Here is a 144,179-nt window from a genome sequence, read left to right on the forward strand (position 1 = left end):
GATTCAGTATGAGAAGAATGTTGATAACACATTGAAGTTTTCAGTTGTTGCCAAGTAGTGTTTAGTCTAAAGTCAAGGATTTTTCAGCTTCTCATGCCCAGCCAGCAAGAAGGCTGGAGGGGCACAAGAAGTTGGGAGGGGACACAGCCAGGGCAGCTGACCCAAAGTGGCCAACAGAGTATTCCATACCATGGGACATCATGCCCAGTATAGAAACTGGGGAGAGCTGGCCAGCGGGGGCAAATCACTGCTTGGGAACTAACTGGGCATTGGTCAGTGAGTGGTGAGCAATTGCATTATGCATCATTTGTTTTGTATATTCCAATTCTTTTATTATTATTAGTGTCACTTTATTATTATGTCGTGGTTTAACCCCAGCCGGCAACTAAGCACCACACAGCTGCTCACTACCCCCCCCCCCCCCCCAGTGGGATGGGGGAGAGAATCAGGAAAAAAAAGTAAAACTCGTGGGTTGAGATAAGAACAGTTTAATAGAACAGAAAAGAAGAAACTAATAATGATAATAATAACAATAATAAAATGACAATAATAAAAGGATTGGAATTAACTCAACAATTAACAATTAACAACTAATTCTATCCCAGCCAAACCCAGGACATATTATTATTATTATCATCATCATCATCATTATCATCATCATTATTATCATTATTATTTCCTTCATTTCTGTCCTATTAAACTGTCTTTATTTCAACCCACGAGTTTTACTTTTTTTCCTGATTCTCTCCTCCATCCCGCTAGGTGGCAGGGAAGTGAGCAAGCGGCTGTGTGGTGCCTAGTTGCTGGCTGGGGTTAAACTACGACATATGGTGATTATGTGTTCAGTGAATTTCACTTTGAGGCTAACCCAACCCCCCCTGTATTTTATCAGTTTTACATGACAGACAAAAGAGAGAGAAAGTAATAATAAATTAAAAAAATATTATTACACTTGGAACTCTAAGAAAAGGTGATTAATAATCTGTCACATCCTAGGCCTCTTTATCAGCTGTTTCTCTGGCAGCACAATGCAACGGCATTTCCCTAAAATAGGAGAATTTCACCGTGACACAGAGATGGTTTTGCCACCTAATTCCTGGTCATTATATCATGGCTGTATTACATGATAGAAGTGTTGAGAAAGAGTTTCTCGCTGTAGAATCAGCCTTTGATGGCCATCACAAAGGATAGTAATTGAGATAGGATAAAAGTATACACATGTAGGACAGGTCTTCTCTAGAACTACAGTTTTTAGTGGAGCTGGTTTGAGCTTTTCTTTATTTTATGATATGTCACATGGAATAAGCAACAGCTTGAGTTATTCACTCTTCTCTGTCAGCATTTTTGGTAGGCTGATCATGACTTCATAAATAAATAAATAAATATATCAGTCCAAATTAGCCTTAATTTCATTGAGCTGTTTTTACCAACAATGACTTTCCAACATATGCATTTTTAGAAATTGTGGCCAAACACATGGATTAGTAGTTCTCTCTTCTTCTCACCCAAACACACCTACAACCTTAATTCCCAGTTGCAAACTGGCTGAATAAAGCATTTTGCATGTGAAATAATCCCACAGTATATGACCTTGCAATTTTTTACTTAAATTAGGAGCAGGGAGAAAGACACAGCACCTGTGAATCAGAATGGATTTTTACCAGCAAGTTTCGTTTGCTATCATACCCAATTCCAGATTAGATAGGTGATTTTACTTCAGAAAAGTACAATATCCATTGTTTTCTTTTATCTTTCTCCTTTATTCAGCATACAATATCATTTCAAGGACCTTGATGCTTCTGCAGTTGTGTAACAGGTGAGGAGTTACACACATGCACAGTAATTTCACTAGTGAATCCTTCGTTGTGCATGATGCGGGGTCATGGCTGTTCTTTATTCATCTGGCAAATTGATTATAGCTCTTTAAAGCCTCTCAAGCAACACAAAGCAGACTGAAGAATTATGAGCTAGTTTAATGCATTTTACCTTGACAGAAAAAGCTTGTAGCTCAGAGCAGCAGTTAAGAAATTACAAACACACACAGCCTTCAGCTTGAGGCTTTTACTGCAAGCTGCATGACTAAATCAGAGGTTTATTAGTACCTTGTTGATGATTTTGCTTTGAAAATGAACAAGAGTACTGGTGTAGGAAAAAGGCTGTTAGCTACTGGCTAGTGTGATGCATAGCTGAAATATTTATCAAACTACTACAACTGGTTGACATACATTCTTCAAAGACTAAACTTTAAAAGTTTGATTGAGGTATAACAGGGCTAACTGATTTAGTTTATTACGTGTAAGTTTGCTACACATTTTACATTTACTAAAATTATACGCAAGACTTCGTACCAAATTTAGATTTCAATCCAAAACTAAATTTCACACTGTATCTGAAGTTTGGGATAGCCACTCCAGTTTCAACACTTGCCAGCTGAACTGCTTTTTTCCACTATCTAACAGACTGTGGCAATTTGGCAGCCTGGCACATGGAACAGGAAAATTCTGCACACCAGGTACAATGGATCTGATGTATCATAGACATGACATTCCACATAGAGCTGACTGTCAACACAAAATTGGTATACCTCAAATATATTGGTATTACCAAAAGTCATGATCCAAAACCATCTAGAAACAAATATGTTTAATTTGCTAAATGCCTCCTGCACTGTCACAGACTCCCACTTCTCAGGGCAAGTTCCCCAAAATATACGCCCTCTGCTTTTCAAACAGGAATACCAATCTGGAAAATGAAATCCAACCAAGATGCCTAACCTGTAAGGTTTAGTGAGGAAAAGACATGAGCTATGATTGTCCTGAGGCACTAGGCCAGATCTTCACATTCTCTTAGGGATTATGCAGAATGGGGAGAGGATTAGGAAGAATGTATTTTAATCAGCTCTAGGATGGAGTTCATACAATTTTTGAAAGTCAGTTTCACAGTTTTCATGCATTTATTAAATCATTTATTCAATCTACAGTGTCTTGTTTCAGAAAGTCACTAAATAGGTTCTTGTTAAGATTTCTAGCACGTTAGCTCAGTGCCAAAGACTGACCATATTCCCCCTCGCCCCCTTTTTTTCCTCTGAGAACTGCTTTATAACTAGGACTTCCAAAAATATCCATTTGCCCTCTGATCATCAAAAATCATGTACTCTTTTCAAGCACTGACACAGATCATTACTATTAGATCATTTGTCATTTGTTGGGGGGCATTTCTTGCCCATGTAAAGAAGTACAGTAATGCAATAATCTGGAAAGAAGTGTTATTCTATGTCTGTTTTGAAAACTAGATGCCTCGTTTGAAGGTATCACAGCAGAATCTGTGCATTCACTAATAAAAGAATGTAAGTGGCAGCATTTGCAGACAGCAGAATAGGTTGCTCAAGCCTAAATAAAGACTGAGAGAATGTCAAAAGAAGAGATAAAACACAGTGACTCCTGTCATTCTATGACAAAAGCATTGTGTATACTGAATAGATAATTAGTGATTGTAAATCTCCTGTAAGTGAGGAAAGAATGACTTTGAATTAATTTGGGACACCACTAAAAATACCTACTCTATTTTCATCAGTAGCTAAATACAAGGTAAACAGAAAGACTGGGATAGCAAATAATTGAAAATATGTCATTAAATCAATTATATGCTTTCTTCGACAATAATATTTTCTCTCCCCATCCCTTTAGAGAGGGAAACGTGGGCATACAAGAAATCCAAACACAGGTAATAGAAGTTTGTAGGAGAATGAACAACTTACAAGTGAAGATAAATGTACAGAACAGAACTAATCAGTCCAAGGAGCAGACTGGGAAGAAGCAACATGATAGAAGTATACGAATAATGAATAGCATGGCTAACAAAAATCATGATACACCTAGTTATCCTTGCTCATTCTGCAATTACAATACCCACTTGAGTGCAACATAGATTTTAAAAAGTTCAGCGGCAAAATTTTACAACCTCATATGAATATGAAAATCTTCAAGACTAACAAGAGTGTTCAGGCTCTGGGGACAATGAGGACACTTTACAGTGGGAAAACAAAGAGCATAATTGTTTGGGCTTCGTATAATCCAATCCAAATTTGTTTTTAGCAGATATGATCTTCTGCTGCATGCTGGTTATTCACAGTGTCTCCCACTGCTATATTTCATTTGCTAATTTATCTAGATCTGTGGCTTTGATCTGTTATGCTACTTCTATCATGCTAAAAATCACGTAAGTTATTAGCTTAATGAAAATCCTTCTTTTTTTCCTCCCCATGACACCATTACCCTTTTCCTAGAACAATCTGAAGTGTGTATTCCCTGGCAAATATTCACACTAATCTGTGAAAACAATAATGTTTAGACATAGTTGGATGATAGAATTTCTATGTTCCCCTAAATGCAGGCACCACATTTAAGGCAAAATTCTGGCAGGGAAAATTAGTCATCTTGTACAGGAACCTCAGTTTCAAGTTCCTTCTAAGGGTCCTTCTTCCATTCTTCCTCATGCAGGCAAAAGAGAGCTGAACCTTATTTGGAAGCATACACTGTGCCAGATGGAGCAGACTGGTTTAAAAATCAAAGGGACATAAGATCCTGTTTTCTGTAGGAGAGAAACACAAAATGTTCTGTGCTGCCAGCACCTCTGAGCCCTCCTGTACCTTGGTGCAGCAGGCATCAGTTGGCTTTCAACTGCTCTGACGCCCACTTTGGCTGAGTTGCATCAAGTCCAGGAGTACCATCATCATGTCAGCCTTAACACTGTTTCTGAGTGTTATCTATGAGTGTAATGTACTGGTGTTAATTTGTTGTATTGAAAATAATTAGGCTTAGGGTCTGAAATATTACAGTGAAAAGCTATCTGTAGGGTGATACTGACTCCACACATTACAAACATCAGTTTAGCTTTAGAAAGAACTCTTGAACTGGCATTGCATGATACTTTTTCTTAGGAAAGGGTAATGGTGAAGGGAGGACAAGGTGGGCAGGAGCCTTAAGGCATTTGGTGTGAGAATCCCTGCTATGTTAACATCCAAGAACTCTTTGGGTCTCATTTAGAAGGCACAAGTACTATGAAGAGCTGCAGAGAACTGGCAGGATTAACTACACATGAAGGTCTCCCCTTCTCTCATACTAATGTCAGAAATCTCACCAAAATCCTCATGAAGATCACAAGATTTTTTCCAACTTTTTACTGGACTAAAATAAATGGGTTTTTTTCTTACTTGTATAATAACCACCTCATAGCTGGCACTTAATGTGAAACATTAACACAAATAATGTGGGTAATTCCTAAAGTTACTGGGTTCTATAGAATTCCTTTTTTAACTGTTTTTATTTATTATTTGCATTAACAAAACCTTTTTGTTATGTCTTTGCCTAGTTAGGACTAGGTTTTCAGACAGTAAGATAAAGAGTCCATTATGAACATGTAGATACATACTTAATATCCATAGGCAATTATTTTCCCATCTGCACAATCATTTGTCTGCAGTATTATGGTGATAAATAAAGGTTTCCTCTGTGATTCTGGATAATTTTGTTACTGTACAGTGCAGGACTGTGACTTACAAGCATGTGGATCAGAAACATTTTCAGAGAGGTTTCACCATGGATGAGGCTGCACATACTATAGCCTTTTACTGACATTTTAATTCAAAACATTTTTCTGAGCGAATCCAATCAGAGTGACCTCTAATTTATCCTTTATATATCTTTGCAAGTAATCAGTAGACTATGAGCCTGAGAATCTGGTAATTTTTTTTGAGAATTTTTGGACCCTGTAAGGAGAAAAATTTATCTACATGCATTATACTAAGCCCTCTTCAATTTTTTCTTTGAGGGAGTTACGGTGGCTAGTGTTATGGAAAAATATGCTATACAAATGAAATCACATCAACTGAAACAATTAAGGACTTTGAAGGACTAGAAAGGCACCCCATCTTCTTGCCATGACAACAGCGATAATACATTCTATTGAACTTTAAGATATGATCAAGACAATTACATGATAATGCTGTTACTAAGAGCTGCTGCTCTGTGTCAGTTTGACTAGGTAAAGGAATTTATTGGGGAAGAATGAGAGGATTATCCAAAGCTGATATATACTCAGAAATGAAGTCCCATGAAATGAGTGGTGAACCTCAGGGGTCTGTACTGGGACCAGTACTGTTTAATATCTTCATCAATGACACAGACAGTGGGATCAAGTGCACCCTCAGCAAGATTGCAGATGACACCAAGATAAGTGGTGTGGTTGACATGCCTGAGGGAAGGGATGTCATCCAGAGGGACCTGGACAAGCTCAAGAAATGGGCCCACGTAAACCTTATGAGGTTCAACAAGCCCACGTGCAAGGTCCTGCACCTGGGCTGGGGCAAGCCCCGGTATCAATACAGGCTGGGGCATGAAGGGATTGAGAGCAGCCCTGCTGGGAAGGACTTGGGGGTATTGGTGGATGAAAAGCTGGACATGAGCTGCCAATGTGCACTTGCAGCCCAGAAAGCCAACCGTACCCTGGGCTGCATAAAAAGAAGTGTGGCCACCAAGTCGAGGGAGGTGATTCTGCCCCTCTACTCCACACTGGTGAGACCCCACCTGAAGTACTGCATTCAGCTGGGGTCTTCAGCACAGGAAAGACACAGACCTGTTGGAGCAGGTCCAGAGGAGAGCCACAAAAATGATCAGAGGGCTGGAACACCTCTTCTATAAAGAAAGGCTGAGACAGTTGGGGTTGCTCAGCCTGGAGAAGAGAAGGCTCCAGGGAGACCTTATAGCAGCCTTTCAGTACTTACAGGGGGCTTATAAGAAAGATGGGGACAGACTTTTTAGTAGGGCCTTGTGCTGGTTTTGGCTGGGATAGAGCTAATTTTTTCCACAGTAGTTTGTATGGGGCTACGTTTTGGATTTGTGCTGAAAACAGTGTTGATAACACAGTGATGTTTTTCCTATTGCTGAGCAGTGCTTACACAGAGCCAAGGCCTTTTCTGCTTCTCACCCCACCCCACCAGCGAGGAGGCTGGGGGGGCACAAGAAGTTGGGAGGGGACACAGCTGGGACAGCTGACCCCAACTGACCCAAGGGATATCCCAGACCATATGATATTGTGCTCAGCAGATAAAGCTGGGGGAAGAAGAAGGAAGGGGGGAATGTTTGGAGTGATGGCATTTGTTTTCCCAAGTAACCGTTCTGCGTGATGGAGCCCTGCTTTCCTGGAGATGGCTGAATACCTGCCTGCCGATGGGAAGTGGTGAATGAATTCCTTGTTTTGCTTTGCTTGTGTGCGCAGCTTTTGCTTTACCTATTAAACTGTCTTTATCTCAGCCCACGAGTTTTCTCACTTTTAGTCTTCTGACCATCCCACTGTGAGGGGGAGTGAGTGAGCAGCTGTGTGGTGCTTAGTTGCTGGCTCGGGTTAAACCATGACAGGTCTGTAGTGATAGGACAACTGGTAATGGTTTTAAACTAAAAGAGCATGGATTTAGACTAGATATAAGGAAGACATTTTTCACTATGGTGGTGATGAAACACTGGAACAGGTTGCTCAGGGAGGTGGTAGATGCCCCATCCCTGGAAACATTCAAGGTCAGGCTGGATGGGGCTCTGAGCAACCTGATCTAGTTGAAAATGTCCCTGGTCATTGCAGTGGGGTTAGACTAGATGACCTTTAAAGGTCCCTTCCAACCCAAACTATTCTATGATTCTATGAAATACTGTGTTTGAAGTTTGTCATAATTAATCTGGATAGGAAGTCAAAACAGGGCTCTGCTCTTAGTAAAGTTTCTGAGTTTACTTTTAGTCTCTCTAAACCCAAAGTTTGTTTCAAGAAGAGAGTAAGCGAGCAATCTGATTACCAGTCTAGACCCCAGACAAGTCAGTGGAAGGCTAAGCCATTCAGAAGTTCCCTCATTTACTAGAACTTGTAACATAAGAAGAAATTTTATGTCTTTAAAAATTTACTTCTATCATACCTGTTCAAATGTTTAAGTGGCACTAGGAGAGTCCCTGAATGACAGATACCCAGTATTTCTGGTGCTGACAGATTTTCACAAAATGCCATTCATCAGTCTTGGCATAATTATTCCTATTGAAATAGGAGCCATGCATGTCAACACAACACGTACGTGGCATATCAGGTTTAATCAAAGTACTACTATTTTTGAATTTTTGACTGACAAGTTATTTTTGCTGCTTCCTTAACTCATCTATGACATTCAGCACAGACACCTCTGATCAACGTATCAGTAAATTCCAGGGTTGTTCTAATCATGATTTACCCATAAAAATGGGTAAACATTTTGTTTGTAATGGAGGTCCGTTAAACCTCTGCATAACAGATCATGCTGCTGTGTCCCAGCAATGATGTGGACACTCCCTGCAAAGAAAAGATGATCACTGCATCTCTTTAACAGATGTCACAATACTCATTAATACATATTCTGGAATAGGAAGGCTCTGATCCAAGTAGGGCTACTGACAGAGATGGGTTTGTCTCACTGTACTTATACGCAGAATACAGAATGGTCTGGAGACTTAAGGCATTGGAAAGAGTGATAACAGTGAGAACACCTGCCTTGAAATCTTGAATGAGAAGCAGAATTCCAAAACACTCATTTTGGAAGAAAGCGTTTTTAACATTATTTCAGACCAAGAAAACGAGTAAATCAATCTTGATTACTTGGTTATTAAAAATAAATAATGATAAGCAGATAGATTTATGTTCACAAGCATTTCTCACAAGTGGATCATATTCATCTGGAGGCAAAATGTGCTTTGAAGAGTTTTGGTGTTGTTCTGAGCATGACTTGTGAACTGACTTAAATAAAAATAAATGGTGTCGGGACTTTGAGGATGGCTATCAAAATTGGAAATGACTAGGAAACCAAAAGCAAGCTTCATAATACTGGCATTTAAAAATGACTCTTTATAGCACAAGCTTTTTCTGCACATACACAAATCATTCATTCATATGTAAAACGCATGAAATGGTGAAGCTCAGCTTTTTGGTAATGGGCCTTGACTTCCATTTTAAGTAAGCCTACTCTCATCATCACAAAGGCCTACTGAGTACTGTATGCAGAGTCCCGTACTTCCAAAATCATTCAGATTACATTTCAATTTTCCTGGGAAAAAAACATTAATAACTAATTTAAGTAGTAGAGATAAGTTTAAAGCATACAGAGAAGGTGAAAAGTACTGGGGAAATGAAAGCATTTCTTTGTATATGACATTTTCAGTACAAATTCTATCATTGCCACATCATCTGCCCAGCACTTCTCAGTCATACTTTCACACTGGTGCTGATATTCTTGTACTACACAACACTGCTATTTGTGCAAAAAGCCTCAATTATTTCTCAGCACCTGGTAGGAGATAAGTTCTGCAAAAGCCATCCTTTTGTTTAGAGAGTGATGTACATGATTGCAGAAGTGAGTGTGACCACCGCCTGCCAACTGTGATGACAAAACATGAAGCAGACATGCAGCAAGGATTCAACTTTTGATCATTACTTTAGCCTTTCCAAAATAATGTTACACATCATTATATACATCACAAAGGCACAGACAATTATGCAAGATACTTCATAGAATTAATTTTTTCCTCAGGAAATGTATGCATGTGAGACAGCAAGAGGGACAGAAATGACAATCCCACTGCAGCAAGGGGACAACAGCAAGTTGTGCTCATTTAAATGCCTGAGAGCCCTTGTAGCAAAAAATCCAAAGCAACAGCTATGGGGAAAGATGAAAGCTAGCACAACCGACAGTGTCAATGCTAATGAGGAAAGACTATCAATACAAAGTCTCTGTTGGCCACATCAGTAGGACAATAAAGCTCGATTTGCTGAATGTTCCAAAAATAAAATGACAAATTAAGCATCATCATCACATTTCTAAGTGTACAACAGCAGCTTTTGTATTTCCTGCCGAGAACCATATATTATTGTGGAACACATGTAAATACACATTGTATATCACAGAGCCATTTTTCACCCATAAAAATGCACCCATCCAAAGTCTGGCAGGCATAAATGAAAAGTTTAAAAAAATACAAGCAAAAGTAGCAATGAAATAAAATACATAGTGGATATTGTTTCTATTGGCTACCTTCACAAACCAGTTGAGGGACCAGTATTAAAAAAAACATCTATACAGATGTCCTACAGATGACAAAACCAATTCATTTTTACTAGCAATCTGGGATGCTTGAGATATTAAAATGAATCAAGTGGTATGCTATATTACCACCAAAAGGAAGGTCAGAGAAAAGAATATAGGTCCCACTAACTGAGAGAAACTATGGTGTCTCATGAAAGACAGTGCTTCTGAGAAGACTTGGTTGTAAGTAGATAACCAATTGATACTGCTGCAGCTTAACCAAATGTCATAGATATTTTAATGGAGTGAAAAGGTGACATTTGTATTATGGAGAAGTGAGTTTTATAACCTGTCCTCCTTCTGACACTTTCCCAACTAGAGCGGCAGATGTAGGGTACTGGAAGAACTTCTAGAGACCTCAAGTATTGCAAGAAGCTGCATAAAATTTAACCCAGTGTAAATTCTGAATCACAGAATAATGTGTTTTGTCTTGGGAGAACCACAACTAATCACATCAGTAATTACATTTTGCAACTGTTTTCTTGATCAGCTTGACACATGGAACACTCAACAGGGCAACTACCACACTTACAAGAATTATACTGAATAAAAAGCTGATATGCAGACCTTGGCAAAGGTACGGTTACTTAATCTCCAAAACAGGTCAGTAATTTGTCACATCAGCCCTTTTATGAACCATCAACCTCATTATCGCAGTTCACTGCACAAACTGCCCTTGGGAGTCCAATACTAATAGTGTGCAGAGAGAGGTAAGACACACAGTCCAAACTACCTCATTATAGATCCACTTTAAAGAAACACTTACATATTAGGGTGAAACAAGCATTACATTTAGAAAACCAAAAATCAATAAGAGGAACCCAAAAGCTAAATGTGTGTTTTCAAGTAAAACCATCAAAATTAGCTTTAAGAAGCAGCCGAGGAAACCATACACGTGACAAGTATCATTGATCTAGCTGTTAGAGAGGCTGTATGAATGGCATCATTATACACTCACCTTTACTGGTAAAGGCACTGCATGTGAGAAGAATTGCGTATTTGAACAGGAACTTGCTTCAAAACAAAAGATACAAAGGACCTCCAATTTTACATCTGCATGTATATATCCGCATTATTCTCCAGGTGTAAATGACAGCAGTATCTAAGGCCTCAAGCCTTTAAGTGGCTAGGTGCTCTAGGGAGCCCTTACTGCTTTTCTTGAATTTATGGGGAGCTGTCATGGACTGATTCTGGGAACTCTGTCAGTACGTTTCAAATGAATTGTTTATGTCTTAAACGAGTTGTCTTGAAGGGGAGTTGACCGCAGACAGAGACTGGTTCTGTGGAGGCGGGACAGTGCCTCCTCCTGCATCAGTTTCCTTATAACCACAAAAGGTTATTGTGCCTACACCAATATGAGACTACACTCGGGTCCTAAACAAGACAACCACCCTAATACCCCAGACCCATTTCTGGAACTCTTGGGAACTTTCTAGATGAACAACTGTGCACACTAAACGATGCTTCTCCTTTGGGAGGGATGCCAATAACCAGAGACTATGTAAGACAAAAAGGGACTCGGGGCAGCGCGCGCGCCCACCACGGACTACACCTGAAACATGACCTGTGAGATGTTGCTGGATCCTAGGGTGGTGATCTCTCTCTCTCTCCTCCTCCTTTCTACCTATCTCGCTCTTCCTTCTCTTCACTGCATCTACCTCACTTCATATACATAGTTTGATGTTGTAGTTATTTGAATAGTTCATCTATAGAATTATGTGTTATAAAGTTTGAATATTGAATTAAGATTACGTCGGGAAAACTTCTCCCCTCTCCTTTCCCTTTGGTTCTCTGACTTACCTGGCAGACAGCAATAACTGGAGTTTTTGCACATACACATATGCTTTGTTGCTGTTTTCGCTCAATAAACAATTTGATTGGTCGTTTGGCATTGCTTCACCTTAAGTTACTCCGAGGGGATTTCAAGCTTTACACAACCTCCCACACTACCCAGGGTAGCTTGCTGATCAGGTCGTGACAGGAGCTGAGGATACTTAGTGCCTTCTTGGCATCATTGATGCAAATTTCCCTCTATGAAACTTTGAAAATGTGTGCCACAGGAAAGCAGAAATGAAGTTTCCTCATGAAATTTCCTTAACAGCATTAAATATTCTAAATAGGTACCACAACTCTAATTTTTGATGTAGCCACTGTAGAATAAGAGGACAAACAGTCTTTTTCTTAAGGATGAAGCTAATAAAGCGAGAGAAATTCCAACATAAAATCAATTTGTTGGCAGTTACAAAATTATCTGTTCTGTTTAATATAGCAGAAGTAGATCACCCCCAAATCTCTAGTGCTTTATCACTTTTAAAGCCACTTGATTTTCTACTCTTAAATTTGATCTTGGCCCTATTGTCCTATTTGTGACACTACTGTAGTCTTCAGGAGAAAAAGGGTAATGTTTTAAGTGTCTGAAAAAGCATTTTGAAAATTTAATGCAGACACAAATTCTACATCAATTTTACGTCTTCAGCTTATCTCTAGATTTGAAAACAACTTACCCAGGAAAAGAAGAAAAATATATTGCTAAGACATCAGAAGGACCAAAAACAGATTTGTTGTTCATTTCTACACACTTTATGGGCCATTATTTTTCTTACAATTTAAGTGGACTCAGACCCTCATACACTTTTTTATTTGTTGTCATAAAACACCACAGATCCAAATAGCCACTGTGGAGGACATTTTCTTGATAGTATACTGTGACCAGGTATACTGGTATTACTTCTCTTATTCAGAAAATAATGTTCAGCAAAAGGAGATGGATGAGCAACAGGTCATAGAAGGCTAGATAAAACAAATACATTTCAAAAACTTAAAGGGAAGATTTAGCAAAGCAGTCATATCAAATTCTGAAAATTTAGTAAGCCTGAAGTTTAAGTTACATGAAAACCGTGGAGGCTGGAAAAGAATGGGAGGAGCTACCAAACAGTAGCAGGTTTTACTTCCAAAATTTAATGCTGCTTTATAGTCTAGTTTAGCAAAAAATGCAAGACAACAGCATTATTTTTGGCTAGTTGCCAGCCTGCAGGGAGATCATACACACCCATAACTGATTTTGTTTACGTAGATATGCTGACCTAAACTGACTTCACATTCTTTAGTACATTATTTTTAGTGATTTTTTTTTTTTCCCTGTTTTCTTTTCCATGTACTGACTTGGAAGTAGACCAACTAGAATTGACATGCAGTGGGTTTCAAACCATGTGGATCAAGACCACAGATGGAAAAAACTGAGTTTCCATGGGTTTTTACAAATTTGTACCAGGTAAGTCTCTGGCTCTCTGGAACAATTGTTTCTACTGTGATATCAAGGTTTAATTTTAACACTAAGCCAGCCAAACAACCTGTTGTACAAATGGGAAGTTCTGCTCCCCTCCATCCTCCTTTCCTTCAGCACTTGTTTGAGTAGTAACCAGCTCAGGGAACCAGACTGGAAGCCTGCAGAAAATGAATTGTTTTCTACTCATCAGGTTACCAAAACCAACTTGTTGTGGGCTCAGACAAGCCCTAAAGCCCGCCCAGAGGATGAGATAGGACCATGTGTGTGAGAGAAGCAGGACGAAGTGCCTGTTTGGTCCCAACTTCTCATTACACTGGCTTACTAGCTGAAGGCACACTCTTAGAAAGCCTCTTTCTTTTCATAAATGTTCCTTTGTAAAACACATAATGATTTGGAAGTGTGTCCTCTAACACTATTTGCAGAAGATGTCAACGCCTTCTCTAGAACACCCTGGTAAGCTCAATGCATTAATATGAACAGCCTTGATGCTTCCTTCTACTGTTTTTTATAGGTGTTTTTCTTATTTCCCCTGTACCTTTGTTTCTCCAGCTCTACACATCATATTTTAGAAAGTCAGGGTCTAAAATGTGGTGCCAAAATTCATGTTACTACTTGGATCAGCAGCCTGATTATCAATGTATAATCCGACAAATGTTCAGCGCTACTGAAAATCAGACCACCTAAACACAGTTATTATCTACCTTTGAGCTTTGCTTGTGAAAGTCTGTTTTCTTCCCAAGAGGACCTGGCAAGAGGTGAGGATGTATTCTACTTTCCTAAGTGAACACATCCATTCACTTTTCTTTACTTGCCCCCAAATAATGGAAACATCTCTTGCTTCAGTTTACTGACTCTTATCCCTGAGGCTTAAGAATAGAGCTGCACGAGATTGTGACCAAATTTTGGAGAGTGTAATAAATTGATAGGACTGAAATGCGCTGTGAACTGCTTTCATATTCGTCAGTTAGTTCATGTAAAAAAACCCACCAGAATGAATCAAAAAATGCATCTACCCTCTCCCACACCTGAAATCTTACGTGAAGAATATTTGAGGTTGCACAAAGAATAAGCTGAAACAACAGACATAAGTGAAATATGTGATGTCAGCTACAAAGATACGATTGTATGAAGAGGTTTTGTTGAAAGTAGGAGTTATTCTTGAGAGCGTAAGGCCTTCTTCCTTCTCTTTGCCATCCTCTCCAGCACTCAAAGCCCAGGTAGAAGTCATTTTGAAATCTTCTCTTGAGAGAAGAGGAAGACAAATCACAGCGCCAATAGCCTTGACTTTAATTACAAGGCACAGAGATCCTTTTAAAGCGCCCTTCTACTTGAGGAACAAAAGAGACAAAAAGCAGAGCAACATCTGTGGGGCTTGCAATACTTCCAAGAAACCGTGAAAAATAAAGCGCTCGATGCTGCTGAGAGCACAAAAGGGAAGACAAGAGCGCTACCTCCTCACAAGTGCCTTATGGATTCAGCACCCGGCTCCTGGTGCTGGCTCCTGAACTCGGCCGGACAGACCCCTCCTCTCCAGCTCCAGCCACGACAGCGTGCCCGGGCCGCCACCGTCTCTGTAATCCGGCCCTGGTGTCTCGGGGAGGAGAACCAAGGCGAATCCTCGCTGTGGTGAGGCCTGTGCCTCCCAACAGCCCCCACAGCCTCGCTGCAGGGCCGCCCGCCGGAGGCGGCAAGCCAGCGCCTCACCGACGGCACACGGAGGGAAGCTCTCCCCCGCGGCGTGGGGCGGCGTGGGGCGGCCGGCGGCGGGATGGCGGCGCGGCGCCAGCAAGCGGCGCCGGTCGCCCCGCCCGCCCAAGCCCCTGGCGTTGCCAGGGCGACGGGCCCGCCGCCACGTTGGCCTCCCTGAGGCGGCGCGCCTGCAGGTGCCAGCCCTGGGTGGGAAACCGCCGGTTCTGCTCCGGGGAAAGGGGGCTTTGTCGGACGCTCCCGGACCGCGAGAGGTCGGCGGGGCTTGCCTGGCTGAATGCAAGCCGCGTTGCTCCAGGGGAGGCTGTCGGTGAGCCAGGCAAGCGCCCTGCGTGCCTGGAAGGGGAGGAGAGAGAGGGAAGAAATAGCGTTCTTCCGTCTCCTTGCCGGTTGTGCTCAAGGCGAGTGTTCGAGCACCATCGTCTCCTGTATTCGAGTAACTGTTTCCCAGCAAAACCCAAGCCGGGCTGCTGTTGAAGTCGAGCTGGGCGAGAGGCTGAGGGGTGGGAAAGGCTGCGAGGGGTAGGGGGGCAGAGAGGGGCCGGGGCTGTGGGGTGACCGTTCCCAAAGGAGCCTGTGCCTGTGCCTTGCCCTTTGCTGTGCGCAGGCAGGAGAGCGGGCCTGTGCTGAGGGGCCGTTCTCGGCAGGCAGGTGGGGGCTGTGCCGTGGGGTGTAGGCCCCTCTTTCCCCCTTCTGCAGGCTGTGCCTCGTTACCGGGGAGGTTTACAGATCCTTTTGCCAGGGGTTAGCATAGACAGGCCTTTAGAGGAGTTCTCCGGAGGCTTGTTCTTCTGCCTTTAACTCTGTGTGAGCTGGCCTCTGGGGAAATAGTATCGGGCTGAAAATCTTTCGCCTTGTTTCCTCGCAGAAGGTAGTGCTCGGTGGCCTTTCACTGGGAGAGCTAAGAGCGGGCAGGTGGCACTTGATGTGGCCGGGCTGTGAAGCATTAAGAGCTAAGACTTCTCCAGGCTCTTGTGCTCATCCTCTCATGTATGCTACTTGCCATGCCTGTACTAATGATACAAGCTGATTAGATTTGAAGCTATGATTATGTAGTGGCACTTCCTGCGTTTCCAGAATTTTATTTATTTTTTCTGAAGGTCAGGTAATTAGATTACAGTGCACTGCCTTGTATCATTAATTTTAAATAATATTCCAATATGTTTACTACATGTATTAGATCACTGCCTTTGAACTCTACAGAGCAAAAGTTTCATATTTCTGTATCAGTCTCAAATAACTAGGGCTTAGATACACAAGTTATTTTGCCCTAACAAGAATTTCTGAGCCAAGTCACATCAAAGGTCCATCTAGTCCCCTTTCCAATAGTTGCTGTAGAGAGTAAGGCTAGGGCAAGGATACTTCATATGCTCTTAGCTTTGCTGACATTTTCTGTTCAGGAGACTTGTTAGGCTGGAAGTAGCTGTGAGTATGTAGTAACTGAGTTGCTTGTCTGCCTTCCTTGAATTCATGTGGTCTTTGACATACTTGCATCTGTTGTTAGTGAGTTTCATAGATCTGTTTCATGAAATTTATATTGTGAAATAGAAATCTTTTGCCTTTTACCTATCCATTGTGAAGCTAAGCAAACTTATTTCCCTTCAGTCTGCTGACGAGCCTTAAAGCAAGAAGATCCTTCTTCTCATTCGGTATTTAACATACCAAATGAGGCTGAAATGAAGACTATGAAATGTCTCAGCGCAGATGTGCACCTCCCTTCATGCTTACATATATGCAAGACTTGCCTCTTATGGATGGACACATCATTCCTTTTGTAATGGCTGCAGCTTAGCCAAACTGCTGCACTTAGTTAGTTCTTCCCAAAGTTCAAGTGAAAAAAAAAAAAAGCTTGTACTGAGCTGCAGCACTACAATTAGACCTAACCTGAGATAGTGAAGTCTGTCTACAGCCAGTTGTGTTTCCAGTGTAGACATAGTGCACAGTGATATCAAACGGTAGCTTTTCATACATAGGACTCAACTAACTTTTACTCATGTTTTGCAGTAAGGAGGAGATAATGGACAATCAGAAACCCTTCCCTTTGAAGGCCTTGGTATGTAAACACTGTGCTTCATCACCTAATGCAAGTTCTAATTTCCCTCCAGCTTGCAGTGTGCCAAGCTAAAGTTTTTGGAGAATCGTATTTTAACATTTTGATCAAGTTTTCACTCCCACTAGGTGGCATACATTCTAAATGCAGATTTAGAGGCACACCAGTATCCTTTGGGGGAGAATAAATCATCATAAGCCTAAGCGATCATAGATTGTATCTTTTTTTTTTTCTCCTGCACTTTCCAAATCATTTGTTTCCGTGCTGTCACTTTTTGTTAAAAAAATAATTCAAGACTAGTACTAAGTATAGAAGGACTGCTTTTCAATGAATGTAAAAAGCCAGGCTTTTATACTATTAGTCAGCAAAACTCACAGGGTATGTATACCTTGAATTATTTGTAACAACCAAATATTTAGCCAAAATAATTTCCAGCTCTCAATCTGAAAAATGATATATGTTCATTTGGGTAGGATTCTGTCTGTTTTTCACTATGCCAATTTTGTTCTTTATTTAATTTCAGAATCCTTCACAGTCCCCAATTGTTTCTATTGTGGCATGCAGGTGTTAGAAGAAAGTTTGAAAAATGTCTGTTATTTTTATATCCTTGCTTAGGACATGATTCCTTCATAAACTGCAATGCCTGCTTGTTCATTGGGTTTGTATTAGATCAAGGAGTTCAGTGTAATAAAAATAAACGAACAGCACAGCGTACATTAGTTTCCAAAACCTTTATTGTCCTCACTGTTTTTCTTAAATTACTTTATCTACATGTAATGTGCTTATCCCACTGCTATATAGTATACTCTGCTGCTTCACCTCTCTGCAGCTGGAATGCCTTGCAACTGAACCATTTTAGTGAACTAAAATTTCAAGCAGCTTTCTGCATATGTGTAAAGAGTATAAATTAAAAATGGGCAGTTTTTTGTCCGGGCACCATGAAGTTCGCATTAGAAATGATTACCCAAACACCATAGTTCAGCCATAGTGTTTCTAAAAAGGCAAAGAGAGAAGGCACATAGGTAACAGCGAGAGGCATGTAAAAACCTGATGGAAGTGCTGCAGTAGGGAAGAAGGATACTACCTCCTTGGGGCAGGATACTAATGGTGAAGGAAGTATTTTGGATTGGTTAAGTAGATTATGACAATAAATCTACAACTGCTGAATTGTATTTGTTTTAGGTATGGGTCCTGATCTTGCACCTCAGCATAAACCAAGAGCAGCATTATGGATGATTGTAGACTCTCACTGGCGTAACACCAAGTAAGCGGAAGAAGAGCTACCTCTGCTGATGGTTGGTTTTCCAAAGAGAATCCCTAACTCTTCAGGCACCTTTATGCTCTGTGTTGTGTAGGAGGGAGCAAGGATGCATCCATGTAAGGTACAGAGAGGGCAGAAGGGGGATATGCCTGGATGTACTGAAACATTGATGATCTTAGTGGCAATTGGAGTAACGTTAGTACTTGTAGTCTGATACAGCTCAGGTTTTAAACTGTTAACAGTTACTTTGATCAAGTAATCCTCATGGACCTTCTTTCTGCTGTAGAGAATCTTAATGTCTTTTGCATTTTACTTTACTAATAGCTGGATTGCAAACCTCTTGCAAGTGTGAGCCAGTACCCCTGTGAATAGTAGCATCAACTTCAATAAGATTGCAAGGGGAAGTAATTGTTTATAAATGATAAGGAAAGACTCCCAGTCTACTTCTTTCACCTTCTTTCCCTCTCCAATCCAGGATGAAACTGAAGGAAAACTTGGTTGATAACCAAGGAGAAACTACTGTACGTGAATAACTGTAATTCAAACAGGATTTATAGCTTTCTTAGAGCATTGCCATCAGCTTGACAGCTTAGAAACTTAAATTAAGATAAATATGCTGTCATTAATTTCCACCATTATTAGATGGAGGTTAGGGAATTAAAATTCCTTCTTCATTCTTCTGCAAAAATAATTTTTTACAAGTGTAAGGAATATTTTTAGTAGTGGCTTTTTATTGGATTCCTTGTGAGATGAAAGAAGCTTATGCTGGTAGAGTACAGAGCATGTGGTCTTTGAAAATCTAGCTACTTTAGGTCTGCATTGATAACTATTTGATATCCCTTTTAAAAGTCTTGGCTATATGTTTTCTCCTCTGCTCCTTTTCCCCTTCCTTAATGGCTACTTTTTCCCCTCCTTAATGGCTGCTTTTTCTCTTTGACTGCACTACATAAAATATTCTAAAGGAAAATTCTGGTTCTTTACTTGGAGTGTCCAGTAACCTACTCTGTTCTGACTTCTGCTGAAATCTGTGGGACTAACCTGCAGGGTGCTTTAAGCACAACGTTCATGGAGAAATTCTGTTTCCTGAGTTTATTCTTTGGTTAGTGATTTAATTTGACTGCTCTCATGGCTTTCCCCTCCCTTTTCTTATCTTCTGAGATACTGCTTTGGTTGGATTTAGATGGAAAGATTAGAACAAGTAAAATTTGCTGTCATTCTTTCCTTCTGCTATGAAGAAAGAGCTCCATGCAAATTCCTCAACTGGAGCCACTGCCTACATTTAAGTTATGCTTATGAATTCCACAAAGAGAATATTACATTACAGTTTCAATCTCTAGTTTCCAAGTGCAGACGTTGATATTACTAGAGTTATGTCAAAGCTATCAATCATTAGAAAGCTTATTGACTGTTCAAAATAGTTCTATCAATATCTCATTTGCTGTCTGATCTAATGCACAGGCTGTGTAATGCCAATGCAATGACTCCATCTTTCAAATGATAAGACATAATTTCGTACAAGCATTTGTAAAAGGCCTACATTTTAATGTTTGGCTTATTGAGTTAGATGGATGTGTTTGGCGTACTTTGCTGCTAGGCTGATAACTGTGAAGAAAAATTGCTCTTACAACATACGTTTCAAGTACATATAATAAGAGTATTGAAAGAAATACTTCAATGAAATACTTCTCAAAGTTAGGCTTTTAGAATAGCTTCATGTAGTCTAGGTTACATGGCAAGCATTGCCTTTATTGGATGGAGTCCAAAACAGTAACAAACCGGGATCTAGCTAAATGATGTGAAATAAAGATAACGCAAGACAGTGGTGACAAAACCCAGCTCCAGGTCATGCTCTGTCTTTGTACCCTTCTTTGTATCTGCTGACTTGTCACACTATAATGATGTAAAGGAAGTGCAGCATGTGTGCAGGCAGCTTTGCCCTTTCTGGAGCTCTGGAAACCTTTTGCAGTCACCGAGGGCTAGACTGTGATTTGGGTATCAGGTCTGAGCAAATCCAAATGCTGCCCAGTCCTCTCAAGAAGATTTCCCAGACTGGATATCCAGAAGCTGAAGACAGCGCACGTATGCTGATTCTCTGGAGCTGACTAAGCAGAAGATGGACAGAGATGTATTTCTGTTCTTTGCAATTCAGTGGCCAGCACAGCTGAGCTAATGTTTAGGGGCAGGAGGGGTTAATGATTTGCTGCTGGTATAGGCCAGCAGCTAATTACTTTCTGTCTCCAACAACAGGGAAGCAGGATGGAATTGCCTCTGTCTAATTTGCAGTCATTCCTGTGGAATGCTCCAGTGCAGAAACATGCTGCTCCAGGCTGTGTCTTAGTGACATTGTCTAGCCCTCAGTAAAATATGCAAACACTAGTAATGTCTTAGGGGGATAACAAGGCTTAGCTTCTGTAGGAAATGTATGGTAACAGCAAACTTTTCAATACATCCTGGCATCTGAAAAAGGAGATGATGATCGAGGGGGTCACAATGTAGCAGATTTTCATAGAAGTGTACATTTAATATAGTTTTCTAGATATACCCAAACCCAAGGGCTGTGTGCCTTTGTATAACATTGCAGACTAATTAACTCCTCCTAAGTGCAAGTATGAAGTTGAAACCAAAGGATTTCTCACAAGATACTGGTGTTTCAAAATTTTTATTAGGCTGGAAGAACAGGCTGGCTAGCAGGAGCTGATGTGTAGTTTTAGCTGAATCTGGGATGAGCAGTCATACAATGAGATGGTTTTAAGATGACTTGATGATATATACTTTAAAAATGGCCAAAAACAGGTATTCTGAAAAGCCTTGTTTTTTCTTCTCTCCCCAAAGAGCAGATCAGCATACCTGATGGAAAGTATTTAATTCTGGAAAAAATGTAAGGTTCATAAAATTTTTTTTCTGGAATTGGGATTAAAATTTCACAATTCTAAAAACCAAAAATTGCCTTTAGGAAATGCCAGCTTAGTTGTATAATTTTTACATGTTCCCCTTATCTGTTTTTATTACTTTTTCATGTTTTCTCCTTTTAGAACTAAATATGCAAAACCTTAGGATTTTAAGTAGCTTTTAATAAGGAACATTTAAAAAAAGTTGAAAAATACTGACACATTTCTATGATTACAAAAAATTTTTTAAGAAAAACCAAATTTGAACCCATTTGTTTTGAATCAGAACCAGCCCTTTTTTGGGGGTGGAAAGGAAGAAAGTAAAACCATTCCACTGCTGGTGGATTCAGTCTCTCAAATGAATAAGCTTTTGCTGCTATAGTATTGGGGGGTGGTAATAAAAAAAAAAATCAGGTTGTAACCAGAATGTCAGGAATTTTTGTTGTTTTTTTCTGTGTCATGTGTGCCCTTCCCCCCACCCCCCCCACTTGTTAACCTCACTTGCAATTTGGAATACTATGGCTTTCTGCTGCCACTGAGACTTGGAAAAGCTAAAACTTAGTTCAGATCTGGAATATGCTGTTCTTCAGGTATTATCAATAAAATTGAGATTATGGATCTGAGGATTAAATCATTGAAGTGAGTGTAAAACAACCCATATGCAGTCATGGAGTGGAAATCTATGCTTTTGATCAGAAGCATACAGGAATTTCAACCAGCAAATGGATATTACTAAGAAACACAGACAACTAAGTGCAGGATCTCCTCAGGAGACCAAAATACACAGACCTGAAAAACTAACAAGTATCTCTGATGTTGCTTCATAGAGAGAATACTTAGGACTAACTCTTGAGAATTATTATGATAATAACTGCATTAGAGATGTAGGAGAATTTAGAAGTAGTTATGGTAAATGTGAATAAATAGAAGTAAGTGTTTGAGGTGGTAAGAAGGTGAATATTATCACTTATTTATACAAAATAATGACTATGTAATGTTTTTCTCAGTTTCCTCAGGCACAGAGTAAAACTGGCTCTGTTAAGCTACTGTTTATTGTAGATAACAAAGAGTAAAATATAAGTTTTTTACTTATGTATGTGTGTGTATATGTTTTGGTAAGCAGGTGTGCACTTGAGAGCTGCCATGGTTAGGTTATTTCCTAGAATCTACAAGCAGGCTCTTGGTCTGTTGCATTAGGTACTGTGTACAGAGCATCGTAAGAGACTGCTTTTTCCAAAAGTCTTAGTCTTGCAGAGCAGAGGAATTATGGTTGTAAAAACTGAATTAATATGACTTTTCTAGCACAGTTTGAGATTTGGTATTGTACTACTTTTGCTTCTTGACTACTTAATGGTGCTAAGAACATCAATGTGACACCATATGTATGCATCACTGAACACTTTATTGTGGCTATTCTATGCAGGAAAAAAATAGAGTGGATCATAGTTCTTGGAGACTTTCAGTGTATCATTATAAAATATTTTTTAGCTGGTGCATTGTACTGTAACAGAAAACATAATACCATTATTAAGAGTCCAAATTTGGGTACTGAGAATGTAGAAGATGCCACACTTTGGACTTCCAGTATGTAAATAGTAGAGAATAATGGCATAACCTTGTACATAAATACCTGAAATTTCAAGCAATATAATTAATTTATTTATAGATATACATGTTTGTTTCTGTTCATGAATATAGTTTGCTGGTGTGAATGAATTACTGGACAAAGCATGATAAAGCTAGTCAGAAGTCTGTGGTACATCAGTTATGCAGAGTCTGCAATTTATTAGAAATGACTATGTAATTGCGTTAAGATGTTTGGATTGTGAAGCGTTACAAAGAGCTATATCTCTCACAAGCTGAGGCAAGTTGTCTGTGGCAAATGTTAGGGTGCAACATTATACTATATATACTACATATGTTTTCTGTATATTCTGTTTCTATCCCTGTTTCTATAAACATTATTGATGACAGTGTGAATGTTCTTTCAAAAAACACCATATAACTTTTATATTAGATACAGTAGAGCATTATCAATTTGAGTGGGGAATAAGTATCAAGACCTTCTAAAGAAAAGATCTTTTGTCTTCATGCACATGTAATCAGTTATAAAACTGTGGAAGAGGTTACGGAAGTGTTACCACTCTTATGTTTTTATGGAAGAGAAGGTGCTTTCACTAAAACTGTGCTGGCGATATATAGGAGAGACCATTCTGTACTTGTCTATTGCATGGTGGGTGACAGGTAATATGTGTCATTTTCCTTTTCCTCCTGCATAGGAAAATCAGATATGGTCCTAAGCACTCCTTGAGCCATGTGAGGAGATGCTATTTTGAATGTAGGTCAGAAAAGACAAGAAAAGCTGGGCCGCTGAGTCTAATAAAGCCAGTAGTCAGTTCTGGACTGGAGGATATCTCATTAAGGTAGGCAAAGCAAGCACACTATAAGTGCTGACCAGCTCTACTTCACTTTATTGCATCTGATATAAACTACTGTTGCCTTTGAGCTGAGAAATGCTCCGTACTCTGTTTCATAGCATTGTACAGGAAACTCTAGAAAGACACATAACTGTATTCCTTGTTTGATGAATTGATGGCAATGCAGGTGAGCTGTTGGTACCCTATACAGAAGTATGTCAAAATAAACACAATAGATGACTTTGTGAAGAGAGCCAAGACACAACATCCAAACCTCCTTTTATAGAATGTACTGATTCTTCAAGGATTTGCTTTGCAAAGTCAGCTTCTGTAAGCCCTGTAAACTTGCAATGCCTGCTGAAGTCAAGACGTGCTGAAAGATTGTAGAAGTATTGCTAATCAATGTAGAAGCATTGCTAAATCACTTGGTAGTCTATGGGCTTGAACCAAGTAGCTACTGGAGATGGGACAAAGTTGTGGATGGAGGTATGTTGTGGAAACATGTATTCTCTTGTTAAATGCAGCAAGATACTTCAGTGGCAATAAATCTAAGTACCAAAATGTAATGTCAGGTCTAGTGGGAGATTTATCATTGCTGTGAAGAGCAAAGCCCCCAGAACCCGTTGTTCTTTTGTGCGTATGTGTATGTCTTGTCTGTATTCTTGACTTCTGTGGTTTTGGCCTTTTTTTTTTTTTTTTTTACCATACACATAAATGTTCCTTTTTATCTAATTTTCTTCAGGATTTTAATGTTAAGAACTTAGTTTTTTTATAGACTTTTGCTTCTGCCACAAAGGAGGAAGAACTTTTGAAAAAGATTTGGTGTAATGCTGTGGTGTGGAGTTGCAGCTTTGGAAATATCCTGGCCAGCTTTTCTGAATTACCAGTGAGTTAATGGAAGGAAGAGGAGGGTGGGAGTAGTGTCCTTTGCAGTCCTGCAGCATTTTGGAAAGGTTTAACCCTAACAGATGAAGTGAAGATGATAAATCGCACTGTCAGTTTTGACCAATCAAGCAGTGAAATGGCAATAAGAGGATACTGCTTTCTAGTGTGGGTTTTTTGTGCTGTTTTGTTTTTTTTTTTAAAGTTCTTTGTGGCAAAATTTTGCAAGCAACTGTTACTTTCATTAAGAGACTCTGCCAGTTATCTTTCCATCCTATAGAAAAAAGTTTCTTTGGAAGGTGTACAAGGTATACATTCTCTGAAGTAACAACTGCTGTGTGAAAGGACCATAGGTTTAGCAGCGAATGAGAATTGATACAGGTCCTTTGCCTTAACTCTTAACTACACCTTTGTTTATTTTGAACTAACTTTGTATCCTTATGTAGATTTGCTCTGAGAAATTAATTACTGAAGCATCCCTTGGGATTTTATTTACTGCTAAACAACCAATTCACAACAAACATCAATTTAAGAAGGCAGTTCTGTTTGGTTTTTTTTTTAAATGAATGACCATGTGCCATCTCTTAGTTGGGAGTGGCAGCTGGAAGGATCACCTTTCATAATTCTGATCATCAGACAATAATTATTAAAGAGGAAGAGTTAAAGAAGCCCTTTGTGAACCTTACTATAAATGGCCAAATCTGTGTGGGTTCCCCCTCTTTCCCTTTTATTTTTTTTTTTTTTTTTGATATTTGGGGCATCTTGAGGAGTGGTTTGCGAACACGTTTGGAATGAGCATAACCGAATTTTCTTGGAGTCCTTGGAACTGCTTTTATTGGCTTAAGGAGACAGGCATAAGCTGCTAATGAATCCTTACATCTTATCATAACATATCCAGTATAATGAAATGTGTTTTCTGAGACTCGGAAAGATTGGTCTCTGAGAAGAAGCAGTTTTCTGATGGAGCTGTAAACCACTTATGGGTGGCTCCTGGTAGGGATTGTTGCCTGAGAGAAAACTGCAGTTTTTCTGATTTCTCTGTTGTGAATCCTAAAGTAAACTATACCTGCTCATCTGTGTTCCCTTGCATGGAGGGGCAATGGTGTGGTCCTGTGTGTAGCCAAGAAGTATTGACATATTCAGGCCCTTGCATATCACAAAGCAGAACTCCACCAGCATTTCATGAACCCCAACATGGTGGGAGTTTTGAGAGGACATGACACGGCTGGAATTATTAGATCTATAAACTGAGGTGGGGATTAATTACCTGTGCAGTAAGGCAAGCAGGTGCTGTAGAGCTATTTTCTTATAACTCTACAGTTTAGTGGGAAGGCTGTATCCTTGGGGGAGCTTACACGTACACACATAGTTTCTAGAATTGCAGGAGCTTTCATTTAGATCTAAATGACTTATTCATACAGGTGTTAATTTGAAAGCTGAAAAAAGAAAAAAAAAGAAAAAAAAAGACTCCAGAATTCTAACAATGCATGAACAGAGTATTTTACAGTATGTCTAGTTAATATCTAATGAGACAACACATCCTTCCTGGAATTCCTGCTTCTAACTCCAATTATTGTTAATGAGAATTTTATGCCCTCTGCATTAAAAAGAATATGTTAAGGATACACTCATGCAACAACTTGGGGCTATATATTCATATTTAACACCTCAAAGGGAGATGAAGGCAGTGTGTGTGCCTGTATGTCTGTAATTAGTATTGTCATCAATTATAAATATAGCAGCTTGCTGTAAACTTTGAATCTGGATTCAGCTAGGGACTCAGAGCATCCAGCATCCCAAGCTGTTTGGACTGTAGTGGTTGGTAGATAAGATCTCTGAAAGGTGCGCTACACTTTTATTACAAATTTTAGCTATAACAGCAGCTATATTATTTCAGAGAAATGAAAAAGACATCTGCTACAGAAGCCCATCAGTGTAGCCCATCTGACTGTATACTGTATCCATATATGTTATGTATATTTTACAGCCTTGGGTTAATGGAACCTCCTAACTGCTGATATAGGGAAATGTCTTTTATGCTCACAGTGAAATATAGACAAATCCATAGCACGTTACTGAAAGTCACGTGTGGTTGTCCAAGTCTGACCAAATAGAAAAATAATTCTTGCCTCCTCAGCTGTTAATCTAATGGGAAGGTATTGGGATCTTTTTGGTTTTCATTTGAATTTTTGAAGTACATTATAGTGTAAGATAAAGGACGATACAAGAAATCCTACATTATTTAATTAAGATAGAAGATAGAGCTTATTTTGGACTTTAAAACCCTTGGTATCCTTTGAGTTGGTCATCTGCACCAGTGATTGGTTGCATCCATCTGGCACTTATAATTACCACATTTCCACCTAACTTTGTCCACAGACTTATTTAGCAAGAGCAGTCTCTAGGGATGATCCTGAGCTGTCAGTGAAGATGTTTCCTTTGTTCTTATATTGTTAACTTTCTATAGAGGAAAAAAAACCCCTCTGATGCCTGATGGTACAATAGCTTGATCCAAGTGTAAGTGAAATCCAGGCAATATGGTCATATACACGTTCAACCACTTAAGTTTTTAATAAATTAAAGCAATCTATTTTGTTTAAATTACAAACAACAGATCTTCAAAATATGTGCTGCTGGCTGTGTGGTAACCTCTGACATACTGTACGATTTCAAATGTGGAACAATCTGTATAGTCTGAAATATTTTACTGGAAGTTGATAAGTCTTTTTTGCCTTTATATCATTTGCTGATATCCTTAGTCAAGCAGTTCTCTTTATACTCTTGAAAAATGCCAGTCATTTTCAGCACAGTGAATAATCCGCATGTTGAATTATTTACATTAATTTACGTGATCTATAAAAATAAAGTATTTCAAATTTTGTATGCATGCCAGATTCTTATAAAAGAAATAAATAGGGTTGTTTTTTTTCTCTCCTCCTTCAAATTAGATGTCTTTGGCATATGGTGAAAATATAAATACACATGTTCAGAGAAGATCCAAGTGGATATTATGTGTGTTTATATCAGCATTCAAAATCAGTAACATTTAAACATTGACTTTTCTGCAAAGGTAACAGATGAAGGATGGTTTCTTTTCACTTGGGGTCTGGCATGACCTCTGGAAGTGCGGTTCCCACTCTGTTATTGATAGCTAAGTGTCAGTTTATTTATATCTGGAAAATGTAATTGGGAGCTAGCCATGTAAGTCAGCAAACGTGTTTCTCAGGCCTTCATCTAGCCCATTAGTTACATTAGTTCTTGTAAAGCTCTCTTGAGTGTCCAGAATTTCTCTCTGTGATTGTCTTAGACCTGCTTAATCTCTTCAGCACTGAGCAGCTCAGTGCCGTCCCATCTTGTGGTGAAGCAGTTCGTGTCTGCAGTCAAATCCTTCTACTGTCTGTATTCTCTGAGAAACCTGGTCTCCAGTCATGGGTATGCTGTGAGCAGGATGAACTGGCAGCTGCAGGATCTAGTATTCTGCCCTATACAAAACACAGCAGCAATGTCTGTTGCAAGAAACAGCCAGATAGGGATGCCTGCTCTTATGTAAGGTAGCCAACCTTAAAACCTTTTGCCTTGAATGTGGGGAAACCCAGTTCACTTTGCTGTATGTTTTTGAAACGTGCTTTTTATCATGGAAGAGGGCTCATCATTGGATCTCTGGGTTAGAGTAAGAGGGTAGGGTTAAGTTTAGGAGACAGTCTTCTGTCTTTCTATGAAGTCTTTTTCTGAACAACAGAGCAGCTTTAACAGTGCATTAGTTCACACTGAGGGGAGAGTATATTTTGTCAGACTAATATTTAGGATACTCATCTGTGGGGATTTCAGTCATTGCTCTGAGAACTGTGCCTGTGTCTTACACTAAATGGTCATAGGTCAGAATTCAGAAATGGCCCTTCAGACAGGGACTGCAACCCATCTTCAAATTACAACCCTTTCTCATCATCTGGGATTTTTTTTTAATGCAAATAAGCCTTGAGGTTTTAGGATGTTTTAGTGGACTGTCTTGTTCCACAGGTAGCTCTTTTCATGTGAGTGTGGCATGTTGAGTCCAAGCATTTTTCCAGTCTAAGCTTAGGTGACAGAATACAGTATCAGTGTCCCATTGTCAGGTTATTCTTTGAGAATCTTGCTTGTATCTGAAGCTTTCCCCACAAACTGGATTGGCTGTTGAAAAGAGATTTTTGCTTTTTGGGACAGGTTGAAGGAATTTGTATTTATTAAGAGTTGTGAAAGGTGGGAAAATAATGTGGTGGGAGAAAGCATTAGTGTATTGCAAGGAAGGAAGGAGGTCTGGCTACTAGGAAACTTGGTAAAGCATGGCCTTCCGGAAATGTATGGTAAATTTGAGTGGTGCCACCAAGAGGCTGTCCCCTTATGCATCATGAGGACTAGTGTCACATTTTAGTGAGTGGTAAGCCGCAGGAAGGCAGAATTTAAGTGCATACTGTTGCTTGCTTGACAGGAATGCCCACAACACATGAGGAGATTGTCTGTTTTACAGTGCAGCTGGCTACTGTCAGGGAGTTTGGCCCAGAGACTAAGAGGTAGTATGAAATGCCAAATATGGTTTTAAAGAAAGATGTACACAAACAGAATGTTTTATAAAAGCCAAAGCTGTCATCTTACAGTGCCTTAAACCTTACAGTTAATGACAGTTAAAGTATGAGATAAGAAGCTTTATTCTCCTTTTCAAATTCTGCAAGCTCATTATCACACATACTTAATTGTATTATATAAAAATACCTTTTTTTTTTTTTAACTTGATATGTAGAAATGGCCAAAGCAAGTCTGTTCTGGCATTCTGACTCTGAGTGCTCAGCACCAGCTGCTTCAAGGGTAAGTGAAGGAAGCACTGTAATGGGTAATTCTGGAGCAGTTTGCCTATTGGGAAAGATTCTTTCTAATGCCCACCAGCAAGAAGTTGACTTATTCACTGAAGCATCAAGGTTTATATCTCACATGTTTTTTTTAAATCTCATCTAATGTAGCTGTGGATGTTCTCATTATGCATATAAATGTCTAAATCCTTTTTGAATCTTGCTAAGCTCTTGGTCTTGATAATACCTTTAGGAAAACCACCACCAGTTAATTATGTGCTGTGTAGAAATCTTTTCCCCCTCTTCTTTTCAGATTGTTTTTGTTCAACATCACTGTCTATCCATTTGTTTTTGTATTATAAATTGTGGTAAATAGTACTATCCAATTTGTATTTTCTTTTTCTATTATTTTGTATATCTCCATGGGTTCTGCTTATACTCCTCTCATTTCTCAACCACACAATCCAAAACTTCAAACTTCTCTTCCAGATTCTAAGTCTTTCATTTCCAAATACAAATATCTTCCCTTAACACTTACACCTTAGTCATGAAGTGGACTGAGGATAAGCTGTAACTCGCTGACCGCTCTGTTTTCTCCCGATAATGTTCTGCAGTGAAATTCAATCATGTGCTCCACTGGCATTCAAAATAGAGCAAGATTTCCAGTTCTGATCTGAACACCTTCCATTACAGGTGTCTGATCTCTGATGTGGTTTTTGGTTGGGTTTTTTTCAGTGTTTTACCATTCCGGACCTGTCTTATTTGCATATGCTGGAAAAGCATTTTCCATTTTCATGTGGTTGACTTACTTACATTAGTTTCTTGTTGTCTTCCTTCCCTCTGGTTAGTATTATTGTTAAATCCTGTTATGCCTGTTGCAGCATTGTGTCTTTTCCCTTCAATCCACAGGGAAAGGCATGTTTTTGTAGGTGCAAGTCTTGTTACCTTTTCATGGGTATTAGTAGCACTTGTTATCACAGTGTGCTCTGAGTGCTCTATAAATATTATCAAGTCCCAACAGCAGGTAACATTTTGCTGAAGATCAGTAAAATGCTTTGACTAGAAAACTGAAACGAAAGGCTGGAGAGAACCTTACAACCACAGGATAACTAATATAGTTGAGCTTCAGGACTAAATTCAGGTGGACACTTAATCTGCTCCTTGTTTCTTTAGATGACTGACTCCCTGAACCATGGTGAACATTTGGAGGCCTCAGGTAATTACCCCTGATGTTTCTGAGGACTGAAGTAGAGATGATGCATTTCCCAGAAGAGCGAGACCATATGGTTACACTGACCTACTGTGAACATACTGTGCAATCCCATAGTTCTTTGAGCATCTGAAAGCAGAACTGGTACTTGTATTTGCATCTTCTTTGTCAGCAGTCCTCCTTTCCTAGTGATTATGCCTTTTAAATAATTTGAGCTGCTGTCAACTGCTGCTGAGGGAGTAAGGTATGGAGGTGATGCTGATCACTTGAATGTCACTTGAGAAACTGCCAGCTCCCAGTCTGTATACAGCGTGAGAGGTTGTTGCTGTTCCCACAGGTGGAGGCTCATTCTGTAGAGTCAGCAATCTTTTCATTTGGTGCGTGTGTGTTCACCTTAGCTTGTAGCTGGCTGAACTGAATGTTGGACTTTGAGGATTACCTTATGGCATTTTTGTAATTAATTGTTTCAAATATAGATAGAACTATATGTGGACAAGAAGATACAAGTGACAATTGGCAGGTTTAATCTCTCTCTGTGGTTGATTGAGGCCCAAATAACCCTGGTGGCTGGAAAGTCTTCCCCACTTGTAAGTTTATCCCCTCTCTGTAGAGTTTGCCATTCCTGTAGTCTGCCTATGAAGATTTTGTAGTTTTTCGTAATCTGCTTCAGGCTGGACCAGCTAGGTTTGTTTATATGGCCTGAAATAAATAATGAGCTATCACTTGAGCATTTTTGCCAGTAGGGACAAAACCCTCCAGCTAGTGAATGGAGAAGTTAAGGATACCCAATGTCTGTCCAAGGCCTCGTTGTCTGAGCCAGCAAAGCTGTTCTGTCAGTTAGCCTTCAGTTGTTTCAGAGAGACTACTGGAGCTAAAAGTTGCCTTTGCCTTAGTACTTGGATTGGGTAGTAGAAAAGATAATTCGTAAGTGGACTCTTCTCACTCCTTTTTCCAAGTGTACGTGTGAAACAATGCCTGCAGGCATTGGGTGAGAACATGAGGCACTGCGTACTGGGGCCTGAAAACAGATCAGTATTTTTACCAGTGTGCTTGTGTGTCCCCCTTCATACTCAGCCCTGGCACACATACATCACACTTAATTGCTGTAAAATAGGTGATTTGTATACTGTGCCAAACAGGAAGCTGAGCAGTGGTATTAAGTAGTAGTGGAGAAACCCTGTTAAAGTTTCCTCTCTCGAAAAATCTTGCTTGTTTGTTGACCTGAGGTTATTAAGTTTCTTGAGCAAAATGTTAAGTATTGTACCTATATACTCCATTAAGCATGCTGCGATCTTTCACCTCCTTCATGATGTTATGGATTATTCCAAGAATTACTTTCTGAGAGAGATTGGCTCGTTCTTTGGTGTGTAATCTATTGGACTAATTCAGGCTGAAAATTCTGTATTAGCATACTTTTTTTTTTTTTTCCTAGAGTAGTCCATGAACAAGCTCATGTCCTAGATTTCAGGATCAATGTGTAAATAACAAATTACACCATTGGGCCAGCATCTCTCTTCAGTTTGCGAAATACAAAAATTTTGCTCTAAGCCATTCCTGAATTCTCTGTAAAAATTGGGCAAGTCCAAGCTGAAAGGAATGCATATCATTTGGCCAAATCAGGTTATTTTAATGAAAGAATTCCTTTTGCTGAGCCAGTGTTAGAATTACAGATGACTTCATGCAAAACAAAGACTGCCTGTGGTTTGGTAATTGTTTCTTTTAGCAACAGTGTATGCCTTTGTCCTTTATCCTCATTTTGCTGCTATTCACTTTCTTCCTGCAAGCTTTCTGTTTATCCAATAGTCCAGCTCATTGCTGCATTCATTTATTCCCCCCGCACCCCCCGCCCGCACTGCAGTTTAATTAGAAACAACTCTTTGTGTTAACTGCTGATAGAAAAAAAGTACAAGGGAGAAGGTTTGTAGGATGTTGGGTGTGTTGTTTATGGAATTTTTCAAGATTTCTAAGTAACTGATAATACATCAGCCATCAATCCAATTCCATGTCCAAAGAGACACTTTAAAACTTTAGTGCTTAACAGAGCTCGAAATACCCACCTGTCCTCCATTCTACCCTGCAATTACAGATTGAGGGAAAGATAGACTGTTATAATTATTTGCATTTCAAAACACTGTCTGCCAATAACTATCTCATTGTTGATGTTTGCTGGTGCTTTGTACTAGGTGTTCTCATCAATTTGATAGTGCAAAGTTCAGCATGCACAGAAAAATGTAAGAACCAAAAGCTGTCATCTGTGGAGGAACAGTGTGATTTAAGAAAAATAAATATAAAAATTAGCTTTCTCTAGACCCAAAGGAAATAAATTATACATGCATTCCCTAAAAGGGCATGATATTTTTGTTGTTTCAGTACTCATGCATTAACATTTGCTTTTTGAAAAAATGTGGATTTTTTTTATTATTTTTGTTGAAACTCTGATTATACCATCAGTGGTGGTTATGAATGAAGCAGCAACACTTCTTCATTTATTACTGTCCAGTACTACAGTGATGGAAGACAGAAGACATAGACAGAAGAGAAAGTTCAATGATAGTGTAAATCAAGTTGTGGCTAACTATAATTTAGTTTATAAATTGAGAATATTAAGCTTTCTGACTCAGGCATGAGAGTTAAATTAGGTTTAATAATAACATATGATGTTAACTAAATGTGTCTTTCTTTCATCTTCAAAGCATGTAAACAATTTCAGGTAATACACTTCTGGTGATGCAGTCAAAGAGTTTTTTCCTTATGGTAAGTGGAAATGAAGGTGCCTATAAAAATGAGTAGGCCAAAGCCACGAAGTGAGGAAATTTCAGGCCCAGGCTCAGAATTGTGAAAGCCCAACTTCGCATACTTGTACTTAATGCTAGTTCAAGAGTCCAAATTCATGAAGGCACCGAAATATGTCTAAATGTATGAACAGTCTCTTTGACTTTGGCACTATTCATGGTGTTGGATTTAAAATTGTGCTTGTACTCAAGTATCTTCCTAGATTAAAGCTAGAAAGACATAATTCAGTGTATTTCATATTTCAGCATGGAGTGACAGTCTTTGTTAATACACTAGCATTTTAGTCAGCATCTCAGCTTTTCACCATATGAGGAAGCTTTGAGCACCAAATTAGCTGCTTTTTTTTTTTTCCTTTCATATGTAGAAACTTTTTAGATAAAGATATAAGAAGCAGAATTTGTATTTTTGGAGTGATACATTTATACTACTTGGTTTTTTTAATGGGAATTCTCAGGGGCAAAAACTATGTGTACTTTCTCAGTGAATCTGAGAGATAACATTGCTTTGATTTCCAGAAAAGCAGCGATGCTGATTTTCTAGCTGTAGCATTTTTCTACATCTGCTGCTCATCCCAGAGACGGCTCCCAGCTGAACCTCTCTGCATACTAGAGCACACCTCCTAGGAGCCTAACATGCCATAGGTCACACTTACTTTTCTCATCTCTGCTCATCCCTTCCCCCATGCTCACACCAGGACTTCTGTTTAAGTGAGAAAACATTGTTTTCTGCAATTGTTTGCAAGTGAAAAATTCCCTTGATTCTTTTTTTGTGATTTCAGTTTTGGTAATGTGGATGTCGCTGCTAAAGATGTGTGTTAAAGCATAAATGTTAAAAAGTTACCCTTATAGGTCTGGGATTTTCAAAAAAACTGTTGGAAGGCCAGCTATTAAATTCCCCTGAGAATAACTTAAAGATGTTTCGTGAAAATTCTGGCCTTGATTATCAATGTACTGAGAAAATGTATTTTTCATAATTTTCTACAGTTTTGAGAATAGCCAATATCTTACTCATCATACTGACTCACCAGACAGGTGTCAATCAAACATTCGCATAAGCATAGATCACTCAAGGTTGCTTGATGTTTTAAAGGGAAGGCATTTTTAGCTTTTGCCTTTGAAAGAGCAGGTCAAGCACTCTATCCAGCATTAATGATTTTTCTCAGTTGATCACTCAATTGACTCAGTAACTTGACTATTATTAACCCAGACCATTAAATGCTTTTAACCCTTTTCCATGGAAAGAAGGGACCTCTCAAGTATGAACAACTTCAATGAATGTATTAATTTCATGCAGTTGCCATTTGCCCTACAGCGTTGGGTTGCTTTAGTGATACATTTTATAAAGACAATTCAAAAAGCAAAAGAAGCTTTTTTTTAAAATCTGTTTTGCTGCACTGAAGATTTTTAAGACATGAATCATTAGTGTTGGAGGTGTCAGTAGAAACCGTAATAGCAGAAGCTGCTATGTTCCATACAGGTGTGAAAGGTGCCTGCATTTAAGACAGGTAATAAAACATCAAGGGGTGTGGGGAACTAGTATAATGCAGAAAAAACAAATGGTGGTGAAGAAAACTTTTTTCTTCTGAGTAATTACAGGAACACAAGGAATCCCGTATACAAACAGATAGCGTTTGTCTTAGTATATAGCACTAATACTTATCCACATATTCTTGCTATGACCAGAAGCGAGGGCTGTTTCAGAAGTTAGTACAAACAATAATTTAACTCCTGCTTCTTCAACCATGTTAAAATTAAGTATATGAGGGATAAAGCACTAGTGTAGTAAGTACTGTGAAGTGATTAAGTACCAATAGTTGAGACTAACCAGGGGGGCTTCTTCCTGTCCCCTTGGGAATGGCCACTGTTGTAGAAAAGGTACTGAATTCTCCTAACTTGAAGAAGACCTATGAGATATTTGTTCCTCAAACTGTGTGTGAATTATGTGGTTTTGGAAGGAAGGGAGTCATCCTATTTAGTTAGGGTTGTGTTACTGCTATGGAATGTATTTGGGGAAAGTTTTTTCCAAGGCAGGACAAGTTTGGCATTCGTTATGAAAGAGCAGCAAAGACAGCAGAATTCAACACAAACTTTCTGTGCTGTGTTTTTAGCGATCAATCAGTCAGACCTGCATCTGATGTGAAATGGGTCATACTCCACTCAAGTCAGTGGATGCTTGCTATATGATACCAAAACCGTTCCTATTCTGACATATTACTGCCTATCACTAACTTCTCAATAGTATTTCTTTTTGCCAGACCTGTCCCCAACCATTCCTCTCCCATGCTATGAGCTGTTTACTGTAATAGCATCTCAGAATTTGGATCTCCTTGACCAGAATTTTAGCAGGTAGCACCTTCTCCTACCTGCTTTCAGGGAGGGGACAGGACAGGGAAGTAGCAGATTTCTTTCTTTTTTTTTTTTTTTTTTTTTTACTGTTTCTTTTCATTCAGAGTAATCATACTGTGCATGATCATCTGACTACAGATCTTGATTAAATTCTTTGTGGTAACAACAGTATGATTATAACTAACTGCTTGTGGCCAACAAACAAATGAATGAAAAGCCACATTATGGATAATCTGTTTCTTTATAAAAACTTAATAATGGCCTAAAAAAGGATTAGATTATGACACAGAGGGTTTTTATCATACAAAATGCAACCAGTGTTGTCAGAAAAGTAGATGTTTAATAACTAGAAGAATCCCTGTTAAAAGCGACAACTTGTGTGTGTGATACTGTCTTTCCAACTTTCACTGTATTTTGTACTCTTGGCACAAAGGAACTTGATGCTTTTAATAGTTTTTATATAGCTAGCAAAATGGATTTTTTGGGGATGTCTTTTGCTCATAGTTTTTAATGATTTTGCTAGCCTATGGCAAACTAATTTGTAGGTTTGGCACATTGGGCTATTGAAGACAGTCTAATTGATAACTAAAATGGTATTTTTCACCTTGCTAGTGAAAATTTTAAACCCTATGTAAGATTGGTTGGTGCTTTATAGATGTATTTGAAAGAAATTTTTTTTGATATATTCAAAATCAGAGCACTACTACCATTGATTTATAAACATGTATTTTCTTTATAAACAAGGTGCAGACAAAAGCCCTGCAGATGAGGTCTGACTAAGGAATTTTGCAGTGGTTTTAAAGCACAGTCTTACTTCAGTGTGATCAGAGAGGAATATTGGCGTATCTGCTAAAACAGAACCCTTACCATGCTTTCAGAGAGTTCATCAGATACTCTTTTCTGTGCTTGACTACTTTTGGGGAATCTCTTCCCATTTTGCATGCTCATGTTAGAATACGTAAGATAACTTGTATGCTTGAACAACATGCCCTAAGTAAGACTGCCATGCCCATATGTTGCTGAAATGGAGTTTAAGTTACTTATCACTCAGAGGTGCAAGGAAAGCAAATAGAGTGGAAAAATATTATCAACAGGTTTTGTGGTTTGTGTTTTTTTTGGTTTTGTTTTTTTGTTGCTGGGTTTCTTTGTTGTTGTTGTTGCGGGTTTTTTTGTTTGCTTGTTTGGTGATTATTTTCATATTAATAGTTTCTGAGACAGGAGAACTCATTGTTACAGATTGCCATGGATAATTATTTTGAATTCAGAGGTTCTGTTGTAAAATTGTGGAAATAAGAGCCAACAAATTTAGTTGGAGACTCCTTATTCCTGGCTGACAGAATCCTGAACCCTAAGCATTCAGAATACCCCAATAACTTATTTTATCCAACTGTAAGATTTGTTCATTTTTTACCTAATCTGTTGATAGATACTTAAAATTCATTGAGAAACTACTGCAATTCCTGTTAACTACGTTGGAAGTACCACCTATTTGGTAGAAAGTCATACACAGACTCGGATCTCAGGATTTCAGCTTTACTCTTTTATTACTCTTTTATTATTATTACAGTTTTACAAGGATGCATTCATATGGCCCCAACAGGGTACATCTTTCATGTGTCTTAACAAGAAATGTAGCAGACAATTGTCTTTGCTTTGCACAGAAGGAAGATTGCTGGATAATGTAATTTAAAATAGTGTACAAAACAGATTAGAAAGTGGCATGATTGTGGGCATTTCCATGTAGAATTTCAGTTTTTCAGCAAAAAACTGCAGTACTGTGGCTTAAAGTATTTGGATTATGAAATGTATCTAAAAACTCCAGGGAAGTTGAGTTTATGTGATCACGTGAACAACAGAAGCTCAGGTCCATGTGAACTGCATGCAAAAGAATCACTCTATCATCAAAACCTCAGATACTGATGTCTGCATTTAAGCTAAAGGAGTAACAGATGACATAAGTGGCCTGTCATATTTTGTAGATAATAGCTAACTAGGGATAAGGAACTAATGAGATTTATTGAGAACTATGGGAGAGAATGAAATTCTGTTCTTGTAACACAGAACTACAGGAAGCAGAGTTTGGCTTTTTCTCTGCTCTGCAGGGGACTGCATTCTTCTGCCACTGATGTTTCAGATTCTTCACAAGGTCATTTCCTTTTCAATCCATTTCCCATGTCTCTTTTCTGTTTGTTTTTCTTTTTTTTTTTTTTTTAAATTTCCTTCCTGATTCATGGCTTTTCATTCCAGACCTGTTCTTGCTCATCCACCCCCATTTTTATCCCCAACTTTCTTATACAGCTAGCATTGTTTCCACTCCTCTCTTTTCCTTAATTATTCTTGTTCGTTCCTGGGTTTTGGGCTTTTTTGTACTCTATCCTTCCAGTTCCCAGGTGTGGCATCCTTGCTCAACACCTCTCTCCACACTTGAATGCTGGTCTTCCTCCCTAGACTTTGGTTTCTCTCAAGTAGCTTTCACTTTTGTGCTACCTGAATTCAGCCACTGGGCATTGAAAACAGAGGAGAGAAAAATTTTTCACTGCTTCCCAAATCTTACTCATAGGGAAAGTCTTTCTCAGTCTGGACTCTTCAGAGACTTCAGCAGTAAAGATCCACCACATGTATGCTAAGCATGTGCAAACTATGGTTTTTTTCCCCTGAAGTTTTACCACTTGGTGTAATATAGAAGAATATCTCAGGGATGTGTAGAAGCGCATCCCTGGGAAAAACCAAATTGTTTTTCTGTAATTTTTTGTTCTGGCTGAAGATTTTAAAATAAATGAAACAAACATTTACTTCAAAAGAAATCTTTGCATGCAAAATTGTAGTTTGCACAATTTAGTAAAGCTATGAGCAATTGAAAATGAGAAAGGACACAGCTTTTAATAAAAGGGAAAACTATCAGTTTGCTTATAGTATATACAACTGAAGATTATAAGAAAACTATCCATGTCTTTAGAGTTGCTGTCTTAACTCTGTGCTTTACAGAAAAAAAAAAAGATTGTGCAGCACTCTGAATTGCTTAGCAACTGGGATCTCTATTAATTTCAGCATATCTATATGTTTTTATTAGGGAAAGATTTTTGTACAGGACAACTTTAGACCAGTGTAACTGTAGAAAACCATCAAGCTCTAAGTTATGTTTTTTAAAAATAGTACAGTATGAACTCTTCTATAATTAGAGGTAATAATGTTTTGCCCTTACATGCTCCTTTCGCCTGAGGATCAAAAAGTCTTTTAAAAACATTACATAAGCCTCACAAGTTATCATTGTATAGAAAGTCTTATACATTGACTCCTATTATTTGGTTTGCAAGAGCTACAAATGAAATAGTTCCCTTGAGGTTCATCTAGAGATTTGAATTCATTGTGTATTGAGCTGTAAGAGGAAATCTTCAAAGTGAGTCTATCTCTGCTCATTAACTTCCCACTTCTTTCTCCATTTTCAAAAGTTTTATGCCCTAGTTGTGCAGATAAGGTGTGAGAGAAGATGTGTTTTGATGGGCGATTGCTCTCAGGCTGTGAAAATGAAGAAGGCATGTGAATTCAGCAGCTCTTCAGCTACTCAGAGACTCTTAGGAGGTTTTTATTCATGGGCAAAGGTTTATGAATATGTCTGTTGACCCCAACTATAGACAGGGCCCACTTATTTTTCTGTGGATTTGACTCTGTAGTCTAAAGGAAATTATTACATCCCCCTTCAAATGGGTATTGCGATTTCTGAAAGGCTTTGGATCTGCTAATGAAAAGTCATATAAAGACCTAGTATGACTGTAATGACATGCAAGATCTGAATTAGAGGCGTATTGCTATTGGCTGAATACAATTGTCTATTGCCTCTTTATTCCCTGGATTATCCTTAAGCCTGCATTTTTGTATTAACACCCTTGTTTCTCCTTTCTGTGAAGCAGCATCTCCATTGGCTTTTTTTTTTTTTTTCCCGTTACCACTGCAAGGATCATAATTAAGCAGCCACAAACAATTACTTTTAAATCCCCAGCAGAAAATGGTTTGCTTGATCATAAAAAATAATAGTTTCATTTTACCTGCCTTGCAGATTGGATTTAATTGTAGTTGATGCAGAATAAACCTTTTAAAAGAAAAAAAACCCCAAAACAACCAAAGCCTTAGTTAAAATGGAATTATTTGTGCTATAATTCATTAAAATGAAGCATCATTTGATGACAAAGTTGCTATCTGAACTGATAACAGATTTCTCAGCTATAAGTAAGTTTACATTATTTAAGTGTTAGATAGATTCTAAGATTAGGAAAACTTTTTACCATCTTTGTGTATAAACCCCTTCAATATAGCTAGACTAGAGAAATGATTTTTATTTTAAATACAAAATCCCATGAGAGAATTACAGCCACCAAGATCTGACTGTATCCAGAATCCATAGGGAATATGTGACCATCTGCATGAAAGTCAGGGTTTTTTCAAGCTGGCAACCTTGTCCTTGCAGCATTTCCTTTTTTCCCCTCATCATGACTCCACCAAAAAGAGCCACTGTCAAAGTGGTAGACTTTCTTCTAGAGGCTACAGACTCCACTAAGCTGGCATGGGAATGAAAGGAGACCAAGCTGGATAGTTTAGGAACATTTTATTGGAGTTCCTATTAGATACTGGGCCTATTTTATAGGGCCCAGAACAAGAGGGAAATGGTGTCCTAGGCAGCTGCATGTTTTCCGAGTATAGGTCCTGAGGCTTGATTATACCTTATTCAGAATTGTCCTGCCATTTCTCTTTGTTTACGGGTGGTTTGTGGGCTAGTGTGAATAATCAAGGCTTACTTTTCTCAGCAGGTGTAATTCCCACTTGGGAATTGTGATTGGAAAGCTATGGCAATGTTGCTTCAGATTAATTTAAAACTAATTACTTTTTAAATTTGGTGAACTGAGACTATTCATTTCAGACTTAATCCATTCAAAAGTAATTCAATTTTGGGGGCATTTTAAGGGCAAAAGGCAGCTACTACAGGGGGCTTCTTAGTGCTGTTTTTGGATAGCTCAGGGCTTAGGACATTACCCCGTTGCATTGAAGTGCAATTCATTGCGCACACAGATCCTTTCCTTGTCATTGGAGGTTGTCTAACTTCCAAGGAACTGTTAATCTGTCCAGCTTAAACCACTGCATTTTTATAAATTCTGAAAGGTAATTACATCTAGGTTGCTCACTCTTTAGGTGGTGTCTTTTAATGACCTTCATGTCCTTTCTTGTCTCTCTGGGCTACAAAATACTTAGTTTAGATAAACTAGACTATGCTAAACAGGAGAGTCCTATCCCCACATTCCCTGGAGCCCAGTGATGCACACACAGAAGGTGTGACATGTCAGTTCAAATCATTGTTGTGGATCAGGGTATGAATCTGAATCCAGGCCATCAGCATCCTACTTGTCTCTGAGGTACCCGGACTGTTATGAATTATTACAACTGTTTAATCTTCACTGTTAAACCAGTGTACTTTGATATTGCTGAAATTAACAGTTTGGATATTGTTTTCATGTAAGAAATATCCATTCAAAACTATTGGCTGAATTTCATCTGAATTATGTCATTCTGTGTTGATTAAGTTTTGTTTGTCTGGCAAATAATGTCTTCCCTCTTCTTTTCCTCCTACCCTATTATAGCTCAGCACTTGTGATTCTACTTACCAGCCAGCACAGCATGGGTCTCTTCTGAATCTGATGCAAAAGAGAATAGTTTTGTCCATCTGTAAATGGGCTCATCATTGTTTTCATTCTAATAACAAATGATTCTTATCATGAGGTAATACTGTCTGCAGTATAAAAATTGCTGGTTTTCATATGATTCCCACATAGGAGTGTGGATGGAGGCAGAAACCTCGCCTAATTTTCTTGTGTTACAAACCAGGAACCACTGTACTAGTGACTGGTACTTCCACAGCTGCTGTGACTTGCACTAAGTGCTGTCCTGGTGCAATGCCAGACTGATCTGATGGAAACATAAGGGTTGGTTTAAGGTCCCTTTGCCCATTGCCGCCGCCTTTGTCAGATACAGTCTGCACTACTGAGCTGTGATTGAGGTCTTTGATGAATATATAATATTTTATTTACAAATGCTATGATTAAAAAAAATGGACAAGGAAGGAGGCAATATATGCTAATAATATTTCGTTTCTGCTAGATTAGTAGCAGCTTGCTTAAGTGGCCTGCCATCAAACAGTATTTATAGCAATGTATAAAACATATTAGTGACATCCCTTCTAAATTCAAAAGCTTTAGCTAATATTACTGTCTGCATTCAAAGCAGAGCTCAGTGCCTAAAAGCTGGTCAATAAACATTTTAGTACTGCTCTATTCCAGTGATCTGAATTCAATAATGTTACCTTTCCAGAAGCTGCAAAATGGAAAGTGAAAGAATGATTTATGAAGCTTAGCTATGCATGGCCAGATAAGAAAGCTTTAACTGATGCTTGCAGGATTCTCTTTAATGAAGTACAAGTTGCCAAGATAAGTTTAGGTAAATGAAGCCTCTGTCACAATATGTTACAGCAAAAGAAATGACAGACACAGCAGAGCAGATGGAGGTTATTACAGAACAGTGGTGTCAAGAAATGTAGTCTAGGTAACTGCACAAAACCAGAACAGATGCATTAGGTTTGTTATTAACAATTTCACGATACCAACGAATATTTATAGAATCTGTTTAAATTAAGCCGAGAGCTTCTTTCCTTAAACTGTCATTTTGCCTTCATTGAGATAATATTACTAAGCCATCAGTTTCTTTTGAGTAGAATACTTCTCTTTCAGTACCACCTTCCATTTTTGATGTTGTAATTAACTGCAAAGCCTCGGTGCTTTTCTCTTCAAAATGTTGTTTGGTGGTTTTTGGTTTTGTTTTGTTTTTTTTTTAATGCCTGCCTTGTTGACAATTTAAGCAGCATTAATTCAAATAAGGAAAATTTCTGTTCTCTTTTTTTAACATCCTCTTTTAACATGTAACAGCCTATTGTGAATGAAATGAAATCGGTCAGCCTATGCTTGACTCTTGGGGCACAGGATCTGGAATTAGCATGTGTGAGAAACTTATCTTGAATTATGCCCTTTTCAGGAAAGAACTGGGACCAAGTAAATGCAGAATCTGCATTTGCATTGCATTCTGTCCACTGCTGTTTTATACTGAGTAGGTAAATGATTCTTAGGGAAAAAGATGAATCAGTAGAGAGCTAATCCTAATATGACTTTTGAGACTGTGCTTGAACATTAAGTAAGCTCGCTTGGTGATTGTTTCTTGAAGAACATGCTCTCTGCTTCTAATTTTCTTAGAAAAAGAATTCTATTTATAAAGGCTCTCAAATTCCAAACCACAGCATCAAGAAAATACAGTTTCGTTCTTTACATCTGTCAGAAAAGCTACACTAGCTACCAAAGGGAGGTCTGTCACACCTGTAGGATGACAGCCTCTCTGCTGGGCAGGCTGCCAGACAAGTACATTGGGTTTCTCTACAAATGTGCATAGGATTGGATCTCACATGATTGTGTCACACCATCCATCTACTTTGCTCTTTCTTTGCTTTGTTCTTGTGTTCACTCTGGCTATTGAAAACCTAGAGCTGAAAGCATGTACTATCTTTATGCACTGATAATAGGTTAATTTCGTAGACTATTTGAATGCTGTGTCTTTTGGGGGTGGGGAGCTAAAGAAGAATGTGTTATGCAATGTGCCCTTTTTACAGTTTGAAATACCTTCGGAAGAACTAAGATTAAACTGATCAGTGGAGACTTCCTTTTTGGTACAATATGATATAGAAATACCTTTTATTCCTCTGCTTTTTTATATGTCAAAAAGTTTTCCCCTTCCCCCACTTAAGAATTAATGGCTTGATCTTGTTTCTGTGATCACCCCTGTTCCAAGGCTTAGGTTTTTAAACCTTCTGTGATGTTAAAGTCTCTTCAGCATCTTTCTTACGTTAGTCAGTGTGGGAAGAATGAAGGAAAAGGAAGAGGGGAGAAGGAAGGTGTGGGAATAAAAGTAGGAAGGAGCAAAGGAACCTGCAGACATAAATTTTTTTTTTCCCCCTATGGCTAACAAAATAACTGGGAGGATCTGCATTTGCTCTGGTTGATTCAGATGTGCATCTCTAACATTATGGAGTTGTCATGCATTTATTGAGAAATGGCATTCACATTGAGGCAGCACCCTACCCCACTGTGAAATCTGTGTATTACCAAAGTTTATGTATTTTGTATTTCCATGCTGTCTTCAGCTCTAGTCTAATAATTTGCGAAGAGTGTTGTAAAATGAAACATGAACTGATGGCACAAAACTCACTTATTATAGATAAATTTTGTGTTTTATTTGTCCAGATCTGAAGGTTACTAGCTTTTTTAATTAAAAGTATTTTCAGCTGTTTTTTTCTTCTTTCATTTTAGACAAAAACCTTCCAGCCTACAAAGAACTAAGACATATCCGTCTTGGTTTTGCTGATTTGTTATGCTTTTTGTAACAATTTAGCCTGTATGTAAACAAAGGCAGTTTCCACTCAGATGTCACAATTGGCTCAGTGTTCCTTGTGGTGTTTTAATAATAGTTTCAACAGCGGTGCCTTTTTATCCCTGCAAGTCTTCTTTCCTACTGCTGTGTTTAAGGGGGTGGGGGGGAGAGGGGGGAGAGAGAGAGAGCACTAGAGACAGTGAGAGAGAATGAGAGCAGTAATTCTGTAAGGCTTAGAATTAGCTTCTTGTATTTTCTTCATACATTATTTGTCTTTAGGACTATTACAGCTAGGAGAGTAATAAAGTCTGGGATTTATTTTTTGTGTTCACAAAATCTGAATGTTATCTGGGTTCTGTAGATCCTGGTCAGCTCTAAAAGAAGGGAAATTATTTTCTGCATCACTTGGTCTACACAATGAACTAGTTAGAAATAAATTTGTCTTTTAGTCTTTTAATAAATCAGAGCAGGAATCTGTACTTGCGAAACAAAATGAGGACTGCTACTACCAAAATTCAGTGAGTGGTTGTGGGTTTCTTTTGTGCCTGAGGAATGAGAAGATAGGTAAGCAGTACAATCCTGTGTGTGCACCTCTCCTCCCCCAACAGATTTTACAGGGATTTCAGAAATTGTTGTCACAGTTAATTAGTGAGCATTTGAAGGAAGAGGAATGGGGTGGCTTGGCTGTCAGTTTCTAGCTTTTGTGTTCACTGTGCTGAAATCTGACCAGGCTGGCAGAAGGACCTGGAAGTATTTAACCATCTAAGATTCCATAAATGCAAAACATTTTCATTGTTTGTGTCTTTTTTTTAAAAGCAAAGGAAGTGTGTTTTGTCCCATTCTTCTCAAGTGCCAAGTGTCCTCCGAAAACTGAGACTTCTCTTAAAAAATGAGGGATACACTGAGCAACATGAAGCATCTTTGGGACCAAGACATGGCAGTGCATCTGGTAGACAGAGCAGGTTATTTTCTTCCCTTCTAATAAAGGTTCAGTGGTTCTCTGAATTCTGTGAAGAAGAGCTACCAGCTCTTCTTTACTTTGTTGTGGCAAGGACAAACAATGCTGCCAAGCACATTACTTGCTCTGTGTTTCCAATGTCTGTCTGTGGAAAGAAAAGTTGTGCTTTATTCCTTCCTGCCTGCCTGCCCGCCCCCCTCCCATCCATCCTTCCATCCACCCAATGTTATGCCTGTTGGTGCCAGGGGCAATCATGGCACCATAGACCCTGCTATCTTGCTATCTAGCAAGAATGGAGACTTCCACAGAGCTCAGACCCTGCACAGAAAGTTACTTACGCAGTTAGCTTGGCAAATCTTAACAAGTTGTTTCTGGCAGTCTATAACATGGTTTCTCAAACATACCTCAGGAAATATCAGCATTATTCAGGTCTGCCTCAGAGTTTTGACCTTCAAAGTTAAGAGCTGAATCATACATAATTTTTCATATAGTTTGGTTTCAATGGTTCATGCAAGATGCTTGACTCAATTAAATAGAGAATTAAATCATAATTAGTTCAGAGTTAAGGGAATCAATCTTATATTGTATGGGGCACCTAGAAGCTTCAAAATAAGCAGCATTCCTTTTCAACTACAAGGGAAAATGAAAGGAAGACAAGCATAGCTTTCTTTTTGTTTTTATTTTTAAGAGCAGGCAGGTAAGATTTAAATAAAGCTCCTAGTAAGTAATGAGAATAATAATAAACTAATTCATGATAAATTTACCTTGGGTGTTCAGGCAGCTGTAAGTTCAAGGCAAATACCTCTACTCAGGAACTTATAATTAAAAATAGTAATAATATACCAAATACCAAAAGGATAGTTATGTTGGAAATATGTAATAAAACAACTTTATTCTATATCATAGTACTGACATAAAAGAAGGATTCAGATTAAGAACTTTCTGCTTTGCTGAAGTGACTGTGAGGTCACTTCCCAGACAGTGAGATCTGTCTCACTACTTTAACAAAAGATTGCACCAGTATTTATCCCATTCTGTTTGAATCATGCATCTCTGCCCCTTTCCCTAGCCAATCTATAAAGATCCATTCAAATCCACCCAGGTGATGTCCTTCAACTGTGTGTGTTTGGTGTGGGGTTTTTTTTGTTTGGTTGGTTGTTTTTTTTTTTTTCTTTTCAAAAATAAACCCAGCTACCTGGAGTATACCATACAACTATTTTTATTAGGGTAGTTTAAACCTCTTCTGTTTCTTTAACTTTTCTTTAATTAATAGCCTGAGTTTCTGTGTTCATCTGACTTAATACAGTTTTATCTAGTTACATTTTGGAAAAAACCCAACAAACAAACTTCAGTGTGCACTTGCTTATCTGAGGCTGTAATTTTATATACCCATGCTAGGGAAACTGATACTTACAAATGGAATTTGGGCCCAATTTAGGCAATTAGAAATGTTTCTTTCTGGGTTAGTGGGTTAGGTAGACATTTCAGAATTCCTCAAATTTGAAAGGTCAATTGAAACCCAATTTAAAATTTTACCATGGCTGAACTGATCAGTTACATTCCTGGCTTCACAGGACATGGCTTGTGAAGGCAAGCTTTTAGAATAACTGTCTTTTTTACAAGCTAGTAGAAATATAATTAATTTTCAATAAAATGGTCTTTTTACTATCTCTTCCTCTTTACATGTGATAAAGTTACAGTTAATATTCTTCTCCAAGGGTGCTGCTCAGCCTCAGCAGTGGGGAGTAGTCACTTGAAATAAGCAGTGTGTTGCACGATCTGTCCAAAAAACTGCAGTGCCTAAAATTCTCCTTGTGGCACTTGGCCTTCAAGGTCTTGTGATTTATTCTTTGTGCAGCACAATGCCAAATGTCCAGGCACAGCATTTCTCTCAAGCTAGTTTGAAAGTTATGCAGGGAAATGCAGAAATTTTATAGTACAGTTTTCATTACTGCTCAATTATTTCTTTTTTTATTAATATGTAAGGCTTGGTTCTTCCAGATACTGTTTTGAGACTGTATACTATAATCTTTGTTATACTTCGATCTGCCAGTCCAGGTCTATAGTCAAAGTTCTGACCCCTCAACTGTGAATAGCAAAAGGTGTGACACTCCACAGTACCTATATGCTTCTCTTCATTCAGCTTGCACAAGCAACACTGTTTTGTGTTTAATTTTCTTTCACTAGCACTTGCACTAGTTGTGTGAGTGGAAAAATAAGCTCTTAGAGATTTGTTAAATAATGACTCCTTCTGGACTTTTCAAAATTAAAGAAGTGAATAGCAGAGTGTTTCTGAATGTTTTGTTTGTTTGTTTTTCAAATATACACATATGTTTAAAAATGTCTGAAAAGTATATTGGATGTCCAAATTTCAGAAGCAGATAAAAGAGTCTGACTGAACATGAATCCATTTTCTCTGGTGATAAATTTTTTGCTGTGCATAGATAAACTAGGTTATGGCACCTCCTGCAAACCAACATTTTCCAATAGCCTAAAAGCCCCAGAATTAATTTTTCCCTTAATTTTTGAAGTGGTATATATTAATTAGAGTACTGAAAATTACTAGTAAGACTAGCTAATGCAAGTTTTGCTCTTCAAAGGCATTTGTGTAATGTCTTTACTGGTTAATAACACAGAGAATTCCTGATACCGATACCAGAGGTTTTTTGATATAAGCAGATAGAAAGAAGCAGCTGTAATACATGCACTGCTGTGGTTCTGTTTCTTCTTAAAAGCTTAGGTATTTTGCCTGTTATTTGGAAGAATTTAATTTGATTTCTTAAGAGGCTTATGTCTGAACTACTCTCAGTTTTATTAGGTCCCACTAGTTTGTAGTATTGATCTTTTAAGTAAATACTAAGTGGTTCAAATGGAAGCTTTCTAAAACCTAACTCACAACTATTTTTTATTTCTTAAAGATAAGCATTTATCTTAGATTTTCAGTACATTGAAAGAGCAGTCTGTCATTTAGTGTGCCCCTCATCTGGTGACCAGTGAAAGTCTAAATCTGATGAGCTAATCCTCTGCACAGTGGTGTGGAGTCAATGTGGGGGAATCAGTTATGGAAAGACTCATTCCAGGTTCTCTGGAGGCATCTTTCCACACTGATGAAAATTCTCATCATCTTGGTGAAGAAAGAAACCGTTCAATGAAAATGAGATTTGGCTTTATTTTTTACTTAAGTGTGTATTGGTGGTGACTTTACTGTTGGACCTAAGTAGAAAAGTTCCAAAACAGTAGACCTTTTTTTTTTTTTTTTTTTTAAATTTATTTTACTTTTTCATTGTTAGGAAGGATTTAAGTTCTTATTTTTAAGATACTGCCTACAGCATATCTGGCTTTCACCATGGTTTTAAGCAGTTCAGTTCTGGACAGATTTACAATGGAAACATAGATTTGGTTGAATATTCAGACATTCTTAAGTCTGGTTCCTCATGTGTAATAGTGGGCATGTTGATCCTCCCGTCTTAAATGCAGGCATTAATTCATTGGCTAAGCAGAAGCTTTCATATTAGGTATGCTAATCTACAAGTGCTGGGTTGCTCGGTATAGAAAGCTGTGACTAGCTCCAAAGCACCTGAGGACTAGATGGAGAGTAGGAGGGGATACAACTGTAATGTTTTCAAACCTGAGTAAGTAGGTGTGTGTGGTGCTGAGCTCTGCAGGTTTCTCCAGCTCAGAGCTCTATGATGCTTTGTTGCACAACATGCAGAAGTTCTTGTTGCAATAAGCAAAGGTACATAAGTGTGTTTTAAGACTTTAAGTCATGTCAGTTTCTTTGGGGAAAGGAAGAAAACCCTAAATATACAAATAATAGTCACTGGATATCTTTAATTTTTGCCCACCGTGTTGCAGATGAAAGGTATTTATTTCTGTGTCCTGTTTGGAACAGCTCCATTAGCAACTAAATAATTTGCTTTTTATGCGTTCACTAGTCAGAATACTGCTGTGCTCTTTAAACTGTCACCAACTGGAACAGGCTAACAATATAATTGTAGTGGGCTGATGGAATATAAAGTGAGAAAAGTTTTGCTAGAATAAAGTGCTCTTATCCATCTCTCTGGTCTTTGAATGTAATAGCGTGATAAATGTATTGTGTGAAAGTGTTACATTAAGGAGGATAAATAATATTCCAAGAAAAATCTCTCACTTTTGATTATTGAAGTGATTTGTGATACCTGTATTGATCTCTATCCCCAAAGCATAACAGATATTTTCTGCTGGATTTCTTACAAAATCAATACTAACAATTTTCAGAGAAGGAGTTCAAATCAGATGGGAAATTTTTGTATGCTGTGACTTGCCTTTTGTTTTCTAGTTATTGTTATTTACACCAGCTTTGGAAAGATCAAAAAAATGAGTGGCTTGTGTCACAGATAGTCTTCTCTCTCTATTACAAGCCATACATTATTGTAATTTTTTCCCTTAGGCTCTTCTTTTCTCTCCATTTTTTAAGGATAGTGGATCTCTTCACACACATTTAGAAATGAGATTTGAAAGCTTTTGGTAAACATCATGAGGGGGAGTGAACTTAGCAACCGTGTTTATGATTAGGTGGGATGCTTTTCACATGTGGTGAGAAGGTTTTGTCCTATCCTAAGTATACTTCTCTCTGAAATGGTATTGGTGGTATTGAATGGTATTTTTGAACGAGAAAGCTTCGCACGATTTCCAGGATGATAAAGAACTGAGAGAAGCATTAAAATGGTTTAAAAATACATCAGCACCTTTCTTTACCATATGAGCTTTGACCACTGGCACTTCTGAAAATCTTGTTCTTTAATTTGATGGAAGCTACCTACATGCTGCAGAGGAAGAAGAGACTGATGCTGCCAGGACATAAGCTAACCTTTCCACAAGTTCTTCAAGAGGGCTCTAACTGTGAACAATTTTGGAAACTGGCACAATATGTTATATTCTAAAATCACATGTTCCTTGCACACAGTTGTGATTTGCAGAAGAAAACCCAAATGTGTGCCTGTGTATGTTTGGACCTATACAGGTTTTGACCTCCTTTATGAGCAAAATGCAGAAATTTGCCTCTCTTATCACAACTGTTGAAACTTCTCAAATTACAGTAGTCTACTGCTACAACAGCTTTAAGCACATGCACACTTTTTTTCTGTGATGCATTTAAAAATTAAGGCCTCAGATATTCTGTCATTTAGAAGAAATATTGATTCTCCACAGTCATATCCAGGTAAATACAAGTATAATCTTCCCTTTTTTGTAATCACAGAAATCTTGATATTCCTGGCTGTATGCTCTGACATGACAGAAGTAACTAAAGCTTTCCTTCATGGACAAGGGAAAACAGGTAAAGACAGGCATGAAAATAAGGGAATTTGCTTCATAATGAGAAGGACTTGATTTTTCTCAACTAAAGGCAGCAAAATGGTGTCAGAGCCGGCAATGAAGCCTCAGCTGAAACTGAAGAGACAGGAAAATTCAGGGGAGAACTATGGGAAAGATAAAAGCATAGCAGATACACCAGCCATGAACTAAACTCTTCTGAAGACAAGGTGTGATTATTTCAGCCTCCAAAATCATTCCTTAAGACACTTAGAAAGAAAGAAAAAGTTGTTCATAAAATCAAACAGATATTGGAACACATAAGTATCTCCCATTTTTGTAGGAAAAAAAAAATAGAGGAAGGACAAAGTGTCTGAATGCTTTCAAAATGTTGTGAGAGATAGCAGCTTTTTAAATCTTTTACTCTATTCAAAGATGCTTTCAAGGTAATAAAGTTTTTGCATGCTCTTAGAATAGTTTAAGTCTTTCCTGAAATATACTTCCAAGAGAGAATTCTTCTTTCCCCTTTCATGATTTGAGGGGGACTCCCCCCCCCAAATTTCTTGAAGTTTGATTTGGCTCATGTCAGAGTGCAGTAAGGAATTTTTGCCTATCCTTTTTTAGATAGACGTTTTCTTGGTATTGAAAATCCATTTTCCTTATTTTTAATTTTCTTTTTAGTGCCATTTTACTGTTTTAGGTTATTCAGAATACTTCTGTCTTTATTCCAGGAACTTTGGTTATTCAAAAGCTTTATGGGGAAAAAAATAAAATACTTTCTCTGTTTTCTTCCTACTTCTGTTCCCCACTGTTTAATCAGTCACATTGTGTCTTGGACTTACTTTTCCTCCTAGTATTTGATACTCGATCATTCATTTTTGTTAGCACGTTCTTCATACAATAATAATTAAGACCTGTATAGGTAAAAGCACCACTTAACTTTTCAAATAGGTTTGTGTTGTGCTTCTGCCTATTAGTGTTTGTTTAACCTTCTCATATTTTTTCAGTTATCCGCCCTCAAAATCATATTTTTAACCTTGAGCTCAGCTTAAGTGTTGTTGGAATTGCAAATTCATTCATATTTCAAACTCCTGTTCAAGACTAGGTCCCTAGGGCTATGAAATTTTGTTAAATGTCAGAGCTCCAGTTTATGTTGTATTGTATTTAATTAGGATTCCAACTAACATGCTTTCTTGAGGTTTTTAAGTCTGCATGATAGCAAGAAAAAAAAATATCTTTTGCCCTTCAACTGTGGTGGTATTAAGCTCCAGAATATGAGTATTCTGCACTGTACCAAACTTTTAAAATTTCTTTAGCAAGGAACATTAGTTAGGTGTTAGCTGAGCCATAACATTATTGTCAACTTAATGTATGTCTTAATAGTTATATTTTGAAAACTGTTCCATATACTGCATTACTCAGATTTTTTTTCAACCAATGAATGTAGAGATATGTATTTTTTCAATTTAAAGAGTGAACATTATCACAGTAGAACACTGATTAATTTAAAACTGAAATTCACATTATAGTTGACTTTCTAGTCAGCATTCACAAAATGAAGCTTGTTGCCTTAAGTAAAAAAAAAAAAAAAAAAAAAAGCAAGCTGTGAAATTTCAGCTTTCAAAGGTCTTTGTGTGTGGAAGAATACTGTTTAAGTGAAGGACTTTAAAATGGAGCCCTAGTGGAAACAGTTTTTACAGTTACTGAAGAGCTGTTTTCCTTCATTGTCACTTAAAAATGTATGTTTGAGCACAACTTCCCTGTCATTTATACCAGATGCATCAGTACAAGAAGTCAGTTATTGAAGTTAGGATCTCTCAACTCATGTGTGTCCTGCAACTGATATACACGCGCGCCTGAGTACAAGCCAGGCTCTTCTTGTGGGCTCTTTGCTAAGGCTTGTTCTCATTTGCAATAATTTCTGATGTGATACAAGTGGAATTTGGATAGCAACGTAAAGAGAAGTTGGTCAATGGAGGGCAGCAGGGCAGAAGAGGTATAGCGCTGCTTTCTCTCCTGTAGGAAGCATTCCTCTCCGAAAAGGTATTTCTTGTGTAGCTTATAAGTCTTAGGAAGTTTGTTTTCCCATTTCTTAGGCTTTGGTTTGATTGTGTGAACTGACCCATGTCTTTCTACTCTGCTAAGTATTCATTAACTGACAGAAGGAAAAGAGCACAGTATATGTATAGAAACCATTTGTATGAATCAACCTTCAAAACAAACAGATTATAGGGATATAAAGTTCAAGTTCTTTGTTACAGGATTTTTTTTAAACTTGTAACTTAAAATAAATTATCTAAATTCTTACCTAAACATCTGATTTCTGTAGGTGGTGAGAACATAGTGCTCTGTGAAGTCGATTGTTGTAATCTAGAGTATGCTGTTGGCACAGTAAGTTCCCCACATCAATAGAAATACATCTTGCCTTCCTTTTCAGGAAGCTTTTTAATTAAGAACACCTTTGGAGTTATCTGTCAGTGCTCTGATGAAGTGTTATGGTAGGTTGAGGGAAGTCCTACCATTGATGCTTTGAATCCTCTTCATTTAGTATATCTCAGTATTCAATTTTTGTTCTACCTCATTCTAAGAACCAAAGCTTTTGTGTTTTTTTTAAATAGGTAAAGTGGTAAGTTCCAGATTCAAAATTAGATTGTACACCATTTGAGGAATTTTCTTGAGAGTTTTTTTTCAGATTGTTCCTCAACACACCCTGTTCCTTCAAACAAGAGTGCTGGATAACAAATGTCAACATTTTTAAAATGTTGATTTTAGGATAAAAAAAGCTAGAGATTGAAAAGAGCATTTATAGTAGTAGTTTCAGACTGAGGATTCTTTGACATTAATGATACTTTTGCAACTTCTCACTGCTCCTCTGCCACTTAGATTAAAGCTGGCAAGTAAAGGATAAGCAGGTGCTGAAGGGCATTGTGTTTACTTTCAGATGATCTAGATTCAGTTCATGATAAAATCAGAAACATGGTATTTTTCCCTCTCTTAAGGGTATTCTAAGGGTCGATCATCATAGATCGTGAGGTATGCAGGTGCTAGAGTGTAAGGTTTCTATAAATGTATCTTCTGTACCCTCCGTTTAATCCTTTTACTTCCTTCTGAGTCCTCTACACTTTGAGAAATGCTGCTGTTGAACTTTATAATAGGATATTTGCTCTCCTTTCTTATATTCTGATGAAAATAACTATTTGTCATCTGATTTACTACCTGTTGAAATAGGGCAGTTGAGATCTCAGAACTCTTCTGAAAGGATCTTTGCAAGTTTGTGCAATTGCATTCCTGCACCAAATAAGAACGTTGTGATCCTAAAGGATATTTTTGGTTGGTTTGTTTGTTTACAGCAATTAGAATTAGAAGCTTACCTTTTATTTGGGAAAATTAGACATAAGATGGAAGAATGCAGGTGTATCTGTCTGCATATCTCAGCTAGTTTCATGCCTTTATTCATAAGACAATGTAAAGCTATTTTTGGTAAGTACTACCTTTATAATTTTAAAGTATATTCTTTGCCACTAAACATCTTAAAGGTCATTGTGTCTTAAAATTAATTATTCTGCCTGTTGTGATACTCTGTAACTGGCTATGCATGACTTCTGGTGTTGTCTTTTGTTTTTCATCACAGAATCAAGGGAAGAAAAAGCCATCTAGTGCTGATATTTAGTATACTTTAATATTATCAAACAGAATTTTTGGTTTTCCTTTGCTTAGGAACTTTTTTCCCAGTGAATCCACCAAATCTGTTTAGTCCAAGACAATAGACTGTACTGTCTCTAATGCTTTGACTTAGTCTGAAAGGAAATGGGCTCTGTGCCTTATTTAAGGCGTGGCGTCAGCACAAGTTATTGCAATGTGGCATAGTATTACATTATTACTACAAATCTATATTTTGCTATCTGCTGGAAAGCCTCTCCTCTTTGGTGGTGGAAAAATAAAAAAATAAAGTCAGCCAACAGGTCTACAAATGTGGAATATTTTTTCCTGAGAGAATATTATCGTGGTTTAACCCCAGACAGCAACTAAGCACCACGCAGCCACTCACTCAGTCCTGCCCACCCAGTGAGATGGGGAAGAGAATTGAAAAAAAGTAAAACTTGTGGGTTAAGATAAAGACATTTTCTTACTTTCTGTCCTATTAAACTAATGATAATAATAATGATAAAATTACAATAATAATAAAAGAATTGGAATATACAAAGTAAGTGATGCACAATGCAATTGCTTACCACTTGCCGACCAATGCCCAGTCAGTTCCCAAGCAGCTATCCGCCGCCCCAGTCAGCTCCCCCCAGTTTATATACTGGGCATGACGTCACATGGTATGGAATACCCTTTGGCCAGTTTGGGTCAGCTGCCCTGGCTGTGTCCCCACTCAACTTCTTGTGCCCCTCCAGCCTTCTTGCTGGGTAGGCATGAGAAGCTGGAAAATCCTTGACTTAGTCTAAACACTATTTAGCAACAACTGAAAACATCAGTGTGTTATCAACATTCTTCTCATACTGAATCCAAAACACAACACTATACCAACTACTAGAAAGAAAATTAACTCTATGCCGGCTGAAACTAGAACAGTATAATGAGAGTTCCCAAATGTTGATTCCTGAATGTAAGTTTCTAGATTGAGGTTTACCAAACGAACTTCAGAGCTCAAATGCCTAATTTCTATTGAATTTCGTTACGCTGAGGTGCACTGAAAATCTCAGCAGTAATTAAATCTGGACACATACATGAGAGAAGAAATTTTTACAAGTGGAGAAAATATGCAGCTAAATATTGAGGACCTCAAAAAATCATTCATTAATGTCAAATTGGTTTAATACCTGTAAAGGTGTTTTAAGAGGCCAAACAATATTTAGTAATGTTTTCTGTGTGGCTGAAATTAAAGAATACTGATTTGGAATTGCTGACTGTATTTTTCCTCATTGAAGAGTCCAAAAAGGATTTGAAAAATTTTAGAAATATGTATTTCGGTAACTGTTTTCCCACCCAGTTTAATGTCAATTTTGGCTGACTATGATGGCAGAACAAAAGATAATGCTAGAAATTTGTTGGTCTTTTATGTTAATTTTGACTTTTATTAATGATCAAAATAATCTATCGTTATTTGATTCAGTTGATTATCTGTATGCCCCATTGACATATACAAAAATAGCTGGTTTTATGCTGTTAAGATTTATGGGCATTCTGGTGGTTCTGATGAAAAATTACAAATGCCCATGAAATAAGTCAGCTCTGCCTAGTTGCTTATATAGAAACAATCTTTCTACTAGCCATAGGCAGTTCATCAGGCGTGAAAGTACGATAAAGGTTACGGGAAAAAAAGAATTATTATGGCATTTGTCAGTAATGTGTCTGATCTTGAGAGTCTGTGCAGATGGATATGCAGATGTGTCAAGACAGAGGATTATATTTCCATCATCTGGATTATTCTCCAGAGTAGTTAGTAATTTCCAAGAGGGGTTAGAAGTTGCCCCAAGCCTGTCCCTTTTACGCCATTACTAACAGCAGAATAAAGCAAGTAGCCACTTCTTTGATGTCCTGCCTGGGCAATGAGATCTGTGTTAGTCTCTATTCAGACTTAGAAAAGATGAGTAAATATAATATTCTTCTCAAACATTTCACATGGTGAACTGGCTATTTCTGTACATGATGTACTATTCAGACAGAAAGTGTCTGGTTTAGTTTAACGATTCGCATTGAAACTCCATGAGTCTGGTTAACTAACTTGATGTGTTGTGGCTTTTTTGATGACGACAAAGTAGTTAAATATTTGCCATGGTGTTTAAAGTACCTTGCTTTAGGGATCACTTTGTACAAATCATTTTTGTTGAAACTGCCAAACAGATTATTTTCATGCTACTGTATATAGTACATATTTATGAAACATACAGAAATTAATATCACTCTCTATATATACACTATGGGGAAAAACAATTCTTATTCCAGCAGCCAAATGAATGATCTACTCTTAGCTACCATTTTAGTGGAATTGCAGAAAGCAGTGATTCATATTATAGTTGCTTTAGGCTTCTCATCCATCCACTTTCATGGATTGTTTTTCACAATCTAATCAGCAGTCAAAGGTAGTATAGATCACAAAATATATTAATTATGAAGATATCTTACAGTAAGTAACACTGTACTTTCCATCTCTATGGAACAGTGATTGTGAGTCAGGGCACTGTTCAGAGGGGAAGTGTGTGAGAGAGGGCAAATATTCACCTGTCCTTCAGTTTCACTCACATTCTTTACTTTCCTTGATAAGATTGTAAATTCCTCAGAACAAAAAGAGTCTTCTAATATGTAAGTATATTCTATGTAGTATCAAGTATGATGCAGGTCTGATCTCTGATGAGGCATCTATAGCTAGAAAAAGACAGTTATGCTATTTTTTGATCAGAACTTTAATTTTTCAGTGCGGTTAATATGTTCCTGTTTCTCTCTTCTCTTGTTTCAGTGCTTGTTGGTACTCTCTCTTGTGTAAATAGTGGTTCGGGGGGGGGTTGTTGTGGTTTGTTTTTTGTTTTTTTTTAAAGATAAGCAAGTTTCAGTGTGGTAAAATTTTTGCAATTCACTATGGGCTAGTAGAAAGCCAAGTAATTTCATTAACAGCAGTAGGTTTAGAAACCAATCTGTTAGTGTGTGATTATTTCAGGAAGATAGTACCATACAAGGACATTTAAAAGTATTTGCCCAAAGCTGGGGACCAGTAATGAAATATAGTGCCTATAAAGAAATGAAAAATAATAGTTTGCTTCTGCATGTGGTTAAATCTATATAAAAGAAGTACTCGTTTGACTTCAATAGGACTACTCTCATATATGTAAAATTAAGCACATGTGGAAGTGTAATCAGGTCACACATAATGGCCAATGTCCCATGATATCTTTAAGGTAATAACTCAGATTCTCAATTTTACTAACAGTAGCTCTGCATACAGTTCAAGATATTTACGGATGTAGTTAAAAATAAGATTACGTTGTTATAAGAATATACAGAATTAAAGATGCTTTGGGCTTTCCCTGGGCTCTTTCAAAGTCAGAAGAAGAAGTTCTGTAAGAAACAAAAGGTCACACACTTGATTGCCAGGCAGTTGCCACTAATTTAAGTGTTTCTGTGATGACGTTGTACAGTCTTAAGAGGGCAAAGCCTGAGCAAACACATGTCTTTATATAATGGTGAATCAAACATTGATACTAGCTCCTTAGAACAAAGACATGAACAAGAACAAGTAACTTATGGTTACTCCTGCCTGTTTGTGTTCCAGTAGTTTGTAGTCACGCTGCATAGGAATCAGATTCTTGCTGTGGCTAAGCCTGTTTACTAGGGATAATACAGCTGCACTGAAGAGTATGGCTCTTTGGTTTTCAGTGAGGAACACAAATTTGATGAGCTTTTCCAAAATGCCCTCTCAGGAAAAGTCCCATTCCCTGATTAAGCCACTGTGGTGCTATCAAATGCAAATAGTATTAAGAACTAAGTGTGGAAATAATCAGAATGTTCCATGGAGCAAAATGTACTGAAAGCAGGAATTGAATTATCCAAGCTAAAATGGTGTCTGGTAAGTGAAAAATTGGATTTTGTGCGTTTCTAAAATGACACGACAATGGCCTATTTGGCCAAGTGTTTTAAACGCATATCGTAAATTGGATGCCTAGTGTTTTCTTTTTCTCCAATGTGGAACATTTTAAAGACATCTTAAACATCCTCTTCTCCCCACTCCCCCTCCCCACCATCTTGAATATCTGGTCATATTTAAATTTTATCAGGATGGGCATGAAAAATCACTAGTCATTTTAGAAAATCTTGTCCCTGGGTTATAGTTATCTTTGGTTTATATATTAGGTACATAGCTGTGACTTATATAATGTCAATAATTTATATGGAATGGATCCTCGTCCTTACTCTACTGAAGCACTGAATGTAGCCTATTAAGCCGAGATGAATGACTACTGACATCACCTACATTCCTGTGTAGAGAGAGAGTTTTTGTCACCATCTGTTGTTGTATGAATCATGTTTTCCTTGTGATTTTATGGGGGAATAAAAATAACAGGAAAGAGAAAATGAGAAAAAAAGGAAAAACCATTGGATATTATGGTCTGCTAAGAGGATTCATCTTGTTAGGAAAGGAGTACTGCTTGCCTTGGCGTCTTTTACTGGCACTTTTATATAGCTAGCTAATTTGCATCAGCTTGGGAAGAGTGAGAGTAGTGGTTATTCTACTACAGAAACACAGAATAATTAAGGTTGGAAGGGACCTCTGGAGGTCATCTGGTCCAAACTCCTGCTGAGGCAGGGCCATCTAGAGCTAGTTGCCCAGGACCATGTCCAGATGGCTTTTTAATATCTCCAAGGAGGGAGACCCCACCACCTCTCTGGGCAACCTGTGCCAGTGCTTGTTCACCCTCACAGTGAAAAAAGTGTTCCCTGATGTTCAGAGGGAACCTCCTGTGTTGCGGTTTGTGCCCATTGCCTCTAGTCCCATCACTGGGCACCACTGAAAAGAGCCTGGCTCCATCCTCTTTGCACCCTCCCCTCAGGTATTTGTATATACATGGATGAGATCCCCCTGAGCCTTCTCTTCTCCAGGCTGAACAGTCCCAACTCTCTCAGCCTTTTCTTGTAGGAGAGATGCAAGTCATCTTTGTGGCGCTTTGCTGGACTCTTTCCAGTATGTCCATGTCCCTCTTGCACTGAGGAGCCCAGAACCGGATGCAGTACTTCAGGTGTGACCTCACCAGTGCTGAGCAGAGGGGAAGGGTCACCTCCCTCGACCGTCTGGCCATACTTTTTCGCTAGTGCAGCCCAGGATACCATTAGCTGCATTTGCCACAAGGGCACATTGCTGACTCATGGTCAGCTTGGTGTCCACCGGGACCCCAGGTCCCTTTCTGCACAGCTGCTTCCCAGGTGCGTGGCCCCCAGCCTATATTGGTTGTTATATGAGGTTGTTCCTCTCCAGGTGCAGGACTTGGCACTTCCCCTTGTTGGACTTCATGAGGTTCTCGTCTGCTCATTTCACCAGTCAGTTGAGGTTACTCTGGATGGCAGCACAACCCTCAGGTATACCAGCAGCTCCTCCCGGTTTTGTATCATCAGCAAACTTGCTGAAGGTGCACTCTGCCTCATAATCCAGATCATTAACGAAGATGTTGGACAGAATTGGACCCAGTATTGACCCCTGGGGTACACTGCTAATTGCTAGCCTCCAAGTAGACTTTGTGCCACTAAGCTCTACCCTTTGGGTCCAGTGATTCAAACAGTTTTCAGTCCACCTCACTGTCTGCTCATCCAGCCCATACTTCATCAGCTTCCCTATGAAGATCTTATGGGAGACAGTGTTGAAAGCCTTCCTGAAATCAAGATAGACTATCTACTGCTCTGCCCTCATCTACTAAGCTGGACATTTCATCATAGAAGGTTATCAAGGTGGTCAAGCATGACTTGCCCTTCGTGAAGCCATGCTTATTACTCCTGGTGACTTTCTTGTCCTTCATGTGCCTGGAAATGGTTTCCATGATTAGTTGTTACACCACCTTCCCAGGGATTGAGGTGAAGCTGGTTGTTCTGTGGGTCCTCTGTCTTGCCCTTTTTGGAGATAGGAGTGACATTTAGTTTCCTGCAGTCCTCAGGCACCTCTCCCAGCCGCCATGATCTTTCAAAGATTATAGAGAGTGACCTCACAATGACATCAGCCAGCACCTTTTTGTTCAGATAGAAAGTTTTCATAGTGTAATATGCACTCCCAAGCCCCTGTTACTTCTTGCTGTATAAATAGAAATGTCTAGGAAATGGACAACTCATAAAAGTTCCTTGGTGTTTTGAGCCTGTCTGGGCATATTTCTGAAAATTTTAGGTTTTGGGCTATGAATAAGAAGGATATTATGATTTTTCAATATGTACTGTTCATTTAAAAGGAAGAACAAAAAAATTGTGAGAGAGTGTGTGTGTGTATTATTTGTGTACACACGCACACACACTTCCTTGTAAATGTGAATTTTTAACCATGTTATTTTCAACTGAGGCTACCTGTCAGCCATGCTGTGACGTCTTCTTCAAAATCCTGCATGCATGCATGTTTATTTAATTCATTTTTTATTACTTTATATATGTAGGGACCAGCTTTCAGGTATATTTGGGTGCCTAAGTAACAGGTCCGGGCCCATGTGACTTGAGAGAATAAGCTTCTCTGAAAGTCACAGAGATCTTATGCTTGCTCCTGTCATTTGAACTGCCCTGGGGGGCAGTTTTGATGAGTATTATGCAGTAAGGAATGAGACTTATACAGTGAATCTTAGTTCAGCAGCTCACTGAGAATGAATTTGCCTTCACTTCTGTCAAGTAAACTTTTTTTTTCATTGTAACTACTTCATGTTTATCCTGTTAGGGTGGTGAAGTGTTTGTGGATTGGGGCTTCTTGTTAAATAAAATGTATCTTTATTACAGCAAATCAAAACCTTAGCAAAGTCAGCCAAACTGCTTTCTAGCAACAGGGAGGGGGAGGCATTACGTGCAAGTAACACCCACAAACCAGTAGTCTTTATAAACTGACATAATCACAGTTTACTTTCCCAGATAGATTGAGTTAGTGTCTTTCCTGCCTTGCCCAGAACAGCTACGTAGGTGGGTGAATGAAGTAATGTTCTAGAAAGCATTGCCCGTAAAATAAATCCTCCACATCACCTGAAAGACAAGCTGTTAGCTTATATGCAGGTTATTTTTGGTTTTGAACAAATGATGTCGGAAGGAATCAACAGTATTAATCATTAAAGAAAGACAGGTTTTTAGAAGAAAACTAAAGTAAACAACTGGCATTATTATTGCTCATTAACTGTCTTTGGATCTTAGGCAATTATCAGTAGATGCATGTAGAATGACTACTGTCAAAATATAGCAGCAATTAAATCCCATTAGGAGAATTCTGTAAGTCATTAACCTGAGCGAAGGGCAGTCCAGCAGCACTGGCTTTCTATTCTGTTATCAGCAATTGTTACAAAGGATGGAGGGGCCAGCATGTGATAAAATGAGCCCACAGAAGCTACTTATAGCTAAGAATCTTCAGAAAGGCCAAGCCATTACCTTTTCTAGGCAGTGATGTAGGTATAAAGGAGTGAACAGCCACTGTGCTCATGTTGACCGAGCTGTACGCCAACATAGCTATGACTCCGTGAAAGACCACACTCCTGGGGTTAGACTGGTGCATGGGTCCTCCAATTCCATGTTGATGGCCCTTCACTGTATTTGTTTTTCCTACCAGGTTCCTTGTTTTCACACAGCCCCCAGGATATCCCCTCTGCCTTAGCACTCTCTTCCTCTCTTCTGTTTTATTTTTACTATTCTGCTTTTGAGACTACATATTGCCAGGGACGTATCCATTGGTATTTTCATAAAGCAACCTGTTCAGAGTGCTTTGGGACAGATGTTAAAAGTTGGCGAGGTAGTAAGCAGATGGTAGTTGCCAGCAGATCAATACCTGCCTCTGAGCCTGGTGTCACCAGCAGAATTTTGGGGGTTTTGATCATGAGTCAGTTTACATGACATCAGGCCTGCTGGCAACAGACAGGGTACACCTGTCTCAAAGTGGGAAAAGAATCTTTGCACAGGAGTTAGCAGGGCTCATTGAAAGAGCTTTAAATTAGATTTGAAGGGGGAAAGGGATAAAACCAGGCTCGCTAGAGATAAGCCTGGGGGCGGCATGCCAATGTTTGAGGGATGGTATGCTAGCAATGTCCTTTGGTCTGCCATCTCAGTGGAGGCAGAGGATGGAGATCCATGTGGCAACAAAGACGCAAGCGTTATTGATATGTGTGAAACCACCGAAGTGCCTGAGAATGGTCACATAGGAATTAGGGCTTCTCCCCCCAAAAAGGTGGCAGGATCAATAGCCCAACTGAAATGTACCTACACCAATGTACATAGCATGGGCAACAAACAGGGGTGGTGGAAGCGGTTGTGCAGCAGGAAAACTAGGATATAGTTGCCGTTACAGAAACATGGTGGGATGTCTCGCACAACTGGAGTGCTGCAATGGATGACTATGAACTCTTCAGAAGGGATAGGCAAGGAAGGAGAGGTGGTGGGGTAGCCCTGTATGTTAGGGAGTGTTTTGATTGTCTAGAGCTTAATGATGGTGACGATAGGGTTGAGTGTTTATGGGTAAGAATTAGCGGGAAAGGCCAACAAGGCAGATGTGGTGGGAGTCTGTTATAGACCACCCACCAGGATGAAGAGGCAGACAAATTTTCTGTAAGCAGCTGGGAGGAATCTCATAATTGCTAGCCTTTGTTCTTGTGGGGGACTTCAACTTAGCAGATGTCTGCTGGAAATACAATACAGCAGAGAGGAAACAGTCTAGGAGGTTCCTGAAGCATGTGGAAGATAACTTCCTGACACAGCTGATGAGTGAGCCAACTAGGGAAGGCACCCCGCTGGACCTGTTGTTCGTGAACAGAGAAGGACTTGTGGGTGATGTGATGGTTGGAGGCTGTCTTGAGCATAGCAATCACAAAATAATAGAGTTTTTGATTCGTGGAGAAGTAAGGAAGGGGGTCAACAGAACTGCTACCTTAGACTTGTGGAGGGCAGACTGGTTGACAGAGTCCCTTGGAAGGCAGTTCTGAAGGGCAAAGGAGTCCAGGAAGGCTGGACATTCTTCAAAGGCACAGGAGCAGGCCGTCCCCATGTGCCAAAAGATGACCCAGCAGGAGGGAAGACCAGCCTTGCTGAACAAAGAGCTTTGGCTGGAACTCAGGAAAAAAAAAGAGAGTTTCTGACCTTTGGAAGAAGGGGCAGGCAACTCAGGAGGACTACAAGGATGTCGTGAGGTTATGCAGGGAGAAAATTAGAAGGTCCAAAGCCCAACTAGAACCTAATCTGGCTACTGCTGTAAAAGACAATAAAAAATGTGTCTATAAATACATTAGCAACAAAAGGAGGGCTAAGGAGGAACTCCATCCGTTATTGGATGTAGGGGGAAATATAGTGACAAAGGATGAGGAAAAGGCTGAAGTACTTAAAGACTGAAGCAAAGAAGGCATTAATAGACAAGTTGTTTTTGGGGTACCCAGCCCCCTGAGCTGGAAGACAGGGACAGGGAGCAGAATGAAGCCTCCATAATCTGAGAGGAAATGGTTAGTGACCTGCTACACCACTTAAACACACACAAGTCCGCTCAAGGGTACTGAGGGAGCTGGTGGAAGTGCTCACCAAGCCACTTTCAATCATTCATCAGCAGTCCTGGCTAGCCAGGGAGATTCCATTTGACTAGAGGTTAGCAAATGTGATGCCCATCTGCAAGAAAGGCTGGAAGGAGGATCTAGGGAACTATAGGCCTGTCAGTCTGGCCATGGTGCCAGGGAAGGTTATGGAGCAGATCATCTTGAGTGCCATCATGTGGCACGTACAGAACAACCAGGTGATCAGGCGTAATCAGCATGGGTTTATGAAAGGCAAGTCCTGCTTGACTAACCTGAGCTCCTTCTACAAGGTGACCTGCTTAGTGGATGAGGGAGAAGCTGTGGATGTTGTCTACCTGGACTTTAGTAAAGCCTTTGACACTGTTTCCCACAGCATTCTCCTGGAGAAACTGTCTGCTCATGGCTTGGATGGGCATACCCTTTGCTGGGTAAAAAACTGGCTGGATGGCCAGGCCTAAAGATTTGTGGTGAATGGAGTTAAATCCAGTTGGCAGCCAGTCACAAGTGGTGTTCTCCAGGGCTTGGTATTGGGGCCAGTTCTGTTTAATCTCTTTATCAGTGACCTGGATGAGGGGATCGAGTACTGCACCCTCAGTAAGTTTGCAGATGACACCAAGTTGGGTGGAAATGTTGATCTGCTTGAGGGTAGGAAAGCTCTACAGAGGGATCTGGACAGTCTGGATCGATGGGCCGAGGCCAGTTGTATGAGGTTCAACAAGGCCAAGTGCTGGGTCCTGCACTTGGGTCACAGCAACCCCATGCAGCACTACAGGCTTGGGGAAGAATGTAACCTGGAGGAAAAGGACCTGGGGGTGTTGGTTGACAGCTGGCTGAATATGAGCTGGCAGTGTGCCCAGGTGGCCAAGAAGGCCAATAGCATCCTGGCTTGTATCAGACATAGTGTGGCCAGCAGGACTGGGAAAGTGATTGTCCATACTTGGCACTGATGAGGCTGACCTTGAATACTGTGTTCAGTTTTGGGCCCCTCACTATAAGAAAGACATTGAGTTGCTGGAGCGTGTCCAGGGAAGGACAACAAAGCTGGTGAAGGGTCTAGAGAACAAGTCTTATGAGAAGCAGCTGAGGCAACTGGGGTTGTTTAGCCTGGAGAAAAGGAGGCTGAGGGGAGACCTTATCGCTCTCTACAACCACCTGAAAGGAGGTTGTAACGTGGTGGGTGTCAGTCTCTTCTCCCAAGTAACAACTGATAGAATAAGAGGAAACAGCCTCAAGTTGCGCCAGTGGAGGTTTAGATTGGATATTAGGAAAAAATTCTTGACCAAAAGGGTTGTCAAGAATTGGAACCAGCTGTCCAGGGAAGTGGTGGAGTCACCATCCCTGGAGGTATTTAAAAGATGTGTAGATGTGGTGCTTAGGGACATGGTTTAGTGGTGGAATCGGCAGTGCTATGTTAAAGGTTGGACTTGATGATCTTAAAGATCTTTTCCAACCTAAACAATTTTATGATTCTATAAGAGAACCTGTATACTCTGAGCTGTGTAAGATACACTGCAGATCATTTGAAACATCCACCTCTTGTTTTAATGTAGGAAGCTGGCATTCATGGTCTATGAGTGCCAGGATAGAAAGCAAGGTGTGTGGCAGCATACAGTTTTTATTCCTTTCCTTCTCAGCTCCACAGCATCCACTGAGCCTTGTATCTCCCTAAAGGGAGAGACAAAGGGAGAGAGAAGGATGGCAAACATTTCTAGATTTAGAAATTTCCATATCTAGAAGAAGAATTTTTAGAAAATCATTTGCCTGTTTATTGTTCCAGTCTCTTTATCTAATGGGTACACAAGGGTGGCATCAGTTGGACCCACATCATTAATCTTTATACTAGTCTGGAGGAAAAAAAATTGGTACATTAATATGCTCAAGTCATTTTGATGTTAAGTCATATGTCAGATCATGAGACGTGATTCCAAATGTTAGTGAAATGACCTTTCCACTGACAAATGGCACAACCTTCAACTTTTAATGGTTTTGGGGGGAGCTTATGTCCAGCTAGTCATTTTTACATATTTGGGAATAAGGAGTAAGTACATCGTTTTTATCTGGTTTATCTATCACATCATATGAGTTAGTTAAAGAATACTGTGGTAATTACTAAAATAGATTTGTAGCCCACATTTTGTGCTCAGATTATGGACTTATTGTAGCATATTTCTTTCTTGTTAATAATGATACTTTTGATACTGATAATAGATATGAGTAACCTTCATATATTATATCTGGATAACTTTGCATTAAAGTAAAGAAGTTAAAATACACATTGAATGTGACCTATTTACATCAGGCTCCTCCAAATCAGCAAAATCTACCATTGACATGAATAGTCTTTGGATCAAGTCTAAAAGTAATTGAGGTGTATATCTTAATTATTATTAATTTTCTTCAGAATAAGTCACCCCTCCCTCTAAGATTTTTTTGGGGAAAGACACATACAGGTGATACCTTTTTGTTTTAGCATGCAATGTTTTTGTTTTAATATTACAGTAGGACCCGAGTTCCAAGAATTTGTTGGCTCTATTTAAAGTAAGTCCATAATGATGAATCATGAGACTTACTTATCTTTAATTTTAGTGTAATATGCAGTTCATTTAATGCTCCATATATGATAACAAAAATATGGTTTTCTAGAAGAAATTTCTTGTAAGAAATCAAGAGAGAATGAAAATGAATTTGACTGATGTGTTCTATGTATTAAGCTGCCCCTTATGCCCAGCCCAGCTTTCTCGCCTGTTAAAGATAATATTTTTCCAACTTTCAGTGGTGAAAAGAAGAAAGGTCTGCAGCATACAGACTTCAGAAACAGGGAGCATTTTGGCATACTTATTAACACACTTTGTTTTGCAGATAATGAGAACATTGCAAGCTGTTTGGGTCTTTTGTCTAAAAATTCCCACCAGAGGCTCTTGTAAGCCGCCATGGCTTTCAGTGACTGATTCCTGTGGAGCCTAAGTCTGGTTTAACTGTTGTTGTCAGCTGCTTCTTCTGCCTGTTGGTGCCTGTTTTGCTATCAGTGGGCACCTCGCCAAAGTTCTGAGAAATCCACTTGCTTTAGCTGTCCTTCCCTTCACTCCTTTCTTCGTGGTTGCAATTCTGATCAGCTTCTCATCGAAAAGAGCTGTCATTTTGAAGCACATCATATGATGACATAGATTAGCTTGCATTGCCCCGTCCTGGCTAGAAGTGAAATGAAACTAATGACTGACATATGGAAGCAGAATGCACAACCATGACGGATGAAGTGGATCAGACCTTGCTGTCCTTTGAAATCTTCAACAAGCCAATAATCAGCAGTAATTGAGATTTTTAAATGAATGTTCCAGTGTATGTTACAGACTAGAATAGCAACTTTTTCATTTTTGATAGTTATTAGTTGTATCGCAAATTTCTTTAAGACTCTTCATTTCTCAACACTTGCAGCTTTTTTTCTAAAAGCCAATGCACAGCAAGAGGCAACAGAGTTTATGTACAGAGATCCGACAATCACAGTGGCTATCCTTCAAATCAAAAGAAAAGACTGGAAAATTGCTTGGGCAGGCTTAACAAACAAATGGAAAGTGGTGCTGTCTCGGCAGAGGACCTGTTTTGTTTTGGTTTTTTTTCCTTAATCTGACTCAGTTTAAAGCAGAGTCTTGTAGGCCCATGAGGAAAAAACTAAGGGTTGGGAATAGGAAAAGCTTTTGCTGTATACAATCCATGTCACACAATGTAGATGGATAACAGTGTTTTGAATCTTGGTATGTCTTCCATCTAGAGGATGCAGGCCACTAATGAGGAAAGCCCCAGTTTTGAAGTGGAAACTGCCTGATGTTTAGTATAAATAGCTGAGAAACAACCCTTCTTAGAATAATAGCTGAGAATGCGTATTTAGAAATATGTTAGATTTGGGTTTAGAATCCTGAGTGTGGACATTCAGGAATCTCTGTGTTACCAGGTATCAGCTGTACCACTTCTGTTTGTTTCTTAGCCTTAGATGCTTTTGCAACCTGTATCACTTGAAGACTCTCATCTGGAACAGATCTCTGATCTCTTGAAGGTTGCAATAAGTGGTAATTTGATGAAATACAGAAACAGGTGTTTGTGACAACCTGGTGCCCAGTGAGTGCTCTGATCAGAGTGCTTCAGTTTCCTTGTGTTTCTGGCACAGTGTACCTTAAATTCTTCTGGAGCAGCTTCAATGTAAAGAATATTAAAAGGTCGACTACTGGGGTGAAGAAAAATAGTAGACCAGCATCATCATTGCTACCGATAGATTGTTCACAAAGATAGTATTTTTTTCTTAGATTTTTGAGGAGATGAGGGAGTATGAGCATTTTGGAAGGCTCTGGAGAATATGAGAGGATGTCTCCTTGCAGCCTGAAGGATTTAAGCATTCTTAAGGATTCTTAAGCATAGCATTACAAGGGGATGAAATATAACATGATCCTCAGTCCACACCATTTCTCATTGGCCCGTCAGTTGCCCACTTAGCATGTGCAGGCCAGGTACATGAAATCCAGGTGTTTCACGGGGAGTGTAGGTTCCACCATATGGACTAGCCTGAAAGCAGATGATGTGGCACTCAGCAGTTAGCATCTAAGTCTCCTTTTGAATTCAGCCCCAAACTTATATAACTCCCCAAATGTGTTTGGGTTGGTTGGGGTTTTTTCCCCCCTGTTTCCTGTATCTGAAGTAGTGCTGTGCATTCTGATACCATAGATCAGCGTACAATGAATAAGAAAACATCAGCCTAATGAAATCACTTGGCTTCCAGAGAATTTTCAGAAGAAGTTTTTCATGCACAGTATAGGTAACCAAATGTATTCTTCTCTGAGAGTGTGCACCATTGAACTCCTTGGTCACAGAAAGATAAAGCGGTGCTTTTGAATGTTGCTTCTGTCACTTCGGTCTCAATGTCAGATCTAGCTCAGTCTTAGATCTGTATTTTACTTCTGTGCTCATTTCCCTCTCTGATTACGAAGTGCTATTTGTTTTGTTTTATGTAATAATTGTCTCCACTAACACTGATATAGTTTAGAAATGTCCTTTGGGGTTTTTTTTGTTTGGTTGGTTTGGGGGTTTGTTTTTGTTGTTTTTTTTTTGTTTGGTTGGTTGTTTTGTTTTTTTTTTTAATTGGGAGGAGATATCTTTGTAAGAATCCAAATTTCCTTTACGTAGACAGTTTTTGTCCTGTACAGATGAGGATTCTGGAAAAGCAGGGTTTGCTATTTATACAAAGCCATGTAGTTGGCAGCAGCAAACTTGAAAATCCAAACAATACATGCAGTCTTTCTGCCTTTTGCTTTAACAAACCAGTTCCACAGTAGAGATGTGTCCTTTACTAGGATTGTAATAGATATGGAAGATAACACCTAGAGCTCTAATCACCACACTGTAAAAGCAAGCAGGGCACAATCTGTAGGAACATGAAAGCATGTAAGTTTTGTATACAAATATAGTATCCAAACTATAATATGAGGGAGACATGCCTGTATTAAAAGCATCTGCTACAGACTTTTCACAAAACAAATCTAATCGCTGGTTTCCAGTTCTATTAAAGGTTTAGAAAAAGTTGTTTTTGCCCAGCTCTATCAGTCTAATAACAGATCTCTCTCCAAACTTTGCCTTGCTTTAAGAAAACAACAGTTTACGTCTAAGGCTGAAACACAGTCCTTCAAACACACATTATGATTTACTGTGCTCATTGCATAACTAATATTGCAAATTAATGACACTGCTTTTAATATAGAGTGGATTAACACTGAATTAATGATATTAATGAGCTCAAGACCAGTAGAAAGACACTTATTTTCCTGTAAGACTCCAGAAGAAAACTGATATTTAGGAAATTGTCTTTGACAAAGGTCAAAGATGATAAGCATTTGTATTAGGTTTCATGTACAGATTGCCATTGTGACTTACACTGTTGAAATTACATCTGAAAGATCACTCAACAGCCCTAAAAGCTAGGCTTTTTAAAAGTATGATAGGTAACGAGATCTTGCATCTATTTGTTTGATTCAAAGGTATTTAGGAAATCTTTCCAGCCACAGAGTAGCATATTGATAGAACTAACCTGTGCAGGAAGAGAGCTGGTGAGACTGCACTGGCCTCACCAATGGAGCTCATAGTTAGCACATAACATTTCTTGAGCCTTTAAGCATTGTTTAAAATCTAATTTGTACTAAGATACTGTAGTGGGTTTTGTGTTGCCAAATATATTTTTTTTATAGTTATAGTCTTGTTCACACTGACAAATTTCACTTTTGAAGGCTGGCAGTGAATAGGGATGGAGGACAATCCACTTATTTATGTTCCCTTAAGAAGTGCAGTGAAGAATGAGATTGCTCTGTGTGATGCAAAGACAGAGCAAATTTCAGTCAATATCCTTCATACTCAAAAAGTATTTTTCAAGTATAATCATAGCCTAATAATCTTCAGTATCTGTAGTGAAGCAGTGATGTACATGAAAATGCAGTATATGTTGTTTGGAATGGGGGATGAAGAGAGAAGAACAGGAGAATAGGAGGGCAGGAGAAGAAGCAGCACTCTCATACTAGAAATTTGAAACTACCTAATGGAGACTAAAGCAGTGAGAAAAGGGAAAAATAAACAGCAAACCATCTAAAGATTTTGAAGAGAAATTTTCATAAGGTTTCATTAGATATACTTTCAAATTTACATTGAGTAACTATATTACTGATGCTAAAGATAGTTTTAATCTCAAAATGTTTTCTGATAATCTTATGTGCTTTTTGTAGTCGGATAATTTTTTATACATAAATTCTCACAGTATGTAATTAACTAGAACCTAGTCCAAATACATGTGAATTTTTCAAAGTGAGAGACTCAAACCTCTCAATATATATGGGGATTAGATCAGACTTTTTCTCTGAAGTGGGTAATTCTCTGACCTGTGGTGGTTAGATGGTGTTCTGCAGTAAAGGCTGCCTAAAGACATAGAGTCTGTAATGAGGGACAACATTTTTTATAAATGCAGGTAAAGTTTTGGGGGAGAGGAATTGAAAAGGGAGGAAGAAAAAGGATCCAATGTAAGGAACATGTCCCCAAAAGTTTCTCTATGTATTGGGGCCAGTCTGTTCATTGGGTGTGCTGCTTCTTCCCTCCCCACCCCATCTTCTTTTCTAACCCTACCAGCTCATCTAATAAAAGATAGTCTCTCTTCATACAAACTGTCTTCTCTATTCTTACATCATCTTGACTTTAATACAGTTAAGATCACCTAATGTTCATCTGGTCAGCAAAACAATATATTGCTTTCCTGAAGCATGGTTGAGGTTTGCCAACAAGGAAGTGCGGAAGTTCTTTTTTCTTGCCTGTCATGAGTATTTTTGAGATGGAAACTTTCCTGATGGTGTATAGTTCAAAAGAAGACTCTTTTTCCCCCCTTTTTTTTCTCATTTTCTAGCTCAGAGAGTTTGTTGTTGGTGGTATTTTTTTCCCTCTTATGCCCATTAATGCTTCACAATTCTTTTAAATAACATAATAGCACTGATAGACAAACATGCTTCAGCAAACTCTTATTAGAATGTGTTGCTTCTGAACTCTTTCACCTGTTCTCAGCCTTTTTTAAGTTCACCTGAAAGCCACAAGGAAACACCTTCAATTTTAGTATTTTCATCTATCAATCTCTCTGGATGTTGTTGATGAGGGAGCTGTTCCTCTCAGTGACTGCATAAAACTGTCACAGTAAGTTAAGACAAGAACTGCTTATGTATTTGTTTTCATTTCTTTGGCTCCAACACCAATCAACTTTGAACATCTTATTAGAATGAAGTATCATTTAATGCTATCAAAGTCAGATATTTACACAGCTTTCTAGCAGCAAAGAAAATGCAAGACGCCTCTAGGATGTGCTTCCTATGACCAGTTTTCTCGCTCCATCTTAACTGTGTGGCAACAGAAGTAATTACCGCTGTACAGATGTGTATGTGTTCCCAATGTTTTAGTGAAGATACCTTAAATTTAATTTCCTTGAGATCCATAATATCTGTAGATTTCAAAAGATCAGAGAGAGAGTGTGAAATTCACTGCGAACACAGTGTGAAGTTAACTGGCCCAGAGTCTGGAAATGGAGGTCTTCATAGCTACCCTTTTAGAGGCTAACCAAATATCTCCTGGCCTTCCTTTAATGATTATTATGCACATTTACATTATGTCAGAAGCTCAAATAGAATTAAAAAGGACATTGCATAGAAATATAAGGTTTTTGGTAAGGGTACCTGATTATTTTCAATTGAGAGGACATTAATGCATTAATGTGAGTCATATGCAAGTTGACAGACAGAGCAAGTCAGTGTTGTAGGGTGGCGTGTTCTCCCTGGTTTCCATATAAACAAGTTTTTCAGGATTGGCAACAGGTTTTCATTTTGTTTTCTGTTTTATAGCATGAGGCTTATCTGGCCTCCATCCCCCTCTGTGAAGAGCAGACAAAAATCTCCCCAAGCTCTGACTTACCAGCGGGTCTCCCCAGGCTGTAGTGAGGCCTGCACAGTGCTAGATAAGAAAAGAGTATACTTCAAACAGCTTGGCATTAATCAGCCAGCAAGGCTTCAAGCTCAGTGTTAGAGCAAAGGAATGCAGTTCAGAGGCTCGCTTACATTAAATGAAATTAAACGAGACAGACTCACTTAATTCTTGCTTTTAAAAAGCTCTTGAAGTGCTGTTTTAAACTAGTTACTTTGTGATGCCATTGAGCAAGGCGGTTAATCTGGCTCATCGGAGACGGAAAGCAGCAGACCCCGTGGGATTCTTTCAGAGAATTGCTGGGCTGGCCTTTGAAACAATTTCCTTATATCTTATTTATACCTTTTCAGCATAACACATTCTATCATCTATTATCTTTAACTAGAATACTCAGCTCCTACTTCTGTATCACTGTTAGGGCAATCTTTTTGAGGAATGTAGATGGTAGCTTAATTGCTCTATGATGCAAGACAGGGTCTTTTACTTTGCACCCAAGAACTACACTTGTGTGATTCAAGGGCAGTGTTAGCTTGTGACTTTAAGGGCAGTGAAGGAGCTGACAGTGAAACTTTACTTTGTAATACACTCCACATTGTACTGGGGAAGAATATGGGAAAATTTGAGGAAATCAGTGTAGAAAGCTGAGCAAAAAATCATTCTTTATCTAATCTTCTCATTTTACAAGTTTCAAAAATTAGAAGAAAGTTAATATGGTCTGTGGTATATTCATCATAATACAAGATTTTGAAAACCACATAGATGGCAAGTAACAAGTAGAGTCTAAAGTCTAAACAGAAAGTGCCTAAGAAAATCCTGTAGTTAGAGAAACTATTCCAAAATGGTTCCATATTAAAGATCTCTTTCCTAATTAAGTGATTAGCCAATCAGAGCAATCAATTTATGGTAATGATAGGGCTAATAGTGAATTCCCAGTTGGGGTTTAAATCCATGGCTGTAAGCTCAGAAGCATCTGTTCTAATGATTAAACCATTTGCTCTGTATATATCTGATAGTAGTTCCATTTGCTAAACCAATGATAACTTAACTGTAGCTCTTTCACCTTAGGCAGAAAGTAAAGCAGCTAAGAAAAAATCCAGTACTGACAAACTCTTAATAGGTATATATTTTTGTCATTGTGATCTTCAAACTATGCTGCAACAAAACCAGGTTTGCAGCACTTAGAACTGTATCCTTTGCTCCAGCAGACACAAAGGTCACCTACCAAAATTATGAAGGCTCATACTGAGCATTGGAGCCTTTCTGGAGCTCGTGTATACTTGCCACTGATGTATGTATTTGCATTTATAAAATAATAGCCTTAAATACAAACATTCAGGGGATTTGTGGAGATAGAAGAAAGGTCAGTAGGGTGCTGGAGGAGTTCAATGTGAGAGAGATGGAAGAGGGCTTTCAATAAGCGATTGACATCAGATTTTTACAGTCCCTACCTTACCAAAGAAACACTTTAAAAATTAAGATAAATGAACATTTATAACTGTCTGAAATAAAAACAACACTTTTTATCTATTTGAAGGCCAAATCTAAATCTTGTCCTCCCATCCCTCTCTTTCTTCTAGTTAATATAATATATGTAACATTCTTTTTAAAATGAAGCTATATAAAATACGATGATATAGAAGATTATATGTAATACAATTTCCTATATACAATTTCCCATCTTGCTTGGAGAGTTATGCAATTAACTTAAACTATTTTTACTGGCATCTGTATTATGGAGTGGGATTGGTCGTTTCAGTCTACATTAAAGCATGTAGTTGTTAGTTTTCAGTGCAGATGCTTTTTTTTGGAGAGCTTTATGCCACTGTCCCACTCTGACATACTGTTTTCAAATGAGAGATATTGAAATAAGGCATTGTTTTAAGAAGAAAATCGGTTTTGGAATACTATGTTAATAGAAAGGAATTTGTCCTCAGAATGTGATTTAATTTATGCTAATATCTTTTTTTTGTTTAAGTGATGAACTGTTATATGAGAGTGTAGGGTTCAGTTATAGGGAACTTAGTTATTGGGCCTAAAAGTAGCTCATGGTCACAAGAGCATTCCAGACACCTTTAGAAGGCCTTGATAGAATAAACAAGAAGATAGAAGAAGAAGGATCCCAATAAAAAAAAACACAGGTGCACATTCCACGATAAAGGGAACTTGGCACAAACAACCTCAATTCAGGGGCTTATCTCGACCAATTGGACTAAGACAAGTCTTGCATGCTCTAAGTAATACGGCCAATTATGTCCTATGTTTATGCGCGTGTACAGAGCGGGTATAACTAACTTTATCTTACGTTTGTGCGCATGGACAGTACCGATGTAACCAATCACCGTTTATGTTTGTGCACGTGGACACCAAATGCTTGCATGCAGCAACCAGAGTTTCTAAACAACTTAGAGAATTGTATAAAAATGATCAGCTAAGCTCAATAAATTGGTGACTTTAATCATCATATTGGTGGTCTATCGTCCGGGCCCCGCGGAAATAAACCCTAAACCCTACATGAGAGAGGGAAATCATGCAGTTTTTAAAAAACTGAAAATGAAATATCTTTACTCCTGAAAGAAGTAAATATTGTACTTTCCAAGTGTGTCCTCCTCTGATATCAGCTACAGGAGAGGAGTGGGCAGTTATATTATTATGGGCCTATTGTATTTTGTTTGGCTACATAGCATTAAAAGAGACCTGAGAATGAGAACTGAGTATGTTAAGATGCCTGTCAGAAGACTGTCTTCTGTGTTTCATCCAGAATGGCCCATTGTCATCTGGGCTCCAACTAACTGATGTTAATTTTTTATTTATTGTCTTTATTCCAAAGATAAAATGACAAGAAAGTAAAGGTTCATCAGAAGGGTTGGGGGATGAGAAGGCTGATGGAGAACCACAAAGTGGAAGAAGAGGGAAGGCATTCCAGTGAAAACAAGGAAAAGGTGGCAGAGAAAATTTAAGGGAAGTGATGGGAGAAAGAGACAAGCAGCAAAGTTTGTGAGACAGAGAAGGGCTTTTTAACCTCTGTTTTTTAAGTGAAAATTACCCTGTGATTAGTAAGGGAACTGAATGCAAAATCTGGTAGGGTGAGAGAATGAGGGACAAGCAGGCTTAGACAAACGCTAGTATGTTAAGCATTTTGTCCGGTGCAGTCATTTCCACACATCTAGTGTCATGAACTGAAAAACAGAGACCAAAGGCAATTTCATGTCAGACCTGTGCAGCAGTCCAAGATGATGAGCAAAAGGAAATAGGTGAGGACCATATTTACATGAGGAGAGAAAGACACGGCAGAGCGTAGCGCTCCAGACAACAACAATATGTGGCAGGAAAGGGTGCTAACTTGCTTCCATAGGAATCATCTGATTTGCTTGCATATCCTGCAGAGAAGAGAACAAGGATTTTTATTTTCCTTTCCTCCCCTCTTATTTTTCTCCCTCCTTATTTCACGTTCAGTCATCTGTTCTGCAGTGTGCTATTCTATTCAGTCAAGAATAGCACACCAACTATTGCCAATTCCAGTCTTCTGGGAGATGTTCTTGCATTGGGCAGCTGTCTTCCCAAAGACAGGGGCATCACCTCCCTAAAAACCTCTTACTTTGCTATTCTCAAGGCTGCAAGCTTGAGTTTGTCCCAGAAACCAATCATCCAGTCGTCACTCAGCGTGCTATCACCATATGCTAACTTGATGGGAAGCTGTCTTCAAAGCAAACGTGATTGTCCACTCTACCACTCCATGCCTGTGTGGGTGCATATGTGCAACCATGCAGGTGGTGTCTGTGTGTGTACGTAGGGAAGCAGAGTTAGCATGAAATGATTCAAGTGTCAAACAACAGGGAGAGTTTGCTAGTCACATATGCTGTGTGAAACCTGGCAGCATTTAGTATTTTCCATTTTTACTTACAAAGGATCTGAAGCCCCATAAGTCTTTAAAAAAATAAAAGAAAACAAAACCACAAAAAAATAAGTGGGGGTGTGTGGGTGTGTGTTCTTGGGGTCAGTCCAGTAATTTCAGACATGAAGTTTGTCTAAGTAGAAACACTGATTTATTCACATCTAGCCATTCTCATTTTCAGCAACTGGGATGAGCTACATCTGGAGGCAGAAACATGATAAAGAGTCCCTAGATACTGGTAGTCTTTGAGAGCAGAAACTGTTTTAGAGCATTTAAATGACAATTTTTTTCGAAGTTGTTAGCTACTAAATCAGCTTATTAGCCATGCTTCAAAACTCCACTGGGAATCATCCTTCCCTCTCTCTCTTTTTGTGTCTTAAAAAAAAAAAAAAAAAAGACACAAATCTTTCTTTAAAAAAAATTATGTAAACACAAGTGAATAGCAACATATTCCAACAGTTGTATTTTGCAATTCCCTTGTGTCACACTGAGGACACTTAATTCAGTGGCACTATTCACATCAGTGAGGCAAGGACAATAATGGAAAGAAAGTGTAAAAACACCACTTAGGCTTCTGTTTGGAAACTGAAGGGCAAATCTCCCAAGGCTCTGTGTGGAAATGGAAAGCTTTGCCAGGTTTCTTTTCTGTTGGATCCAGAATCACTCCTTGTATAATCTTTTCTTCCAAAAGACAAGGCCAGTAACAAGCACTTTTTCTCTGTGACTTGAAAAATAAGACAAGAATATAAAATGACGTCTCCTTTTACCTTATATGAGGTGAATGGGTCAGGGCAGATGGCTGGCTGATTTTGTGTCTGTATATAGACATCTGCTGGCCTGCCTTGGGAACAGTGTTCCTGAATGAATTCACAGAACAGGTACATGGTACATCATCTCTGTGTTGCCCTTAGAGCGTACCAGGAAAAGATACCACCTCTGTGTTACAACGGCATGTTTCCTACCTGTTTTCTTTCATTCTGAGCTTAGAGTAACATTATTGGTATTGCTTGAAAGGTCCTCTACTTCTTAAAATTTGTGCACTGATACACAAGGAAACAAAATGATCAAGCTCTGTTTTCTTGTAGGTTGGACAAATTGTAGCTAGGATATAGGGAAGGTTTTGTTGTTGCTGGCCTGAATGGAATTTTAAATAATGGACTTAACTAAAATCCCATCCCTGAATGGGATTTGAACTAGTGGCCATTGATGAGGAGAGGATGAGCTCTGTATCTCAAGATTCTCTCACATGTGTGGGTGTGGGTGGTGGTGTCCCTTTCCTCATGTTAACTTTCGTGTCGAAGTAGTAATAATAAAAATAGTTGTTGCTGTTGAACTAAATTTTGCCGTGTCAGTTCAGTGGTTACTGAATTTAACTTCAAGGAAATAAGGAACAGAAAAGTTATAAAGTTAAAAAAAAAATCCTAAACATCTTCAAATTCTCAGCTGTCAATGCAGTTTCTAGTTATATTACTGAAACAAAATAAAATAGGTCTCTGTAACTAAAAGACAGTCTAACTAATACATAGCTTCTTCCAAGAAACTCTTTAAAAGTTGATAGAGGGTGGTTTGGGTTTTTTTTGCAGTCTTGTCAGAGTATCACTGAAAAGAAACATACACCTTTTTTGTTATGTAGTTTCCCCTATCAAAATTGGCTTATATGCATACAGATTCTAGAGCTGTATTGTTCTGGATAGTTACTCTTTCTGGCAGTGAAGTGGAATGTGATTCTTCACATAGCACCAGGATATATACACATACAAAGCTGTAAAAATGCATAGAAATCCTGAATGACAGGAATTTTGAAGGAAAATTTGCAGTGAAAGCAGTCATTTAATTGAACAGAGAGGTTGAGCAGGTAAGAGCTTTGCATTTAGTGCAAGCTTCTTTTCTAAACCTCTACTTTGAAAAGGCATATAGCTGTTGCCTGTCAACTAAATTGGACTGGTGTTTTGATGCCACACATTTTTATGCACCAGTGGAGCAGAAATGAAAGCTGTCAATAATAAGCCTGGCCATACAGGTGTACGCCCACTTACATTCTAATCTTTATAAAAACCTGTTCCATACTTCACTGCTGAGTGACAGAAAATGTATGAGCCTTCCAGGGCCTGTGCACTAGAAGCTCACGTTTCCTCTTATCAGGGAAGAAATTCTATTTTGTTTTATATTCTAAGAACGGAGAAAAAAAAAAGAGTCCAAACACTAAACACATTCAGTGTTCCTGTCAGTGCCAGACTTCTGCACTGGAGGACTTCTGTGTGACAAAAAATCAAAAGCTACTCTTCTCTGGCAGCCCTGCCTGTCGTTCAGTCTGCTCCAATAAAAGAGAAAAGAATCTAAAAAGTGGCAACTTCTGCAACTGTGCAAATGATGCATCTCATTACTGGTAGGCTCGTGGCTGGAATTCAACAAATGCACCAAGTCTAGGGCTAGCCAACACTTAGCATGTTTGTTTAGGTATGTTATATACACTGGAAACATATGGTCTTTGTAGTTTATTGCTTTCCAAAGGGACTGGCTTGTACTCTTCCAGAATTAGATGAAAGCCTATGAAAAACACCACAGAGGAACTAGAATCTGATTGACACAGATGTTCCACAGGGTATATGAAATGCACCTTCCCTCCATAAAACACCAGAGTTTTAATCTACTGAACTTTCCTCTTAAAGAAATGTGTATTTGCAAATGTAATTACCATGCTTTTTAGTTGTTATTGCATTATTATTTGTATGAAGCAGACTTGAAGTACCTTATGAATCTCGTTTTCATGGGTTTAATATTGTCATATGTGGCCCTTAGAGGGCAAGTGAAGTGCTCCCAACTTCCCAGTGGAAGACTTTCTTTCAGTAGTATTCCTAGCCCTAGAATGATACTGGATGTCAGACTTCAGGATGTGAAAATGGTGTATAAAGTTAAACGCAAAGAGGATGATATAGTTTTCATTTGGGAGGTATGTAAGCTATCATTATTGATAAAATTTTGCAGACTTTTAATACTTTTTTAAAAATACATGGAAATAGGAACCTCAGCCTCTTGCCTTCAGTTTTCCCAAAAGAAGACTTTTTTCTTTTTAAAGCATGTAGGAACACAAACTAGTTTTTAGTATGAGGGACATAGTTATTTTAAGAGGTTACTTTAAATTCCTGCATTGTCTCTACCCTAGGGATTAATTGCAGAGGTGGGAGAGAGGAGCTCTATGTGTGAGTAAATGTGCATGCATATGTGTATGGACACTTGTAAGTGTACATGCACATACACGCACTGTTAGTTGGCCTGTCACAAATTTGTCCAGCTGTTACACAGTATCTCTGCGACTTGAGGTTTAAATGAATAATTACCTAACTGAATGAAGCCTTTTGACTAGGTGTGTTTGGTATTTAAATGTTTCAATTTTTTTTAGTCATAGGATTCAAACAACTTTGGCAAATTAACCTGTTAAATTACATGACACTCAAGCTGGCAACCAGTTTTATCACCTGCAGGTGACTGTTAGTCCAGCACATGCTCACATTCATGCTATGCATTCACCATGGAGCTTGTTCTAGTTAAAATCCTATTAGCTGAATTACTTTGCACCAAATTATAAACATCACTATGATTACAGGGATGAAACTTCTCCCTATTAATTTCTGCAGCACAGTAGCTCTGAGCACCAAAGCTACCATTCCAATTACATTGAAATTGGGTTGTTGCACTGTATTGACAAACAGCACTATGAATAGCAGAGGTGTGAATACCTGCTCTCGCGGGGGAAGTCAAACACAGCATAATGCAGGTCTCCATGGATCACATGTAGGTTAACTGGAGGGACTGGTAATTTAAACTAGTTTCTAAGTAAATGAAATCAGACAAATGGTGGGATGGATTTCACAACTCTTTAGGATGTTTCTCTTTAATATTTTGCTGCATGTATGTTAACACCTCTCAAAACGCCTTTACTGACCTAAGGGGCAAACTCTGCCCTGCGGAGGCAGACGTGCATGCAGCCCCATCAAAAGTGATGGTGGTTGTGAGAGTTGCATCCAAGGGCTGAATTTGACCTGACGTGTAAAAACTGACATAACTACACCTGGGATAGAAGTGTTAAGAATACAAAATGCATCACTCTAGTAATTCCGTCTTGCTTTTTCTGCTTCCCTACTGTCAGCGTACCTGCTGGAGTGGGAAACTCCTTAGCACAGAGCAGATAAATAATGTTGTTCTCATAAATGAGCTATTTAGATTTGGGGGGTGTTGTTTGTTTGTTTGTTTGTTTTTAATTTGGGCTATTTTGAACATCACTTTCCTCATTGTAAATTATTGCAGTGACTTTCAGCTAAGTTTGCTAAATATGTATATAGCAGTTGTTAGCTTAGCCTGGTTGGTGTCTTTAGAGTCAGATCTGAGGAAGAAGTCAAGGTTGTGCTACCCTAGCAGGAGAGCATGGCCAGGGGTATCAGTGTCCCCTATAATCCAGAGCATCAGCAATCTGTGCCAGGCCTTTTGTAGCTCCTTTTTCAGAAAATGTCCAGTTGATACGAACAAGCAGATTAGGAAAATCTAATGTCAGAAGTAGCATTTCTGCCAAACCTTGTTCAGTTCTTTCATCCTTTCTAAGATGAGAAACTCTTTTGTTAGTAACTCCACCCAAACTTGCACCCAAACCCAGTCAAAGGACTGGGAAGCCTGCCATATGAGGAAAGGCTGAGAGAACTGGGTTTGTTCAGCCTTGAGAAAAGACGGCTTAAGGGAGACCTTATCACCATGTTCCAGCATTTAAAGCGTGGCTACAAGGAAGATGGTGTCGTGGTTTAACCCCAGCCAGCAACTAAGCACCACGCAGCTGCTCACTCACTCCCCCCCCACCCGGTGGGATGGGGGAGAAAATTGGGGAAAAAGAAGTAAAACTCGTGGGTTGAGATAAGAACGGTTTAATAGAACAGAAAAGAAGAAACTAATAATGATAATGATAACACTAATAAAATGACAACAGCAATAATAAAAGGATTGGAATGTACAAATGATGCACAGGGCAATTGCTCACCACCCACTGATTGACACCCAGTTAGTCCCTGAGCAGCGATTCCCCCCACCCCCACTCTCCTCAGTTCTTATACTGGATGGGACGTCACACGGTATGGAATATCCCTTTGGCCAGTTTGGGTCAGCTGCCCTGGCTGTGTCCTGTGCCAACTTCTTGTGCCCCTCCAGCTTTCTCGCTGGGTGGGCATGAGAAGCTGAAACATCCTTGACTTGTTCTAAACATTACTTAGCAACAACTGAAAACATCAGTGTGTTATCAACATTCTTCTCATACTGAACTCAAAACATAGCACCGTACCAGCTACTAGGAAGACAATTAACTCTATCCCAGCTGAAACCAGGACAGATGGAGACTCCCTTTTTACAAGGAGTCACATGGAAAAGACTAGCGGTAATGTGTACAAGTTACTCCTGGGGACATTCTGATTGGACAAAAGAGGAAAATTTTTCACAATGAGAACAATCAGCCATTGGAATAATCTTCACAGGGAAGTGGTGGATTCCCCAACCTTGCACACTTTTAAGATTCTGCTGGACTTGGTGCTGGGCCATCTTGTCTAGACTGTGCCTTTGCCAAGAAAGGTTGGACCAGGTGATCCTTGAAGTCCCTTCCAACCCAGTACTCTATGATTCAATGCTTCTATGATTCTGGTGTTAGGTAGCCATGGCCTGTCTCTATATCGCTTACGCCTTTTTTTTTAGTTTGCTGTAATCTCTAATTTTAAATATATTTCTTTTCCAGATCTTGAATTAAGGAGCTGCTTATTGCAGCTCTACAATTAGGGAGCTCTATATTGTCTGAGTAAGAAAGCAGGGGAAAAACACGGAAGGGGTATTTCTTAATTTAACAAGTCTACATTACTATATATTTATTTTCTTTTTTATTAAATTGTAATTTTGAAAACGGTAGTTTTTCATTACTCCAGTAAGTGAGGAAGTATGATAATTTTCCTAAGAGCATTTGAAGTGAAAGAGATTATAACAAATCAGTAATAGTAACTGTTATCTGCTGGTTTTAATCATCAGTAAAATGCCAGAAAGGTTAAAAAAAATCCTCAAGCCCTGATACAAGAAAGCACAGATATGCAGCAAATGAGTGTAATGTTTCTATTTCGTGTTAGATCAGTTACTGTACAGAATTGGTGTTTTAACTCCTATTTGTACTTCTGCTGATAAGTGAATACCTTAGATCACGCATTTTGCATGTGGCAGCTGCCTTCAAGGACAAACACAAAGGCTTGTCATAGGTCTCAGCACGTTGATGTAATGCTGAAAAAACATCAGGAAATTGTGAAGAAATAAATAACTTGAGCCCCATCATTATGATAGTTAATGGCTTTAGGGATGGCACTAAAGCAGACAATATGGTCAGAATGAAGTCTCCATCTGTGTCGGTGCTGTCAAGGGAAATAGTTTTACATCATTTCTTATCTCTCTTTTGGTCCCTGTGACAAGTAGCCCATGAGGTGTTCAGACCCTGCACTGAACTGACTAATGAAAGATGATAGGATGGGAATTGATAAGTGAATTTACCTTGACTATAAACCCTGCAACGTCAGACGGCAAGTCCTCCTCTTATCCCTTTTATATTCTTTCTTTTAGTATGGTGCCCCCGAAAACCTTCCCGCATAACTCTGAAATGTCATTTTCACAGTGATTCAGAAGTGATCAGAAAGGCAAGCAAAATGACATAGAGAGCAGGGCTAAATTAATGGGCTGTCAGAAAAGTATTCTCACTTGGAAGGATTTCAAGCTTCTCTCAGATCTGATGCTAACCCAGAAAAAATCTTGACAAAACTGAATTCTATTAATATTCAATATAAAAGTTGGAGTTTCTTTATTGAAAGTTTTGCAATATACTTTTAGTTCGTAACTAGACTATTTGTGTTTATTCCTCATTCTGGTGACAGGCAAACCCTAATACAGTTCTGATGCCTGATCCCAGAGAGATGTCAAGAGGGTTACTCATGTGAGTGAAGTCATATACATGCTTAAATATGAGCACAGTGGGAGCTGCAGTTTAATGATCTGGTTCACTCTGAGTAAGAACTTTGAATGCTCGTTTGAAATAGTCCGAGCTGTCTGCAAAAAAAGCACAGCAAATTAAACAAACCTCCCTTGACAAGCAGCCCCTGCCTCCCAACCTCAACAAGGGTGTGTTGCAAAGTTGCTAATATACTTTGGTGAAAATCACTGCATAAAAAGTATTTTGGAGGTAAGTTGTTATAGCAGTTTCAGGCCCCAATTACAAAATGGAAAAGGAAAATCTCACCAAACAAGAAGACAAAACAGCTTTTCAAAATTAGGTTTATTTTTTAAAAAACTTTCAGGGTGACTAACTTGGCGTATTTTGTTCCAATCTCGCTTTTGTGGTTTAGGAATATAATTCATAATTTTTCCATTTATCAAGACCACACTCATGAGTGTGTAAAGGTAGTAAAGCCTGATCCTGTTTTTGAACTGACTTGACTGTGTCAAGTAGCGATGGCTTAATCCTTCCTCTTCTGGAATCTGTGTTTTGACTTCCTGTATTACTAACTTGCATCATTTTATTTTCTTAATTTTCATGGTCTCTAATGTTGCATCCTCCATGCTCTGCAATATTCAGGCTCTGAGCCAATGTCATTGAATTATAACAAAGAGCTCATATCCTTCTAACTCATTAAGCCTGGTTATTTAGGTAAACTCTGACTGGGTGTTTGACAGTTTGAAAATTGGGCATAAAGTCTAAGCGATGAATCGTACCTTACTCTCTATTAATTCCAGTCACCAGAAGGAGAAACAAACTTGAATGCATGTGGATCATGGACGGGATGAGTTGCTGTCTAGAGTGACTCTGGAGGGAAGAGGGGACACTAGGTGAGACTTGATACATGCATAGTATTTTGTAAAACAGGGTGAGATGAGTCCTATCAAATGTGATCAAACAAGTATCAGTTTCTAGAGGTTCATAAATATAAACGTAAAACTGTTCACCTACTTGATCTAGGTCACCTACTTGAACCTAGTTTAAAAAGATGGCTGGTTTGCCTTTTCTTCCATAAAGAAGGTACTAAGTATGAGGAGGGCAAAATGCTGAGGTAACGTCTGAGGTTCTCTTATTTTTCTGATGTTGGTGTGGAGGGGAGAAATTGAGAACAAAACAAAGAGAGTTGTAAACTTGAACACTTAAACTGCATCACTTATCATTTCCTGGGAATCAGGGCATATTAGCTAAGGTTTTTGAGGTATAAGAGCCAGAGCTAGATCTTTGTGATAAGTTTTTTTTTTCTTTTTTCTTTTTAGTAGTAAAAGTGAAAATTAAGGGGAAAAGAAGTAAAAGTTGTCCCAAAATTATTTTACTAAAAAAAAAAAAAAGTATATTTATTGGGTTTTTGGGAAAAAAAAGGCATTTATTTCAAAAATGTTCAAATAGAATCCTTCAAATTCACAAAGGTTTTTTTTTTGGGGGGTGGGTACAGGTGGGGAGAGTTGGGGATGTGTGCATATGTTCTGAATTACTGGACTAGGGCTTGTGAGAAGTCACTAGTTCTCTGTAAATGAAAATCAGCTCCCCTCTTGATACTACAAATAGAATAAGGGAGTAGGAGTTTACAGTCTCCCGAACCTTGTATTTTTGGAAGAATGAGTCAGTCCTCCTACAGATGTCAAAACAATTAGCTCTGAGGAGATTACGATAAGATTGTTGGATAATAAAGACTATATATTTCATATAAGCATGGAGAATTAGTTTGCACACTTACACATATGTTTTGATTGACCACAACCATGCACTGAAATAATTAAGGAATATAGGTAGGGATTAGTCCTATCTGTGAAATGAATCAGGCTGTAAGTAGTTCCTCAGCTGAGTCTGTTACATGTTCTGTTCAAAAAAAGCAATGCTTAAGTCAGACCTGGGAAATTTAAAGCAACCTCTTTGCACTGCTTCTAGCTCATCTTTTGCAATATGTTTAAATGTTCACTTCATCTCAGTTTAAAACGTATTCCTTCCGTAATGTCAGTTCTGGAAGGCAGCAAATAATGAATCATCCAAACATGGAAGTTTTCAGCCAAATTGGGACACCACAACCACAAAGCTGCCAACTTCTGCTAAAAAAACCAGATTCCATCCTTGTGAGTTTAAGCTGCTGAAATAAGCAGTTGTACACCTGCTTGTATTGCTTTCCTGTTTCATTGCTTTGCCATTCTGTACTGATTTTTAGTATAAGCCATGGGATTTTTAGTTTCTCAAGTTTCATCTTGACTTGGATCCACACCTCAGAGCTGGACGATGGAGCTCTACACAGGTGCAGTGCAGCGCTTCTAGGAAAGTGGAATAAAACCCACCTGTGTCTTCCAAGCTCCAGCCGTACCACCCACCCATACTCTCATACAATATGCTGAGACTGCTGGAGGAAGATGAATAAAACATGTGCAGCTTCCATCTAAACTTTCCTTCTCTGAGCCTTCAGGCACAGGCTCAGTGAAGAGGGCTGGATGATACATGAGAACAGCTCTACAGTCACCCCCGTCATACTGCCTGCTTCCAGTACTGGTAATAGGGACAGAATTATTCTGAGGCCTCCACAAACTTGTTTGTGTAGAGTGAGTAGGGTTTAAAAGTCACTTGCTTTCTTTCCACATGTCCAGAAATTTCAGCCAAGATTTTCATATCTGAAGCCTTTGGGTGTTCTCTGTTTTGTCTTCTGATGCATTTATTTTTCTCAGGCTATGCCTGCCCTGTAATTTTTCATAATTAGTTTTGGAAATTAGATTTTCTACCATCTTGCAACCGCACACTTCTCCCTTTTTCTCCATCTTTTAAATCTTTTTTAACAATATCTTTTTATTAACATTCACTCAAAAACTGCTCTAATGTTTACAGAACTAGTTTTCTAAGGTGTCTGTGAGGAAGGCATGCCTTATATATCATTAACATTTGTAGAATCAGGTTTTAAATATTAGATGTGAGGCCAAAGATACTGAAGTTTATTTTGGTCAAAACAAAAATTGTCCCAGTCTTAACATTTAGAGTAGTAGAAATTCAGTGATCTTCCTGTTGTGAAACAGCACCACAAAGCTATCTTGATTTATTTTTTTTTAATTTTAAAAACATACTTATAAATAATCAATATATAACCTAGATAAAGATTCCTGTACTGCATTTTTCAGTTTATGAACAAGCTAACCTACTCCTACCATGAAGAATTTCCACAAAACTGTACTGTTCTGGCTATTTAAAAAGTACCAGGCCAGACAATGGTAAACAAACTCAATGTAAGATGTGCACATGCATTAAGCATAGCCTATATGCATTTTTTAGTTTATGTTGGTGGGAATATTTTTTGTGGTTTTGGATAATAAAAACAGCAATATTTTTAGATAGACAAAAAAAGGAAAAAAAATTTCACGTAGTGATGTTGGAATTGATTAACACAGAAGAGTAAGTTGAGATGGAAAGCCCCACTGGGGAAAAAAAAAATAAAACAAAACAGAAACCAAAAGAGTATACATTGAAGGGGAGGCAATTGATTTTCAATAAGGTTGGGTTTTGCTTGTGATGAAAAAATATCTTTAAAAGGTACCAGAAAAAGAGAAGGGATCTGAATGCATTTCATGGATTATGTTTTTCTGACAGAAAACAGAATGGTCCTGATGTAGGTTTGTCAAAATAAATATAGAGATATAATTTTATTTTCTGCTACTTAATGTTACTCTAGTGCTTCCTTGAAGATATTTTCTATTGCTGGATATGCAAGTAGAAACACAGTGGCCACATGCTTGACTTTTGTAAGAAAAAAATAAACACCTGGTGAGATACTGTTTTCTGTATCCTTTTTGGTATCTGTAAAAGAGATTAAAGATGTCTTCTAATTTATAAAGCCTTTGGGAACTGAAATATAGCATAACTAATTTTAATTCTCTGACTCCATGCAGAAGTAAAACAGCTTTAAGAGAATGGTTATCAGATCTTAAACTCACAGCTCGCATTGGTTTATACCTTCTGACTGAACTTTGATTTTATTTTTTTTTCAATGACGTGCTTAAATTTAATCTGGTTTCCAACATCTATTATTTAACTTGGATAAACAAAAATAAAATGCCCTACCAAAAAATGCCTCACATATATCTTGGCTTCCATATTCCTGTGATGTATTCATTTGGAAAGCCAACTTCTCTCAAGGTCATGGATTTAAAGACAAACCAAAATATGTAAAAAAAACCCCAAACAAACCAAAACCACAACAGCAGCAACAACAACAACAAAACAAAAGCAGCAAGCACCAAACAATAGCTGGCTCAAGTTTGGTTTTACTGGGTTACACAGTAAGTCATGTGTGGGCTTTATTTGTTTTAAATTTCGTGCCTAACAATTTCTTAGCCAAACAACCTTGACAGTGTCCGTTTAACTTATTCATAGCAACACACAGAGACACCACAGTGAATTTATTTACATCTCTAAGTATTTCAGGGGCCTATGTCGTCTTCACAAAATCTTCTGTGCTGAACTTCAGAATAAGCTTTACTGTCCATTTGGATTGATTGACTGATGGGCCTGTGAGCCTGGTTACTCATCTGACAAGATGCGTTCACAGGAGCTTAGTCTGGGTAAATAAACAGGTCAGTGAAGTGAGAAGTATGTGGCTTTGTACTAAGTTTTGTGAAAGCAGACTATTGTATCACCACAGGATTACCTAAAGCATATCAGGTGGGCAGTCATTGGGACTGGACATTACTTAACCTTGCACACTCTGGAATAGAGAGAAGAGTTTCTGATGGCTTTAAAATGAGCTTGTGCTAACCAAACTATTAAATGATAGTTAATACAAGAGTCTGAGAAATAATTTGAATTAATGCACTCATCGGGCATTATTTAGATGTAAGTTTTTTCATTAGCATTTATATTTGCCAAGCATCTCTTTGTGCTTTTCATGTGTACTACAGACAGGTCCTAGTTCTTTTTGTAAGTGTCAGCAGTCATTAGCATCGTGGTTAGTACTAATCCTGGACTCGTAATGACTCTTTCCATCTTTAGGTCCTCTATGAGTGGTCTGGAAGCTTTGACTAGGTTGATCTGTGAGCTCCTTTTAGGCAGTGCCATAAAAATGTAAAAGTCCTGCTGTGCTTAATTAAAAAAGAAGCATCAGTATCTCTTATGTACAACTAATGGCATTTTCTTTTAAATTGGGAGGAAGATATAGCAAGGCTGGTCCAGATCCTCAGCTGATAATTTACATTTATTAAGGGTCTGGCATAGGGAGTCTGCCCATGGAATTATGATTGCATTTATTTTTTAGTTAATGCACACAGTTTGAATTAGGTACTTCAATCATTGCACTGTGTTTCAGTAATGAACATCATCATTGATAACTATGAATTACAGCTCCAAGTAAAAGATAGGCACATTCATATCCTTCTTCAGATTTTATTAAACTTTTCTGACATTTAGAAAATGCGGTTTGCTTTCCTACTGTTAGTGTTAGAATTTTAGGAGAACTCAAATGGGATATATTTGCACTGTGCATAATCATGGTTTGGGGACCAATATATTCAGGGAATCCATTTAGAAGTAAGTAATTCTTCTGAATGGCATCCTTCAAATGAGGGTGTGCCTGCACTGTGCATGCCAAAGATCCAACCTCGCTTTTTCTTCTTCTCATTGCCAGAATTAGTCTTCTGCTCTTTTCCTACAGCATGCAGCATGCTGAGTTTTCATTGGCATTTGCCTTCTCTGCTCAGACCTGATTCTGTTTCAGTGGGATGTCCACATAGCATCATGAAGCACTTTGGGAGATAAGATGCTATAGAAATATAAACAAGCAGGGAAATTTCTAAGCACTTGACCCATTACCTGGGGTGTGCAGAGGGACTCTAATTCTGGCTGAGGCAAGAAACTGAGGATCCCTGTGGCATGGAAGATGCAGTTTAAAGTTGATTATCACTGATAAAGGAGAATAACTGAGGTTAAAACTTAATTTGCTGAACTTTTGCAATTTCTTGTGGCCAAAATGCTTTTAGAGGACTTGTGTGAGCACAACTAGAAAGAGCCTAGGGGTTACTTTAGATTGTTTCAAGGCTCCCACCTGATCACAGGGTCAAGAAATTACAAGATCACCAAGCTATATTCTCTGCCCTTCTTTGAACCAGAGGGTCTGTACCTATGAAAAGATTGTTATGTGGAGACTAGCCAATTAAGCTATTTACTATGTACAAAAGACAACTGGATGAATCTTGAGAAATCATCTAGTTTACCGCCTCTGCCTCAGATTAAGGTCAGATGCTGACAAATGATTGTCCTACATTTTATTTAAAATACATGATAATGGAGGCTCTATATCTTTCTCAGATCAGCTCTTCTATTGGTTCACTGTCCTTGTCTGTAGAAAGCTTTCCTGAAAATGTACCTCTTCTTTTCTGCAATGTAAGCCCATTTTTCACCCTGTTCTGTCCCTCACAGATATCAAGAACAATCCATTCCCTTTTGTTTTTTGCACTACTCCTTCACAGTCTGTTACCATTCTTTCTTTCAGTCTTTGCTTTTGTGGAGTAAAAGCCAGTTCCTTCAGCTCTTCCTTGTGGGTTCACATTCTCCAGACCTTTGAATACTTGGTTTGCTCTTCTCTAGGCCACCTTCCATGCATGTGCATCTGTCTTGTAGAGCATGCCCAAAGCAAGCCACAGTGCTTAAAATTAGTGCTGCTGGTGCTGGATTGTGCAATGAGTCATTTAAAGTTTCTTGCAGCTATTTGCATTCACACAGCCAATGATGGTGTTTGTCTCACGCCATGCCCTGACAGTGTTGATTTATGTTCAACTTTAACCCCACTATACTGCTGCCTCATTGCTTGTCCCCCTTGGCTGATCCTTTCTGCCCAATGATATCTTTAAATGGTCTTATTTGAACTGAATTCTGTTTTTTTGCAACCCATTTTTCCAGTTTCTCAGCAATGCAAATCCTGTCCTCCACCACGTGTGTTGCTTAATGTGGTGCTATGTGCAAGCTCAATATTCCACCATTGTGTTATTTAAAAAGAAGATGAGAAAAAAACCCTTTGAATTTGGCAGTAATAGGTTGAACAGGTGAGGCTGACTGTTGAACACCAGCGGTAGCTCAGCCTGCCAGTCTATTTAAACAACTGAGTAAATCAGCTGCTGCTGAGCTTGGGGAGAAGGGAAGCAGCCAAGTGTGCAAGCCCAGTCTGCTGTTGCAACTTCAGTCTGATGGTATAGAAAATAAAATGTAAAAGAGAAGGCAAGGAGATATTTATGGCTTTTGGTTAGAATCAAAGTGATTATCAATTTAATCTTACTAGGGTGATAATAATGAAAATAAATATTTTGCACTCGTTTGGACATAAAATTAATTAACCCTCTGAAAAGTATGAGATGGAAGAGGGTTAGCAGAGAGATGCTGAACTGTAAGGTTATACCATAAATTACAGCTGAAGTAAATTTTACTTACTGAAAAGAAATGATTGGGGTACTCATTTTTTAAGGCAATAGACTTAGTTATAACTGCAGTTCACTTGTTAAAATTTTCTTAAAGGTATTTTAATTATTTTACCACAGTTTAAAATGTCTATTATTTTCTACTTTCTTTGGCATTTCTCTGTATTTGCATTAGGAAGGGTATCTGCTGATATTTCTTTGTTCCATGTAGGGACAATAAATACCGCAACTTGTCAAATAACAAAAACATCTCTTACCAAAGAAGTAGTTGCTAATATACAAATCAACAAACATTATTAACAGTGAATTATGGAATAAATAGTAATTTTGAAAAGCTGCTCCTACTCATTGGAATTGAAAAGATCTTTTGCTTGTCTGATGAAGCATATGCAAGGTTTTCTATTGGGTTTTGCCATATGCCCTCAGTGAGGGGCATCATGTAGTTGTTCTGGCCAAACTGACTCATTTTCCTTCTGCTTTCTACCAGCACTCCTACTCCTTCCCATCGGAGGAGGAGGGGAGGAACCCTGCAGCAGCGCTGTCTGCCTGACATGCAGCCCAGGCTGTGCTCTCATCTCCCACATGAGAACAGGCTGCACCAGTGCAGACCAGTGGTCTGTTCAACCCAGTAAGCAGTCTCTAACAGTGGCCATAAGCAGGCACCAAGGGAAAAGTAATAAGAGGGCAATCAAGTACACTTTTCTGATTCTCTCCAAATCTCCAGCTGTGTTCAGCTCAGAAATTTCCTGACCCTGCTGTTGCTTAATTAGTAGTCTGCTCTGGATCTTACTTCTCATTACTTCTGCAGTCTTCCCCTGAGCTCTGTGAATTGCACCTACACCATCCTTTGTCATAGAGATCTACTGCCTGATGCATGGAACCACCTCCTTCTGTTTGTTTTGAGTTTGGTTCCTGCTGTCTTATTGGATATTTTATCAAAAAATTTATGGATTTCTTTATCCCCGTAACACCATCTTCTTTCCTAATAGGATAATCCTCTTTCATGCCTCATATGGAAGCTGTTCACTACCTTTGACAAAATATGAGTAGAACGTATCACCTGGATCGGTCTTGTCCACATCGGTATAAATCTGTTCAAAGAGCTCTCGAGAGGTTTGTAAGGTGGGATTTCTGTTTAGAGAAGCCATACTAAGTCTTCCAAAGTTTACTGTATTTATCCTAATGTCAATAAGTCTGTAACAGAAACTAAACAGTCAACTAAAACTACATAGTGGCTGAATATCTATACTTTAAGTAGCCTCTACCTATTTGCCATATGTACTTAACAGACCAACAGTCCATCAGCTCATCATGTTCCTCCACACTATGCCAAAAACCTGTTTTAAGACTGGAGGCACATTTGACATCTTCCAGTCTTCAGGTACAAAAAAAGTTGACCCCCTACATTCTCCGATGGAGGTTCTCTAGTGGAGGTTTGCTCAGGAGGTACTAGAAGAAGGGGTGGATGCTTCATTGGAAGACAGTCAGTGACCTATAAAATTTTTTAGCTCTGCTTAGTGTCCCCTACAATGTATGCATGTGACATTTGCCCTGAGTACATGACGATCACTGAAGTAACCCCAATTGTATTTTCTGCCCTCATGTTTGGTCTTTCACTGGGGTCATTGTCTGGGTTATTCAGTAACACAAACCCATTATTATATTCTTATTATTTAGGCCTGGAATTTAAATCCATGCAGATTCTCAGGTATTTGTTGAGATGATTAACTTATTGATGAGGCTTACTTTTAGACTGTCATAAACATGTTGATCTATTCTGACAGCAGCATGGTTTACTATTTCTTTACTGAATATTTTGTCATGGCATTCCAGTGAACTCTAGTGATTGTTTTCCTGTCACTGGGTTTCTGATATGCTTAGTAAATCAGTGTCTTCATTTAGAGATAGACATTCCACTTCCCCTATTTTATTTTTAGCCTTCTAGCATTTGTATAGATGTGTTTACCTCTGTGTTGATTCTTTGCCTGGTTCTCCTTAAGTGTCACTCCATTTGTTTTTTACTTCCTCTTTATTTCCAACTTCTGACCTATCTTAGTTTAGGGATGAAGAATTTTTGCATCTTCTTTCTTAGACGTGCCATCCCAAATCTTATGTTGTTATGCATATGCCAGTCTTTCCTCATTGCTCACTTTTAGTTCACTGACACCCTTCCTGGTTTCAAGTGAGAGCAGTTTAGAGACTTTATGGTTTAGTGTCTGTATCTTCTCTTTGGAGTGTTTTTTTCCCCCCATTTGTGTCCCCAGTGTGCAGACAGCAGCTATGAGGTGAAAGGAAGCCTGACTGCTATAGAAACCAGGTCACATAAATAAAAGGCAATGCAATATTAACTGCACAATTTATTCAAATTGGGCATAATGAATGTGAAAAATGTGCAGAAGTATTACCATGGGTGTCACAATTTCTGCTAATTCCAGAAACTATCTCAATCAGATAAGAGCCGTTAAAAAAAAAAAGGGGGGGGGAGCAAACCACAAAGCTCTGCTTGTGAAATTGTAGTTTTTTCAGCATCTCTTAAGGCACGTACACCCTAATTCAACAAGGTTCTTAAGCTCCTGCTTAATTTAGAAGGAATAGCTGATTTCAAGAGTATTCTCCTATGCACTTAAAGCTAAATGCATATTTAAGTATTTAGATGAACCAGGAGCCTCCTGAAACAAGCTAGGTAGAGGAATGAACTTGTAAAAATATTGGATAATATGGTCAAGAAGCTTCCTTAGAATCATCAAAGCAATAGCTGCATGTTTAAGTCCTCTAAGGTACTAGTAGGTAACCCATTTGACTGAACAAAAATCCTGAAGGGAACAACCTATAGAATATAAAGTACTACGAAGAAATTATTAGGGCAAAGAAAAGGTATTTTAGCTTGTGAATTAAATGAAGGAAAAAATATGTAAACTGCTAATTAGTTTATATAATAACTGATTACACCTAGAAAAGGAATAGACATACAGAAGGAATTTACAGGGATTTTAAGTCAGTGTAGTGGTAAATAACTTACAAATAGAATTCAAAAAATTAATAACCAAGTACTTTATAGCATATACACAATGTGAAATACGCCAGGTGTTTTATTAATTGTACTTTCCCACAAGGTGCATAAAATTTTTATTGTATACTATATTACATACTTTCTAACTGTAGAAGCTTGTTTATTCTTACATATGTTGCTCTCTGAGATCCAACCGATATTGCCATTATTTTGATTATTGTCGTACGTGTCTGACCCAAACTTAGTGTCATGATGGGTTTAAGTGAATCCAGTGGAATCAATAGAGTTTTGCCTACATCAGGATTAAGTTAGGTTTGCTCCAAATAATAATCTAATTTAAATAATCACAATTAGAGAAGTTCTCTTGCACAGAATCTAAACACAGAATAAAAAATAAATCAATCAATGTCAGGTTCCTTATTTTACAAGTAATTCTCACATGACAGACAACTCACATTAGTGGGTACTAATTTTGCATATTTAATAAGCTCTGTGAGTCTATAAGTAGATGGGACTATACGTTCACGGCTGTCTTTTCTCACATAAGAATGTTTTCTGGTAAAACTACTGGAAAGACAGGCAGTAAACCAGTTTGAGCTTTACATAAGTCATGTAAATGCTTGCATTGGAGCAGAACAAAATACACTCCTTGTAATAGTATGAAAGCCTTAGTAGGCAAGGAAACTGTTGGAGCTGGCCCTGGCCTTTAAGGCGCTCTTGTCACTTAATCGTCTTCCCATCTGAAAGGCTTTCCCTTAAAAAATACTGAAAGTTGTGTAAACTGTTTGTTTTGCCCTACTGCACGTCGTGGAAGGCTACAGTTTTGTCTTCAGAGATAAGACATGACTTCCCACAAAGGCCTGTCTCTTCCTAAAGAGCAAATCCTCACAGATAGAAAATAAACACTGGCCTTCAACACAAGGTTGTTCTCTGCTGGTGATTACAGGCTGAAAAACAACCAAAAAATCCTCTATCATCTTTTTGAGTAGAGAAATACTGAAGTACCTTGTGCAGTTTGTTTTTGTGATTGTTTTAGATCACACATAATTACCCATCAGCTGGTGGTCTTTGAAATGAACTCCCTGTCACCTCAATTGTAAGATCAGTAGGTGGGGGAACTTGTTTAAAAATACACCACCACACAAACAGGCAAACAAAACCCCGAAGCCATTGTATGCCTCAACCATGTAACCGAACTCATGGTTCAAAAATTTCATTGGTAATTACGGTAATGAGCAAAGTATGCTGCTGAACCTCAGTGGGACTCTGCTGGAAAGCAGACAAGTTTGGAATGCTTTCTTAACTTGGTGATTTTGCATCAGTCCTTTTACACAGCTCTCATAAAGGATACAGTGGTGAGGTACTATAAAGCTCAGACAACTTCAGATAATGTGCTTTCAACACACTATATATCTGGGGTTTTTTTATTACTCACTAGCTCTGTCTGTGAAATCTTGGACCTGTTGATAAAGCACTCTGAAAAGATATCATTTGTATTTGTAATATGTGTTTCTCATGATCTAATGGGTAAAAGGTGGGTATTTAAATTGTAGATTAAAACAATTTGATTATTTTTTTTTAGTAACTGTACATTGGTAACACCTTTGGAATTTGGGGTATGCATTTAGGTATCTCTGGAACCAGATTATAAATTGGATAGTCTGTTTCTGACCTTTTTCACTGTAATGTTAACATTGAGCATGAGCCTGGAAAAAAATTGGAAATAATTGTTGTTGTCATTATGGATACATAGTGATAGTGGTTATTGGAGTTAAATGAAAATACATTCCCCTCCTGCAGCAGTTCACTCTAACTCTTATCTGTCACTGTGTTATTGGAAGAAGGAAAAGATGTCCTTTTATATATTTACCTAAAGAAAGCACAAACAAGATGAATGAAAATACTCGGTGAGTTTTTTTGAATGATGTCCAATAACAGGTGAGAGAAATATAACAGAGAGTGGAGTAAAGACAGCTGGTGGATGTGTGCATGTGTCTGACCATCTCTGGGTATAAAATATTTTTAAGCAATGTAAGGGAAACCTAAGTATGAGTGGTAAGAAACTTCTGTTGTGACAGGATTGGACATGAAAATGAATCTACCACTGTCAGGAGGGCATTGTGACTGACTGGGGGCGTATCTCTGTGTCAGGAGTGATAGGTTGCTGCGGTGGGCACGTTTGGAAGATGGATGAATCAGGCAGGTTGCAAACTTCAGAGCACCCTTTTACTTGACTGACATTCATTAGCAATTTGTGCTAATGGTTAGCTCTTACTCATTATCAATCATTATCACTAAGTATTCAAACAGATGGTCCTTAACGATCATATCCCACATTAGCTGTGCATGTACAGCCCCATGGAGCGGATGCTGTGTCATTAACACTGGTGGCTGTGGTCTGCACTGGTCTCAGTCACTGAGGCCGAGGGACCAGGCTCCAGCCCTCATTAAGGGGAACTGAAACCAAAGTGATGTCTTCCTTCCCCATTTTTAAATACTCATCATTGCTGTTTTATGCTCCTCACCCCCGCCTCAAAATTAAAAAGAGGCAGTTCCTGTTCTGGCTCTACCATACAGCTTTCCTGCCAGTACTACATTTTATTCTTACCCTGCAGATTTTACTGCTTACACAGGTTTACCCATACCCTTTCATGTAGTTACACTACAGGTTTTCCTTTAACCCTTTGCAGTTATATATTATTTATATACATGTCTATATGTATAAAGAGCTTAGCTGTTGTACAAAATGCTCATGCATTGTCTCTGGTTATGTTGTTAGCAACGTCACAGTCTTACAAAGTGCTTATATAGTAGTAGATTCTCACACTGTTTTAGAGTTCTTAGTGTCTGGTTTCAAAGCAAGTAAATATTAATTTTTTCTTGCTTAGTGTACTTGTACTTTATGATTAGAACAGGACTTTGCTTTGCCTACAAGGGAGTCTGTAGTTCAATATTAGAAGACCAAAATGAAACAGTGCAGCCTATATGTCTGTATATAGATCTATTTTATGAATAGTTTTGCTATCAACTATATCTTTTATTATATTGAATAAGACATATCATATGAAGACTATGTTAGTGCCTTCATTAGTTAGTGCATTAAGGAGTGAAATGAAACTTTTTTTTTTAAAATACATTTTAACTAAAAATCAACATTGGCCAGCTTTTACCTAGGTGAGGGAAAAACATGAAATATGAATGAAATACAGTATTCCTGTGCTATATTCTTTATTTTTTGTTTTGTTTTTAAAATCAGAAGTTCAGTCTTCTTTTTGATATAGCAATAACTGCTTTTTTTGCTTAATGATATTACTAACTTATTTCAAAATTTCTGATTGTGGGAAACCAGCAGGTAACCGTGAATTACAGATCTCCGATTTCACTGCATGGTCAGGTGACATAAACTACTACAATGTTTTATATGCTACCAGAACCCTGGCGAAGTGGAATTATAAGCTCATAACTCAGACTTTTCTTGGGTTTTTAATCTGATGTTATATATAGATCCAAATCCCATACCGTGGGCAGCACAGCCTCCAGTTCCTTGACTCCTCCAACCACAAGCCCCTTTCTGCTCACTTTGCGTGAGTTCCATGCTTTTATCCCTTTCAGCTTTTGGCATGTCTGTACAGAGGTCAGCTCCACTCACTGATCCGTCGGATGCAGAAGGGGCAAGGGGTGAAGTGCAGGGTAAGATCTGTTCAGGTGCCATCTGTATCTAGTCACTCATGGATCCATATACTTTCTGGAGGACTTAATAGCCTTTTGCTGAGATTAGATCAGCAGGACTCTAGGGTTCAATTTGAAGCTCTGTGAGGTGTGTGCTGCAGCAGCATTAAACATTTCTGCTACCTCACTCATCCAGATCCTCATTTCCACAGCCCAGCCAAAGGTCTGGCTCCCTTCTGCCCACACTCTTCTTGCCTCTCTCCACTACACTGACCTTCCTCTTTTGGTAAGACATCAGCCTTTTTCTCCCCAGGCCTTTCTGTGCATCCCTATTGCTCCATTCCTCTTCTCTGTACAACTTTTGGTTATATATTTACTAGCTATTTCCTCTCTTAATAGCAGGAGTTTAAAAAAAAAAAATCAATTAAAAGTAGGGCACTATTACACAAGCACGCAACGCAGCAGTTTCAGCTTAAATAACCAAGGTTGGAGAAACATCTAAGTAACGAGAAGCAAATATATCTGTTCCAACTGTAGTGAGAGAAAGACAGAAAAGTATGGCTCTGTTACTGTGAGAAATATAGAAGCAGGGAGAGATGGTTAAGATAAGTATTTTCAATGTATAGGACAAGGAAAATCGGAAAAATAAGAATATGGCAAAAATACTGTGTCAGTGAGAAGATGGACTGACAGGAGTAAAAATTTGATACTATGTAGAAGAAAGAGGCAGGCTTTCAAATGAGTAAGTTTTCATGTACTGAACCTGGTGTTTCCTCAGAAGGAAATTACTGGAAAGATTGTATGGGAATACTTGGCACCTGGGCAAGGAAATTCAGAGCTGAAGCACCTTTTAGAGGTCCTGGAAGAGAATGAAAAGTAATGAAAGGTCATTCCGGCTCTTCATAAGCTTATCAGTTCACATAGCATCTGGTAGATGTGAACTGGCTGCTCCCCAGGTTTAGAGGAGGGTGAGAGCACTGAGCTTCTATCAACTCTCCAGCAGAAGATGGGGGCAAAACTGGAATTAAAACAGCACTGGAAAAGTTTGTTACAGTGATAATACTTGTTGACATGGTGCCCTTGCAGCAGCAGGGAATAGGACTTGATGATCCAAAAGGTTGTAGTTTCCTAAGTTCACTTCTAGAGCCTTAACAATACTTCTAAGAAAATGTACTTAGTGGCAAAGTAAGCTTTTAATACAGTTTAGTTAGCTATCTTAAAAAAAACGTTGGCTGTGTTAGAATAGTTGGAACTGAGAGCATTTTACCCTGTTGCTGTGTAATGCTGCCTTTGTGGATCCAGGAAAGGTTATGATGTTTCTGAGGAAACATCAACATTTTCATTGTTTTTAGGAAACACAATACATCTGCAAAACGAATTCCTACTTGGGCTTTTAGAACATTTTCAGAAATGGGTAAGGTTTTAAGTGTAAAATACTTCAGTCCTTTTCTTTTTTGAGAAATCCTTTTTGAAATTACAGAGAAGGGGAAATACAATCTGTATAGATTGAGGAAAATGCATCTTAATGGAAATAAAAAGTAACCTGATACTCCAGGATGAAAAACAGCCTTTGACACACTGCTCATGAAGCCCAATGATTTATACCCTCAAAAGAAATACTCTAAGAAAATATCAAACTATTAAGTAGTTAACACAAAGAAGGCATTCATTTTACTTAAAAATATGTTTTTCCTGTCCTATTGACTCACTGTTAAAAAAAGAATCAATATGTTAGTTATAGACAAAGGCTACTCTTCTGATATCATTTACAGCCTGTTATCATGTGCATTAAAGATGTTCCTAAGATTCCATGGTCTTTACTGGATTTTAACTCAGGTCTTTACCTAAATGTAAGTCAGAAGTACCTTCCTAAAAATCACTGGTGTTATGTCAGTGTGAAATGAATGATAAGATGAACTTGGTTTATGATGGAAGCCAGTCCTGGCTGCCCTAACTTCCCTAACTCTTCTACTTCCACTAAACACTCAGCCAGTGCAGCTGGTGGGCTAACCCCTATTTGGGGAAATTACACTATAATAGCATATTTCACCTTTTGAAAATCACACCTAGACTCCTAGTGGCTTTAAAAAAGCATTTCACAGCCATATGAGTATGGAAGTTGCAAGACCAGCTGCCACTGAATGTGATGGCTGCAGTTATCATGGACCTGGGAGCTCTCCTAAAATTTAGACAGAGCTTCCAAAGGAGGTCTACATTTTCAGAGCTGGCTTCTCCATGTAATGGTTTGTCTGGCCTCTCTTTCATGGTTGGATGCAGTGCTGGTGGCTAGGACATGTATCTTATGTTTGGCGTATACCTGTATATGGGCAATCTGTTGTACTCCTTTACATAGGTATGATGCTTTTTGGTGCATGCATATAGATAGAATCATTATAAAATTTTCAAAAACAATGGATACATTTCTGTAGTTGTCAGAATTAATAAAAAAGTAAAATAATTATTCATTTACAAGATGAATGTGGAACAAGATACTATGAGAAGTACTATGCTATGTAAATGATTATTTTCCATTCCTGCTATTGTACAATGCTCACTTTCTGCAGGAATTCTTACCCCTTTTAGTTAAATGCCTGCAGAAGCAGGGAGGATGTTCCTGAATTACCCAGGATGCTTCCTGTAATTATGTGGGGTCTGTTTCATCAGTGCAGAGCATTTTGGCAGTACATTTCTGCCCAACTGCCTTCCTTCTCTGTATCTGCCACTACATAGATTGGACATCCTCTTTGCTCAATGTTTGCACCATGCACAATGGAGTTTTGATTCAGAACAGGGAATCATTTCCCCTGTCCCAATATATATCACACTAGTTAATGAATAATACCTTTCTCTGAAGAATATCAGAGAACAAGCCATTTTAATATGGCCTTTGTTATAAGAGTTACGAGACTAAAAAAAGGTAAGAATTCTTTCCTCACTTTATTTCAGTATAAAGGATAAAGCCTTGTTTTACAAATGAATTCATAGGCTTACATTATTATGAAAATGTACCTCAAAATGTTATCTTAAAATGATTACATGAGTGGGTAGTTATTTGGCTGCACCATTTATTCCTGTGCTGTGGTGACATTTTTCAGGGAAATAATATTTCTGGTCTCCGAGGGTGAGGAGGACACTGACAATTTTTAATTTCAGTGATGGTGGCCTTTGTTTCTTTGGGAGTCATTTGGGAGTTTTGTGAAGGTAGCATTTATTACTTTATGTAATAGGCTTATCTCTTGTATAAACCTGATTGTTCCTAAGGCTTTGTAAACATATGGTTTTCCAAAGACAATACAGATATATCGATGGCTTGAAAAAAAATGTACTGACAAAATACATATACATAGAATTGAAAGCAAAAAAAGTCAGTTCTGTAGTGATTCTAACTGAAACAGAGCTTTGATACCTGAATTCGAGTACAGGATGTCTCTACACTAGCAAGAATTTAGTTTAGGAATGTAATATCCTAAACTGTCCCAGCCGTCAGAGAAGAGATAAAATGCCACCTTGGATATTCACATTTAGATTCTCTGTTGAACTGCGGTTACTTTCTGCTGAGAAAGCAAATTAATTCTAAATCTAGCATAGCTGCATAAAGGCAGACTAACTCTGAGGGGGATCTTCATGCCACAAAACCAAGTCAGAACTTTCTTCACCCTTCCTCTATGCTGTCTTTATATAGTAGGTGGAAAATAATGTATAACCAATGCTACCTTCACCCTATTGGTTACTGGTGTCTTATTAATTTAGAGTAGTCCCTGACTTCTGTGGTATACATCTGAGGATTGGTGGTCATGAATTATGTGGACAGATTTTCCTGTGAGTGAATGATTTTAGAAGAGTAATGGTACAGGTAAGTCAGGTAACGTGCAGCTACCATGCTCTGAACCAATCCAGTCCAATGTGTTTTATACTCTTGCTTTCTGCTGATGGGTCTTCTATTTAGACTTCAATCTGTTTCAGATTAAACATTTGGTTTTTCATGACTGAAAAACAAAACACCATCAAGAAGCTGCTGTGAGATTCCATCCCATTCATTACCAATTTCTTTTAAATGAATGACCACTTACATTACAACAGAGAGCTTCTGAGGAATAGAGACCTTTTCTAAGGCAAAGGGGCATTTTTAAAACATGGAAAGTAAATGAGCTGCATGCTGATACTGGCAATATAACTGCTCTGTGCTGTCACCCATTTTTTTTTTAAAACCAAATGGGTAAAAAGCAAGCAGTGTTTAAAACAGCTTCTGACAGAACAACTTTTACATACTTAACAGTGTGTTTGTTAAAAGGAAAGTACATTAAAATTGAACAGAATGAGCATCTTTATCTGATGTGAACAGATAGAAGAAAGATGATTTGAAGAAATTGAAGAATTTCTCCCACAGAAAATGGCTTCTTGATCTCTGAAAACAACAGGCTCCTCATGAAGTGCAGTCAAGGCTTACAAACACATTGCCATGGTACACTGAGTTCAAAATCCCAGCTGACATTTCAAATGGTATTTAGAGTTATGACAAATCTGATTTATTTGGGTCTCTCTCCAAAGCTGCCATAAAAGAAGTGCTGATTTGGTGACTTATTAGTCACAGCACCTTCAGACAGCTTCTTTTTCTAGTTGTGGAAATTGCTAGCAGATCTATATGTTCTTTTCAGTACCATAGTTTAATATTTTTTGTAAAGATGCTGTTCTTTTGGCTGGACGGCTGGACTCTTCGTTTTCTGGTGAAGTCTTTACCAGAATGTATGTTTCCTTTGAAAAATATCCTGTCAAACAACCATTTAGGTAATTGAGGATAATGCCTTGCAAAACAGTGATTTGAATGATTCAGAAGGAACTTATTTCAGCTTGCAATGAAAAACTGACCCTTGTGGTTTTATAATTTAAGTAAAATAGAATTGAAATGTATCATTAAGTATTATTGGCCAAACAACATTTATAAAATTTCTTTTCAAAAGTAAAACAAAATCATTAATTACAACAAACATCCTCTCAGTAATGAGGCCCTTCTTAACAAACACTTGCATTTAAGGCAGTATTTTAATACAAAATTTGATTCTAGTTGCAAACTTAGGGTCTGACCCAAAGTTTGAGTCACTAAGGATGCCTGAGTAAAGATGTCAATGAAAATATTTTTCCCCAGCTGCTTTCATTGATTTCAGTTAAATGAAGCACACTTCTTTTTTCTGTTTCACCATACAGTTTCTTACCATTTACTGCAGAATCTTACAGAATCTGAGCTATATACTGGTCTCTAGCCTTGATTTTAGAAAACACTGAAAAGATGCTTTAAAGTGGCGAAATCTGATGTACTGATTAAAATATAATTCTTTCTTGGCATGGAACGGACTTTCTGTGTTTTAAATGCAAAAACGTTTGTGGATTGTTTCCAAACTTCTACTTGCAGATAGAATACATTTTATAATTTTTAATTTTTTTTTTCATTTTCAGTCCTAATAACAGTGAAGTTTAAATGTCCTAATTTTTCATGCAGACAACAGTAGCTACTGGCTGTGATCCTAAACATTTAATGAAAACTTAAGAGGCTCAACTACTGAATTAAGTTTCTATGTCTTAATTTTCCTACTGCTTTATTAAGTTCTGATAATGTATAAATCCTTGTTCCAGTATTTGCCTTTAACTTAAGTAGTCATTTTTTCATCTCTCTGATGTGTTTGTACATCATTGACCTATACCTTCTCCGGCATAAACTTAAAAGAGCAAGCTCAATTCAGTTCATGTTTTCTTTTCCATTTGTTGACCGAAGTGGTCTTGCACAATGATAGATGTCCAGGTTGTACGCAGGGTGATGCTTCAGATGTGCTCTCTACAGAGGATCTTGCTTGGTGGTACAGGTAGATCACTGTCTTTTCCTTTCTCACTTGGGTTGCTCTTGACTGCCTACAAGAGCTGTAATTCTCTCATTCTTCTGCAGGTGCTTTCCTATAATGAGATCCAAAGTTACAGAAGAAGATTTTTGTCCTTTAATGTACTACATCTGCTTGCATTAATCCATTTCTTAAGGTCATGCAACTCTTCCTGCGTGTTATTCCTATTCCTTACACTTAGTATGCCTTTTCAATGTTGGGTTTTTTTTGTTTTGTTTTGTTTTCTTCCTCTTGTCATCAAGACATTTAATTACCACAGTCTTTTTTCTTAGACTGAGACCATTACTGAAGCACTAAAAGAAATCAGGTTGAAGACCAGTCCTTGAGAGACTCAAATCTTGTCACCCTTTTCTTTTCCTGGCACTACATGTTGTCACAGCCTCTCATTTTTGCCCCTTGCTGGAAATTCACCTTAGCATCAGCAGGAAAAAAAAAAGGTATTTCACTGTCTTGGCCAGAATCCTAGGGGACAGCTGTCTGTGCCATAAAACAATCATACAGTTAGTCCTAATATAATGAAACAAATTTAATTTGTCAATGCTTAGCAGTGCCAGTGCTCCCAGTTTAGATAGGAGACCGATGTGTAAGGACTTTAGAAATGGCTTGCCATTTTATGAAGTCCTGTAGAAAAGCTTCTTTCTTTTAAAAATTACTCTGCATAGATATTCTTTGTCCTTTGCCTCTTTCGTACAAGCAACAGTTAACAAAAGCCATTGTCTGGATAAGCTGTGAGAGTGACAATGCCAGTAAAGCCAAGATTTTTGCTTTCTCCACTGATGTTATGCACGTTGTCACTGTAATGCATTGTGTGTGTCGTTTCACTGCTGTACATTAAGTAGACTCCTGACAACAGCAGACTGCCAACTGTTCAACAGAAGGGGACCAGAGATAGTTTGGGTGGTTGGTCAGTCTGTCTGTCTGTCCAGCCATCCTAATCTATTCTGATCCCCTTCATCCCTGCTGAGGCAAGAAAGCAAAGGCTAATGTAGATAAGCAGGAAATTCTGATTTTTTGAAATATTTCCAGGCTTGTGTCTCTTAATGAATGTGCTTAGAATACTCCTGCTCTATTTTCCAAATGCTACTAACACTGTTCTCTTCCATCAAACATTGCAAATAGCAAAACCTCTATAGATTTTCAAATGAGAAAAAGAAATTTAAACTTTAAAAAAATCTGGAGACTTCCTCCTTTTGCCATTATAGATGTTAATTCTATCAATAATTCTGCATGTTGGGTCGACGAATAAGCTATTACTTTGTGTCTTAAAAATGCAGACAACAGCGATTAGTGATTGCTGCAAATTGATATGTTTAGCATGTCCTTCACAGTGCTTGACCTGACCTAGGTCTGATCCTCATTTATATGGCATAACAGAAGTCTACTTAACAGATGCTCAGAGGATGCATTTTCATAGATTCTGAATCTCTCTGGTGTTAATTTGCTTACGTTGCTGAAAGCAGAGGGGAATATGTCTGAAATAAACCATGTGCAACCAAAAAGAATAAAGAAGAATGAAAGAATGTGTTCATTTTGAATTAATGAATCAATGAGCGGGTAGGCCTCTTAATTGTAATACTCTATGGAAAATCACCGCTTCTGCACTCACTGAGTAGCTCACCAGCGCAGCATATCGAGCTTCATGAAATTGCAAAGTAATTTGAAAAGTCAAGGAAGTAAGGGAGGCTAAAAAAAGTCACAAAGTCTTTGTCTTTGTTATTTCAGCTGACATGGAAAGTGTGCAACTCCCCCATTGCCCTGGTCAAAAGGTTTGTGAGCACCGAGTGCTGGGTTTGGTAAGGGAAATGCATGTATTAAATCTTGGAATAAGATCCATTCACTTTTGCAGTGCAAAAGGCACATCATCATCACCCAGCACCTCTATCATGAGCTAACAAAGCCTTTAGAGTCAGTTGTTGATGTCAGCCATGCTGGGCTTGACTAAGAAAGCCACAATTGAATATTTTTCTCAGTTTTGCAGCCTTCCTTGCTGAATATAGCATGGAAAACCCAAAATAAGGGAATCCCTTCAGGCTTTCTTCAGCACAGTTGTGGCCTCCCATAGACTGATTATGTGGTTTTTCCTTCCCCACCTGTTGATGCTGCTGAATCTGCTGTGAGTGTTCAGATTCCTGCTGCATTGTTTCAAAGATGGAATAGCTACAGCAGGGCCAGACCATCCATTGGTGTAAATTGATATTGCTTCACTGAATCCCACAGGGCTAAGCCATGTTGCATCAGCTAAAGACCTGCTCCATAAAATGTCTTGGGGTTTGCTTTTTCACTGTTCTATGAATTACCAGAACACTGCTGTAGGAGGAAAAGTATCTAGTGAGACAGTATTTTGCTTTTGCTGATGTGTTAAGAAAATAAAAATAAAATGAAACACCAACACACAAGTGGCACGATATAATAGGTGGCAGATTCTAAAGACAAAGTATTTTTTTGGAAAAATATTCAGAGTAGACATACAGGGGAAAATAAAAAAGATGTTTGATATAAAGAACAGCAGATGGACAGCATGTGCTGTCTGGGAGTACAGCAGATATCTAGTGAAATCAGTCTGACTTTTGTTAGGTCCGTGGCTGTTCACTACTGAATAGAGCGGAGAGAGATGCAAAGATTATGGCCACCATATGTCTTAATCCAGAGCAGAGACATTTCCTTGTGTTCATCTTCCAGAACCAGCTGACCTGTGAGCTCCCTGATTTGGTAGCTGGTTTCACCAGACTGCAACATGCAGTCAGTCCAATAGACAGATGTCCCACAAGCCTAAATGCCTCATTTTTACAAGTCTGTAAGACAAAGTTGCCATGAAGATTCTGACATGAATGCACAGCCTAGGACGTCCAGACTTTTGGATTTTTTTAGCAAGAACCTGGAAGACCTGAGAATCCAGTCAGATGCACATCGCCTTTAAAACCTACCACCATATCAGGGAGACAGGAAATCTATTTGAATTTGTTTTCAGTGCATCCACCCTTCTGACATAAAGCTGGAGCTACAGTCTCCTTTGAAGTGGAGCCCTCAGGGGTTTTTGTTAGCAGCTGCAGAAGTTGCAGAATGCATGGGATGTCCTCTCCCATCCTATTTATTTTGCTCCTCACCCGGCAGTGATAGGGGTGCTCAAGTGAAAAATCTGGCAGTCTTGCCATGGTAAGAGTTACATATAGGAGTACCATAAAATGTCTGGACCAAGACTGAGCATGTGTCTCACCAAAGAATGGCATCACCCTAGTGTGTAAGAAATGTTGAATGCATAAGGAAAGGTACTGGGGATGAGGGGAAGGGGGAAGGATTCTTAAAATGGTAAATTGCATCTTCAGCACATGTCAAGTTCATAATAATTCCTACTCTCTTTTCTTTAGCTTAAACCCAGCTGAAAGCCTTTTTTTTTTTTTTCAATGCTACAACACAACATGCAGCCATTCAGCTTCTCATATAAGTATGCCTGCCTGTCCAGCGCCAAGAACATTATTTGGTCATTTATACCTATGTAGAGCAAGTGTGTATTGATGTAAATATTTTCACCTTTGTATGGTAGTTCCATCTTCTCTTTTTATTCCATTAATACTTGGCTAATACTACTGGGTTTGTTTGATAAAATATTGTTCTATTGAATTTACTTGCTACTGTGATAGACAATAGACTCTTTCAAGAGTCTGTCATCTGTCTACAATTTCTAAGCACTGCCTTTCCAGCATCCTTTTTGTCAATGAGTTAGTGCAGGGCCAAATCCTCCACAGCAGAGGTGCAGCACTCAGATATTTTTTCTCCTATTTATCCTTTTACTGAATACCAGTGTGTCCTGATCTCTGCAGAGACACTGAAGTACGGTTTAATGGAGTACTGTAACATGAGAGTATTTTTTTTTCCACACACACACATAGGTGTAAGGAATCACTTCACTCAAGCCAATGAATCCTGATTTATATTGCTATAAAGAAGAACAGATTCCCTTTTTTCAGGATGACAACTACAATACTAGAAAGCAGCTGTAGTATCAGCATGAAGGGAATCAAGAAACAGTAGATTTTAAGGGATTCTTCCCTGTATGGTTGATAGTGTATGAGCAGTGGTCTAGTGGTACACATGGAAGCTGACTAAACAGAAGGGAGGATTTAAGGCAATACTGCCATATGTGAAATGCTTGAATCATTTCAACATTTAGCACCAGGGGGAAAAAAAATATTCCTGAAATGTTGATTTAGCACCAGACAAGACATACTTGGCTCCACTGCTAGTCATTCAACTATCCTTTGTAATCCTGAAACTGTTATCTGAAGGGCTTATAATATATTGAGATCATTGCTTTGGCACTCTTAAATCAAACTGAAAAGGAGGAAAGGAATAATACCAGAGGAAATTGTCCAAGAAAATTGGCTCTCTCAGACCAAGAAGGATTCATTATTCGGAGGCTCAGATCCCAGTCATGCATCTGACCACTTTGAGTTGCTCTAGTGACACCAGGCAAGTAGAAAACTGGCCCAAATGGCCAGTTTAGAACAATCCCTGGGAACACAGCTGCTTTAATTCTGTCTTCTTCCAAGCACGAAGGGTAGACTGGTGGCAAAGCTTTTTATTTTGCTTTCTTTAGAAAAGCTGTGCCCAAGTCAGAGGTTGCTAGCAATGCAGTTCTGCATGCCAGAAATGAAATGCAAGTTCCATGCATCACTAAATACGGTTTAACAGACTGGATGAGAGCTCTGATTGTTAGCTTATGCTTACAGTAGTAACACTTACTGTTTATTTGTCTCTGACAAATGAATCCTCAAACACTGACTATTCCAAAATGAGCCCTACCTTCCTGTGTTCTGACCAAGTGTTGCAACATCAAGGTGAATTATGTCCAGACTAAATTTCAGGTATATTCAGGAAGGATATAAGAATTAAGCATTATAATTGCCACAATTCTGTTAATGGGTGAAAAAAGTGATCCAGCATACCTTCATCTGTTGTATTGACATTAAGGAACCTACATAGCTAAGCCTCTCTTTAAAAATGAGGAGAGGATTAAAAAGTGCCTAGTTTACCTGTAGCATCTATGGCAGTTTTTAACATATGATTTGCCAACCAGAAGCCAACTTTTTTCTTCTACTTTCATTCTGAGCAAGCTGTAACAGTAATGGGACTGACCCTAAACTCTCTGTCTGTCAGTATCCTACTTTGGGGTCCCAGGCAAGTGTGGACTCTCAGGAATAGCTGTACCATTAAACACGCTGGGAACATCAAGCACAGGTTTCCACTCCAACATTAGACACCGCAGCACAGCAAAAGAACAAGAAAGATATAGTATTTCTTTCACTATGTGGAGAAGTTCTGTGGTATGTACACACAGCATGTATTTTGTTTGACACCATCACCTAGGACACCATCTCAGCCTTCACTGCCAGGCCATTCCAATTTCTCATGTGTTTTCTTTTTTCCTGTGTCTCCATAATACAACACGGTGAAGTCTAATCTCCTACCTCTCACTGCAGTAGGCAGTTCAGAAGTCACAGTAAGTCTCATAAATATCAAGCATAATGAAAAAGAAGGGTAACACATGGGAGAAAGCTGTTCCTGTTCATTCAGTCATAGACACAATGTGCACCATCCTCTTGCTCGTCAGTCACTGCAGTGTAAAGGTTCTCATTCTGTTTTCTCTGGTACTCTTGTAGCAACACTGACCAACAATCCTTTAAAATAACATCTTTTGCAGAAATAGCAGGACTTGCCACATGCGGATAACTAGAGCAAATGCAGCTTTCTACTTTTACAGATTTCTGCTGTAAATTTCAGATTTTTTGCAGGGAAACCAAATGCCTAAAAACTGAAACGTCTGATTTGCATCTCCTACTACTTAGCAGTATTTATTTGTTTCCTCAAGATGATTGCTTTCTTTGTGGATCTCCACAGAAGTACTAAAGAGGTTTTCATAGCAATATATGCTTATTCTTCTACACTAAAACCTGTGCCCCATAAAAATTGATAATACTGCCATTGACTCATTTAGGCTCTGATTTATTCTGTATTTGAAGGACACTTAATCTCCTCCAGCTTCATAGAATGAACTATATATCTATGTTTTAAATAATACCTTTGAGAGTCAAAAGAATTGTTTCTCCATCAAATGCCAGCTTGAAGAACTGAGGACCAAGCCAGTATTTTCTCTAGAAGACTACAATTCATATAGTTGTAATTCTGCCCCCACAAGCTCTTACAGACTTTTGGTGTAATGTCTATGGGTATGAGTTGGGCTATCAGTATTAAGTTTGGGGTGTTATATGCCAAAAGTAGCATGTAATTCCTCATACCCACTCATGTATTCTGCTTTATGTATAGAAGAGAGTTTGCAGATTAAATCTTGATAGGTGTTTCTGGAGTATTACAAAGTTTCGGTAAGGCTTCTTTTCCTTACCTATTTTTAAAATGTATTTCCCTTATTACAGCAAGTCTAGCTTTTGAGGCAGCAGGGAGAGACAGAAAGATACAGAAGACTTAGGATTTAAAAATATATTATTATATGTACATGAAATACATGAGTGATAGAGCAACTAGAAACATAAACATCAGTTTATGTTTCAGACATAGAAGCAGGTTCTGTTTGTCACTGGAAGATGAGAATCACTGTTATCTCTTGGCAGATACCATTCATGTCTAGCCTGGCTGTCTTGTGAAATAATGGCATTCAAACTTGCCACTGCTCCAGTGCTGATTATTGTCCGTCTTTGGTCACAGGCCAGTGTGATCGTATAGGGAAAGTCCTCATTTATGATGAAGAGAGGAAACACTCTGGCAATTTTTATTTTTAAAACTGTAGTCATTGGCAGCACTCTAAAGTTTGGAATATTATGGGTATTATGAGTAATCCCAGGATTGATGGATTACTGAGCAGCATGAAAGTGAGATAGTTGAAGCTGTGTGGTAACTGCAGTTTATTGAACAAATCTCTGCATGCATGTGTTCTGAATAGTACATTAATGACAACTGGCTTGGAAGGCATTTAACAGTATCCTTCAATGCACAGGGACTTCGTTATGAAGAACATCATTCCCTGAAGCACTGGTGTACGTGCAAGTCTTTAGTAAATATGTTTGGGTCCCTTGAACTGTAAGGAAATAAATTGCTCCAGGCAGCCTGCTTCTTCTGGTGGGGTTTTAGAATAGCCTCATGCTTTCCTGCATGGCCTTTCCAAGGCTTGGGTTCTAAAGTCAGGTATAGTCTGTGCAGATCAGAAGCACAGCTCCTGTTTCTGTGCACTGCTTGTAAATTGGAAGTACACCTTTATGAGAGGACAGAGAGGTATTTTTGAAGCATATATAGTTTAATACTATTTTTTTCAGTGTTGAAAATCCATTGATGGCTAAGTGTCAACAGAGAATGAAAGACTTGTGACTTGTGAAGGTAAAAAGGGATGGAAAAATTTGATTCTGTAAATAGCTGAATAGAAGTCTCATTCAGGGGCAGGTGTCACGTAGCTAAAAAGTAAACTACATAGAGTAAGGTATGACTTATTTCCTTCTCTTTGTAGCCCTTATTAAAAGAAAATAAAAGTAACACACAAATGTCTATAATTATAGTCAGGAGATGCAGTGCTAAGGAAGTAAGTAGTCTTAGCTTTCTATCCAATGCTATCAAGTTGTAGTATGTATATGGCATACACTATACGATATACCAAAGAACATTATGTCATCTGCTGCATAAATTGCACATTTTAAGGAGGATGGAGGAAAAGCAGTCATGTCACTGGGAAATGCTAATCTGATAATGGTTTATGCAGCATTATCAGTATTCTTCCCAGAGGACCTGACAACCTTACTGGCTAGCTTTGAAAGTTTATGAGTTATTCTAGAAATGAAACACAGCTGGTTGTGGGATAAGGTTTGCAAAGAGCTCAAGTTCAGAACAACAAACAAAAGAAAAGGCAGAATTTCCTTTTGCATCTGAAAGAGAAATTTTGGGAAGTAGAATGCAATTACTCTTAATCAAATGGTTGAGCACAAAACCCCATGTGCTTTCAACGTTAGTGGGTTTTATTTTAACTTAAAGCAGAAAAAGAGGAGGTTGGGGGGGGAAGGTCCAGCCTTTAAAAAGAAGCATGCCACCCTTACTGTTCCAAATGCAGCTATTTTTTAAAGATATTATTTTGTAGGAAGTGAGGTGCAAAAACATTATGAAGACAAGCATATAGTACATTTGTTCACTGTATATCAGCTAAAACTAGTCAGGTAATATGAAGGAATGTTTAGGGATTCCTTTATAAAGCTGTCAAAGGGAAAGAAAACACTAAATGAACCATTCCTTCATATTTTTTTTTTATAAAATGGTGATGACTGGAAAAATATAAGTACAAAATAATGCTGAGAAGATTGAAACATAGGAACATCTAATGCAGGTGATGAGATTTGGTGGCAATATATCACAGGATTATATTAGGATTCTTTTGCTACAGATGAGATGACCAGTCAGACTAATGGCATATAGCTTGCTTGCTTGGATGTCTGAAAGTGGAGGATAGATTGGCTTGTGGTGTTGTGATAGGAGCATTTGGAGATTGTTGCTGACAGAAAGGAACTTGATCTGCCCCAAAGCAACAGAATTAGCAACTCTAGTGGAAGCAGCAGTGAATAACTTAGAAGATTTGCATGTAGAACCAACACGGAGAATGCAAAGCCAGCTGAAAGCAATCAAGCCCAGGAAAGGTACTTCTGAAGTAGAGGAACTTATTTTGTTTTCGTTTGTAAACTTAAATTGGTCAGTCCAGCATTATAACTGACGTAGCCCAAAGAAGCAAGGGTAGTAATCAAATTCCATCCCAAATGGAGGATGAGTCCCCAATAGGGAGATGAGTCCCCAAAACACCAAAAATAAAAGGGAAAATAAATCAGCTCTTTTGTAGATAATGTATAATATATATAATATATTTACTATTATTCTGCACAAACGGCTGTACTCTAGGCCTGGCTTTTATATAGGCCTCTGCCTAGCACCAGCTAAAAGGGTTCTCAATCCTCCCTAATCACGGGGTAGCTGCAAGAAAGGCTGCAGGTACTCTTGAGTCAAGGGCAGCTGACCAAGCTTGTTTGAAGCTGCTAGAGCTTCCTCTTGTGTACAGTGTTGTGGCTCCCCTTACCTTGTCCTCACCTGGCAATAGGAGGCACTCTCAAGTTCTCAGAGTTCCCCCAAGTTCTCCAATGATCCTGGACCCTGTGCCCAGAAGAACCAGAAACTCCCAAAGCAGAACCCAGATGCTGCTGTGCAAACTGCTGTGCGTGTTGGCTGCCTCTGTTTGCTGCACTCTCGTGTTCTCTGTGTTCTCACAAAATGAAACAAAATATGCCTCTGATCTAAGTGCATAAACAAAGGGTTACTGGAATTAGAAATTAACTTCTCAGATTATACCCTAGTGAAAGGCCAACCTTCTGGAAAAACATCGGACATGCCCAAAAAAAGTGACTTGGGAGGGACAAGGGTTGCAGTTTGTGTCCATGTTGAGGTCCAGCCAAATTCCTGAGAGCAAGAGCAGTCCTCTGTGCTCCCTGAATAAAGATCGAGAGTTGAGGGTATTATGTCACCTATGCAGTTTCCTGAATAAGCTATGCTTTTATTGCCTTTAGTTAAATCAGTCAAAAAATGTCTATGGAACCTATGATTAATCTCACCCTCCATTGTAGGGTTAAAATTAGTAAAGTGCAGCAGGTTGTAAGCCCTGTCAGCATGTGAGACTGGAGGAAGACAGGAAGACAATTACCACTCTAAAACTCTGAAAGGGCTACTTGAAATGTAACACCTTGCCATATGAAATGTTGTCACCGCCTGGAAATTCCTAGAGAACAACGGAAAAGCTGTTGAAGGTTATCTTTCAACACTGTGGTACAGAGAATTGACAACATTCCCAGAAGAAGCAGAGGTAATGTTGAACATCTGTCCACTCTGGAAAAGGTATTTCCAAGATTGGAGACAGTGGGGCTTAAAACAAAGACAATGCCTATTTATGAAACTGTGTATTTGATTGTCACAGCAGACGGGGAGATCTTAACCCGCAGGAACGGTCACAGCAACTGAATGGACCTCAGCTCCATCTTACCTTATTGAGCAATGAGTATACTGAAGTGTATTAAATCATGATTACACAAAAGAATAGGCCTTTCTATCAGTCTTTGAAGAATGATACTGCAGAGTTTTGAAGAAAGAGATAAGGCAGAGTTTTCCAGGAGTCTTTAACAGTGGCTTGAGGTGTTAAAATCTGTGGTTGCTTCAACCTAGGCAAAGAAAATCATGTTGTCACAGAAAGTGGCACTGTATGGCATGGGAAAATTTTGTCATACACCCTGAGAAATTTTGGAGAAGAGTTAAATGGATAAGTCTTCTGACTAAAAATTTCTGGGAATGGGATTACTCACAGCTGATGGAACAAAGCAAAAAATATTCCATAAAGCATTGGATGAGAACCTTGACTTGTATAATAGGTAAGAATTTAAGTGTACCATTGGGTATTGTTTTTAAACACATGCGGTTATGAAATATGCAAGGTTTGGTTATCAGTGTTTCAGTGCAGTTGTATTCAGTTTATTACCAGTACAAGAAAAATTAAAACCAAGAAAAGAATACTGTGGCATTTCCAGGAGAAGGTGTCTCCTATGAAACACTTTTACCTCTTAGTAATAACACCCCCTCAGGTAGAGATGGATTCAGTATGATTCTGGATATAAGAGAGGAGACTGTATACAGAGAAGTATGAGTGCAGATCTCTGTATGAGGATTAGACAAAGTCTTTGCTGAATAGCATAAGACTCACCCTGATATTTTTTGCACAAAATCTTTGGCTCAGAGGTATGACTAAAAAGGGGAGAAGGACCTGGAAACAGTAGAACAAGAAGCACACCGCAAAGAAACATGACAACCTTTATGCTTGCCTAGCATGCCAATAGACTTGTGAGTCTTATGAACCCAATGCAGAGGCTCATGCGTTGCTGGGAAAAAAGTTAACAGCATTGATTTTAATCCTCTGATGAACAAAAGGGAAATGCTAGAAGAGCTTGTTTTCTGCAATCAAAACCGTAGTTGCTATGTGAAAGTTAGAGTTGGGCTGAAGACTCTCCTAGAAGTATCAGTATCCTTCCATTTGCTTACATTGATTTTACCTTGAACTGACAAAATGAGAAGTAAAATCCATTTTGTCTTGTCCAGTCAACTCATAAGATCGCTCCAAAGAGTTCATTCTAAGGGACAGTGAGGCACTTAAATCCAGAGTTGGATTGGGTGGAGGTGACAGTCTGAGGAAGTAAAGCTGAGGGAGGATGGAAGGAAAGTCAGAAAAGAACATATTTCCAATATGTCTGCTATGAAATTAGGGGGAGGCAAGCTTTTCCCTTACTGCTTTTGCAGAGAGGCTCTGTCCACTTATGGAGCTAATGCAAGTTATTTAGTTAAAAATTGGTATTAGATTTGAAAATTAAGAGAGAGAGATGTGTAATAGCATGGAGTTAAAGAGGTTACTTATGATATTGCCTACATGGCCACCAGCTGTTTATTTCCTGTTTGTTTCTGCAGGAAGTTTTTCCCCTGTGAAGTTTATGGTACAAGTAAAATAGAACACATTCCTGCATGACTGTGAGTGCAGTTAATTTTAGTTGAAATGATTGATCCATGTGCACAACTGTGATTCTGTTTTGTATATATCTGTACTGTTGATTTTGGCTTGTATTGATTAAAACTTTTTCTGTTACATGGAACCAGATTCTTTTCCATGCTTATGACATGGAGAAATATATTAGTCTTGCTCACTTGTTTAGGATTAAGTTTATCTTCAGATTTGAGGTCAAGCTGAATTTTTCCCCTTCAAGTGAAGTTGGCAGGGATTTCTGCTAGTCATTGTTATTTTCTGACTGTAATATGAGGACCAGTCTTCTCCTAGGAACATTTTGGAGTTTTATATAACAAGTTCCCTGCTATTTCAGGAACCCCAAACATTGTTTGTGATGCCTATGATCTTTTTGTGTATTGTTTTTGTTAGTTTCCTATGGAGTGTCAAGACCTAATTTCTACAGAGCAGGATAAAAAGCAGCAGTTCTTCAGACCAAGCTGAATGACACACTTACTGCCCAGACCTTTGTCATTGTGGAGTACTAGATTTGATGACTGAGGCGTGCACTTCCAGCATCCATTTCTTATATGCAAGACACTAGATTAATTTTGATAGGAAACTTTGTGGAGCAAGGTACTACTCTGTGTAAACAGAAGCGGCATTATCATGCCTCAGTATTTTCAGATGCAATGGGTAAATGGATACCTGAATATAAAGGCGTCACTGGTTTTTATGGATGTGATGTACATTTCTCATGCTCTGTTGAAATGCCAGCTTCCCACACTAGGAAGCTTTTTTTGCTATTCTAAAGGAAAAAAAAAAGAAAAAAACAAAACCCACTACATAATTATAGGTAGGTGTTTTCTATTCACTCCTATATTGGAATGTTTTAAAATCCTCTGTAAGGCATGAAATACTGCTTGACTAATCTTGGAGAAGATTCCTATAGATTTCACCACTCTCTAGGACTGTCTTAGTTGACTAGTGCCTTCCACAGAGGATTTTATTTTCTCCTTATTTGTTCAGACTATTATTGAACAATGAAGGTAGCCTAAAATTAATCAGAATATGATTAGTTGATTAGAAAGCATTTTTCCTGTGCTGACAAGATGATACCTATCTGATTATCCTCTAGCTGAATGGGAGCAATGCAATTGAATGGCCTTAGTCACTGTACTTTTTAAATAAAGTGTACTTAAATGTTATTTCTCCTTTGTTACAGACTACTCCTCCCTATTGCTGCACCCTTTAGTCTGTGCTTAGCTTGAACATGGAATCTTCCCAATAAATGTAGCTTAGTCTTAGCTGGCTATTGAGAAGACACAAGTGGCTTGTGAATCAGGAGCGCAATTGCATTTAAAAAAAATCAATCAATTTTAAGACTTTGATGTGAAGACCATTAGAATCAATGGAATGTACTTCCCTGAAATTGAATGGGGTTTGCACAAGTACCTCTAATGATTTTCCTCTCTTGGGTACTTCCATTCCAGAAACTTAGTCAAGCACTTTTAAAACAAATGTTTGATGAGCATGTAGTTAGGGTATTCCTTCTTGCAACTTCTTGATAAAATTAGTCCCCAGTTTTCTAAATGCATGCACTACAAGTAATGTAGTAGCTAATGGTACCATGATTGATACCCCAATCCCTTTTGTGCATCAAGATATATCTAACCACTTTCATGTTAACAGGATGGGAGAAAGAGACTTGCTGCAAATCCTTGGATGTGGCCAGGAGCCACAAAACATGTCCATATGCATTTCTGACATAAGGATCTTCAAGGAATCTTCATCACCACCTTGCAAATTTCAGGACAAAAGCGGAGAGTTCTGGGCAGTTCATGCTGTGGTCTGGCTTCTTTCCCTGGCAAAAAAATTCAGTCATGAGACATGGTAGCAAGTAGTGACCTAGCTTAAATTGTTTAATCCCTCACTGTGCATGCCCACAACAAACATACGTTAATGTGAGCAAAGCCAAGAAGTTAGAGGTAATGCATCTCCAATCAGCATTTACTTCAGTGGATTTTCTTGTGGATTATCGACCAGTTTGCCATGGAACAATGCCATCAAGAGTGGCTGCTGCCTGGCTCCATTTCCTCCTGGCTAGACGTATCCCTGGAACTATGTGAAGCCCTGGACCATGCTGTGTTCATCCAAAAGAGAATCCACAAGCTCAGAGGGAAGAAGATTATGATGATGTGAAGGCTCCACTCTTCATCTGTGCTTGTTGGACACATTTGGCAAGGATTATCACCAACTGACCTCCCTCATGCTGAGCAGCTGGAGGAATGATGTCGTCCATATTTTGTGAAGGAAAAGATGAGTCAGTCTGTTCTTAGCTGTGATACTTAATGTTGTTTATCTTTTCTTTCCTGAAAAATAGATAGTACCTGGTAGGTTCTAGAAAAGCCATAAACAAGCAAGTACATCCTTACTTAGTTGGAAGATAGAAACTCTTACAGCATTGGTGGTTTTCTTCCCCTTAGATCTCCACATCTTGAAAAATTACTGGGGTATGTCACCTTTTGTGGCCGTCTAGGCCATTAAATGCTGTCCTCACACAAAAAGAAAAATGCTAGCAAATACTTAGTTGCTAACTGGGATTAGTGCTGGCAGTCACATAAACTGTTTGAAGCAGGAGAATGCTGCAGTGTATTTTCCCTAACAAAAGCCAGCATCCAATCTGAATTCTATCTCCTCAGTAAGAGGAATTGCTGAGAGACAAAAGTGTTGCAGATTCTACTAAATTGTTACTGTCTAGATTCTACTAAATTGTTACTATATAAATTCTAAATTAATTGTTACTATAAACCAGTGCTGAACATACTACAAAGTTTACTATAGTCTTCCACCACCCCCCCCCCCCCCCAACCTACAGTGCTAAGGTTAAGTATTAATCTGTAGGTTAATATACAATAATAAAGTTATAGAGCACTCCTGATTGTTAGTTGTGGCAGGTGATTATGCTGGGAACATTGCTGGGTTTGAGAGGTAGTTACTCGCTTATTTGTTTGATAGTTCTAGAATATAAATTATTCTTTTTTTAAGTAATATGATGAATAAGATCTTTGCGTGCCATTAGGCTTCTTTATCTTGGCACTTTTAAGGAGGAAATTGGTACTCATTTACTTTCCTTTGTCTCCAAAGTTCTTACCAAATATAAAAGTCCAAATCTAGAGGTCCAAAATCCAAAATGGAAACTGAAATGCAAACATGTAGGAATAGTAGTTTTCTTTGCTCTCTCTTATGATCTGCCGATTCTGTGGTTGTTTTGAAGATGCTTAGTTACTCTCATGGAAACTAAAGAGTAGTTTTAGCTGCATGATGCTTATTTCAATCTTCAGAGCTGGCATTAGAAATGTGATTACAATACCAAATGTTGTGCTAGGGTACATTGACATATCATGCTCATTTTTTTTATTTTTAAATAAGCTGGGTTGCAAAGAAATATTGACATACCTTTAATAGGCTATCTGTTACCGTGAGAAAAGTGCAGATAGATAGCTGGATGATGAAATAGCAAGATAATAATCAGGAAATGGTTGCAACAATAATGCATTTCTTTTCTCCCGCCTTCCTGCCCACCCCCAAGCTGTTAATACAAAAAATAATATCAAGCTACTGCATCTTCTTGGAAAAACTATGCATTTCAGGCACTGATGACAAAAAATTCCTTCTCTAATGCTAATCTTCAACATTAATTTTCTGAATTTGTCTCTGCCAAAATACCTGCTGCACAAAAAAGAAATTATTATTCTTTTCTGTTGATGTTGCTTCGCAGAAAATAAAACTCCTTTGTGTTGATGCCCATTTCCAAATACTGTACTTTTAATGGTGGGGTAACAGAGGGCAATAGCAGAAATTTTGTATAAACCATAATAAATTGGACAGCTCATTTTAGAGAGATCTGTTGCTGCATTGAGAATGTGTGTTTCTCAAATCTCCTGTGTGCATCACCATCTGTTTCTAAAGAGTAATATACCTGTCTAGCCTCAAGCTATTTTGCCAATGACTCAGGCAATCGGATGAAGCATCCAACAGCTTAATAAAGATAGCACTGCTGTCTACTTCAACCAGAGGAGCAATTTAAGCTTTCAAATTGCAGGAAAGCATGAATTTCTGCATGGAAGCCGTACAGTAACATCACAGTCTTTTGTTGGGTTGGGACATATGAGGCTTGAAAATGAGAGCAGCTTCTGGACAGTAAAGTCACTAGTTAGTGGTCTGGCAATGTCTGAGATGCAGCAGAAAATACTTGTCTTGAAGGTCAACAATCTTTGTTTTATGTAAAAGTTTACTGGTTAAATTAATCTGTCCTAAATAGGGACCGATGGATATAAAAATGAGATATGCTATATCTTCTATGAGGCTGTTACAAAAGATAAGTTTGAAGGTAAAATTTACCCCAGCACAGGGTTTACAGAGGTCACCTACTTAAGCCCTGACCCTGAAAGCCACATCTTAGACCTTATGAGATCTAAAGTTTTGTGGCTGAGCTTTTCATTAGCAGGATTTCATACATGGGGTGTTTAAATCCATGGAAATGTCACTGAATTTATTGCAGTATTCCAAACTAAATAAAAGACCAGAATTTGGCCTTGTTTAACTGATGATATAGTCAATGGCCTGTTTGAATTCTCTGTACTGTATTACTGTCCTGGTTTCAGCTGGGATAGAGTTAACTGTCTTCCTAGTAGCTGGTACGGTGCTATGTTTTGAGTTCAGTATGAGAAGAATGTTGATAACACACTGATGTTTTCAGTTGTTGCTCAGTAGTGTTTAGACTATAGTCAAGGATTTTTCAGCTTCTCATGCCCAGCCAGGGCACAAGAAGTTGGCACAGGACACAGCCAGGGCACCTGACCCAAACTGGCCAACAGTGTATTCCATACCATGGGACATCCCATCTAGTTTAGGAACTGGGAAGTGGGGGCAGGGAATCGCCGCTTGGGGACTGGCTGGGTGTTGGTCCCAGGTGAGCGGGTGGTGAGCAATTGCCCTGTGCATCATTTGTACATTCCAATACTTTCATTATTGCTGTTGTCATTTTATTAGTGTTATCTTTATCATTATTAGTTTCTTCTTTTCTGTTCTATTAAACCGTTCTTATCTCAACCCATGGGTTTTGCTTCTTTTCCCGCTTTTCTCCCCCATCCCATGGCGGGGGGGGGGGGGGGGGGAGGAAGTGAGTGAGTGGCTGCGTGGTGTTTAGTTGCTGGCTGGGGTAGCCAAGAAAACACATTGTTTTCTGGTTAATGTGCGGACTTGGAAGTCTAGAGGTCTGCATTTAATTCTTAATTCTGTCAAGAAGTATTGGTGAATCCATGAGCAAATAATTTATACAAAAATGCTCCTCTGGTGTACATGCTCAAAGAAACAGAGATCTAAGATGTTGTTCACAAACATTTCTGATCTGATTTGCATACTTATTTGAAATATTTACAGTTCAGATGGAAATGTACTTCAGTGTTGTGCCTTCTCTGCAGTACTTCTCTACCTTTTATTCCAAGCTGAGATGCTACATGCACAGTCCTCTGGACAGTGGATGCATCGTAACTCCACAGCACACATCCACAAAGATGCACTCTGCAGCATCCACAGTGGTGGATGCTGTCCGTTGCCCACTGTGTACTTGATAGTCCTTTGGTCTCTGTCTGCATGCTATTTTCCAAAGGTACAGTAGTATCTGAAGAATTAGGTCCTTCAACCTATTGTGACAAAGCTGGCTTTTGCTTGATGGCAAAAATACAATTTGCTTTTTCTCCCAAGGAATCAAGTTATCCAGTATATTTAGGTTAAGAGTTAAAACATCCACCAAATCTTCAAAACTTAAAAACATCTGTGAGTGAATGCTTGGATTTTTAGCTATGTCTCTGCTGTTAGACTCTGAAAGTAATTCCATCTTTGTGCTTCAATAGCCCATCTATAAAAGGAGGGGATTATAATATGTTTGCATCAGATAGAACTGGTATGATTCTTATTTCTACTACTTCTACTGTAACTCCTGCTACTATCAGTATTTATGGTACTATTCACAGAATCAAAACTTTCTGTGTCACAACATATACTAGTGTTTGGCCTAAACAACAAACTATCTAAGTAACAGGTGGACAGCAGCTGAATATAAAGATGAGGTTTGTGTTGTTGAGAGAGAGACAGTGTAAGTTATTCAGGAGGTCCTGAGCAGCGTGATGAGAACAGTATCCAAGCTGCTTACTCACTCCTGGTTTAAATAGGCATCATGAAAGGCACTAGTCACAAGGAGAGATTTAAAGCACAATACATTGTCTTTGCATATGTTTATGAGAAACTTGTTCCATGCATAAACAGCAGCATAAAAAGGCTGGAAAATATGATATAAAGCGCTATTTGCTGGCATAATTGGCATAGCATATATCCATTTATTTTCAAGTGCAAGGTATTGAGATATTCTTGAAGTAAAGGCTGAGAGAATACTTAGGAAAAAAAGTGTTTTTCCTTCCTAAATACAATATGAATTATTTTGAATTGCATTATTAGAAGCAGTAGATCTGGTCAGATACTCTTTGTAAACTGGAGACTGATGATTTAAAGTACACAGTGGAAAGCACATTTTTTGGATTCATTTGCCTTCAGAAACAATTATCAGTCTTACACAGTCAAGAAGTCAAAACTATATTTAGGGACCTCTGCTCTGTTTGGAGTGATTGGCATGGTTTATAGTGATGTTGGATGACAAAACTAATATTTATTTTATTCTGTACTGACTGAATTGTATTTCCTTTTTATATTCAGATGCTGGGTTTCTTTGCTCCTAATGCAGTCTCATAATGCAGTAGTGAACATGAAATCAATACCCCCTGTCTCAGGGCAGTGTACGTCTTCTCTCCTTTACTCTGCTCTCCAGATTGAAGTATCAACAAATCATCCTATAAGCATATCATAAAATCTGTGCCCCTTGCACAGCCATTAAATAACTTGGTGACTAAAGACAACTATTTAAGTCTTGTGTGCCTCTTTCACTGATCTTGCTCAGGGGAGCCTTGAAGAGTACTGAGTATCTGAGAAATGTTTTGTTGTCCATAGGTATAGGGTGCTTGATAAAGGTAAAGTAGGAATAATATCCTATGCTAAGGCACTATTAGGGTCTTGTTATCTGCAGTGCTTCACAGCTGCAGAGAAGCAATGTGATGCCTGAGGTGGGGGTGAGCTCTCCCTTTGCCATGACATACATGTGCTGCTCCCCAGGAGTTTCTAGGTGAAGCACAAGTGGGGGTGGAGGAAGTGAGGGCCAAACCGCATGGATTCCCACCAGCCCCTCCTCCAGCAGCTAGCTCTCTGCCCCAAGAGGCATTTCCCATATGCACTGACAGAGTAATGTAATTACTCTGAAGCAGGAACCAACGGGGACTTATATTTCTCTTTCTTCTGTGCTGGTCAGGTTGGTAGAACCAGCTTTGGGATTTAAGATCTTAGTGTCTTCCATATAAATTAGCAGAAGCTTTAAAATGGGCTTTGGGGTAAAAAAGCCCCAAACAATCAGGCTTTACCTGTACATTATTGAGCCTGCAACTGTGAACTTATGACTGAAATCAACTGAAAAAAAAATCTGCACTGAATTTCAGTAGGATTTCAATCTAAAATTTGATGGGTCAAAAGGCAAAAACCAAAAAGACAAAAACCAATAAGCCCCCAATCAACCGATAGATTTTTTTTTAAAGCATCATAATAAGTATAACACATTGTACAAATACATTTTAGAAGCATTTTAGAGGCCTTGATGATGACAATACACCTCTTGCTAGAGGGCAACAGGAGAATTCCAACTTCATGAAATCAGTTTTCTAGAACTCTGCAGTGTCAAACCTTTGATTTACAGCTTATGATATACAGGGCTTAAATAAGCTTGTTGGGAACATCTATAGTGGAGCATAAGCTGTTTTATAAATCTATAAGCTGTACAAGTATACTGTAATGCAAATCAAAACAATATTGACGCAAAGCACATTGATTGTCCCTGAGCCACTACCAGTTTTAATAATAGAATTGCTGCAGATGCATGTTTGAAGTGGCTTTGTTTAAAGCCCTTGTTTTATTTACAGTGCAGATGAAAACTACTCTGCAGTAATAAGCTTTCCCTTCTTAACAGTGTGTATGTGTTTGTTGTTGTTGGTTACCCCCAGGTTCCTGATTTTGAAAGCGACTTTGGCTTGATTCATTGAGCAATTTATGCACCATTTACATGCAGTTCCCCAAGTGTTATTTGAAGTAATTGAGTACATATTTTTATGATCTATAAAACAGTCCTTTAAATTTGTACACATGAGGAAACTCTTTATGATGAACCTAAGAGTAACCATCCAAGTATGAATAGCATCAAAAAATCAGGGGCAAAATTTTCCCATAGCACTTTAAGTGCTTAAAACTTCATAGTAATTCTTTCTTTATTGCAGTTACTTACTGTGTATATGATACTTCTCATGTGTAACATTCTAAGTGTTTTATCAGCAAAAGTGGCTATTATTTTCCCTTCCCACCCACCCCTTTTCACATATTGAGAAAGCAGAAGTAGAGGAAGATTAAGCAATTTTCTGAAGTGATGTAGAACATCTGCCATGAAGATGGGAATAAAATTGTGAGAGCAGTACTGATCCCATCTCTCCAGACACAAGACCCTAGCAAGAAGCCTACATACTGTGAAGGGGCAGCGTGGAGAGGTGCCACTGGGAAGAAGGCTGTTGGGAGTATAAAAGAAGGAATTTCAATGGCTGCATGTATTCCCTGAAAAGGAAAATATAACCAGACATCTTTGCTAAATATTTTGAGAGGGCATGACCTATCTGTGTTAAAGGTCTGCCTATGACAAGGAAACAAAAATAATTCTGGTTTGGGGTTTTTTTTTAAATAAAATTAAACCCCATATTCTCAAGAACTTTTTCAGTTCAAATTTACAGCCTTAGACGTTGTCAATGGCTTTCATTAAATATCTGCACAGTTCTCTGCATCTCCATTTTCTGTACTTGTTTGACCCTTCTGAAGAATTTCCACTACTATGTAACTCTCATGGTTTCTTTATGAATCATACTGATAAGATTCTATGTGCTAGTCTTTTCTCTTTGCCTACTTTTTTTTTTTAAATTGCTATCCTTGCACTTATTTTATTAAGAAATACAAGTGTAATATTCTTTGGGAAGAAACTCATTATAAATTTCCACTTCTTTACCAGTAAAATTTCATGCAAATAAACTTGTATAGATGCATAAAGAAAAATGTGAATGTGAATCCATATAGGTAAGGAAAGGCAATATGTGTTCCATTATTGATTCTTTTCTTTTATTGCATTTTGTTTGCTCAGAAATATGGCTACCTGATGTTATGAAAAAAAGGAACTCTTTCTAAAGTCTCTTTTTTTCCCCCTCGGAACCTCACTTTAATAACCTGGCAATGTTTTATGAAACTTACTCACTTGTGCTTCTTGACAAAAAAACCTCATCCCTCCAACAAATTTTATTAACCTTTCTGTTTCCAAGAAAACCTGGGAACCTAACTTTGCATATATAGTCAAGAACTGGTTTAGGACCCTGCCTTTTCTACAAATGGTTGGAAATGACGCAACTTTAAAAAGCAGAAATTCACCTGCTTCTAGAAGGATCTTTGTTTTGAAGAAACACAGCTGGCACTGTGAAAGAAAGAAATCCACAGCAGGTTTCTGCACTTCCTGTTATCTATCCATCTGCTTTCTGTGCCAAATGTGTATGACATCACAAATAAAAACATTGAATACAAACTGAGTGATGACCTGCTAGTATGGTTCCTACTCAGATATGCAGGGACTAGGAACATAGTGCAGAAGCTTAGGAGAGGACTGCATTGATTAGTAGTCTTGTCGCCTTCAGGTGATCAGACATGGGTTATCAGGATGATATCATCTGATCAAGATGCTTAAGACCGAGTACTTATGCAATTCCTCAATGTATTTTTTCTTCACTAATCTGCTACACAATTGTTTCTTTATGAACTGCATGAAGGAACAACTCTAAGAAATCCTTGCATCTTAGTAAGCACATATGCTTTGCATTTTTATTTTTATGGTGAAATTTTAACACTTGTTAATTTAAAAAAAAGTTTTGGATCTCCATATGCAAAGAAAAATTTCCCACACTGAGAAGATTTATAAATTAGAACCCTACTACATATCCAGCATTAAATGAAAGCATAATAACTAAACTGAAGTCCAGTGCCAGATTAGCATTTCATGTTTGAAGTGTATGACAGATTTATTACCAAACTACAAATCCAAGAAATTAGTCAAGACCACAAAAATTACTTAAGTGCATCATGGAGAGGATAATATTTTAGAACCATGAATGACTTACCTATCTTACATTAATTAGCTAATCCACATTTTCTTGATTATTACAACTGTATGCAAATTACACAACTAATGTGAAATATCAACATGTATATTTGTGCACTTATCTGTGTTGGATAAGCATGGGGGATAACTGCAGCATTAAAAGGAACAATATTTTTCCACCCTCTGGCACGGTCTGCATTTGCATTCATATGTACATGCATGCCTATATCCAGTGCTTGCAAATAGGGTTATGGGTAGATAAATACCAGGAAAAGCTCCCTCAGTGAGAAATACATCCACTCAGTGCTGGAGATAAAACGGAATCTTCCTATTAATTTTTGATCTAGTATTTCAACACCAAGATCTTCAGTTAGGAAAGAATAGATTAGGAACATCTTAGATGTTCTTAAATCCACTGAGCTTGATAAACTGGATGATGAAATCTCAAAAATCTCAAAGATAACTATCTTTGAAGTTAGTGGGGTGGATAAGATGATGGACAGCCAGAATAGAGCAGATAGATATACTATAACGACAAAAGAAAAAAAAAAAAGGCAAAAAAGTAAGTATCTGTAGTTGCCTAGAATGTAAGAGGGAGGAGATTAACACCCAACATGTTTTTTGCAAGAATGAATAGCTCCATAATCATTCCATTTATGCTATGGGATGCTGACAGCCCTTGTGTGCAAGGAAAAACAACAGATAAAAAAATCTAAAATTCACTAGGGATTTTGTCTCTCATAACATTACTATAATCAATTTGAGAATCCTAACCCATTTAAATCTGTTATAAGTTTCTGTGTAAAACTGGCTGGAAAACTGTTCCCAGGTAGCAGTTACCAACCTTGCACCATCAAAATGGGTGGAAGTTCAGTGGGATCTCTTCAGATTCCAGTGCTATTCAATATTTTTCCTAATGGCATGACTGATGAAATAAAGTATGCTTCTCACAGGTGATGCTGGCACCATCCTAGGAAACCTGTCAAAATGTTCTAAGAGGTTTACTTCCAAAATTATCTTTACAAATTGGAGATATGATCTAAAAACATAGTTAGGCTATTTCAGTACATGCATGATATTACATTTAAGTAGAAATAACCAGCTGAACAAGAATGGGATGGAAAGGATACAATGTAGTAATGTCCTTATAGCTATACTTGATCATAGATTAAATATGAACTGTCAATGTGATGAGTATAAAAAGGTATAACCTACAAAACATGTGAATTCAGACCTGATGTAAGTCATGCAGTTCTCCTTCAGTCAATAATTTACTGTCTCATACTTCAGGTCTGTGTTGCATGATGAGCTAAGAATAGAGGCATTTGCTTTTTGATATATTTCAGTATGTCAAGGCTGTTAACATACCTTCTCTTACAGACACACACATAACTAGATTTTTTTTTTTCTTATTTGAAATGTTATCATAGCATGAAATTACTTTATTTATTGAATTGCCTCATTTATTTTAGTTTCAAAAGAATATTAAACAAGTCTGCTAATCCATAACAGTAGTTAGTTCAGACAAGGGTGAACCAGGAGAATTATTTTAAAAGCCTGATGTAAAGTTCTTGAGAAGGTGTCAGGGTTTAACCCCAGCCAGCAACTAAGCACCATGCAGCCTCTCATTCACCTCCCTCACAGTGGGATGGGGGAGAGAATCGGAAGAGTAGAAGTGAGAAAACTCGTGGGCTGAGATAAAGACAGTTTAATAGGTAAAGCAAAAGCCCCGCACGCAAGCAAAGCAAAACAAGGAATTCATTCACCTCTTCCCATGGGCAGGCAGGTGTTCAGCCATCTCCAGGAAAGCAGGGCTCCATCACGCGTAATGGTTACTCAGGAAGACAAACGCCATCACTCCAAACGTCCCCCTCTTCCTTCTTCTTCCCCCAGCTTTATCTGCTGAGCACAATGTCATATGGTCTGGGATATCCCTGTGGTCAGTTGGGGTCAGCTGTCCCAGCTGTGTCCCCTCCCAACTTCTTGTGCCCCCCCAGCCTCCTCACCGGTGGGGTGAGAAGCAGAAAAGGCCTTGGCTCTGTGTAAGGACTGCTCAGCAATAGGAGAAACATCACTGTGTTATCAACACTATTTTAAGCACAAATCCAAAGCATAGTCCCATACTAGCTATTATGAAGAAAATTAACTCTATCCCAGCCAAAACCAGCACAGAAGGGCTGCATTATAAGCCTCCCACTTGCAAGGCTACATACAGATTCTCATTCCATATCTGGAAAAGTTGTCTTGTGCGATTCAGTGTCCACAGATCAAACTGTAAAGGTCAGATTGACTACCTGAAATAATCAGGAGTAGTATTCAAGTAGTGCAATTTCTAATGAACAGAATTTGTGAGAGGACAAGGCTGATAAACTCTATTGTTGTTAAAAAGTACTGATGTGTTCAAGTTCAGTATTGTGATTAAATAGCATCATACTGGGCAAGCATTTTGTCTAGCTAGAACAAGAACAGAGTGGATTGTTTTGCTTTACCTCATTTTTACAAATTAGTTTCATTTCAAATGTCCAGTTTAATTTTGGCTTTGTCTGTTTGGTTTGACTTGATGCTGGAAATTTTTGCTATCAGGTATGTTTATTTCTTGGTATAGCCATGTTGTTTTCCACTTGGCTTAGCTCAGACAGTTGTAGCTGTATTTTAGCTTCTCAGGGTGTGATTGCTGATAGAGTGCCTATTCATATAGTGCCTGTGTATGACCCAGGAGGAGAGTATATTGCATCTTTCATGTGACAAAACAGCAGATAACAGCTCTTGAGCTTCTGTCTCCATCTTCCAGCACAGGAGTCTTCCTGTGCTGGCTGGCCTGTACCATTGTTGTTTTAAGAGATAGCCATCAGGCCTTGAATTTAAGTCAGCACCACAAGGTCTTGTTCCCAACGTCCACATGGACTGGAAAACACAGTTTAGATAAGTAAAAAAAAAAAGAAAAAAAAAAAGAGCTCCATCTTACACAATTGTTCTACTTTAAGTGCCAACATTTCTGTCTCAAAACTGAAATCTGGTGTCCTAGGAGATCACAGCAAATGATTGCTCACAAGAGTGTTCTTTGTATGGGCCATTTTAGAAAGAGAAAAATAAGCAGGTTTCCTTCTTCTGGAAGCTTATTCAATCAAGGAACTACTGTGGAAATTCTGCAAAATGAACCCTATGTGGCCAAATGTGGCTTTGCTACAAGCAAATAATTGCTCTGAATAGGCTCCCAAAACTCGGTTGACTATTCCAGGTTCAGGAAGTAATGATACTTGTGGAGGAAAAAGAGTTTAGACCATCCTCCTCTAGTGCAATAGTATATGCAATTGCTTTTCTTGAGTCCCTACAACTGCAGGATACTGTCCAGAGACACAAGTTACTTAGAGACTGTGCTTGATTATTTTTAGTTCTGGAGAGGATGTAATTATTCATCCCTGTTCACAAGTGGAGAAAAAAACTCTGTCCCTTCACCTCTGCTGGACCTCATTTGGACACATAAACTGGGGAGAGATTAGGCAGTGCCCCAAACCTGTATGCAGTTCATCAGCAACTCTCATCATGCCAGGTGGCCCCCTGATAAGGACAAGTAGGCAACCTCCTGCATTTTGGACCCTTTCCAATGCAAAGCTAGAAGCATTGCAACTATTTTGTCATCTAGGTAGGTACAGAAAACCATCTCAGAGTGGTGATGACATTGGGTCCTATAAAACATATAGAAAACAATCATGGAGAAAACACACTGTAAAAAAAGTTAGCTCATGAGAGAAGGAAGCAGGCAGGAAGAGAGTAGTAGAGAGCTAATCTTCCCATTACTGCTGTCTTCCATGATTTCATTAGCTTAGTTCAAAAACTTTGCTTTGCAGTGTTTTTTGGTCTTTTTCAGATCAGGCAAACCCAGGAGTCATAAAAGCCCACAGTTATACATGTATTTATTGGGTGTATGAAGAAGTACACATTGACATGAGCCATTTCTCTGTATAGAAGGCTTCACCTTCTACATAGCTACCCCCTACTCAACTTCACATGGCATAGCTACTCCCAGCCAACAGATCCATAGCTGTACCTCTTTCACTAAAATGCAGTAGTCAGTCTTCTGCTGTGTGAGTGGCTGCAAGCAAATGAGGTTACATGCAAGTGCTGGTGTGTGAGGGCCAGGGACCAGACAACTGATGATGTGCAGGTTATGAGAGCTGGATCAATAGCAGAAGACTTAAATGCAGCACTGACAGTGGCAACAGTACATGGCTTTTTACTGTTGCGTGTTTGAGTAACAGCACAGCTTCAGTAAATCCTCAGCAAACTTAATGTTATCCTGCTGCATTTTGATGAAGTCATAGAACAGCCTCTTTGCTAAACAAAGAACCAAGATGTACACAGACCTCAGCTAGGAACAGAGTGACATTACTGAGACATCCCTGATGCAAATCATGCTATCTGCTATCTACAAAATCCCTGAAACATCTAGCAGCAGACATGCTGGCATACATAAACCTCAGAGGTAGGAGTACCAGAGTTGTATCAGAACAGAAATAATTCTGTTGACCTGAAGCTGAAGTCATCTGTGCTGGTTCAAGACAGCATCTGTACTTAAAGGCAGCACCAGGTAAAAATACCATGGGTGCTGTCAAGGCAGACAGCAATAAGTCATCTTCCCTTTTGGACTGGAGGGAGGCCTGTCAGCTTGGGCTGTGATCTCTTGCAAAGCAGCAGCCTGATGCCATTGCTGCTGCAAAGTAAAATAACATTTTCTAGAACAGGATGCTAATTTTTACTGATTCCCATCCTCCTGCAGTTAAAGGAGGGTGTTTAGCCAGCCCTGGCACTCATCCATCTCTCTTGCTTACTGCTTTGTATGTATTTGGAGGGTCTTTTCAGTGAAGCTGGGGCCATCATCTCCAACAGGTGCACATACTGCTTATCAGGGACTGAGAAGAAGCTTTCACTTATCACAGAATTGTCATAAAATCAGAATGGTTTGGGTTGGAAGGGACCTTAAAGATCATCTAGTTCCAACCCCCCTGCCATGGACAGGGACACCTTCCACTAGACCAGGTTGTTCAAAGCCCCATCCAACCTGGCCTGGAACACTTCCAAGGATGGGCCATCCACACCTCCTCTGGGCAACCTGTTCCGGTGCCTCACCACCCTCACAGTAAAGAACTTCTTCCTTACATATAATCTAAATCCTAATCTAAATCTACCCTCTTTCAGTTTAAAGCCATTACCCCTTGTCCTATCACTACATACCCTTGTAAAAAGTCCCTCTCCAGCTTTCCTGTAGGCCCCCTTTAGGTACTGGAAGGCTGCTGTAAAGTGTCCCTTGAGCCTTCTCTTCTCCAGGCTGAACAACCCCAACTCTCTCAGCCTGTCTTCATAGGAGAGTAGTTGTTGACTTCTTAAGAAATTAATCCAGTGTAACATCCCATCTGTCAGGAAGAGGCCAAGGATGTGGGTGAAAGCTGAAGGGATTTTTATTCACTAAACTCTCTTTATGACACGGAGAGAGTTGGAAGAATTTGAGTGAAAAGTACATACCATCTGTGCTTTGCTTTAATATTTCACTTCCAATGCTGGGAAGAGTTAAAAGATTGGGACATTTCATTTTTTCAGAATGAAGTCTCAACTTTTCTTGTCCACCAAGATACAATTTGAAAATTCTTGCTTTCTCTCTGAGCTTAGGCAAATACTTCTTGGTACTAGAAATGAACCAAAGCCTCCCCATTCATTCAGTTAGAATTGCCAACAATCTCCTTTATGATCTCCAGTGGCAGAACAAATTAGCTTTCTGAAGTGTTTCAAAATGTAAAAAGTGCATCGCAAATTCTCTGAAGGTTCAGATACTCGTCTTACTACTTTCCTGTTGCTGGGCTACCTGCCTAACACTAGTGCTGTCCTTGAGCAGGCGCCCAGTTGCCTGGCTCTAAGTAGAGCTTGTGAATCTCCAGGACGTGACAGGACTTATCCACTTCCTTCATTTAAGGATGGCCATGCCTCTACAGAGTAAGTGCCCACAGATTAGAGAGGTACTTTAAAAAAAATCGTTATGGTAATGTGGAAACAAAATTAATTATAAATCCAAAATACACTATTTAGGTTTCAGGAAATAGATGCTCATAAAGACATGAGTGACTAAAGGGAAGAAAATCAAACAATATAATTAGAGTTTATCTAATGAGAAGCTCTTCACTTTTATTGGCTAGTTTTCTGCACACTTAGTGACAGGAATTGGCCAACTAAACTGCACAGTGGAATTTAGAGACAGCAGCAGCCAGCACAATGAATGTGACCATCTCTTGGAAGTGGCAATGCCTGTTCAGTACAGCAGGTGTAACTTCTGTGCTTGACCAAACTACTAGCAAGCCATTAACCCACTGAGAGGAAAAATGCTTTTATCATGGGTAAGGCAATATATATATTTTCAGGTGAAGTTTCTCATGTGCTGGAGCTAATAATTCACATAAAAAATTTAAGTCAACAACTCTTCCTGTAAACAAATATTAATGAAGTCAAGGCATGTGGCTCATTTCTGGCTTATAAGTAAGATAAGAGTGGTGCCTTTATCTTTATTTAAGCCCCCTTAAAGTTGGTCTGTTGATTTTCTGAGCAAAGGTTTGATGTAGATTCCTCTGTTGCCAAGGGCTTAATGACTCCTAAAAGATACTGACTGGCAGTTAGTTAGTCTTGAAAACAATTTCCTACTTGATCTCCTCTGAATCAGGGTCTCCAAGCACCTTAAGTCAGTATGATATGTCTGCATAAAATAATGACAGCACTGCAAAAAGAGGTGTGTTGTATTTGCTGGCTTTTAGAAACAAGTAAATAGCTTTATCTGACTGTGCGCATGCTCCAGATGGACATTCTGAAAGTGCTTGGATTACAATGCTGTTGAAAGTCAAACACTGAGAATGAGTAGTGAAATTGTGTGGTTTACAAGACATAGCTGCATTTATTATTTACATGATTAATCAGGAGTAGTCAGGATTTCAGTGTAAGTTTCTTTCTCATGCTATCTCAAAAAAAAATTGGTTGATAAGATGCTTGTTTACTGCAGCTGTCTTGGCCTTGATTAAAAAATTGATGTCTGAACTAAGAATAGAACATATATTGTGCTACGTGCCACATACAAAAATAATTTAAAAATTGTGTTCATGCCTTATAGTTAAAGTAATCTCATCTTTCATGGATTCTAGTTCTCTGAAATAGTTTTATAGTTAAAAGAGAATTTGCATAGTGCTTTTAAAAGTCTTAAGAGCTATAATAATTTTAATCTGCTATGGAGTGTTTATAACATATAGTAAGCTGAAGCATTTAATTGTGTAAAAAGGAATATTAAGGCACATCTTCTAATCAAAAGAGCAATGAAAATATTAAGTATGATGTTTTGGTTTTTTTTTTTCCTAATTGCATCTGGACATCCAATTTTATTATTGTTTTCAAGGCCCGAATGACCATGAAAAATGAGGCTAAATCTCCACTATCAGAGATATTCTCAAATAAGCTTTATGCAGGTGTTTCATTTAGAGCCCTTTCTGGGATTGCACCAGTTGGCTGTGCTGAGATCTGTTCCTGCCCCTAGTCAATCAATTAACGTTTTGCCATTCACGTTATTGCAGCTAGATTCAGGGCTTCTGTTATGATTGGTGGGTTTTATTTATTTACTGGAATATGAAAGACAAAAAATATGAGTCATTATCTTCAGTGTGCTATTTAGTCAAGGATCAATCTCATCAAGAGGAGCAGCAGATCTGACATAAAGAACCTGCAGCTGTCCCAGAACAAAACACACATTGCACATAATAACAGCCCCACACAGCTTTCCTCCCTCAAGTGTCCAGACAAGATACCATAGCATACAGTCAACGAAAATGTCCTAGCAAAATGTAATATAGCCATTTTTTCAAGGATTTGATGCAATTCATCTTTTCAAATAGGCATTTTATTTTTTTCCTAATGATGATTTGAATTGGGAAAGTCTTTTCTTTGGTAATTGTATAGAATTTTATGACGACTTTGTCAGGAAAGCATCATTTTGGTTCAATCTTGCCATCTTTGCAAGATTAGGTAAAACCTCGTAACTGTACAAGGAAGCCAGCAAGATGGCAAGGACGAACAAGATTTCTACCTGGCACAAGTGATGCCATATGTTTGTGCTGAGTAAGCTTAGGAAAATTCTGCTGTACTGGCTTTGTTTTCAGTACAAATTGAGAATAGAATTTCCATTTTATCAGCAATTCTAAAATGTAAAAAATATGTTCTAGATTGGAACAGAAAATTGATATTTGGCATTTCCCATAAACCAAAAAGTTCTGAGAGTATTTTTTTTAAATTTAAGAGTCAAATTCTTTATTTTAGTGTGATTATTTCTATTATTTTTCTTGAATATTTTCACCATCTTGAGGGATAAAATATATACCATATCCAAAAATTAAAAGAAGGAATATTAACTGAATTAAATCTGATTTTGATGCAAAAGTACTTTTTTCATGAAGCATTTCCTTTTTTTTTTATAGAAGACTGTGAAAATAGCCTCAAAATTTTTGACAGGAAGGCAACAGCTTTTCATTTTAAACAAATGGTTTATCTTTATTCTTTTGAACAACTTTTTGTTTTGCTTCTTATTGTCATTGTGCTGATTAATTTTCTTCATATTTTAGTACAAATCAAGGCATATTGTTGAAGTTTTCTATTAATTCATTGTACAAATTCAGAATCTACATCTCCACAACTTTTCCCCTGGCTCTGTTCATAAGGAAAGATTAATACACACATATGGGCTTATTTTTTAAAAAAATTATATGCTCTTTAATATGAAAACAATATGATCTATGTTCTGGAGCTAGAATTTGCTAAGTTTCACCTGGGAAATAATATATGTAATTAGGGGATGATGGTCTCATCTTTTATCACTGAAGGCAAGGCAGGAATTCTTTTTAGAGACAATGATGATGTGTTTTATAGCATTTGGTATCAGTAAGTCCCTTAAGGGCTGAACATAAATGCAAATAAATTAGGACCTTCATTGCGTATTTGCAATTTATGAGCTAGTACAGTTTCACCTACCAGCAGGAATACCATAAGGAAAGTAATTCTCTATTAGATTCCTGACACTTGCTTTGGGACTGTAGGAAAAAAAATACCCAGGCGTAACAGAGTTCCTGTTTGCTCCAGCAACCTGAGATTTGTACTGTTTGTGAATGTCAAGACTGAGTAGTACCATTCTGAGTTTCTTTCTTCTCCCCCTCTCTTGCCATTCTCACTACGCATTTTTGGAAAGTAGAGTTGATGGGTTCCTGAATACACACACGCTACAGAACTTCTGTTTAGAATGCTGTTTATTGTAACATCCCTTTATCTCATTTATCTGATAAAATTAAATCTTCTTGCATACTTAATAGTATACTGTAGCTTATAGCTCAATGTGAATTTTTTTTATAGTAACTTTTATCTTCCGTAGTGACTCAGATGCTTTGCCCAGGGGTGTAAAAAGGATGTTTCTCTCTGCCTTCACAGTATAAACAGTCTTGCATATGCTTTGCAGTGGCATTGATGCAAGTGAACACAATCAATGATGCTCTTCTGTCCATATGGCATTCAGTTCCCTGATTGTGTGCTGCTGCCTTGTCTTTGTAGGCAGAATCAGCTGAGCTTGCAAATCTTTTCATCATTTTGTATTGCACTGATATCATTGTTCAGCAAAGAAAGTTATGTCTTGGAACATAGTGAAGCTGGGGTACAAGCGAGGATTCCCAAAATCAAACTGAGTTTGCCTATGTGAAGGAAATTAAAACAGCAGCAACCCCTACTGAGAATGGCTCTGTAAAATCAGGTCTTACAACCTGTGTGCTTGGGATTCAAATATTTTATTGAGGTTGTGGTGAAGAAGTTTTGGAGATATCTCTGGTGATTTTCTGCCTTCACTAACTTTCTACTGTACAAGATTATTTATTTTTTATTTATTTATTTGTTCACAGGAGCTGTCTTCCTGTGCACTCCTCTGTTTGGCCTTTGAAATACTTACACCAAGAAGCTACAACCTGTAAGTAGTCAATCTGTAACAAGCTGCTGTTTTCTGGGTTTTCCAGCTGATACAGACGTACTTTGTTTCCTCTCCCTTAAGTAGTTTTTTAAGAGAAAGTACATTCTTGTAGAGATCTCAACCTGAAAATATTCATGTTTACTGTTACATTCAACTGTCAGATATTCCCAAGGATTTTAATAAACATAATTCTGCTTTGAGAATAGCCATATCTAGACGGAAAGATGTTTTCAGGTTATAAGACCTTTTTAGATTGTTTCTTTGAATACGGGTAACTCAGAAGTAGCTTATTTTTATTTCTTCAGCCTGCAGCAAGAACGAAAGTGCCTTTACATTTGCTTAAGACATAACATAGTTTGAAGTGTTTGAAAACTCCATGCTGAAAATCCTCCACTTCTGGCTTTCCAGTGAATCCAAACACTGTGCCAGTGCATGGTGCTCCAGATACATGCAAATATATGTGCACCTGTCTGCAGTGGAGCTCTTCACATTGATAGAAATGTTGCTGTTTACTTTGGTGATTGCCCATTGAAATAATGATAGTACATTTATATTTAGATAGTAGCATCTATTTCAAATGATCCTGAAGAACCTTATTATCGTAAGACTTTCTGTCAGTCATGAGGAATCCGTAGGGATTTCAGTGCATCATGTTCAGATTTTATCACAGGAATGGGGATATGGAGATTTAGGGATTTGGAGAATGATCTTTTGAGTCAATTTGCAATCTTCATTGCTATAAATGGAAAAATCTTTGTCAATTGTTGAACTTAAACACATTTTTAGTAACATGAAGCAACTTCCAACCAAAGTGGATGACAAGGCGGGTGAAAAATGGGCTGGACCAGGGGGCTGAAAGGGCAGTGATCAGTGGTGCAAAGTCTACCCGGTGGCTGGTTATCAGTGGCATGCCTCAGGGACACTGGGCCAGGGCTAGGTCACACCTTTATTAACAACCTAGGTAATGGGATGGAGTATCCCAGCAGATTTTCAGGTGATACCAGATTGTGGGAAGCTTGTATAATGGAAAGCAGGGCTGCTATTCAGAAGTACCTAAACAAGACGAAAAAGTGCACTGACAGGAACCTCATGGAGTATAACAGAGGCAAGTGCAAAGTCCTACAGATGGGATGAGGAACCCCTTACGCAGACCAGGTGGAGGGCCAAACAGCTGGAAAGCAGCTTGGCAGAAAGAATCATGGGGGTCCTTGTGGAGAGTAAGTTGAAGGGGAATCATGAGTGTGCCCTTGCAGCAGAGAAGGCCAGTGGCATTCTTGCTGTATTAGGAAGATTGAGAGAGAGGATCCTTTCCCTCTGCTCAGCACTGGATCCAGTGCTGGGCTCACCAGTACAAGATAGACAGGGCCATACTAGAATGAGGCTTGTGTAGAGCCACTGAGATAGCGGGAGACTGTATCATGAGGTGTATGAAGAGAGGCTGTGAGCTGGGGTTGTTCAGCCTTGAGAAGATGAAGGGGGATCTTATTTCTGTCTACAGCTACCTAATGGGATCGTGTGGAGGTGCTTTTCTCAGAGGAAATCAGTGGAGGCAATGCACAGTGTTTCGGATTGTTGCAATGAGTTGTCCAAAACAATCATACACACATACACTAGATCCATAAGTGCCTTCCAAAAGTTCTATTTTGAAGGAATTTGGGACTATATGTATCTAAGGAAACTAGTGCTTTCTCATCAAGTAAAGTTGAAACTGCATTAATATCACATACATAAATATGTATGCCAGCTGAAAGAATTTTTAAAGTATTTACATATGTACATTTAAAATGTGTAATTTTATTTAAATACCTTAAGTACAATTATTCTGCATTTAGAAACTACTGTGTTCTTTTTGTGTATTGAATTTTCTTCTATTTTAATTTAAAGCTTGCTAATCTAAACTATGAGAATCCATCTCACTGTCAAGTAACCATTTCTAAATATTTTTTTCTAGAATGTAAGAGAATATTTTTTTAGAAAACCCAATTCTAAGCTTATCTAGCTGTATTTGTTCATGTGCCAAGTGAGCAGAGAAGAAAATATAAAATTACGTTTTTAAAGACAATTCAGATTTTTTTCCTACCTCATGCAAATGGAAATCTTTGGTAGAAAAAGTGTGCACAAGATTTTAAAGAGAGGGGAAGAGAGGAGCAAATTCTGGGATTACAGCTGTTATCTAGTGGCAACAATGATTAAAGAGCTTTCCAGAGTGTTGCCTTTTTAATGTTGAAAAAAAGCATTCTCCAGATCCAGCTAATATTTTTTAAGTCTCATTTGCTTTTTAAAAAGGATTCAAATGTTAAAAGTTGCAATAAATACTTTTAAAGCCAGTAGTAGCTGTGGTTGTATTAACATTAGTGCTGCAGGGCAGTTGCTGCACCTGAGAGGTGTTCGCCCTAACTCACAAGTATCACTACAGAGGACAGTGAGTGTGGGTGCAATGTTAGCTCCCTTCTCCATTGCCTCTAAAGGGCACTGGACACAGGTGACAGCTTCCACAGTGTGCATGGAGGTTTGAATGTATTGTACTGGTAGAGAAGGAAATCCATATGCATAGGCTGTGGTTTTGTTTTGGAGATGCTCTGCTGTTTCACAGCCAGGCCTCATGGCTCTGTGCCATACGTAACAGTGTCCCTCCTGCCTCAGCGAGTGTAAGGACTGTAGAAAGCAAGGTTGGGATAAATAAGGAACGTTCATCTTCCATATCCTAACCATGCCTCTTCCATGATGGGCAGAAGAGCACAGGGTGCCTAAGTTAATAAAGTGGTGACAAAATCTTACAGTGAATCTCACTTAAGAAGATTACTGGGTGATTTGTGGTATTCTGCTTCAAATAATTTACAGAGGAAAAACACCATTTCATTGTACTTCAAAGAACAGTTTCCTTTCAATGCTTTAACTCTTAGCACTTTTTGCCCTTTTGTATTAAATGGCAGCAGTGCTTTTTCAGGCTGCTTTTTCCCTATCTTAGGACTTCATTTGGAAATGGCAATATTTCTAGAGAAAATACATGTTTCATTACCACACCAACTTCCAAATTTCAAGGAATAGAGCACATCTAGACTTTTGGTAGCGTAAAGTAATGATTTCTTAGAGACTTATTAATAGATCGGAGTGAAAACTGCAAAATATATCAATAAACATTTGACAAATGTAAAAATGAGTGGTTTAGCTGCTCCCTTACCCCTCTTCTTCTAGCTTTTAGCAAAAACCAGCTTACCATTACCATTAATTCTGCAGAAGAAGCAGAAATATGCTTGGTACTTAATGATATTATATTCTCTAAGCTATGCTTCTGAAAGAATATTTCACATTCCCAGACTTGAGTGCTTATACCAAAAGCAGTTTGGATGGGACACCCCTGGAGGGAAAGTGTTGGGTTCCCTAAAATTCCTGCTAGATATCTGAACGGGAACCCCTTAAAAAAACTAGGAGAAACATCTTTCTGCTTCTTTACATGTCAGTATCATGAGGCACATAAAAAATACTGAAAGAAAATAAAATTAATGGACATTGTAGTAGCCTATTTTTTTTAAAAATGCCTCCAGGAAAGCTTTTAGGTGCCCAGAAAAAACCTGTAAAACCCCTCACACCTTATTTATCATCTTTCCTTACTATATTTAAATAGATAGTTTCTTTTAAGTAGCTTCCTCTTCATAGCAAAAACAGATTCACTGGCTTATTTCAGGTCTCTCTCATAAATACATTCATTTATTCAAAGAACAGAAACTACTCTGATTCTCAAACCACTCAGATACCACTAGAATTGTCTTCAGATATCACTAAAATTTGTCCTGCTCACAAAAGAGATTAGTGAGGAAACAGCGAGGAAGCCATTAACACATAGTGGCACAAAAAGCACCAATTACATGTTTGTGCCTTCAGCATTCATCTGGCAAAGCCAATTCCAAGAGCAAGGAGCCTCCTGGAATAGACTGCAATCTTCTGGTGTGGAAGCACGCATGCTCTTGCATGAGCTAGTGCTTCCAGAGTGATTTCCAATGGCTCTTCATTCCAGCATTTCCTAATGCGTTCAACTTGCAGGGGAGAAATGTTAGGCTAACTGTTGAGGGACTGTCCTGGTTTCAGCTGGGATAGAGTTAATTTTCTTTCTAGCAGCTGGTACAATGTTACATTTAGAGTTCAGTATGAGAAGAATGTTGATAACACACTGATGTTTTCAGTTGCTGCCAAGTAGTGTTTAGACAGTCAAGGATTTTTCAGCTTCTCGTGCCCAGCCAGCAAGAAGGCTGGAGGGGCACAAGAAGTTGGGAGGGGACACAGCCAGGGCAGCTGACCCAAACTGGCCAAAGGGGTATTCCATACCATGTGATGTCATGCCCAGTATAGAAACTGGGGGGAGTTGGCCTGGGGGGATTGCTGCTTGGGAACTAACTGGGCATCAGTCAGCGAGTGGTGAGCAATTGCATTGTGCATCACTTTTGTATATTCCAATCCTTTTTATTATTATTGTCATTTTATTAGTATTATTATTATTATTATCATTATTAGTTTCTTCCTTTCTGTTCTATTAAACTGTTCTTATCTCAACCTAAGAGTTGTACCTTTTTCCTTCCGATTCTCTTCCTCATCCCACTGAGGATCCACTCATCCAAACCACAACAGGGACCACATTAACTCTTAGGAGTGTAATGTTGTTGTAGCTAAGAAAACCTACCATCAGTTTACAAGGTTGGTCCACAATATAGCAACTTGAATGATAAATGAACCCCCGAGATCTCATAAATTGTGGGGATGGGGTTTGACCAGTATAGTACATGGTAAGCCTTCAAGAAGCAATTGTATAGCAAAGAAAAGGGTTAATGTAAGTGACAATTTTTGCATAAATATTCAATAATAAATATGTGCCTTAATGTGTGTTAAAAAGGAACCATATCAGTCATTTTGCAGCAGTCCTCATCACTAGTGCTTAGTGAAACCCTTGCATGTATTTTCGTCTTTCTCTATAGAGCTCTTTGGGCATTTTGTCACGGCTGAACACTAATACTTTGCTATTCAGGATTTCTGTACTCCCTTCCAAAAGTGTGGGACATGATCCATATATCTAGGTCTTATGTGTTGTGAGGGGTAATTGAATAAAACTTTTATTGGTCTTCATAATCCATGATAAAGAACCACCATATACAACCATCAAGGCTGAGCATGTAGTCGAGTCAGAGATCTTCAATCATGACAGAAAGTTTCTCTGCTAAAGAGGGGTGGAAAGCAGCACAGTCTTTGAGGTTAGATACCTAAGTAACTGCCATATTTAATTAGGATCTAAATTTGCTGCATTTTACTTGCGTGATATTGTCACATTCCATCAAGTGCCATGAATGCTTATAGGAAAATAGCAAACCATCTTTTATACTGCACAGGGTATCAGTGTACTGAGAGATAGTTCTGGGAAAGCTAAGCCTGCGAAGAAACACAACACAAAAGCCAGACCACCTGTTGGGGAAAGTTGCCTAGCATTCAGAGGTCTTTCCATCGCTTTCAAAGTTATCATGCAGTCACCATTTACTTTGCTATTAGAGCAGTCCCTTTGTAGGCTCCTTCAACTTGTCAGTACAGTAAAACTGTGTTGGGTTGGTGAGGTTTTTTTTTCATTTTGAGAGTGTGTGAATGTGTGTGCCTGATGGAATAAATTTGTATGCCAGTTCTAGGGTGCCTATTCATTAGTGTCCTCCTGCTGTTCACATTTTATTAATGAAGCAACCCATCACCCCCCTGCCAGCAGACACTTAATCCCTTCCCAGAATCCATCTGCTTTCCATGGTCCTTTGAAACCAGCTTTTTATGGAATCAGCTTTAACCAAATATTGTTATTTCACAGCTACAGCTCCTTTAAAGTGTCTCTTTGCTGTGATTAATTCTAAGATGATTTCTGGGGAGGGGATTGGACAATCAAGATCCTATTTTAAAAGAAATTTATTCTTACAGCAGATTGTGATCATAAAGGTGGAAAATGAACTCAAAATGGGAAAATTAAGAGCATGATCCTGCAGCTCTCCCTTACTCAGGCCCTGCTTAGACAAGTAATCACACTGGTTGCTTATCATGGGATGCATGATATTTTAAAGACAGTTTTTTATTCTAATGATGCATATTTCAAAAGTAATCAGAGAATGCACATATGCATCTATGATGCTTATATTTGTTACAAGCTTAATAAAGAATTACTATGCACATACAATTACTTAGGTGCAATAGACAATAAGTGTATTTACAATAATATTTTGAGAATATCCATCACCCTTTCAAGTACTGAAATAAATGATGCTTATAGTCAGTATACCTTCTAATGACATGCTATTATCTCAGCTATAAAAATATGTATTTTACATGCTCTCTATATTTCCAATTGGAAGTAAAGTTTTCGACAAGTTTAAAAATCACTTTTTATATCTTCAATATTATGAAGGTATAAAAATACATTTTAAGCCTTTATTAAATATTAAAAGGTGTCACTTGTATGACCCTTCTACTCTTAAAGGTCACTTTTATGCTTCAGGTTGGTGTCACTACTGAGGTGATGATAACACTTTAATGTATAGTGGGGCATCACTGAAGAACTGGTGGCAGAAAGTTTAACAGATTGGATGTTGTGGGACCTAAGAACCAGTAGAGTTTGCATTTCATTTGTGCTGAATGCCCAATTTTATCTTCCAGCTCAACATCTGCTGCTGAAGTTGGGGGAATATATAAAAAGATTTGCAGTTCACCTCTAACTTTATTATATAAATTATTAATTTAACCACTGACATACAGTTTATCCCTCTCATGTGTTTGCAGTGTCTGGGATTTTTTTTAAGTTAAAACAACCTGATCCATGCTATTTTAGATGGTGGGTAATAGATTGTGAACTGTCTCTAAACCAAAATGAGGTGACCCGTAACTAAAGAGGAAAAAATTGCTGTACTCAGTAACCATTGCATATGTGTAACTAATGCTTTGATGGAGACTGCTTCATCTTCCTGTAAAATCTGAGAGTTGTGACATTTGAGACCTATGAAACACTTATGCAACACAGATGTAACTCACAGTTCTCAGTACAGGGTGAAGACTTTTGAATGGTGGAGTTGAATGTACAATTATGTTTTGTAATATTGCCAGTGTATTAGGTAAAATTCTCTGCTCTGGACTAGTTTGTATGTTTGTCCCTAGAGAGGACAGTGATGGTGGTGGTGGTGATGGGAATTGTTCTGGTTTTTGTTCCCATGGTCACTCCTGTCGCCTGCTTCACAAACCATAGTAGCTGTCTGCCAGTCTCAGCAAGGAACTGCAGTTTGGAAATCCTGAGCCGGAAAAATCAAACATGATTTTTCTTGAGATAGTTCTGTCAGATAAGGTGGATGTTTATCAATTGGATAAAAGGGAAAAATGGTAATTGCTTCTGGTTTTATTGTAAGAAACTGTACTTGGGCTAACAATTTTATGCTTTAAATTTATACTATACATGCACACATACATACCTATATGCTTTATATAAAAGACAAAGCACTCTTTTATAGCATCAGGTATCAGTCATGATTCTCTGCTCATAGCAAAAACATACTGTGGCTTTCAGCCATTTAGTGGAATTACATGGATGCATCTTTCAAGTGTTTTTTTGCTAGCATTTGGCTAGACATCCTTTCTGTTAACATGTGTAATACTGAAAAGCTATTGCTAGAATGTCAGAAGGGAGAATGTTCTCATTCCATGTTGAGATGTATAAGCAATGTTGGAAAGTCACCATATCCAGCCCTGGTCTAGGCTCTTCTTGTGTTTGTCTAAGCCATTAAGTTTAAAAGTGTTTGAGAACAGAGTATGAGCCATGACCTCTGGTACAAATATTTACATTCTGTTATCACACTCTATAAACCCATTTTTTTGCAAGTAGCACCGAAGTGCTACTCCTTCTGTGTACACTGCTGCTTTATGAAAAGCTACAACTTTAAGGACAGCATTTAGCTGAGAGTAAGGATTCAGGTTCTTGACCTTCAAATATATCACCAACATCCCAAGGTAAGCTGGAGGATTCATCACTATGGGAAAAAAATAATTTTGTCTCCATAAACATTTATGAACAAATCCTGAATGTAGATAGGGAGACAATGAATAGATAGTCTTACACCAAGGAAAGATGGGACTTCAAAACAGAGGGAGATGTTTTGATATGTGCCCAATGTCTAATATAAAACCATTTCACTGTACTTTAAGTAGACCTTGATTTTCTATGCACTGTGAAGGTCTAACGAATACCAGGTTGCAAAGTATCATAATAAAAATTAGGATTGGACATATCTGGGATCCAGTGGCCATACAAGCTAGAACTCTAGATAATTTTTTTTTCCTTCCATTATTTTTTTGTTCAATACATCTCTAAAAACAAACTGTTTCTTAAAACAGCCCGGTCCGGGTAAAACTTTAATGCCCAGCTGCACTGTATGCCCATGCTTTCTTTCAAAAAACAAGTATGTTTATTCATCAGCTAGTAATGAATAAAAATTAAAAAGGAATTTCTAGGCTCCAGTGTTTCATGCTGGATTGATATAAAAAGAAGAAATTTGAACATTTTGCATTGTCAGAAAAAGCTCAGTTTTTAAACAGTGAGTTATGTCATTTTAATGTCACGTGTTTCAATTTAATAAGGAAAAATATTTCTTTGTAATAATAGGAGACAGTATACCAGAATATAAAATAGTAAACATCATGTTATAATCAATACCTGGAGGTGAATGTTGCAACATAAGTCATATAAATGGCAATCTCAAAATTATATGTTCATTGTATTGCAAGTAGCATATGGCATAGTCCCCTCAAAAATTTCAGTGACGCCATCATATTCCTTCAAACTTTTTTTATATTAACAGACTACATTTTTGACCAGTTGTATTGATTTGGTTTAGTGGTGAAATCCATAAACATTTTAGCATCTAAATACATATTCATCATCCAACGGGGATTGGATGAATCTGAAAAGAATGTGCAAGTGAAATAACTGTAAAAGCTGTGACCTTACTGTTAGTCTTTGGCTATTGCTACCTCATTGTCTTTTGAGATAATGCTACTTTTCCCCAGTTTCCCTCCTTTCTTCTGAGAAGACCCTTCTATACATTTACGGGAATGAATGTGATATTTATTCTACAGGTATTTTACAGATACCTATCAGGC

The sequence above is a fragment of the Buteo buteo genome, chromosome 1, assembly GCF_964188355.1.
Source record: "Buteo buteo chromosome 1, bButBut1.hap1.1, whole genome shotgun sequence".
In the NCBI taxonomy this organism is placed as follows: domain Eukaryota; kingdom Metazoa; phylum Chordata; class Aves; order Accipitriformes; family Accipitridae; genus Buteo; species Buteo buteo.